Source organism: Leptosomus discolor, chromosome 11 (assembly GCF_034619465.1).
Source record: "Leptosomus discolor isolate bLepDis1 chromosome 11, bLepDis1.hap2, whole genome shotgun sequence".
Classification (NCBI taxonomy): Eukaryota; Metazoa; Chordata; class Aves; order Leptosomiformes; family Leptosomidae; genus Leptosomus; species Leptosomus discolor.
In genome coordinates, this window is record NC_141401.1 from 22,751,325 (window position 1) to 22,894,363 (window position 143,039).

General features: G+C 42.3%; 4 protein-coding genes across 9 annotated transcripts in view; 2 read left to right on the plus strand and 2 right to left on the minus strand.

Moving 5' to 3' along the window:
- Positions 1 to 5,507: 5,507 nt before the first annotated feature.
- Positions 5,508 to 33,246, minus strand: SLTM (SAFB like transcription modulator). 2 transcript variants are annotated; one of them, XM_086471432.1, is made up of 21 exons: positions 33,049 to 33,246; positions 32,197 to 32,284; positions 22,042 to 22,106; positions 21,474 to 21,659; positions 20,983 to 21,030; positions 19,933 to 19,960; positions 18,093 to 18,561; positions 17,479 to 17,528; positions 15,368 to 15,486; positions 13,627 to 13,776; positions 13,426 to 13,535; positions 13,177 to 13,337; positions 12,724 to 12,815; positions 12,338 to 12,501; positions 11,140 to 11,314; positions 10,438 to 10,562; positions 9,143 to 9,313; positions 7,958 to 8,272; positions 7,347 to 7,485; positions 6,531 to 6,688; positions 5,508 to 6,161 (listed from the first exon to the last, which is right to left on the minus strand). In XM_086471432.1, the coding sequence occupies exons 1-21, from the start codon at positions 33,244 to 33,246 to the stop codon at positions 6,053 to 6,055; spliced, it is 3,120 nt and encodes a 1,039-aa protein (XP_086327558.1). In that variant the 3' UTR covers positions 5,508 to 6,052. The 2 variants fall into 2 exon arrangements, with proteins under 2 accessions (XP_086327558.1, XP_086327557.1); XM_086471431.1 differs by having other exon boundaries at positions 7,347 to 7,497; positions 22,033 to 22,106.
- Positions 33,247 to 36,219: 2,973 nt separating this feature from the next.
- RNF111 (ring finger protein 111) lies at positions 36,220 to 93,845 on the plus strand. 5 transcript variants are annotated; one of them, XM_086471448.1, is made up of 14 exons: positions 36,220 to 36,285; positions 53,525 to 54,420; positions 65,781 to 65,907; positions 71,649 to 71,812; positions 74,556 to 74,753; positions 75,650 to 75,969; positions 76,831 to 77,086; positions 77,872 to 78,229; positions 81,353 to 81,478; positions 82,285 to 82,411; positions 90,317 to 90,409; positions 91,341 to 91,436; positions 92,318 to 92,445; positions 93,001 to 93,845. In XM_086471448.1, exons 1-14 carry the CDS (start codon positions 36,275 to 36,277, stop codon positions 93,116 to 93,118), a joined length of 3,018 nt encoding a protein of 1,005 aa, XP_086327574.1. In that variant the 5' UTR covers positions 36,220 to 36,274; the 3' UTR covers positions 93,119 to 93,845. The 5 variants fall into 5 exon arrangements, with proteins under 5 accessions (XP_086327574.1, XP_086327576.1, XP_086327575.1 ...); XM_086471450.1 differs by having other exon boundaries at positions 92,342 to 92,445; XM_086471449.1 differs by having other exon boundaries at positions 76,834 to 77,086.
- A 3,056-nt stretch (positions 93,846 to 96,901) lies between these two features.
- Positions 96,902 to 102,033, plus strand: CCNB2 (cyclin B2). The gene is made up of 9 exons (XM_086471581.1): positions 96,902 to 96,933; positions 98,052 to 98,180; positions 98,261 to 98,386; positions 98,785 to 98,955; positions 99,027 to 99,185; positions 99,511 to 99,747; positions 100,577 to 100,717; positions 101,311 to 101,421; positions 101,743 to 102,033. Exons 1-9 carry the CDS (start codon positions 96,904 to 96,906, stop codon positions 101,842 to 101,844), a joined length of 1,206 nt encoding a protein of 401 aa, XP_086327707.1. The 5' UTR covers positions 96,902 to 96,903; the 3' UTR covers positions 101,845 to 102,033.
- A 2,299-nt stretch (positions 102,034 to 104,332) lies between these two features.
- MYO1E (myosin IE) overlaps positions 104,333 to 143,039 on the minus strand; it is a 57,245-nt gene continuing 18,538 nt past the window's right edge. Inside the window, exons 9-28 of the mRNA XM_086471346.1 lie at positions 142,948 to 143,039; positions 139,955 to 140,151; positions 138,848 to 138,928; positions 138,381 to 138,467; positions 137,028 to 137,114; positions 135,703 to 135,870; positions 134,845 to 134,930; positions 134,166 to 134,247; positions 133,235 to 133,341; positions 129,284 to 129,382; positions 125,477 to 125,621; positions 121,390 to 121,504; positions 120,522 to 120,691; positions 119,925 to 120,070; positions 115,786 to 115,932; positions 115,048 to 115,205; positions 114,164 to 114,256; positions 111,109 to 111,313; positions 104,959 to 105,128; positions 104,333 to 104,418 (exon numbers count right to left, since the gene is read on the minus strand). The exon at positions 142,948 to 143,039 is cut by the window's right edge and continues 41 nt beyond it. Of these exons, the coding sequence (XP_086327472.1) occupies positions 104,342 to 104,418; positions 104,959 to 105,128; positions 111,109 to 111,313; positions 114,164 to 114,256; positions 115,048 to 115,205; positions 115,786 to 115,932; positions 119,925 to 120,070; positions 120,522 to 120,691; positions 121,390 to 121,504; positions 125,477 to 125,621; positions 129,284 to 129,382; positions 133,235 to 133,341; positions 134,166 to 134,247; positions 134,845 to 134,930; positions 135,703 to 135,870; positions 137,028 to 137,114; positions 138,381 to 138,467; positions 138,848 to 138,928; positions 139,955 to 140,151; positions 142,948 to 143,039 (2,512 nt within the window). The 3' untranslated portion in view covers positions 104,333 to 104,341. The remainder of the gene's footprint in view (positions 104,419 to 104,958; positions 105,129 to 111,108; positions 111,314 to 114,163; positions 114,257 to 115,047; positions 115,206 to 115,785; positions 115,933 to 119,924; positions 120,071 to 120,521; positions 120,692 to 121,389; positions 121,505 to 125,476; positions 125,622 to 129,283; positions 129,383 to 133,234; positions 133,342 to 134,165; positions 134,248 to 134,844; positions 134,931 to 135,702; positions 135,871 to 137,027; positions 137,115 to 138,380; positions 138,468 to 138,847; positions 138,929 to 139,954; positions 140,152 to 142,947) is intronic.

Consider the following 143,039-nt stretch of genomic DNA (forward strand, 5'->3'; position numbering starts at 1 on the left):
GCAAGTTCATGTTCTCTGTTCTCGTTAAAGCCATCAGTACAACTTCACAGACTTTGAGTTAAGACTTCAGCTGTCATTTTTTTCGAAGTTAAGATGATGCTGAGCAGTCTTGAAAATTTCCCCTGACGTAGTTTAACACTTAGAGATTTCTTCTAAATGTGTTTCAGAACAAGCTGGGGTAACTGGTATTTTGGTCTGAAATTTTCTGTTGAGTTTTGCTCTGGTTCCCTGGCATGTGCCAAGGAAAGGGTCAAAACTGCAATTAGAAGAAAGAGCCGTAAACTTAAACAAGCTGAGTAGTGGGTACATCCTTGGGTTTTGTCAGCGCTTGTTTTGGGGAACTCCAAAATAACAATATGAAAACAGACAATTTTTTTCCCCTTTATATGAACTGGCTGCATCTAGTCATTAATATTGGCATCAAGTGGTTTTTCTTAAGGCTTCCTGGTGTGGTCTGGTCTGTGAAGCTGAGGAGTTAATGTTTGTACTTGTAATCCAGTAGACACGGCCAGGCACTCGGATAGTAACGCTTGTGCCTTCGGAAACGGAAATAACGCTGACAAAAGTGGTACTTACACTTACCCACTACGATGCTTTTAAATACAAGAGCTGTAGAACAGTGAAAGGAAAACTCTAAACAAAGCTTTTTACCGCTACCAAAACGTAAGTTTGGGCAATGGTAAACCACACAGTTCAATGGGAATTATGAAATCGGGTATAAGAGAATATTAGTGCTGTTACACACTGCATCTAAATGAGCACAGAATAGGCAGGAGTTTCACAAGAGGAGCTGTTAGCCAGCTGCTGCGGAGAGGCCGTCTGGTTTGGTGTAAGGTCACGCCGCTCGTGAGGACACAAGGCAGTTTCCCCAGCCGTACCCCTGCCCTCCTCCGCCAGCTCCCAGTCGCCGCTGGAATGCTGAGGTCATGTCACACGGACTCCTCCAGGTAACTTGTTATGTTCTGTGTCACACTGGGATTTAGGACGTGTGACAGCTGTAACGAAGCTGGCGTGGTTATTTCTGTCCGTGCTCTAAATGTGACAAATACAGAAAATGGGGTGACTGCTTCCCTAACGGACTTGGCAACTACCCTGAGCTGTTCTCTGCTCTACCGGCTTTTGCAGTCTTGGGAAATTAAAGAATGCATAAAAGCTTCTGAAGCAACATAATGACTTGGCACAATGTTCTTCTTGTCTTGTGATACGTCTATACGCAACAGAGTATTACAAAAAACCCCGACACCTTGACATTTGATTCTTAAGCGAACGGTGTATTTGGCTGTATGTGCTCCAGTCACCTTTTAGAACCAACCAACCGCTTCATCAGTAGCAAACCTTTGCTGTAGAAATTTCACTGGAAGGATTTAATAAATATTAGGAAAAGAATTATTCCGAAGCAGAACAAGGCAACATTTGGGTTTTTTACTGTGCGCTCTCGTGAATTGCAGTAGCAACAGGTCAGGGCTGTCTCCCAGTCATGACTGATGTGATTCGCGGTGGCTGAACGCCGCTTGGGATCACTTAAACTTCTGGAGCAGTTTAACTGCGATGCTTAACGTCTGTCCCAAATCACTCTATTAAATGTCTGTGCAGTGCAGCTTCACACGCCCAGGTACAGCCATGAGACAGAACATGGCACTTCAGTGTAGCCTTACGCAAGCCAGTCTTAGAATTCATGAAAATTTTTTGTGGTTAATTACCAACATGCATCAGCTCTGCAAGCACAGAAACAGCTGCAATCAAAGCCTCTACTTCCACCTTTGCTGGAACTTTAAAAGGATAGAGAGGAAGCTGATGACCAATACTGTTCTGAAAAATCTCAGACCAAGTAAAGTCTAATCTACACTGTTTCTTTTTTTTTTTTTTTTTTTTTAAGAGGAAAGCCAGCGTTAGATTATCCTGTGTTTTTGGAGAAAAAACAAGCTCAGTTTTGAATTTAACTGTGTCTTCAGCTTTGCTGGCTTTTCAGCATGGTACCTGTTCAGCGTTTTACACCTGTTTCCAATGGAGCTTTATTTTCTCTTCAGTGTCTTGGTGTCAGGGCAGCAACTGGGCTCTTGATTTCAGGGCTTTTGTTATTGCAGATTAACCAGAGCCAGAAGGACCTGCTTTGTGTCAGTGACTGGTTTTGTGTACAGCTGAGTTTTGGTGAAGTCCTTCAGCCTGGAGGTTTGAAAACAGGCTCTACGTGAGGTGAGGAAATAACGGGGGGGGGGGGTCTGGCCAACCGCAGTCCTGGCAGATGTCACAATTGAGTTGTAGTTACTCTAGGGGAAATTATTGCTGTGGAAATAAAATCCTTACTTTGCTTGACAAAGTACAGCAGTTGATTGTCTGCAAGACCACTGCAGATAGAGACAACGAACGTGCTTGGGAAGTTTGAAACTACTTACACTTCATTTGCTTTTAAAGTAATTTCCAATAATTACCCTTGCATTTTGGCTAGTGTACAGCAGTATGCTTGCATTTCTGGATTTCTTACCTGCTTTCTCACTGAGGCTGGCAAGCAAAAGTGACTTTTGAGAACCCATTAAGAAAAGCGACCGCAGGTACAATGATTTCAAGACCCCAGTCTGTTGTAGCGATTGTTTCACCCTGAAATCCCTTGTGTGACTGTTAAAGAGTGCGACGGGTCCCACCGTTACAGTACAGCTGCTGCTAAATAAGCAGGACTCTGCTGCTGCTGCCGGCTGGCCGTGCACAAGGCAGGCCCGTGGTCCTTCTCCCCGGGCTGCCACCAGGCGGGGTTGGACAAATCGTGTCACTCGTGACTGGTTTCCCCGCGGTATTTTTGCCGTGTATAACCACTGTTTATCGGTCCAGCCTCAGATGTGATAGTGGTGCTTAAAACTACAGAAAGTATCAGGTGTCTTGTCCTGTTCCACAGCAATAAACCCTAAATCTGTTGCCACTTGCTCAGTACTAGTTCTTACGTACATGTCATCCCCTGTTAACGCCCCACAGCTGCCTTCTTTACACGGGAGTGAAAAACACAGTCATCAGTTCCCACACAATGACCTGATGGAGCTTTAACGTTAAATGACAAAGTTTTGGTTTATCTTTCATATTCCAGCTTTCAGTGACAAGTTCTTCTCAAAGTTTTCATAAATAATTTGTTTGATGATAGATACAGAGCTGTTACCTGTACAGCTTTGGCTAAGCACCCTTGACATGTACCTGATGGAAGAAACTACAGAGGAAACGTACCAGAACAAATCCTGCAGAAGTTGCCCCTAGTTCTCTGGTGTTAAGTATTTGTTACTACGTTAACTGTCTTGACTGGGTCTTTTTAGAATTAAATTATATGTATTTTTTAAAAAAGTATTTGAGGAAAGTTCCAGAAGATTTCCATATTAGTAATGTCTTCAAGCTGCCATGGTTAGACCCACCAGTGCAATTGCTGTGTTAAATCAGCAGTTCAGGTGTAAGCTTGTTGGTCACCCAGTGTTTACCTTGATCCCTAAATCTGGTTTTAAAAGGAAATGCAAAAATAAAAGCTACTGCAGATTTACCAAGAGGGGAAAAGTTAATTTTTTTAAAAGTCATACTTTAGCCGTGCATGACACAAATCTCGTCATGCAGTGTTGTTTGTACCCGTGTCTGTGACTGAACCCCTGTTTATCATGATGTTACCCCCTTACCCACCAGTTCAACTACTGAATGTTTGCGTTTTAAAAGCCTTCATTGTTTATATTGTATTAATGTGTTTTTTTAAAGATTAAGGAAACACCATTTTCCTTGTAAATTGTTAAATTAATTTTGAGTACTTCAGTTATTTTCAGAGAAGTCCAGTTCTGTATCTTAATACTCCTTTTTGTTTGTGTGCCCCAAACACCCTGTTCACTTCTATTCTCTTTTAAAAAGTGTCTCCCTTTATCAGCCTCTCTCTAGTTTAAGGTCTTTACCCTATGGAGATTTATTTTGGTTAACAGGCTTTTTGAAATTCATTGTATGTAAACAAATTTAAGTGAGCAAACTTCAATAAACATTCATTTAAGTTCTTTCCTAATAATAAAGATTGGATGAAATCCTAGGGGAAAAAAAATGTTGCTCTGGAAAAGGAAAGGACAGATTGCTGTGGATCTAAATATTTTATAAATGCAAAGTTTTTGACAGTTTGTTTTCAATCACTTTTTTTTTTCCCCATCATCCTAATTTGTTTCAGTATTTTAAGTGAAACATCTACATATACACAATCACGTTTTCATTTAATTAAGCAAAAAAAGTCAAGAAATGTAACAGTTGGCACGTACCCCCAGCCCCATTTACTGTAGGCGAGCGATCAGGTCACATCAAGCTTTGGTTCTGAACCTCGCTCTAGCTTTGTCTTTGAAGGTTATAAATGTTTGTATTTCCCATTTGATCCCTTGCTACGCCAGTATCGCTTGGGCAGCTGTTACCACCCCTCAGGAAGCACAGCCTGCAGGCAGAGAGATGTACTTTTAGAAATGCAACTTGTACCTTTTCTTGGAAGCTCCTGCAAAAACCCTCAGTGACTTGAACTACTTTTAGAAGAAAAATCAAAGACTTGAACAATAGAGATGTATTAAATGCCTCAAGACAAGTAACTGATTTAGGAAATGTGCCCTGATACAGTGCATTTCTTTTGTTTAAATATTTGTCAGTTGTGAATTCTCGCAAAGGAAGACTTACAGAAAATGCTGTTATCCCAGGTTTCTCTCTCCTCCCCTCTTTTGTGAAGGGCTACTTACTTAAAAAACAATTTAGTTTAACTCATTTTCTGCTGCTTAATTCCTCTGGAACACTGCAGGTGCTTAGCAACTCTTCCACACAGCACCCAGACTGCAGCTGAGGGTGGCAAAGATCCCTGGGCACCATCTCCATGTTCTTACTGGCTCCTGCCTTAAAGTTTGTAACTGAAATAATTCTTTAAAAGAAAATCTGGTCCAGAAAAACGTCCAGCTCTTCCTCAAGTACTACTTTACAAGCTCCTACCTGCTGTTAGCAAGGCCCTCTCCTACCTACCCCGTTGGGTACAGAGGGGTAGTGGATTAGATTTGCCTTTTTTTTTTTTTAAACTGGCTGAACCCCCCAGTACTGCTGCTGCCAGGGGGACACTTCTGCTGGGGCCTGGTCGGGGGGCATTTGACCCAGGCCACTCTCTGTGGAAAAGAAGCCTCCCTCTCGCTCGCAGCCCCCTCCCTGGGCAGCTGCAGGTGCCCCGAACACGACTGCAGCTGGAGGTGGTCTGGCTTAAAAACCTCTATCCACGTTCTGTCAGAGCTTTTTATAACAAAGAACAAACTGTAAAATTATTTCTATTTCTCTAGGCCTCCCAGGAGTGGTCCTGTGGTTTTTGGCGCTAGTCTGGCTTGTGCTCTCACGTGGGCTTCTGGATTGTCTATTCAGTAACAGTGAAGGAGGCAATTGAAGATGTTTTAGGTGGAAGCTAACGGCACCCACGTTTGATTTGCCACACCAACATCTCTGTTGTTTAATCCTGTCTTCCTTCCCCAAAGACTGTTTCAGAGACTTACTAGAAGCTATACAGAATATGAAGGTTTATTTCAAAAGAATACATTTGCAAGAATACACATAAATGCACTCAATGTAACAGTACCTTCTGCAAAAATAGGTTACATAATACCCAGTAATGAAAGAACAATCTTATTTCTCTACAAATTAGAAAGCAGAGAGAAGAGCCTGGACAACCTTCCAAATGGAGGTTGAGTTGTGTATGTTGTGATAAGGAGCTAACTGGAAAGCATGACACCACAGAGCTAATGTTGGTAAATCAAACTACGAGCACACAGCTGCAAACTATTCTTTTATACAGGATTAACAAATAGTTTGGTTCCAATTTGTTTTTACACAGCTCTAGTGCCTCGGGGAAAACGCTTATCAAAGATACACAAAAAACTATCCAAAATTACAACGTAACTATTAAAATGCCTCCAAAATTGAGAGGAAAGTAATCATGTTAAATTAAAAAAATTTAACCAGGACATCCAGACAAGATTTCCTGTTTTTAATCAGAGAAAGTTTACAAGAGATTTCAATAAGTTATCTTGAAACCAAGCAGCTGTAGATCTTAGAATCTTCGTGGAGGTCCACCTTTAAATGGCTTAAATCCTGAGCCACTTCCCCTCTGCATGGAATTGCCTGTGATCTGTACAACTCTATTAATTGGTGAGGAGTTACTGGAAACAAAGGGTTTAAGAAAGCATTAAGTTACGGTAAGGATCCAAACTCTCGGCGTACAGGTAAGAACATTGTTACATCACTCGCCTGCTAAACTCTAAGTCTCAAGAGAGACCTGAAGCCACGCAAGGGCAGAAGCTGTGCCCGCAGCCCCTGGCCTCCGTGCGGCTGCGCAGCGCTGCCCCCTGCGCTGGGACAGCGGGGGGCTGCGGGCTGGCGCGGCCAGGCGGGTTTGGGGGTCGGGCAGCAGCAGCCCCCCCCCCCCCCCCGCCCCCCCCCAAAAGCTGCTGGCACTGAGGCTTTCACCCTTGGCCTAACCCAAGCTTTGGGAGCTCAGCAGGGAACCGAGGGCGGAGCGGGTTCTGTACCTGGCATGCGGGGCCATCATGCCGCCTCCTCCGCGGCCATCTCCCATGCGCCTGGCGTCATGGTACCCGCTCCCCTGCGAGCTGGGGCCGTGCCAGTCTTTCCTTGGTCCGGCTTCGCGGCTGTGGCGTTCCACCACGTGTCTGTCCTCGTTATAGTGCTGCAGCGAGAAAGCCAGGGTCATGTTGAGAAGGAAAGGCCTATTTTGTGAGCCAAAGGCAAGGAGCTGCTCAAGCCGGTGAAGCGTGCACTGCTGTACAGTCAAGCATCTTTTGAGGTTCCCGCACACAGGCAGCTAACCCGAGCTTGCGAGAGTCTGGATAACAGTAACTCCAGATGCGGAAAAGAGACTCATTTGCAGTAACGACCGAGTGGATACGCAGGGAGCGAAGCTCACGCTTTACTCCCAGGGCTGCCCTGAGCTCACAGAATCATGACAAGCATGTTCTATGGAGCTACAGAAAGAGAAACGCTTTAAATGCTTCAGGATTTGGTAGCACGGAGCAATTTCCTCTGCAGCCTTTAAAGACGGGTCTCACAGAAGGTTTCTCTCTCAGTAACACCTCACAGATCACAGTGACAAACTGCACTGGGAGTAGCAGGCAGTGTCAGGTCAATCTTCTGGTCTGCCTGTAAGATGCTCGACATAAGAACTGGGTATGTTTTCTGCAATTTCTTGGCTTATTCAAAAACCCAACAAAAAAGAACCTTTAAGACAAACTAAACTTGAAAACAGCCAGAATGCTCGCGAGTGACTTGTATGAGGCTACGGGGTCATTTTTCCAGCCTCTCAGGCACCCAAACACAAGGGGACTCACTTGTCCTCCGCCTCGCTCTCCCATCACGCCGCGTTCTCCTTCCCTGCTGCCGTACCCAGAGGCGCTGCTGCGGCTGCCGGGCGGCGCTCCCCTCACGTGTCCCGACACTTCTCTTCCGGAGCGGTCTGGCCTCTCGCTTCTGTAAAAATGGCTTTTATCAAAATTTTGGTTTCAGTACAATAGAAATGGTACCAAATGGCAGCACTGTAGACTTCAAAGATTCCTTTTTTGGTTTTCAGGATCCTGGCAACTTGCGGTCAGCTCCTGGGAAGGCTCTGTCCGATCTCTGGGGCTCTCTAAGCCATTTCGGCTTACAGGCTGTTTGTTCACACGCCCCTTCTGGCCCCAAAGCACCCTCGCTCTCTGGTGCGGCACACGATTAAGAACAGACTGCAGGAGTCACCGTGCAGCTGAGAGGTGAGGTTTAGTCTAGCTGACAACCACACACCACTTATTTTTTTTCCTAATGCTTTTGGAAAGTGACTTATTGCCGCTCTTTACGAGGGGGTCTATTCTCCCTTTACCCACCGCTTCTTGAGGAACTGCCACCACGGGCGAGTTCGACAAGAAGTGGTGCCCTCACTGGTCTGCTGGCCGGCCAGCACATTTACCTGCCGTCCCGTTTGTCTGTGCTTATGCTCCCCTCGCTCTTCCAGTTGGTTGGCCTAGGTGGGTTGGAACCAGTCTCTCTTGGATGCCGACCGTGGGGCATTTCAGGCCTGTCATGGATGATCACCGTTCTTCTTTCGTCTCTGTCTCCCCGCACTTCTCGTCTGTCCGTATCCCGAAGTTCGCTTCTTGGTTGTGGGGGTTCGTTTCTTCTGGACTCGCTGAAGTTCTTGGGATACCTCTCAAACCCGGGCTCTTCTCTTCGTGCCGTCGGGCGAGTCTTTTTTGCTTCACCTTGATTTACAAAACGGTCTCGCCTAAGTTGTTAAAGCAGGAAAAAGTCACTGGCTTGTCTCCTGTTTTCCCACTTCTCTGCACACATAAGGACGTGCATGAGTACACACAAACATCACTCATCTTTACACTACACGTTTATTACCACACATCTGGTATACACCTCAGAGATCCTTCCCACCCCAAACGATATTTATTCTACAGTGGTCATTTTGAGCTTTGGTTCTTACAGCCAGTTTTACATTTCTTTCTGCATTTATCATGTTTTGGTCAGTACAATCTAAGCAATTGCAGGGCCTCCTTTTTGCCTAGTGTAATGCAGAAGGAGTGCCAGATTCCCCAAGTCAGCTAAATTCGAGATCCTTGCAGCATAAATGGAAGTCTAGAAGCTACAACTGTGTGGTCTTAAGTCTCTAACTGGTTCTTGGAGACATTTAATGGAAACGTGGAGTTGGATCTGGAACCAGCATTGACTGCACAGTTGTATGGATCCTGACGAACACAACGCATTGAAGTAACGCTCTTAACTCTCATTAAGTTGGTTGCTTTTAGCCTCGCTTCTTAAGGAGGTAAGTTACTAAGTAGGACAGATCTACTCCACTGGAACCCACTTACAACTAGATGTGAAAGAGCAATAATCGCAAAAATCCTGTCAAAATGTCACCCAGAAAAGAGCACCAGGCAGCTAATTGAAAGTCCTCAGAGAAAAATGGACTGGATTCCCCGAATCAAACAGCCAGTCCTGACGACACAAGGAATTTCAGGACACTACTGCAATTTTATCACATAAGAACCATATAAAGCCTTTAGCACCACTTTAAATTCTGAACAGGTAAGAGCGAAGTCCACAGAGAGGTTGACAGGCAAGTACCTGCCCTATCACCTAAACTTACCTATCGAAAGAAGATGATGGAACAGAAGAACCTTCTGGATATCGTCCCCGTTCTCTGTGATCAAAATCATTAAACCTGTTCTGCTGGCGACTGTAATCTGAACCATGACTAAAACGTGCATCTGTATCGAGAGCCATCTTCTTATTCTCATTCCAGTAAGGATCATCTCTCCTTTAAGCAAAACAAACGAACCCTCATCACTTACATGTATCCAAATCAAGGCCGAACGTGCAGAAAAGCGTTAAGAGTCAGTTGTCTGTCGTTTGACCTTTGGAAAGTCACTAACAAAGGTAGACTCTTTAAATAGAAATGAACAAAATCATTTAAGAAAAAAATACACCAAACCCACCCAAACACCCCTCTGCTTGAAGTGCAAATTAAAGAGACAAAATATCAACACAATAGCCAGTAAGATCTAAGCAATGGTATACTGTGTTGGGCAGTTTCAAAACAAAACCCAACCAAACCCCAACAAAGACATGGCTGTTGCAACGTTATGCCTTGAAAACAGCCTTCTAGGAAAAAAAAAATTGCCCTCTAGAAAACCAAACCCCACAAAACATCCAAAACATCCACAAATCAGAACAGCTCTCTCAGGACAGACTAGCGTAGGAACCACCACAGCCTTGCTTCCTAGAAACCCTCTGATACACAGTCTCTATGATCAGAATGCGAGGCACTAACGTGTACCATCAGTGGCCTTGAAAACCAAAGCTGTCTGTCTTCCTCTGGTGAAGGAATGTCAGCGTTCTGCTACCGTACCTACCACGACGACCTACATTTACCTTCCGTGGTACCACTGACAGGTCAACTTTATGGCTAAGGTCTCGGTCCTGTTCTAATAATCAAATCAAGGTCAAAGCCAGTTTAATTCACGTGGCTCAAACAGCAAGTGATAGATCTGATCAGCTCCAGTAAAAGTTAAAAGCCATCGCGTTGACTTCCTGAGCCATCCATTTACCAGAAAGATGAATTCTTAACAGACTAGAAGCTAGAAATGTCAACAATTAAGAGGCAGAAAACCAGTTTTCCTCAGCAGATGCACTGAATCGCATCAAGCTTTTTTCGTGCAGTAAGAATGAATTCATGGCACGCTTCTCCCATTTCAAACCCTCCCCCCTACAGATAAGGGATGTTTCGTGCTTGGCGTAAACTGCCGTCAAAACCAAACAAATACCAGAAATCCAGTTCTTAGGACTTGTTTCAGGCACCAACGCGTTTTCAAGCCGGAGCAAGGCCAGCAGCTATGTCTGTTTACCAAGGGCTGTAAAGCACCGCTTTGAGCACTGGATTACCTGTGATCTACGTCCCGTGGGCGTTTCAAAGAATTCCTCTTCTCCTGTTCGTAGCGAAGCTGCTGCTGCTGCCGCCGAAGTTCCTCCCGTTCACGAGCAATACGCTCTGCTTCTTTTCGACGTTCCTGCCACGAAAGGAAAGGGGGAATAAAGACAACAAACCACATCGCTCTTTATCAGAGCTACCTATAGAACAGTTAGCAAGTACGTGGAATTAATACTTAATCGCTTTCTATTAGAGGCTCTCTGATACAGTTAATCCTTGGACAGCCTCTATGATTAAAGAGCACAAGGAATACTTCTCTGAAAAAGTAGACAACAGATCTGGAGAAGCTATTGGCTGTTAGATAGAAATATCTCCAGGGAATTGCTTGTATTGGTACTGTCTTTGTTGCCCAGAAACACATCTCATTAAGTTTGTAGTGCCATTCTCTAGGACAAATCTGGTAAAATTATGGGAGACTAGTCTGGGCAATATTATCTGCTGTACTTCAGTCTGAGAGGCAGACACGTACAGCCACCACATAAATCAGTATAACAAGAATTTGGCACCCATTTACTCACAAGTCAAGCAAACGAGCATTATGTAATGTTTGGTTGGTTCTCTCATGGGCTGGGCGGAAGGGTGAAGAACAAAACTCACCGCAAGGGTTAAACTCCGAAATACTATGGCACTACAGTCCAAACCACACACACGCCTACCTGTTCGATACGAACACGCTCCCTTTCCAAACGCTCCCGTTCCATCCTTTCCCTCTCCAGTTTCTGCCTTTCAATCTCTAACCGCTCCCTCTCTCTCTGCAAGCACTCTTCTCGCTCATGCATTATCCGTATGCGTTCTCTCTCCCGACGCTCCCGCTCAGCAATTTCTCTTCGCCTAGAGGAGGGAAAAAAAAAAAGGGGGGGGGTTAAAAACTCATCTGAAACATTTTCTCATCCAAAACTAACATCACCGTAGGCACAGACATTAAAGAAAACTATGTGAAAGAAAGCTCTTGACAGAAGTCCTAGTGCCCTGGTATTGGAAGTCTACTCCTTTTAGCCTCTGGCAGCCAAATGTGTTTTAGCAGGCAACAGACACGAGGAAAAGTTGCATCAAGAATCATCATTCCTGACGTATTTCGTGCTGGTTTTGTATTTTTATGTTGTCATCTGGCAGACAACAGCTTAGCAAAGAATAGGATTTGGAACTTAAAAAAAAAAATGCTATTTTAGCTCTTGCCCTCTTCAAGCTAACAAAAAATTGACTTATTGTTTTCTGTCCCCAAGTAAGACAGAACAACATGAACACTCCAACTTGCACAGGTCAGGTACACTTGTCAACAGCTTCATTTTGCTTCCTTCTTCCCACCTCCTACAGCACAGCTTACAAGAGGCAGGAAAGGCATTTTCTCCCTAAAGCTTTATGCTTGCTGGGAATTCCTTTGTTTAGGGAAATCCAGCGAACAACAGGAGACATTTAACTATCCTTTCCAAACTCTTGGCCACATGAAAAAAGCAGAGTAGTGTAGCCATTTGGTCCTTTTATTTAAAGAGACAAGATTGCATTACGCTTGATTTGTCATTTAGATGTACAACAGTTCTCTGTTTAAAAACAGACAAACAAGAAAACCCCAACACATCTCCTAGTCAACTTCTCGAACAGAAAACTGGCATGCAGTAACAGGAGCTACACCCCCCCAGACCAAACACTAAGCTAGGTGTGTACATACATGGCTATTAAAAGATTAAAGAGTAATTTTGGAGCCTGTTAATTCATATAAAGATACTGTCAGGTAGAGCCCCAGACTTTAACATCTGAGTAAAGGGCTTGACAAAATGCATTCTGATTAGACTTCTAAATATAGTATCTGATCAATTAATGTATAAAATAGCCTTTAGCAAAAAGTTGAATTACTACCTTCGGAGTTCAACAGCTCGTCGTATTCTTTCCAATCGAACCATGTGTTCTCGCAATCTCTGTTCCTTCATCTTTTCAAAAGGCAAGATATCCTTTCTACCCCTGTATTCCCTGAATTTCACTTTATCTTGAATAATACGCTCTTTGTTCCTCAATATCTGTGGCTATAGATAAAGATTACAATGGTTATTTCAGAAGTCTCATTCCTTTAGGGAGATTTCTGGATGCTATGTTCAAGTATCATTAACTACTTAGCTTCCCAAAGCAGACAAAGCTTCTATCTAAGCTTAACAGTTTGTTACAGTTTATCGACTCTTCAGTGAAAATATCAACTGTAAGTCAGTATCACATCAGACAAGGATTGCATCAAATCTATAGATACTTACTTTATCAAACCTTCCCCTTCTAACTGTCCTAGTGTGGCCTTGGTCTCCTTTTGTTTGGTCTAAAACTACAACTTGACCTGGGCTTTTGCCACCTAGTGAAGGGGGGAGAGAAAGAAGAAGAAAGAAAAAAAAAAAAAAAAAAAAAAGAGAGAAAAAGAAAAAGGTTTAACACACACAACATCTGTCCCTATTTGCCTATTACAGATTTTCCTTAATTTCTAAATCTCTACATTGAACAGTTACTGGTAGGAGAAGCATACCAGCATATGTCTGTAATTAAATAGGAATATAAAATAGGGAAGCGCCTACATCAGCTCTAAAGTAACACACGTTACTGGTGTCTAAAGAAAGAACAAGTGTTTGATTGTCTGGTTTCTGGTAAGAGCAAGAACATGCCCCCAAACAAGTCAGACACACAGATTCAACAGGAGGAAACATGGCTATATTGCATACTTATTCTTTTCTTTTCTTCAGTTTTTTTAGTGGATTCTTGATTAGGGCCACTTGCTCCATTATCACTCTTCTCATCTTTACCTTCTGTTTTCTTTGCTTCTTTACTTTCTTTTTTTTCAGATTTCTCAGATTTCTTTTCTTCTTTTTTGGTTGATGGAGTTCTTGTTCGGAAAGAAATACACAAATGCAATGAGCAAAATTCAACGGAAAGGATTTTCACAACTTCAGAAGACACGTGAAATTTCTTACTTGCTGGCTTTATCACTCGATGCAGACTTCTTATCTCCCGTGCTTCTACTCGAACCAGATTTCTCATCGCTTTCCTTCTTCAACTCCTTTTTGGAGGGATCGCCTTTCACCTATATTTTTTCCCCAAAAGCAAACAGGTTAATACAGATTCTTGCACAAGCTGGTCTACTTTGGGAAAAGTTTTCATCTTATTAAACCTACTTTCTCCACAGAAATCTGTTGTCCGTGCAGCTCTGTTCGATGGAGGTGCGCGATACACCTAGCCACTTCTGTGCTAGAAGACATCGTCACTATGCCGTAACATTTTGCCCCCGGGCTTCGTGCATTTGTGACCACTTTTGCACCAAGTACCTACATGAACAGGTAAAGTTCAGGTTTTGAGAGAGACATTTCTAGTAAGAACGTGTTGGCATTCCAATAATATTTTTACCCTAACGTATAAAACCCCAAACAAACCAACCCACCCCAACAGCAACAAAAACGCCACCCCACTAGAAAGACTGACGCTCCAAGTTTCCATGTAATTCCACAGGAAGCTGGAGCTTTGAGAGCTTTATCCCAACTTCCACATCAAGGCATATTAACGCTTACGTCCTGTCTTGACCAGTCACAACCTCGTGCACATTGTCCAAGAGCTTCTTTTGACAGTTACCATCAAAATCCATTCACAGAAACACCACCGAGCTGAATTTGATGGTGCACCTCTGACAGATGAGCCCCCCAAAACCTCAGCAGCTGCCAGTTAACAGCAGGAGGGTATAAGCAGTATTATGCAGCAATTTAGTAAGGCAGCCCGTTCGCCAAAGGTATCTAGCAAATGTGTCAATTAAGCAATTCTAGCAATCAGCTCTTTGACACCTGCTTCTTGACAAAGCATTATGCTTTGTGTTCCTGCTCCTTGCTGGAGGTTCTGCAACTACTGGAGCCAGGCTTCCTGATGTAGTCAAGCTCTAATGCAACAATTTTCTCTTTCTAGCAGCCTGCAATGGTACCACCATTTAGAAATTAAATATTTCCCAATTAATTTAAAACTGGGAAGCTAAGGAAATACAGGTACCAAGCACCTTTACAGCAAAAGCAGCTAAAGAATTGGAAATTGTAACAAAATATACTCTCAGGTTCCAACACTTGTGAAGCCATTAAATACAATTACCTACTAAATTAATTAGAAAAGTCACATATCCAGTAAGCAATATACACGCTTGATATTCACACTGCTAAGAGGCTGACTAGTTCCCCAGATGCAATAATGTCGTAACTCCACAGGCTTATACAAATACTATAAAGTCGCACAGCTATCAGCAGCTCCTTTGAGAAAACAACTGCAACAAAAACTGTTTTCAGAAGATTGCTTAGTTTGTATGGATTTTGCATTGTTCTATGCAATTTGTACGTTAAATTAAACCAAAATCCAGGAAAACAGACCGAGTGTGTTTAAGCTGCCTGTAAAAAAAATTCATTCAGTCATTAAAAGAGTCCCTAAAACGACAGACATTAACTGTCGCGTTTTTTTACCTATTTATCCCATTCACGAGCCCTCAGAACACATTTTAAAAACAGTCTCCCAAAGCAGCAGGTTCTATAAAGGCTGTTTCTATTACAATTCTACTGGTTAGCACATTATCTTACACTCACAGTCAAACAAAGTTGCTGCAAAAGAACAGAGCCATCATTATTTAATTAAAAAACCAAAAAATAAATCTTTTGCATCTATCTTACCTCAACAGGAAGAAAAATGTCTTACAAAATTAACATATGATTCTTCCTGTAAGCATGCAATCTTACTTTAGATGCTGAAAGTATTGGGGTTTTTTAGGTTACACTCGTTAGACATTTCATCTCAGACTTTTATTTAAATCAAGCATTACTCAATTTCTGTAACTGAACAGGGGAGGGGGAAGAGACACACACAACACACATGGTATTACACCCCACAAAATACCTTTCCGTATTTGCCAAAGAGATTTTTCAAGTCAGCAGCTTTTGTGTTGGAAGACAGTCCGCTGACCCACAGGTTTCTAGTTGAACTTCCACTGCTACCACTAACACTGCTTGCACTTCCTGAAACAAGTTTCACAGAACAGCCAAAAAATTAAGGAGACAAAGGTACGTTGAATATTGAACTAAACTGTTGCTGAAAAGAGAAACTTAGCCTGTTACCTTTAAGTAACTGTTTATCCGGTTACCTTTCTTGAAAAGACTTCTATATAAAAAAAATATAGGCCATAAGATTTCATTTACCCAGGTATTGAGACCAACAGTTTAGCTAACTCATACCCAAATGACACAGCTAGAAAAATCACACAACTCTTTCTTAAAGGCATGCTTTACCCCTCATTTGGGTATGGACATTTAGCTTCAACTTCTGGTTCTTATCAACAACTTCCATCCAAGAAAGTTTTTTTTAGCACCCAACCTTTGTTCCTTCATCAGTACACCTTCACACTACTCCCATTTACCAAAGAGATAGCAGAATGGTAGATAGAGGAGGGAGACTTTGTTAATCCTATCCTGGAATACTGTGGCCAATTTCCACTACTTCTTGAAGTATCTGCCCTCCATCCAGAGCAGCTTTCTAAAAATACTGCTGGATGTAGAACTGGATGCAACCCACCAAAGTGATTTCCCACATACAAAGGAAAATACGAAAGAGCCAGAAAAACATTATGCACCTCAAACACCAACACACACCCCAAACCCGCCCCCCCTGCCCCAATAGTAGCCATTTTTGCAACAACAACAACGAACTAAGAACTCAGAAGACTCATGTAATCTTATTCCAAACATCTTTTCGTCTAACATTCTTTAATTAAGCTTGTTGCTTGCTGCTAAATGCATGAACTGCTTTTGAGTGTTTGAAGTACAGCCAGTCATACAGGCAAGACCAGAGCTGGATCTCCAGCTAAACAGCTGGGAAATCTGGTGGTATGCAGAGTTTTAAAAGGTAATTTAACCACCTTGAGGAAAAAAAGAAGTTTTCCTTCTTCGATGTATCAAGATGAAGTAAGAGCAAAAGGCAACAAATCTCAGTTATTGTCAAACTAGGATTATTTTGATAATCCTAGATATCTTGATAAACCATGATACACTTACAATATCAGTAAATATCATCGAAGAGCCACTATACTGGCTTTGGCTATGTATTTTGACAGCCTTACGACAGTTACGGTTGTCACATATGCTACACAAAAGCAGATTTGCTGTATCTTCATTACATTTCATTGTAAGCATATAACTACCATGGTAAGACATGCATCTACAGAATTATGCCTGTCACAAAAATTTCTCCTCAGAAATTCATTTATCAGGTAAAGTTGCATGCATCCATTACTGACGTGCAAGAGATTCTGTGACAAAGGTTTTTGGCAGAGAGTAGTAGGCAAAACAAGGAGACATAGGAGCATTTGTTCAGCTATGAAGCATCAGTGTAACTAGTGACATTAACGTGCTCTTGAGCTCCGTCCCGTGCACTTGTAATCATAATACACGGTTTTATGTTAACGGCCAGAAGCGCCAAGGTAGATAAATAGGCCCAACTTTGATGCACTGAACAGCCAGAAGGGCAGTTTTGGTAGCTGGCATCTCAGCTGTTATACTTGGTTGAGAGTTCACTTTATTTAAAAACGAGCTAGAATTAAAAACAAGACCAAAAATTTCAATGTTTAAGTACTTGCAATTGTTTTTTGCCTGTTCTGCGTATAACATCAACCCAAATCCTTGTATGTAAGTTACAGCAGGCTTATCTGAAAACCACACCTTCTCACCAAAACAAAGACTTGGGAAACATTAAGTGGAATTTGCTCCCAAAAGTATTTTGAAATAGGAGAACATATTTTCATTGAGTCTTTAGAATAAGCGGTTTTGATCTTATGAGGAATCTGGCATAAAATATATACGACACACACACATAGCTAATGACTACTGTACCTCTAGCACAACTGACTGCAGATGGATGAGTTAAATCACATAAGCCATTTTAATATGTTGCAAGCAATTCCTCAAACAGCAAAGCATTTAGTTCAAGACAATACTACCCTAATTCGTAGTAGTTACCTTTATCATCCTTTGACGTGGTCTTGCTTTCTTTAGATTCCTTAGTAGAGCTAGAGAAGCAAATTAAAAATCAGAAGAAAATTGAAAACACAGAATTTGGTAAGCCTTGCATTTTATACTACTAATACTAACAGACAAGTTAACATTTCAAAAAATAAAAATAAAAAGGGCTAGACTGTATATTTGAACAAATGATTCCCTCATGGATTCTTGCACTGATTTTCCCCAAGATGCCTGAAGATCTAGATTTTCTGACAACTCTATTCAGTGGACATATGGCAATCTTCTCCAGATTTCAGGACGGGGACTTGACTTCATTTTGTGTTCTTAGAACTGATAGCTGTTCATTACCATCATCACAAGGACATTTAAAAAAAAATCGTCAATTTGAAAAAAATAAATAAATGCTGACAATTCGACAATGCAATCAGTAGGACATAGTGTCTATACGAAGATCTTGAATTTTAAAAAGTAACTTATGGCGGTCAAAAAAATCTATAGGCAGGAGCATAGGATACTAATTACAAGATTCTTGCTGCTACCCCCTTAATGTAGAGTGATCTTATTGAATGCTGGTACTCAGTATCGTAAAGAACTGACATAGAAAAACAAACCTCTTTGCTTGACCAGAGGCCCCAGTAGACGAGGGACCTTTCTTCAAAGTATCCTTTTCTTTGTCTCCAGATTCTGCTTTCTTTGAACTTTCTCTGGCTTCCTTCTTGACGGGATCACCCTTCACGCAGTCTTCCTTCTTACCATCTTTATGGTTCTCAGTCATCTCATAGTCCTTGCTTTCCTTCTCCAGGCTCTGTGAAATGGCATCCTGCCCATCCTTTGGCTTACTTGCTTCAGAATCTGTAATTTTCACATTTTTACCTGTTTCTAGGAGGTCATCACCATCAAAATCCAGAGTGATGGCATCTTCAGCCTGGATTGTAACCGATATGTTATCATCCTCAGCTTCTTTCACAGAGGTGTTAGCTTCCATCTCTTCGTGAGCCGTGTGATCAGCCTCAGCTAGGCTTTCTTCTGAAGGAAGAGGTTTAGATACTTCTTGTGTACCATCACCAGAACCTGCTTTATCTAAGAGGATTTAACAGGAATAAATATGGCAAAACAAGAAGTTTAAACAATTTCATATGCATAAGCTAGAATAGGACCTAGAAAATACAAAGCCAGTTATTAGCACCGATGGAAGGTTAGAAAAAAACACAAGGTGTATTAACACAAATATAAATCCTTTACCCAGGATCACTTATTCTTCATGGCAAAACACATTTTCTAGAGACAAATACCAAAACATTAGGAGGCAGAATGTGGTTCCATCCTGGAGATACCCGTTCTTCATAAGAAGTATCCATTTTCCAGTTTAGGATTTAGTGTTCCAGAAGAAAATAGTTGCTTTGGATGCTCACAGTTTGATTTAATGTGTCTTTGAATCTTCCTGGTTCTAGGACTTCTAACCTTCCCAAATCCGAAAGAATTACAGTCTTGGAGAATTCCAGCCAGTCTTCCACGCTGGTGTTCTCTTTTGCTTTTCCTTTCCAACGAGTTGGTTGGCAGTCAAGTTAGCTGCACAAGGCTGCTGCAGAACATGGAGGAGTGAGCTTTAATCCAGAGTTCGTAGACAAACGGTTCTCAGTCTTCATCCACTGGACAGATTTTCCATCTCAGTCCCACACAGGCATCTCCAACCGTATTCTTGGATTTTCACAGATGAGACACTTCAGCCATAGGGTCCCTCGTAAACGTGGAGCCTGTAGTTTTATCCTCTAACTTCAGTAATGTGTTTATTCCATCTTGTGTAAAGCGATGGTATTCCGTGTCCTTTCCAGTCCACAATATATAGAATCCTTAAGACTTCTGTCCAGGAAGTCTGTTTGCCCAAGTGCATTACATTCCTTCTATAGTTTCACTAATGAGCACAGCTTAAAAAAAACAGGTAGCCACTCCACAGGTTTCCAAACAACTTGTTTTACCATCCTATATACAACTGGTATTTCTAAGTGACAGTAAGCCAAGCATATGATGGTCCACATATTTGTTGGTGGCTCAAGTTCAGTGTAAGGGTGTATCATTTCACTCAATTAAACATCAGTTACTGCAGTGCAAGTTGGAAGCTTTTGCATCAAGACTTACCGTATATTAAAATCAGAGTCCTTGAATACTATGGGGTTTTTCATTAAGAATCATAGTATTACAACTACATTATCCATCCACCACAGTAACTGATAAGTACTGTAACCAACTCTTAAGAGTAAGGTAACTCTTAGGAGTGAAATAAACCCACTGACTGCAACGATTGCAGGTGCTGAGCTTAATAATGTCGGGAGACAACTGATACTTAGTGCTGGAGACAAGCCTGGTATTAGTAAAGAGACTGACTATTACAAGACAAAGTCGCCTGCTCTACCAGACCAGAGACCTCTGAACTCTATTAAACGTTAAACATACCTTTCTCATTTTCTTCATCTTCACCATCCTGCAAGAAAAGGAAGTCAAGACTAAATGTCTCCTACTTTAAAACTTTAAGCAAAACAGTTCATATTTTCCACAGAATTTCTATCGTATGAAGGCAAATTAATTAACCAAAAACTGTTTCCAAAGAAAAGATGATCTAGAAACAAGCCTGTGCATCTCCCTTGTCAAATCACTGAAAACTGGTGTGAAACTTCACTGGTATCTACCTGCAACACTTGCAGCTTGCAACTGGTTGGAACACACAGCTATTTTCTTCCCCCCTTAACTCAACGGGACGTTTCTAAACTGTCCCATGTCTTGCTAAAGCCTTCGGAGTGGATGTCATGCTGCCAATTACTACTTTCAATGAAATGCAAGCAATCCATCCCTAGCTTTAAAAGCTTAGGACAGAAGTCAGCAGAGGAAGCCTACCTCGTTTCTAAGTACCTAACAACGAAACTGTGATTTCAATAGGTATTTACTTATTTATCATTAGCCTCACTGAGCAAGATGTGCTGTTCGAGATGTCCCGTTTCAGACATCAACTCCATGTAACTCACAATGAGTCGCTGAACTTCTGAAGATGTTACAGGTGTTGTCATTAACAACAACAACAACAAAACCAACCCCAACCAACCCACCCACCCACCCCCTTCCCTCCCCAAACATTCTCCAAAGGCAAATCTCTACATTAAAACAGGAGTTTTAAACTCAGGTACAGGCTGTATATACTATATTAGCATTTGGCACAGCTCTCTGAAGTATTTTTAAGAGAGTTTCAAACATATTCCTTGATAAGTCTATGCACTGAACGGTCCCAAATTGTAGGCAGGAAGCTGCATTTAAATAGGATATCTTATTCGGAAACCACAATTATCTGCACTATAAAAAAACAGGAATGGAAGTTTCCCGCACTGTTTACCTTTACTGTATTACATCATCTGACTCTTAAGATGCATGCTGGAACAAAACGCCAGTCTGAAGTGACCTTTTCCAACTAAACAGACATGAAAATCAACTTAATAGAACTGATCTGGAACTTACATGGACAGGTGGGAAAGTGTAATCTTCTATGTCTTGACCTTCATTTTCCTAGGAGAAAATACAAGTGACTTGCTCAGCAAACCATTTGTAAGACACTTAAACATTGGGAGAGGCAAGAGATTCAGTTAACTCAGAAAACGTTCCAGCTAAGGGGATATACACTCAGCAAGGTGAACCACGACGAGCAGTTCTCACACCCTTCAATTCAGTGTTCAGAAGACCTATGTCACCAATAGTACCAAAGGCCACTTCGGAGATCTGTATGGACATAATTTTATCAATCCATGCCACATTTGTTTCAGGACTATTCAAACACAAGTCAAGGAGAACAGAAACAAAAGCAGTACAAAGAAATTATCTTTTAGAGATAAGCAAGACAAACTGAAAAACTAGTTCTGGCTTCCTAGTACTACGAACACACTTAGAAAAATGAACATTCTGTGGATAAAAAAAAAAAAAAAAAAAAAGCATGTAAAATACAGCAAAAGTACCTGACTTTCAGAATCCTTTTCTGCATCTTCTGTTGTCTCTGCTGGCTCCAGGTCATGGTATCTTTTCTTTTCTGCAGATGGTAGCTCTTTAGAATTCAAGTTCTCATCTTCAACAGATTCTTTAAAGTCCTTTAATTCATCATTTCCATCCTGATCACTTGCATCTTGAGTCTCCAGTTCACTTTCCTTTTGGTGTGAACAACAAATATTTGGCATAACTAAGGGTATTAGCTATATTCTGAAAGATTCATGGCTAGAATCACTTTTTCTGCAAAATATTGTATCGCATCCATAATAAAAAATTCATAGTATGTTTAAAACCCCCCACACCTTCACACCCTTAGGCACCACAGCTGTGAAGGCATTGCACATTAAAGACAATGCTCCAAATTTCCACATCAATTAGTGCAAAGAAAATGGAAGCTTTTTTGGGTAAATAAAGCCAAACAGTAAACTTAAAATGCAAACTGGGAAAAAAAATGACATACTTCCTTTCCTAGAAAATAAAGCCAAACATTAAACGTAAATACAAACTCAGAAAAAAAAAAAATCTACATACTTTTATTACCTTGACAAAGGAATCTTCTTCAATTGAAGCATCACCAGTTAATTCATCAGCTTCCTGCTTTTTACCTGAAATGACAGGAAACGGTAATGACTAGAGCTGCTACGCAGAGCAGACTTTCTGTCAATACTGATTATGTTTTGGGCCTTAGTTTATTATTTTCTATATGCTCTAGTTTATCTGAACTATTCACAATAATATAACCCTCCCAAAATTTAGTATTTTTAAGGTGAGGAGAAAAAATGTCAGATGAGTGAGCATGAACAACCAATGCTGTTGCAAAAACAAGCTGTTACAAAAACAAGCTGTTACATCCCAGTTCGTGATTTTAATACCAGCCCTTCTACTTTGAGTGATAACGGAATTCAGGAGAACCTTAAACTGTACGTTTCTGGAATTACTGGAGTTAACTAGCCTTAACTTGAGACTTTGGAAAGGCCTTGCTTTATAGGATAATTAGCATCGCTGAGCAATTTAGGTTAGAAGGGACCTCTAAAGGTCATCTAGTCCACTCAACCTCCTGCTGAAAAGTGGAGCTAAGTTCCCAGTATGATCAGATTACTAAGGATTTTATCTGGCTGTGTTTTTGAGTATCTACAAGTATGGCAACTGCAAGCCTCTCAAAGCCACCTTTTTCAGTGCTTTTCATCACTAGAGGGAACAATCAGTAGAAGAATTGCGTCAGGTGAAGCACTTGGGTTTTCTACATGTTCTTTACTGTACTAAGGGCATGTTCTGTTGAAGAATTCTGTTCTTCCAGCACATGTGCACTTTTCTCTATTAAAGATGCCTCTGTGGACATGACAACTAGACACACTTCCCTTTGGAACCCATTGCATTTCCCTAATCTTCTGCAAAAACAAGACCAAAGAACACTAGGTATAAATATCTCCACACAAACCCAACAGTTGTAGAGCATTCTGTCTCTCCAATTCGTTTTATCAAAGATCAGCCTATGCAATGGTTTGCAGTAGCTCAAGGTACAAAAGCAGTTCTGTTAGGAAGTGCCTTTACTGTCTTCTACTGAAACTCAGTGTCCATTCAAGATGCAAATGAGATGGCAGTCATAAGCAGCACTTAATGCTTTATTTTTTGACATCACATTTTCCCTCATCCCTTCATCCTCTAATGAATGGCTAAATCAATTCTACAGATATTTAAAAGGAATAAAAAGAAGAACATAAGCCGAGGTATGATACAGTATGGACATTTCTGCTACCTGGAATAGTAAATTTCTGTCAGCAATTAATACCCATAGTCTTTCACACACAGTTCTTAAATCGCATTTCAAAGCTGGAAACTGCTGAGCTACAGGACAAGAAGAGACACTACTGTTTCGGTTTTGCTTCGATTCCAGTTGGTTTTACTGATTTCACTGAAGGGCAGCACTCTGACAGCACCCCTATATACAGCCTATCGTTGTGCTGAGTTCAGACACGCACTAGTTGCCAGGGAAAGACACATGGCAGAAGTTACTTCTAGGATTGCAAAACACGAGATCTACACATTCTGATCTAAATGCCACTGATTTTCACAGAATCATAGAACAGTTTCAGTTGGAAGAGACCTTCCAGATCATCGAGTCCAACCTTTGTCCTAGCTCTACCAACACTGCTAAACCACGTCCCTAAGTACAACACCTACCCGTCTCTCAAACACCTCCAGGGATGGTGACCCCACCTCCTCTCTGGGCAGGCTGTTCCAGTGCCGGACAACCCTTTCAGTAAAAAAATTCTTCCTAATGTCCAGCCTGAACCTCCCCTGGTGCAGCTTGAGGCCATTTCCTCTTGTCCTATCGCTTGTTACTGGGGAGAAGAGACCGACCCCCACCTTGCTACAACCTCCCGTCAGGCAGCTGTAGAGAGCGATAAGGTCTCCCCTCAGCCTCCTCTTCTCCAGGCTGAACAACCCCAGCTCCCTCAGCCGCTCCTCATGAGAGACACACTCCAAATCCTTTCCTCGCTTGGCAGCCCACCTCTGTACCCTCTACAGCACCTCAGTGCCCTTCTTGTAGAGAGGGGCCCAAAACTGGACACAGGACTCGAGGTGCGGCCTCACCAGTGCCGAGCACAGGAGCACGATCCCCTCCCTGCTCCCGCTGACACCACCATGGCTGACACAGGCCAGGATGCTGTTGGCCTTCTTGGCCACCTGGGCACACCGCTGGCTCACGTTCAGCCGGCTGTCAGTCAACACCCCCAGGTCCCTCTCTGCCCGGCAGCTCTCCAGCCACTCCTCCCCAAGCCTGTAGTGCTGCTGGGGGTGGTTGTGGCCGAAGTGCAGGACCCGGCACTTGGCCTTGTTGAAACTCATGGAATTGGCCTCGGCCCCGCAATCCAGCCTGTCCAGATCCCTCTGCAGAGCTTCCCTACCCTCAAGCAGATCGACCCTTCCACCCAGCTTGGTGTCATCTGCAAACTTACTAAGGGTGCACTCCATCCCCACGTCCAAATCGTTGATAAAGATGATAAACAGGAGTGGCCCCAGTACTGAGCCCTGGGGGACACCACTTGTGACCGGCTGCCAACTGGATTTAACTCCATTGACCACAATTCTCTGGACTCGGCCATCCAACCAGTTCTTCACCCAGCAAAGCATTATGCCCATCCAAGCCAAGAGCAGCCAATTTCTCCAGGAGAACGCTATGGGGAACAGTGTCAAATGCCTTACTAAAGTCAAGGGAGATGACATCCACAGCCTTTCCCTCATCCAACGAGCGGGTCACCCTGTCACAGAAGGAGATCAGGTTTGTTAAACAGGACCTGCCCTTCATAAATCCATGCTGACTGGGCCTGATCCCCTGGTTGTCCTGCATGTGCTGCATAATGGCACTCAGGATGATCTGCTGATCATCCTGAATTTTACTTCATTTAAAACAAAAAAAGCAGTTCTGGTTTACAGTTGTAATGCAATAGATTTGGGAGAGTCTCATGCAAAAAAGCCAGCAGCACAGACATACTTAGGGAAGTTAGCTTTCCTCAGAAACAGGAGTGCATTTACACTGGAAAGGAGAGGTTTTGATATGTATCACAGCTGATGCCTGACAGCAAGGCTAACCCAAATTTTGTATTATTATTTTTGCGTTCTGTGATAGAATCTACAGCTACAGATAGCTTCAATATCAATAAAAAGCAGTGAGAAACAGCCAGGATTTCTACATACATTCAACTGTTTTCTGTTCTGCCCCTCTCGCATTTCCATTCTTTCGTGTGTTAAACCTGAAAGACCAAGTTTTTCCTGCATCCCATGTCCAGCTAAGCACACACAGAGACAGGAAAACACACAGAGCAAATGCTAGACATATTCAGCAACTACCCAGCATATACTACCACGAAAGCTATTTAAATTCAATCATTTTGCCTACGGAAATCTGGCAGGTGAATTAGAACCCAGACTTTATAGGGCATAGAGAAAGAAAAAAATTACAAAGCTACCTCAAGTTAGTCCCATCATTCTGCAGCAGCAGCTACAGAACTATATTTCATTGGCATGTCCTCATCAAGAGGAAGTTACACCTTCCAGTAATGAAGCTGTCCATACCTTTTATTTGCTGCTAGGTCAAGCCAGACAGGAATACGTGTTTTCATTAGCCTTTCTTTAGTCTGTCTGTCTTTGCAGAAAGACCCATTGACTCTGAGTACCAGAGGTATTCCAAGGCACAAGGGGACCTGAAAAATGACCTTCACTTTTCAGCTTCAACCCAAAAAGTGGCAGGAAGTTTGCTTTGCCTCTCAGTTCTGTGTCTCGGGTTACTTTGATCTGGTTAGTCACACTGCATAAAAGTGGCACTCTAAGGTTCTGATACAGAGAGTTTTCAGGTGTTGGTACAGTAGCTTGCCAAAAAACTAGTGTCCTCAAAAATTTAACACTCTTCCACACTGATACTCATCCACAATGGGCTGCTGAAAGGCAGACGTGGCTCATAATGTCACATAACTAAAATCAGATTGCACCAAACACCTTCCAGAAACTCACGGTTTCTGTGAACTTCATTAAGACCACTATCACTTTGAGGAAAATAACTGGGATCAAAACATATGTTAACAATCACAGTCAGAACAGCTGGACCTTCTGCAGACAACAGGTATAGCAGGTCTCAGGTCACACAAGCTGTCAACATAGGATAAGATTTCTGTACAGGTTTATCCATGTACAGAATGTCACTGGTGTAAGCAACCCTCACCACAAATCTGGGTGCCTAACACCACAAATACTCATTTACCTTGGAATGGTGGCACTCCTTTATAAGCCATGCTCAATCCCTTTTCTGGCAATGGCAATTGCTACACACCATAAAATTGCAACAGACTATTTACAGAGAGAATGAATATTCTCCTTAGAAGTAGAAGATTTGGAGCATCTTTAAAATATTGGTTTAACTTTATGCAGGTTTAGCTTTCATCTTATCTACAAGCCTTACAGTAGCATAAGCTTGTTCCACCTATTCATGATCCTCTACGTAAGAAATTCAGGCTACCTGAGCATATATAGAATATAGAAAAGTGTATTTTGGACAAGTCTTAAACAAACTAGACATCTGCATCTCATGCAGAAGTAGTGACACAGTCATCATAAAATTTTGGAAGAGTCAGTGTTTGCATTTCTTCTGGTATTCCTGCTGAAACCCCCGACAGGGTTCTGTCATGCCTGATGCTAAAGATTCAACAGAAACATGGGACAGGAGGCAAAAAGGAGGAAGGGGAAAGAAAGTCTCTACAATGAAATAAACTCTTTATAGCATTATTTAGTTAAGAGCTCTACTGCAATTTGAATAGTCTCATTTACCACAACACTAACAAAAGTAAATTATCATTTTACATTTCAGTATTCTTAAATGGTACCATAGGGTAACAAGAATATTTACATCTTCTACAGTGTCTGCAGGATACTTCTCTTAGTCGTTTAGGGTTTTTAGAAAGGATGTACTTCACAAAGTCAGATCCTCTCCAGAGGATGACCATTTTGCTCATAAGATTTGTAATCATATGATTAAACATTCATAACACTTCCTAGCACAGCTCTTTAAAAGCTATCACTCACTCCCACCTTAATGAAATGACTTAGGAAATATTTGGCAATGACTAGTTCTTCCTATCTGTGGGCACATGGAAGCCTTACCTACAGTTTGTTGTACGCTGTTTTTATCTTGCTTCAATAAGACACGATATATCATAACTTAAACGATGAAAACAACTTTTCAATATTGGAACAATCTATGCAAACTGTTTCTAAGGTTCAGTCCACGTGTTATTTTTCAAGTGTTGATTTCAGCTTCCAATATCTTAAATTTCTATCATCAATACTGAGTTCACGTATTTTAGCTTACCAATTCCCTCCCTCCAGAGAAAGATTCTTTTCTCTATATCATCTACTCGTTAACATGCAAGAAGAAAGTCTAATTTAAAATGCATGTTCTCTTTACAAATAATTTACATACATCTTTCCTCAAAAGAGGAGAATGTATTCATTTCTTTGTAATATATGCTATCTTGAGGAAAACACTTGAGAAAGGGTAGGGTCTCAACAGTTGGTTTAATCTTGAAAGAAATACTTTGAAGTTTGCAGGGATATCTACAGTTATTGAACGCCACCAGTCAGATACCTAGAAATAATAATAAATTAACAAACCTACTTTGTGGGTCAATTAAGACAGACATGCCTTGTAATATCAAGAGACCTAATTAGTCCTGCAACAGCACTGTGTGCAAAGGCAGCCCCTGCACACCCCCCCCCCACCCCCCCGAACATCTGGGGAAGTCAAAGTTCAATCTTTACTATTTTCTTCAGCAACTGCAAAGCAGATCAACAGAACAAGCCACTGAGAAGTAGGGACAAAGCAGCAACCCGTTTGCCTTAAGAAAAATAAAATAATTTTAAAAAGCAAGTCAAAGCAGCTTTGGAAAAAGATCAATTTAGAAAATTTATTTAGGAAAAAAAATATTTAGAAAAAATTGAAAACTCAGGTTATCCAAGATTAAAATCAAGGCATTTGCACTAGCACCCTGCAGATCACGTCACGTATGTAACATGGCCATAAGACACCTATGTTCAGTGTAGCTGAGAATCCCGATCCTTCTCCAGTGACGACTCACTGGGAAAGAAGACTCTGACCTACCCCTGGACAAGCTCACGGCACAGCACAGTGTTTCAGAAATCAAGTCACAGAACTACAGTAACAGATGTTAACAACTCAGACAGAAGAAGAAATAATGAACTGACAGTTTGTTAAAACAGTTATTTTAACATTCCTGAAGGACATGTTATTTCCCCCGCTCCACTCTCCTTTTGAAGGCCAACAGTGTACAACTTGATTGTTGTTGGGTTTGGTTTTTTGGGGGGGGTTGGTTGGGTTTTTTTTTTTAACTAACTAAACAGTTTTAATAAAGAAGTCAAAATTATTTGCACAGTAATATAAGCCAGGCTTCCAGTTGTCAGCATTTAATCTAAGAAACTGTACTGCCAAATTGGAAATTCAGTCTGAAACTAGAGGGGTACTTCAGACATGAATAGGTGTCTATCTGGCCTTAGAAACTGGACAAGCAGCAAATAAGCATCTTTGCTCACACTAATACTCTGAGGTTAAAATTAATTAGCCTATAAATCTGTTCTTCACCCACACTAATTCCAAAACTTGGCAGAAAAGTAACTTTCAATCACCAAGCTGTCATGTATCAATGTGCTACAATATTTTTGACTGCAGATACTTCAAATAAATGTTCACATCAGAAACAGTTGAAAAATATTTCATAGTAGCCGTAAAGTAACTTGCTCTAGATACCAGAACAAGCAGCAGAATGTTCAGGCTTGGGAACAGCTTTTTCCAAAAAGCGGAATTTGTCCATAGCTACTGGACTCCAGGGTAGAGAGGCACAGCTGAGGCACTTAAAGATGGAGGACTCGGTATTTGTTCCATCTTTAAACTTTCCAACTTCAGTTGGCAAAAACAACTGATCCCACCTGTATAGCTCTTCTGCAGTTCTTCACCCCAAACGTTTAATTAAATTCGCTTCTGGAAAAAGTGACAGATTTTGACCAACTTCGCATACAGGATTGATGAAGGATTCTTGCTGGATTACAGAATCCTTCTGCAAGAAGTTGTGATGCAAAACCCTCCTATTATACACTTTCCCAGTGAAGATCCACATGGCTCCCTCTATGTTATCTCAATTTTGGGCAGGTCAGTAATTGCCCCACTTTAAATATGACTCCTTTTTGATACAGTATCTTATGCTGCAGAACTTGGTAGGGCACACTGGCAAGCTGCTGTCTGTTTCAAGAGAGAAAGAAGGTCCACATTCAAACCAGTTTAGTCAAGGCCTTATTCTTCTACTCATAGTCTTTCACAGACATTTCTTCCCTATCTCATTGCAAGTTGGCTTTGTATCATCACTGTCAAAGGCTTGTCACAGTCCAGTAAAAAACTGCAGCATATACTTAGTTGATAAATCAATTTATCAGGCCATTACAAAACCCTGTTCTACAAAAGCAAGTCCCACTCTTAGGCTCATTCCTGTTCCTCTCCATTTTTATCAACATAAAAACACAAAAAAAGCATCAAGAGGGAAAACAAACGTATCGCTCACACACACACACACACACACATTATCCCCTCTCTAATTCAGCCTGCATCAATATTCCAGATCAAGTTTTTCTAACAGACAGCGCTAGGGAATTAGACATCTCACCTTTTCCACAGAGTTGCAGTAAAACTGGCTACAAAAGACATTCAGATCTAAAACCGACAGCAGTCAGACACAGTTTGTGATTTTTCAGAAAGGAAACCTCCTTCTTCCCTCCCTTCCACCTCTCTCTGGCTGCAGTAAGGAGGTTTATCCATCACTCCCACTCCCTGGCCTTTTCTGAGGCCATATTTTCTTCGTAAATGAACATCCAATATTCCTCCCCTCTGTACGGCAGTGATAGCATGGGAAAAAAATACAGGACTAGTAGTGCTGCTAATTTTACCGCCGGATAGCAGTAAAATAATTAAAGACACATTAGTATTAGTCTGAAGCTGTGGGGCGGGGAAGCAAGCGTTAGCAAAAGGCCTAGAGCGATCTGTCAGAAAAACCAGACAAGGAGGCAACACTACTCATAGCGAAGAGCATGGACAAGCACAAGGAGGGTCAAGAGAGACAATTCCAAGTGAAAATTCAGCCCTACTGAATTCAGTTGACAGAAATGCATCTCCTACATGCCTTTGAAAGTCTTCTAGTGTTACATTAGGGAATACATTTTCGAAGTGTTAGATTTCCAAGATTTTAGGGATACTTTCTGTAACATATTTCAGCAGAAAGTGCCAGAGAGGGCGATAACATCAGAATCAGCAGCTAACACATACAAGGAATAGCTAAAGCATGTATTTTCTTACAGTTAGAAGTAAATCAGTAAGATTTTTCCCTAGACAAATTAGTGAGTTTTTCTTGTGCCACACTTGAAGATTAATACAGCATGAACCTCTCATAATTTTGGCACAAAATCTGCTCATAAGACTTTTGTAACCCAAAAAGCAATGAGGAAAAACTCTTGAGCTTGCAAAGTGAGCAGGTAAGAATTTCATGAAGGTCTTATTTTACTTTGAGGTTGACCAAGAATGCACCTGTCATACGTACGCTTTACAATTCAGTTCCACAGAAGTGGCTGGGAACAGCTACTGAAGCCCTGCCTCAGGCAGCAGCATCACTAGTAGGCAAACTACCTTTGCAGCAGCAAAACAGTATAACTAAACAAGCAGCTGGTTCAAGAGCATTACACACACTGTTATATTAGTCTGGAGAACAGGAGGAGGGTAAGCAGCAGGTAAGGGAATGTTCATTGCAGCTGAACAACTAGACATTTAGATCTCTACACGAAAAACTGTGGAAGCATTTCCTTATTTAGCTTCCGTGCAGTTTTCTCAAGCATCAGTTACCTTTCCAGAGTAGGGAATAAAGTAGTATCACGGAAGAAAATGAAACCATGTTGTCAAACAGCTTATTTCCTTTCACTTTTCTAGTGTGTCAAAAGTACAGGTAAGTTATTCAACTTTCTAAGCAAATAAATTTTATTATTAAATTTCCATTCACGGCAGCAGCCAAAAGCGTGAATAACCACTTCCACCACAAAACTCAGCCTAAGGCAAGTGACAGTGGTATAAGAAGATTGATCATTTCCAAAACAGGTATCTATAGCACATGTACGAACATACATGCTATGCATAAAATGGATGTTTCCTTTCCCAGTATTACTTGATTACAGATACTCCCAGAACAACAGAAAACAAAAATCCAAACAAAAATCCCCCAGAACCCCAACTCACAAAACAGTATTTAAATACTTATGCAAAAAACCAAACCAAAACAAAAACCAAACAAAAAAGAAAACAAAACCAAACAAACAAAAGAGCAGACACAATCACTGCCAAACAGATCAGTACAGAATCTAAATAATTACTTTTCACAACAGAAGAACTAAAATCTCTTAATTAGACATTTCACAGTGAGCCTTCAGAGCCCATTCAGGAAGTTCCTATTTATAAACCCTGTCTTCAGTAAAAAGTATGCTAATGAACTCACACAGCACAGTCCTCTCCAGGCAGTGACCCCCCACCCCATATTACCGCACACCCACTACTTGCCTAGGCCCAGCACTTTCTCATGGCTCAACAACCACTCGGTTCTCCCTCGGCTTTTGCACGGACCCTCTCGGACGCCCCAGAGCTGCTCACCCAGCACCAGAGCCACCCAGCGGCTCCTACCCCGGCTCTGCACCTGTAATGCTCCGTGTTCAGGATGTCTGTTAACACAGCACATGCCAAAAATCTCACAGATCGTCTACCCAGTCCCGGCACTTAGAACACAAGTCTGCAGGATCTGCAGGCAGGACAGCCGCTACCTCGTAACACATCTCTTAAGTCGCCCATTTTCCATATATACCTAGCATTCCTATACATACAGCGTATATATACAGTGAAATATATATTTTTTCATATATACCTAATCTATATACAGTGACTGAAAACAGACAGGTAAGGCAAAAGATGCCTTATGTGACAGAAGTCACAAACCACAAAGTCACAATTGTATCTGAACTACAGGCCGCAGTTCTATGCTCCTTCTATAGGGCAATATATGCAATAAAAACTGCTTAAGAATTTAATGTATATTACTGGATCTTAACCTTTGCCTTTAGTTGGTTTCTTGGTGGGTGTGTCAGCCGAAACAGTTATTTCAATATTATCTGGATCGCCTCCTTCCTCTTCAATAGCCTAAATGAGACAAAAAAATACAGTTTTTAACAGATTTCTATGGGAAGCTAGACAATTTAACTTCAGCAGAAGTCAGTGAGCCAAATACTCATTTTTTTCAGTCTCAAAAAATATTTTCTAAAACACTCTGGATTAAACCTTTCACTTAAAAGCCGGAGGAGAGGGAGGGCACACTAACAACAGCAAGAGTTTAAGCTGTTAAAAATTACATTTTCAAAGTGGAGCTTCCCACGGAGCAGCACATTTCTCTTTGGAAACACAACACCAGAAGGCCACTACCACATCCACGATGACACGCAGGGCAGCACCAAAACAGGAGGGAGGGAAGCACAGAAACCCTCCAGCAACCACCAGCCCCAGGGCTCGCCCCGGCGGCCGCCCGACAAGCTCCAGCGCCCGGGGCGGCGGGCGGGCCGCAAGGCCGCGGGGCGAGCTCCGCCGGCCAGCCGGGGCTCCGCCAGCCGGGACCCCGAGCCGAGCCCGGCCCGGCCCCGCCGCCGCCCGAGAGGGGCGTGCCGCCCTGCCGCGGCCACGCGCCGCCGGCGGGGCTACCCGGTCACGGCAGACCCTCGCCCCTCCACCGACACCGGCGGCGGCACGGGGAGAGGTCCCGCCCCCCACACCGAGGGCAGCCGGCGGGGCCGCGAGGGCCCCGCCCCCGGAGCCGTGCGGCCAGCAGCAGCGGGCCGAGCCCCTCAGCGGGTCGGGTCGGGCCGGGCCGGGCCAGGCCGGGCCGGCCCCTACGGCCTATGCCGGCCTCTCACCTGCTTGAGCCGGGAGATGAGCACGGTCTTCACCCCGGTGATGTCCAGGTTGCGCCGCTTCAGCTCCGACTTGAGGTCGATGACCCGCAGGTCCGTGATCTTCTTGCTCTCAGTGGGGGGCAGCGCCGCCACCGCCGCCGGAGCGGCGGGTGCCGCGGGAGCCCCCGCGGCGGCGGGAGAGGAGGCGGCGGCGGCCATTTTAGAGCGACTGAGCGCGGCAGCTGCACGCACAATGAAACCCCCCCGCCCGGCCGGGCCGCCGAGTACCCGGATGGAGGCCGCGGCCGACCTGGAGGCGCGCGCAGGCGTGCTGCGGCTCACCTGGCCCTGGGACCTCCCCGCGAGAGGTTGGCGGCGGCGGGCGGGCCGGGTGGGGGTGCTGGGCTGCTGGGCTGCGCTTCGGCCCCGCGGGGCCCGCCCAGGAAGGACGGGACGGGACGGGGCTCGGCTCAGCTCGGCTCGGCTCGGCTCGGCTCGGCTCGGGGCTGGGCTCTCGCTTCTGCAGGGAGCGGCGCCGAAAGCCATGAGGTGCCCCGGGGCGGGGCGGGCGGCGGTGGGGCTGCGCCGGGCCGGGCCTGGCGGGAGGCGTAGGGCCGCGGGCCCGCGCTGAGGCGGGGAGGTGTCGCCGGCTCCTGGGCTGGGACCGGCCCGAGGACGCCCCAACGCGAACCGCGATCTTGCGGGCTTGTGTTTTGCTGGTTTGTCCCGAGAGCCTGTGTTTGAAGGCTTTCCCTGTGTGCAGCTGCGGGCCTTTTCGGCAGAAAACAACAACAAAAAAGTTTAATAAGCGGCTGCGTGCGTGCGTTAGCGCCAGCGCGCAGCGAGTTCGCTCCGGTGCGGGCGGGATAAGGCTCTAGCGAGGCCTCCGCGGGGCTCGGGGCAGCGGCTCGGCGCCCCCGCCGCGCCGGGCAGTGGTGGTGGTGTCCCGGGATGGGAAGCTGCTGCAGGTTTTTTTCTCGTTTTGTGGGCTTTTGGAAGCTTTCCTGAGGCACATCTGCGGTTTCGGTTTGTTAGCTCTTGTAGCCAAGCGTTTATTGGATTCGTGACAGAATAATTCTTTGGTTATTTTAATATTCTGTTCCTAAATAAAAGCAAATGTTTATTTATATACTATTGGTGCTTCTCCGTTCGCATTAAGAAGTTGGATTGTACCTTCTTACTTGCTCTGGCCGCTGACTTGTTAGAGTATAGGAAATATGCTGATTTTACCAGTTTTCTTCAGGTGAAGTAGTTCCTTTAGTCAATCGCTCCAATGATTTTAAAGGCTAGAGGCAGAACGATCTAGCGAGAAGTAAATCTATTTGTGTAACAGTTTTTTTTATTGGAAGTATGCTAGAAGCACAATATTGATGTTTTAAATGGTTAACAAAGTACTTTTTGTTATGATTTATTAGGCTGTATTTGTACCAGCTAATGGAAGGTCTTACCTCTTTGTTACCGTTTCATTCACTTTTTGTAGGGAACACTTGAAGTTATTTTGCCAATATTAGATGTTACAGCTGCTATTAAATCTTCAAATGAGGCAGAATCTGTGAATTTAAGCATGTCTAAACCAGTTTAAGTCACAACAATCTTCTTGCTCTGTCCCTTCATTCAGAAATTGCATGTTGATAAAAATGGAAGGGTGAATGAGGGTTCATTTTATTTACTAAATCTTGGTTAAACAACCTTTTGTGCAAATTAACTGCTGAATCCTACAAAGATTTGTGACACCATTTTCTTTCTTTTCAAAACGCACTTCAAGTATTTAAATAGTACTTTGCATGATGAGTTATAAGTTAACAAAGACTAATATCCATGTATTTAGAAGTTAAGCATGCACAGAAGTCTGAAAGAAAACACAGTTTGGACTGATAACTGTGTGTATGCTTTAGATGTATAATGCTGCTGTGGCACTTGGTACCCAGATTTTATAAAATGAACAATCTGAAGAAATGAATATATATTCTTGCTTATGCTATTTTCAGTACCATTTTTATTAACATCAACTACATTAGGATTGCCTTTGAGGTTAGCAAATGAACTCTTTAGCTTGGCTTTAGACTACAGAAACATTTTTTTTTTTTGTGAGTGTTTGCATAACATTTAACATGGAAAAGTCCTCAATGTATTTCATTTGCATATTATTTTGAATTCAGCAGTGCTGTCGATTTTGCTGTGGAAAACTGTTGTGCAAATACAGGCACAACCCACCGGTTAGGCTCTAGGGTTGGTGAAGACAAGTTTGCTGTGTCCAGTTTCAGGAGAGATGAGAAGGCTAACAAATACAGCACTCGCCCTGTTTTACAGGGGTTGCTTGACTTACCTGAACCTCACTGCTTGTTAGTTGATGTTATGGAGATGTCAAAGCTGTACATCTCACCCTGCCCCACCCCCACCCCCCGTCCTTCGCAAAAAAAAAAAAAAAAAAAAGCCAAAAAAACCCCAGACCAAACAACAGAGCCCAAAGTGACCTTCTCCGTCATCCTTCTGCCGCAAAGCACAATAAGCTATTATGAAACAAGTTGATGGATGTTTGCCTAACCTGTTCTTAAAGCATTAAACACAGATTCCACTCATTCCTCGGGCAGTCTAATCTAGTCCTTAACTATCCTTTTTCAAATGTCTGGATTAAATCCCTTTTGCTGCAATTTAGCCTTCTTATTCAAAGTGAGTATAAAGGACAGTGTTCCCTTTCTTTTTGCAGCGTTCTTTTACGTAAGCTAAGACTGTTACCGTATGTTTGCTCTGCCTTTTATTTTTTGATTAAAAGCATGGATTATTTCCTTTTTTTGATCAGAGGTCTGAAACACATGACCTTTTGTTGTTGCACCCGTCTAGCTTCTGTCTAATCTTTCCACAACCTCTTGAAGTATCGTGGTGACAACAGTTCTGATCATTGCACTTGGGGTTGTAGAATCCCTGCCCCAGCAATGATTTCAAACTCTAGGCATCTGCTCATTGTAGTACCTCCCGAGCTGGTGTCAGCTGCAGGCTTATAAGGATAATCTCTAAACCTTTACTCAAAGATACTACAATATTGAAGTGTATGAGGAATTTCATTTGATGTAAACTTAGTTTTATAGTAAACTACTAGTAGTGATCCTCTGAGTACAACCAGTTTTGCACCAGATTTATGTCGTTTCTGTCCAGATCAAATTTCTTTATGAAAATGTCAGTGGAACAGAATGTCAAAAGCCTCGCTGAAGTGAAGATCTTCAGTTTATTCATGTCTGTGGAGCCATAAATGGAAATCAGGTTGGTTTGATAGATTGTCATATGCAAATCATGTTTGTCCAGGAATTTTAATGAAGTTGGCTGGTTTCTAATTTCCTGTTTGTTTGTTTGATTGTTTTTTTAAAGAAAAATACTCTGTTTGTCCTTTTGTAGTCTCTTGAAACATTACTAGTTTTTAAAAAGAAGATTGTTTTGTACCATTAGATTCTGAAATTTGTGGTAAGGTTTGACTTTCAAAGAGGAGAAATGTTTGGCCCAGATACTCACATTCAAATGACAACAAAGACAGAAGTCCAAAACTCTGCTCCTGTAAATTCTTTTTTGTCTGTCTTGTACATGAGACACATGAAAGTTGTGAATGTCCTTAGATTTTTATGTTTTTTTCCTGGGCTCTGTAACTTTGCTTTGTTTTGCTGCGCAGATTATCCCAGTTCCAACAGTGCCAGTCAGGCTGTTGCCAACCTCACACTGAGGACCAAGCGCTAGATATTTCACCTTCTTTCGTGGCTGAAGGCAGTCGGTGTGCTCTGAGCAGTGTTAACGTGACTGGGCTCTGTAAAAATGCAGCGATACTCAGGGTTTTTAAAACATAGAGAAGTAGTCCTTGCCTTTTTTTTTTTTTCTTTCTTCCCTGTAAGGAAGCCTCCTGGCTAGAGCATTCACCTGGAGTTGAACAGGCTGTCCCAGTTTTCTCCTCCTCACACAGCCACCCGCTTGTCCATCGCCCCTTCTAAAGAGCTGTTGGTGTGAGGAAAGGAGAGGGGTTGGGGTGCTAAAGGCCACCTCCCAATAGGGTCCTTGCAGTTAAACAGGGTCCCGTCTCCGTTGAGACGCGCTGTGGTTTGTGTCTCGATCAGCAAAGCTGTACGCGGGTCTGTGCTCGACGTGCGGGTTCAGCGCCAGGGCTGTGCAAGGTGCCTTTTCACGCTGATTTCGGGCTTTTCTTTCTTTGCTTTAGAACTCCAAGTTTGACAGTATGTTGGATTCTTATTTTGGGTGCTGACCACATCAAAGCTAGTGATTACAGCAATAAATGATGCAGTGACTCAGTTCCTTTTTGGATCTAAGCCTTTCTGAAAAAGAGAGAGACACTGGGCTGAGGCTCGATTAGCTGGGATCAACAGGAAGAGTCCCGTGTACTTTGAAAGGCACCGAGTTTGTCCGAGTTCTGATGTTACATTGCCTGGTTACTACAACTTCAAACTTTGCTTTTGGTACTTCCTGATATCAATCTGACTGTAGTCAAACCTCTGACCAAACTTATGTTTAAAAATGATTAGCTGGAATGTTTTCTGCACTGTTTCTCCCCTCGGCAGACAAAGCAAGAATAATTAATTACGTTTGAGACATTTGCAGGGAATGCCTGACAATAGATACATTTTGAAACTAAGAATCACTGATAACTTAATGTGCATCACTGATATAAAAAAATACTTTTTTCCACTCTGAATGTATGGTTTTCTTCTTGATGTATTATTGATATACTGTGTGATGAGCAGTCAGAAGGTTGTAGAAATAAGTTTCTGATCTCTATGTAGCTCTTGTTATAGTTCTTCTACAGAACAGGAAAAGAACATAATTTGCTTGGAAATCAAACACAGATATTTTCCTTTGTTTTACTACTTAAAGTATATGTACATGCTAGGAAATGGCTATTGAATTTCTTAGTGTAAAATCAGATCATTAAATTCAGGATGCTTTTGTTTGTTTTAGAGCTAATTGCCCTAAAAATAGCTGCTGATTCATCATTAAAATGCGAAAATATATTTGGCCCCATTATTGTACAGGCACTGAAAGAATACAAAGGAATATCTCATGTGATCTTGCTATTAACAGGTCAGTGGTGTATTTGTTTCTTTTGATGAGAAAAAGACATTAAAAATACCGTCCACAAAGTAGCTATTTCTAAGTAATTGCATATACCACACCTTCTTAATTGTATGACAACTTAAGTACTTAACTTATCTTAGAATATCTAACTGCTTGAGACCTTAGTAGAGATTTGCATAATTTCTGAAGTAATGTGTTGCAAAAATGCTGTTTCTAACCTTTCAAAGCCTTATCAGGCTGTACAATATGAAATCCAACGTCTGACTAGTGGGTCGTTTCTATATCTAGAATGTAATTTTGTTCTTCCATGTATCTTAAAAATACATGGTTGCCTGAGTGGTGTGGTTTATTTTCCAGAGCTTTTGGAAGCTCTGAGATCAATCACATAGGAAAATTTCCTGTGTTTATCGTCATAAAATATACAGCACGGACAGCTGTGGAGTTTTATTTTTGATTCTGCAGCTGCATCATTCTTCTCTCGTTTCCTACTAGCGGTTTTTCATAATACAAATCTTGCAGCACTTTTTATCTCTTCCCTATTTCTCTGTTTTTCACTGGTAAGATCATCATCTGGACCGATTGGAGCTGTGACAATTTGTATCATCTGGGTATCAGCCCCACAACTTTTGTGATATGTTTTTCTGTATTATCCTCACAACATACTACTAGGAGAGGCTTTACAGTTTGTTGGCATTACTAGTAATTGTAAATTGACTTAACGCTTACGGACATTTAAATATAAGCTTAAGTGTGGTCCATGTTAAGCCTGCACAACTACCTATGATGTGAATGTCAAGGATGGGCAGTTTCATCTGGATTAGTACCTGGCTGCAGGTGACTGCGAACTCCTCCAGAGGCAGCGTTTGTGACAGGAGAGACCCGTTCCTGTATGCGGGCAGGAGGTTGATCAGGGTGTCCTCCTCGCCCTGTCCTGGCCGCCCCCAGGCTCGCTGCTCACGGAGCTCCGTGCCCAGACGTCTCTCCCTGCCGGTGCCCAGCTTGCGCCTTGGCCGGGGGTGGCGGGGGCGCGCCCCCGCAGCGGGTGTTCGTTGTGCCTAGCGCTCGTCCGTGAGCGAGCCCGCGGCGACAGCACTGCTGCACGGAACCACGTCCAGCCGGGACGCTGAGCTGCTGAAGGTCCCTCAGGGTAGGGCTTGGCTTGGCTTTTTGTCTTTCTGCCAGAAATGTCAAGTGCAGTCTTCTGCTGGTTGGCATATTTTGAGCTGAGATGAGATAGTTTTAGTTCTGCCAGGCCCTGGGGTACGCATGCAAATGGCTTTGGTTAGCTCCAGTTAGAAGAAGTTGAAAAGTTCAGTATGAGGTGATGACACCACACCACAGCCTGAAAGCTGTGCTGAAATTTGCGTTAGTGATTGAGAGTGAAACGATTCCACCTTTGGGTTTTTTGTAGCTAAGGAGTGTGAAAAGGAGAATCTTTTGGTTTTCTCCAGGGAATCGATACAGTGTTTTCAAGACAACTGTCTTATCCCCGTGAGGTCTGAAAATAATGGCAGAAGTCACTTTAATAACTATATCAAAGGGCAGAGATAGAAGTTAGAAATAATTTTTAAAACCAATTTTAAAATAATTGTGAATAATTTAGGCATTGAGGTGCATTTTCTCCATTACCTTTCTTTAAAAATTATGTTAATAACCGGTCAATAATTGACAAAACCTGATGTCTATCAAGTGTTAATGTAAGGGTGGGCTGGCCCACAACTTCCTAGATTCTCGTCAGCTGGTAGCCCATAGTGAAATAGGAATTAGGAAATCATAGCTGATAAAGATCCTAGGAATTCTGCCTTTATTTTAATTTACCCAAGGAGGAAAGGTCTACCACATCATGGACAGTTAAAGCATTTACAGGTCATCTGGCCGCTCTGGCTTTGCACTGGGAGAAAATCAAGACTATCTATGCTTACCTTGCATTGCTTTTTAGTTTGTGAACTGAATTTTCTGGCCACGCTATAGCCCCTTGTTTTTTGTTTTTGAAATGGTCTTTGTCTGTCTTTAAGCAGCGAGCACAGAATGTCTCTGAACGTTCTCTCTGTCAAGAACTACCTTTCTGTCATCTTTGGCGTGAGTGTTCACAGCAGTGATTAAGTAAATAGGTAAATGCATGACCAGTGGGTGTATCTTTTTATTTGTATTAGCCTCTGATCAGCTTATAGAGAACACTCCTCAGTTTCATTTCTTGGGGTAATCCAGCCAAATTTCGTTAACTTCCTCTCATATTATATATGCCATGTTCCCTTGAGTGACCTATTCAGAGTTCATCTTCCCTGAATCCATATAAGAAAAAGCTGGGTGAAGTAGTTGTAAGACTACATCAGGAATAGTATTTACAATAGCATTGAAACTCTCTTCCTCTCTGAAAAATATTTAGACTAAAATACTGCACAGACATGTTTGCTTTTTTCGTGTCTACATCATATTGTTGGCTGTTGGTCATTTCCTTAATTACGCAGTTTATTGCAGTTCTCATCCTACTGCCTTCTACCTGACGAATACCCAATATATACCAACACTTTTAGTCATTAATAGTCCAGTGCTCATTCTTTATACTCTACTCTGCTTTTTTTCACCTTGCTCTTATTAGCCTGATCTTCAGGGTCATTCCTACGTACAGGGTTCTTCCTATGGATTGTCCTGATTTCCCCCCCCAGCAGGTTTTTATTGATGTATTTTGACTTCGGTTCCAGTCATTAATGAAAAATACTAAAATTGCTTGCAAAATCAAGCCATTAGTGACCCCCATCGAATATGAGACGACCTTCTTTCCACTGTCTGTGGCATCTCCTGTTGAGCGTTTCAGTCACGTTTCTAATTTTGATGCTGCTCCCTGCTCTCCACAGCTCTAGTGATTCTCTCATCTGTAGCCCAGTTCGTTGTTTACTGAAGTCCAGATGTGACATACTGTATTTCCTTGATTTTAAAAAACAAAAACCAGCCAAACACCCCAAAAATAAAACAATGCAGAAAAAGGTAGCAAGTTAATGCTGTATTTTTGTCTCGATTGAAAACAGAAATGAATTATTATTTGGGTTTTGGAACACGCAAAATCACCTGTGATGCTTTTTTTCCCTGCCTTCGCTGTATGCGGGTCTCACTTTTTCCTGTGCTCTCACATTATGCATAAAGCTGAAAAACTTGGTTTATTTTCATATCATTTATGTGGTCTGACACCTTTTGCACTTTGTTGCTATACTTTTTGACATATTTGGGTATTCCTTTGCTTAGTAATTTTTTTTTTCCTGCCCCCAGAAATGTATCTTCTTTTGAGGTAGGTGTTTACTGAAGTAGAGCCTTTCCTTAAAGCCTTTTTCCCTTGTTTGAGAAATAGTTTCTATGTTGTTTTATCCACTTTGGTGCTTTAAGGAAATTCCATTCAGAAACTCATTCAATTAATAGTCTCAAACCGCATTTTTTCCCAATGACCATTGATTTTGTAATGATGCACGATGGTTGTTTAGCACCTCCAAACATGTAAGCGCTATGGCGTACTGGTGACTGGTGGTAGTGTATTCTGAGTAAGATCTTCAACTGCTGCTCGGTCAGACTGCACCTTTCTGCCCCAAAATCTGGGGTTCGTGTATCTGTGGGTCACTGACAGTATACAACCCTCCTCTATCCCGTGTTTTAGGCTGGAAGTGTTTTGGATGTGCATGCTAACGCTGACGGAAGGTCTCTGGCAGAAAGACACCGCGGCCTCTGGCAGACTTGGGCGGTCACAAAGTGAACAAACGCTCCGGCTTTCTGCGGAACGGGAGACTTCACAAAGTTGCGATGCCTCCCGTGCTGCTGGGGAAGGGTGAGGCTCGGTGGCCGTGCAGAAGGCGCCCACCTCAGCCCGAGAAGTTCCTTCCAAGGTCCTCTGACAGCAGTAGTGTCGCGGTGACCCGGCGGAGGGGGCAGGCTCGCCTCTTCCCAGGCCGCGAAGTGCCCTGCTGCAGGCAGTGCCGTCAAAGCCCTCTGCCTAACGAGAGCCAACACGGTGTGTACGCGTTCCCGGGCAGCTGCGCTGCTGCCGGGCTCCGCCGCAGGCGGCACGGTGCCCTGCTGGAGCAGCTTCCGGAGCCCCGGGCCGGGCGGCGGCGGGGGACCGGCGCAGGGACCTAGCGCGGGCGGCCGCGGCAGCCCGGGCGGTGCCGCAGAGAGGCCGGGCCGCTCCCGCTTCAACTCGGACGGCGTAGCGGCAGCCGAGCAGCCATCAGACCCCGCGATGCGGAAGGCAGAAGCCCCTCTGGGTAGAAAATGAGTGCTTTTTGTACCAGGTCTAGGAGGAGAAAATGCCGCAGCGGCCGCAGCGCCGCTCCCCCGAGCGAGCGGGGCTGGCCGGGGCCCGGGCCTGCCGCCGGCCCTCCCTCCCGACGGGTGCGCGGGCCGGCCTTGCCCGCCTCAGGGCCGCGGGCGCTGGCGGCGGCGTCTCCGTGCCGAGGGGTCCCGGCGCGGGCACCGGAGGGCGGGGGGACCCCGCCGCGCGCCACCGCTTCCGCCAGCAGGGGGCGCGTCCCCGCCAGCGGCGCCTGACGGGAGGAGGGGCGCGAGCCGGCGCGACTGCGCTTTGCGGACTGCTGTAAAGCAGCGCCGAGTGTCGCGCTGCGTCTAGGGAGCGGCGGCGGCGGGGGCTGCGCAACAACAGACCGTCGCCCGCCTCGCGGCGTGTCACTAGGGCCCGGGCGGCTGCGGCCGGAGCGGGGGGCGGCGGCGCCGCGAGCAGCGGGCGGCGGGGCAGGGCGCCGCCGAGGAGCGGGCAACGGCCTCCTGGGCCGCGCCAGGCGGCGGCGCGGGGTCCCTGCGGTGCCCGCCGGGGCCGCCTCCTCCCCTCCGGCCCTGAGCGGGGCGCCGGCGGCACCCGCCTCTCCTGCCCCGGCCCTGCTGCCTCAGGTACGGCGGGGGGGGGGGGGGGGGGCGGTGGCGCTGCCCCGCACCCTGCGGGCGTTATCTGCCGGCGGGTGGGGCCCGCCGCGGCCGGGAGGGGGGCGGTGGGCTCCGCTGCTCTCCCCAGCCCCGCCCTGCCCTGCCCCGCACCGGGTGCGGCGGCGGCGGTCCCCGGGGCGCGGCGGGGCGGGCGGCCGGTCCCGGAGGGGCGCGGGGGGCAGTCGGGCGGGTGGGCACTTCGCGCTGATTTTTTATCTCTTTTTTTTTCAGCGCCTCGTTGCCGCACAAAGCAGCGTCTTCGCTGCGGGAAGCCGCGGCACTCTTAGGTTTTGTCTCCCTGAAAATTTGTCACAAATTTTCCCTTGCGGAAATGAGTTTTATTTGCGTGCGTAATAGCGTTCGTTATAACGTCATTTGTTTTGTTTGCAGAGTTGGTATCCTGTTTCTTAACCCATATTTAAAAAACAAAACAAACCAAAACATGGTCAGATTTTTTTTGCCTGATAAACAAGGAAGCAGTGTTCATTCAAAAATGTAGGCCAGGATCTTCAGAGGTACGCAGGTTTGTAACTCTTGCTGAAATGGGCAGGTGTGAAGGATCTATGTACTTTTTTAAGTGCCTGCGTTTTGGTGATTAGGACCGAGCATACGTTCGTGGAATTTTTGTGTTGAGTAAGCGCTTCCATGGCTTGAAATGGTTTTCTGAAATCATAAACAAGGCCTAGATGCTTTAACTGACTGAATTGTACCCTCTAATTCCTCGTACTCAAGTACTCCTCCAAAAGAAGATACAATGGAGGTGGTAAGATCTTGCTGTAATAGCCCAACTTTATTAGATTTTAACATGATTACTTCAGAAACAACTGTTTGACAAAACAGATAATTGGCTGCTCGACGTGGAGTCCTAGGTAGCATTTATCATGGTGGAGTATCTGTGTTATAAACTGATAAAGGATAACTGGGTTTTCAAGTGGTGAAATAAGGCCTTATGTTGTCTTTGTTGAAATAGTAGAAAATTCCAAAGATAGATTAATTCTGGATACTTGGTGGAAACATTTTTGAGGAAGATTAATATTTAAAGAATTGGAATATTTTGTCACTATTAAAAACAAAAATTAAAGCTTCTTATGGTTTACATATCCGTAGTCCTTGCTATCAAAGTGGTTTTCCATCAATTTATATGTTTTTACTCATCTCTTTGTTGGATAGAGAGACTACCTGAGGGAACAAAAACCCAAACAACTCGAAAAGCTGTTAGCCAGGATTATCACCAATTCTAGCTGATGTGCAAGGGTTGGTAGGGAAAGATGTGATCTTGGTTCATTTGATAAAGTGAACATCTGATCACCTGTCTCATGCTGTCATCCACATTATAAGATTCTTAAGGCAGGAATGGGTGCGTGCACATTTTGCATTTCACTTTAGTTAAATAAAAGTATATAAGACACCAAGCTTCCTGTTTTAAAACTCTTGAAGTCTCACCTATTTAAAAATCTGTTTATTTTTATTGATGGTTGAAGCCTTGGCAGCTACGGCTGTGGTTGTGTGTAGTGTTGGGAGCCTGGGGGTGAACAACAGCTCTGAGTATTCGTGTATTTCGCGTGTCCTTTCAAAATCTGGATGGGAACATTCTGACCTTTCAGGAATGTGTCTTTTATGAAGCAATGGCTTTTACAAAACGTGTATCATGAGTGTACCTTAGTATATCTGTGACTTGCACTTTAAATTAGTAACTTTGTTGTTACGTACCCAGGTCAGTTATAACAGTCCTGTCTTTCGGTGCAGGTGGACATATTGCAGCAACGTTTAGCTCACAGTCTTTTTTTCCGGGATGAAGGGCCTTTCATTATATTGCTTGTATTTTCTCTAATGGCGAGGACATTCTTTTGAGAAGATCCAGGTTGTAGTGGAAGGGATGGGACAGGGAATGGGATGATTTAAGTCACCTGTAAACAATAATAGAGAGACAGATTTGCCACAGGCAGATGTTGTATGAAGATTTCCCCACAGCTTTGCTAGTGTGCAGCCTCCTTTAGGTGAGGTTTCTCACCAGATCTATAGTGCTTTAGCTGTTTGCATGTCAGCGAGGTTGAGAGGAGATTTAGAAATATGTATATTGTGTGAGGTCGTATGGGACACACGTACAACGTTGGGGTAGGATGGTTACTCCCAGTCGTGCTCTCTTAAGTTCTGTCGGTGTCAGTGACAGTGACCAGCTGCTTCCAAAGTCTGCAGTGCTCTTAAAAGAAACACAAAACGTATCTGCAGCCAAAGTGTTACACTAGTGAACTTCCTTCAGGCTGAAGTTTCGATGGGTGTTTTTCTTGATGGGCTGATGTCAGGCCTGACAGAGAGACCCCTAATGGAGCAGAGGGGGAGGAAGAAAGGAAAACGTGGCTTTCACTAACCCAAAATTTTGTGGACAAGATTATTTTGCTGTTTTATATATTTTATCATATTTGGAAAAGTACCTACTGGTCATTAAAGTGATGTCTTCCTTATTAAGTGTTTACCAAGTGAAATCTGATAGGGCTGGTTCACAATTTTACTAACAAGAGACTTCCTTCTGTGTTTCTTTTGCCAACAAAGTGCAGTCGTAGTACTTGGCTGTTGTCGAGGGAAATGCTTGCTTGTTACCCGTTGCCACCTGGCCTTACTGGCCAAAGAGTGGAGAAGTCTGCTGCACTGTCCTTCCCTCTTAAACTATTAGGTGTCTTCAGCTCAGTATCTGAAAATCCCCTACTTCTCACAGGTTTCCTGAAGAACAGCATAAAACTATCCTAATGATTAATTTCGTAATTCTCACTTGCAAGGTTCCTGTTAGCAGTTGTAGCAAAGATCATGTCTTACTTTGCTCCTCAAAGCTTTATCAAGAAGTGTTTGCAAAATGACACTGCGTTAAGAATGGTTACACATACTTCAAAGGTCAAAACTGCCAGGGAGACTAAGAAATACATATTTAAATTATTTTTGATGGATGACTCAGAACTTCTCTAGCTGTCTCTGGAAGAAGATCCAATTAAAAAAAAGAAAGTATTTTGATATTCTTTTATAATGCTACAACTCCTTATTCTTGGAGTTGACTGAAGCCAAAACATTCCTAAATCATGACGCCTATGTCTTAAACCCATGATTTACATAGCGTTAATTTAGCTAACTGAGTTTAAGCCTAGGACAGAGCCAGGAACTGTCTAGACTGAAGAATGTGCTTGTGAACGCTGTGTTTGTCGAATCCACCTGCTTGCCCAGGTGGGTCTGTGCATGCTCATCCTTTGCTGGTGCTTGATGGGTGCTGGGATTCCTACGGGTGCCTTACGGTCCCGGGCTGATCTGTGGCATATTGCAGGAGAACGAACTTGTTTGTTGGGGCTCTCTGCAGAACTGCTCTTAGCCTGCCAGCTCGGGGAGCTGAGGTGCTTCCAGCTGCCCCTGCCCTGGGCGTTGTGTCTGTTCCAGCTGGAGCCAGGCCATAGATCTGCTTGTAGGGAAGAGCTCTTCTGTTTGTAGCTGTCCTGTGCTGGATCCTGGGAGAAGATGGGAGAGACAGGCACTTCCAGTCGTCTCTCCATAAGAATGCAGTGGTGGTGGGTCTCAGAAGAGGTGAATGATAACAGGGTGTGACAGAGGCCTTCTGGAGCTATTCTGTAGGTGGCCTGACATTTCTGTTGCAAAGGAATTGCTTTACTGATCTGAATTGACTTATGCATGAGGAAACAAACCTTAAAGGTCTCAGAGGATTATTTTTTTCAGAGATAAATTTAAGACACTTTGCCTGTCCAGAGGATGGATACTGTTGGTTACAGTACTTTACAGTACAGTTACTGTGGTCTTGACTCATCTTTGAGATGGCTTTGCAAGGGTTAGTAAGAGTAATACTGTTTCACTTTAAGGGTAGACTTTCCAAGCTAGTGATGGTTCCTAGAATTGGCTGCAAGGAGCATGTAAGCCCGCCTGAATTGCTGTGGCTCATGTCACTGTAGCACCACTCTGCAAAGCACAGGCAAACTGTTCTGCCTAGGCTGGGTGTAATGGAGTGTCTTTGGGAGACTGTAGGACCTGTCTCCAGAACATTATCGTGCAGTTAGTATGTGTGTGTGTGTGTATATATATATAAATATATATATGTATATATAAACTATGCATGTTATTCTGAAGTGCTGTATCCTTATGTAGGGTGAAAGGTAAGTATTCTGCTCAGAGAATTCTCAAGTAACTTTGTCATCCAAAAATCGGTGTCTGTCATCACTGTGGCTGCATTAAAGCAAACAAAATAAATTGAGAGTGGTTTGCGATGGTATTTCATATTGTCCTGGGAATAAAGACGTGTTTGATGGTACATAACATGAAAGCAAACATAACAGAGTTTCAGATTACCTTGTGATTGTTGCTGCTTTATAAAGGTGAATAGATCTTTAACTATCAATTGCTTTCTTTTCTGGCAAAGATTAGCGTACCAATATGTAGCATGCTAAAATTTAGTAGTTAAAAGAAGCTTTAAAAGAGCAGTGTTTGTCTCGTGAAGTGGTGAGAATAAAGAACAACTGAAAATGAAGAACAGTGCAATAAAGTGTCAAAATCTGATGGTACTTTTTTTGCTGATAGTGGAACTGAATATTGGATATTTGTATTTTTGCTACTTAGTCTGCGTTGTACAGGTTGTCCCTGCTCGATAGGAATGAAATGAGTAGGGCATGACTGCCCCTTTTTTGGCTAACGAGTTCCATGAACTGCTCGGTGAGTTCTTTATTTTTGTTGGAGCGGGGTATGGCACCCCTGAGATTCGATCTTCATGGGAGTGTGTTGGGGGTGCAGCTTCTCAGATGGCTTCCCGTTCCCTGTCAGGGTCGTGCGTGAATCGGGCTTGTTTGGCACTCTGCCCTTGGGAAAGCCAAGTAGTAGTGCTTCGGTCATCTCCCTTCGGCTGAAGGGCTTGTATGGATTTTGTAAGCTTTTTCATTACCCTGTGTCTTGTTTTGGTTTATCTGATGGAAGAGCCCTGCTGGAAGAATAAAAATACATCTTTTAAATGGTAAATGAGAAAGAAGTGGCTGTCGGTGTCCCAAACTACAGCTTGTGTGATACGTTCGTTCTCTGGTCCATTCTTTGAGCTCTCAATAGCCACGTTTGCCAGTTCAAAAAAAGTACTGTGGTGGGAACAGTATGCGCAACATACGATTTCTTTGTGCATATCAGACCTCAGCAGCGAGGTGTTTTCTCATAAAGATAACAGTACCAGTATTAGCATGTCAGAGTAAAAACAGCATTACAAGTAAAATCTGATAAAAGCCACATATTAGGGGAGGGAAGTTAATTGTGAGTTCAGTGAATTTATGCACAGAAAGTAAGAGTTAGGACTGAATAAAAAAAAGGAATTATAAATGCAACTGATAGAAACTTCCTTTCTGAGGCAGTCTTAAATATTCTCTTGCCTGATTTAATTCTATAGAATTACAGGCACTTGGGTTGGATACATAAGTGGTCCAAGATAGCACAGAATTTTTATGGAAGCAGAATTGCTTTGTTCTTTCTGAGATTGTGACAACAGTGTTTTCCATAAGCTCTTGGCAGTCTTGAGAGCTGTTGTGTTGGGAAGAATTTTTGTCTGCACAGGCCTCTAGGCTCAACCCCACTGGATACCCAAGTTGCCTGTAAGTGCGGTTAGGGTCTGAGCGGCGAAGAGTGCATCAGACAGGGGGAAATTACTGTGTGTATGATGAGAGAGGTGGGGAAAGTGAGGAAATAGCCTACTAAGTGCTTTGTAAATGAAGGTTTTTTGCTCACTGCTTTTCATCAAGTTGGCTAGAAGTCTAGGTATTTGCTGAACAAAGTGTTTGACTAGCTGAGTTTAGGTGTGTGTATCACACCAACAGGACAGAGGCCAGTAATTTGGGGCTATGCAAGAAGCGTGTGCTCAAGATGGGCGTTTTCTGCAGAGTGGTTGGCTGGTCAAGTGTCAAAGCACAGTGTACTGACTGTAGCCAAGCTTGAGAGGATTGATCGAGGTGATTTTGACACCTAAAAAGGAGATTGTTTCTTGATGGTGGTGAAGGGAGTTGACTATATTTTAAAATGTAACTGAAAATACATTTTCAAAGTAATGATATATTAGATTGCATGTATTCATCAACCAAATTGACACCAAAAATTAAATTAATGTTGTGTAATGAACTATTTCACTGTTTTATACGGCTTTAATGCTATCATATTTTTTATTGCTAGTAATGGAATTCATTCTTAATGGCAAAATACTTTGCTCCATCTTTAGAACTGAAATGTGTCTGCCTTTATATGTGATCATAAACTTGTCTGCTATAAAGATCTCAGACTTTGCGCTCATTTTCTGAGTTGGCAGTTTCGAGGGACTTCCCCAGTTTGCGTGAATTTTCTTGCACTGTTGTATGACTTGGTGTGATTAATATTGAAGGTCTTCAGTTTCTGACATGAATGGATAAAAGTTGTGTACGCTTCATGATTCTGAACAGAGTCATACACTTTGGAGGGGAACTGAGAATAACTATAGCTTTCAGGTAGCTGTCTTAGCTCTTCATTGAGTCTGCTTAAAATGGCTTAAAAGAAGATGCTACCTCATTTTTCTGCTTAAAGTCTCAATTCTGTAAGTTAATAGGCAAATACTTGGATTAGGAAGGAGGAACACTGATGTTGATTGAGGGGGCTTACTGCATCTTGCTGCTCTTTGGAAAAGCTTCTGAGGACTACCTTGAATTACAGAGAGATTTTGTAGGACCTTCTAAATGTTTAACAGCAGATGATTTCGTTCTAATGAGTTAATTATTTGCGTAAGGTTTTTGTAGTCCCTCTTAAACTTTGTCTTCTGTGTAAAAGCATTGGACATAATATGTAGTATGGGTATTATACCTAACCATTGAAAGTGGAGTCTAGTTAAATGGTAAGCTCTTCCAGCTTCTGTCTTTTTTGGTCGAATCTTTTGTTCAAAAGTTTGTAATAGCATTTCTGATAGTGAAAGAACGGATTATTTACCATTGTTGATTGCTGCCATTCGCTTCAGAAATACACTCACATTTAAGCTGTTGTGTGATTTTTAATGTAATTGGAAGCCAGCAGCTTTCCTGTGAGGAAGCAGTCCTTCAGGCTCTGTGTTCGTTAGCAAAAATCAAAGAGTTCTTGATTACTTAGTTGAGTCACTGCAGGCTTTTCCATGGTTTTAAGAGTGCAAATGTACAAAATGTTTGAATCCGAGTTAACTGTCCATCAGAACTAGGCTGCTTGTTGGAATGAAACTGAACTAGTAAATAGCATTTCAGGTGCACTAGTTTTCACTGTGTTGTGGTTGAGGTTTTTTTGTCATCTTACAGTGATTTGAGGTTTCTCAAAGAGTAAACTTTATTGCTTTCATTTTTTTCTGTAAGTTAAATAGCTCTATCTGTATTTCAGCACAGTGGCCTCTGTGCTAAAGTAATAGAGCTTATACAAAGATAATCACATTCAGAATGCGAAACTCATACTGATGGAGATTTCCACACTAGAGTTTAACAATAAAGCAGTGGGGCAGGGGGAAGCACTGCAATAAGCAGAACATAGTCCTTTGTAAACCAGCCCCTGATTATGCTTATGTCATGAGAAAATATTCAGATTTTTGTTTCTTAACAAAACTTCAGAATTAAGTAAAATTGTCCCCTTAATTTATCATGTTAAAAGGAAACTTGGGTATAGGCTGGACATGTAGTATGTGATGGTAAGTTATGACAGTATTTGAAGACAATAAATTAACTTTTTTTTTTTTTTCCAAATTGGAGTATTTTGTGGATTTTCTAAAGTAACTTGGATTTTCTAAAGTAACTTGTGATGAAATATGAGGTTATTATGGGAGGGGCTGGTTTGCTTTTGGACTGTAGAAAAGATTGACTAGACTAAATGTTACATTTCTAAGTGTTACATACATGTACTAAATGTTATGTGCAACAGTGGCACATAAGTAACAGTCCAAAAATACTGGCTTAGAGGTGACCTTGTGAGGAGGAGAAAAACACTATATACCGCTTGTTCTCTGTGTGCTTATAACAGGTTTGAATTCTAATTTCCTGTCCTTGTTAGAAGTTTTATAAAATGAAAGTCTCTTAATTTTTCCAAAGAAAGATGGTGCATGTATGTGAGGGTAAATACTGCATAGGGAGGAACACGTGAGAGCTGGTATTTTCCTCAGGAGCTGTCAGGAGCAGAGAAGGGTGGGTATCAGAATTCCACAGCTTTAATAGAGGCTTCTTTGTTTACTGTGTAGACTTCTTACACTCTTAATGTTTATTCCAAGTTTTTTTCCAATTTTGTAAGTTTTTTTTTTTTTGGTCCTAGAGAAGAGGGTAGCCTTATATAGTGCATTCCACTAAAACTTCTGCAGTTTAAAAAAAAAAAATACTGTCCAGGATGTAACAGTCTTCTGTTTAGCACTTGAAAATAAGAAATACTTCCTACTGTGAATTGCGCTTTGATGAAGTGAAAGTAAAAGCCTGTCCTGTTGTATATACTGACAAGAGGAGGTTTAGTCCAACTTGCGTGCACTTAGCTTTTGACTTGATGTAAAACATACCTATCTGCTGTAATTCCAGTAGAAAACAGCAATGCTTTCTTAGTTTTCACAGGGTATAGGCCTCACATTTAACAGTAATTGTTACAAATGTTTGTAGGATTTCCAGTGAGAACATTCAAATGGATCTTTTCAGCTGAAGTTCTAGGATCAACAAGATTCTTGACCTCCAGAAAGATCTGGTGAACTTAACAGCTTCTTTAGATCTTAGCACTGCAGCATACATGCTTTGTGCAAAAGTTTCGTTCCAGATTACATCTCTTGAAGAATTAGATTAGTTGCTTGTGGCTGTGAAGAGAACACAAGCTGCTTGGGATAATGCATCAGTTTATACCCATTGCAAACTGAGAAGTCATTCTTCAGGGTCTGTTAGGAACAACTAGCTCACAGCTGCTCCTGAAAGCATCAGTTTGTGAAACAATCTGAGAAAAGCTGATTTGACTCTGTTCGTTCTGTGGTCCCAATCTTGTATTGGTTTGTTCTGTGACAAAGTAAATAAGCATTAGCAGCAGATGTAAGAATGTGTTCTCGTTTTGAAGAATTTGGAGGTTCAGGCATGAGATCATGGACCTGAACAGGCAGTGCTACTTAACCTGTCATAGATCTCGCTGTTGCTGCCTTAGACGTTTTTTGTGGCTTCAGGCATATTCCAGCCATGCTGCTGAAGAAGCCTCATTTCCACATGAGGTATAGCTGCACGTATTGTTCTTAAGCAGCCTTCTGGTAGTTCGGCACGACCTGCTCTAAGCCAGGTATAGCTGTTTGTGTGCTGCTGTGATGAAGCTGATGGGTGTCTGGTCTGGTCGGGAAATTTATTTTTCAGACTGGTGGGCTCTGTGTTCTGCTGCAGCACACAAACATTTCTTCTAGAAGAGCATAGGTGTTCTTGCAAACAAGTGGTGAGGGAGGGAGCGCTTAACTGCTGAAGCAGTACAAGCGTCGAATGTCTGCTATGGCCTTGATACTCATCTGGGGCACAAGAAAGTGGTATTAGTTACAGCAGAGTGCTTCGGTGGTTGTCACAGTGGGAACCAAAATCTTTTGTCACTTCCTTTTGTACGCTTAAACAGAAGGCAGAGGTGCCAGGTGCAGCAGGTGGAAGGTGAATGTCTTACTGAGGTTGCTCTTGCCTGTGTCTCTCGGGAGTCTTGCAGTACAAAAGTTTCTCTTTGAAAAAGTCTTTGAGGGTAATGCTGCATTGTTGTGTGTTGACAGCCTGGTGTTGTGACAGGGAGGGGAGCCTGCCTGGTGCCAGCTGTTAAGGGAACATGTGATGTGATGCGCTTAGTTTCTGTTGCAGGATAGAGTCAAAAGTACACGGGCTGAAAACGGCTTTGTACACGGTACTGTTCATGTGTGGTGGGTCTTTTAAAGAAACTCTAGGTTATAAGTGGATTTCTATTACTTTACCCCAAAATAATAAGGTTAAAAATCTCTCCTGTTTTATTGCTTTTTGTGTCAGAAAAGAGCCATGAATTCTAAGCTACTGATTTTTATAGCTCAGTTGTCACCGTACTGTACTACATGCTGTGTTCAAGGTATTTACCATCCATATATACAGGTATAGGGGAAAATGTAGGCTGCTTTTAGGTATGCAGTTTAGTGGATGGCTGTGGGAGCTATTTAGCTGAAACTCGTGTAACCGCTGTCAGCAGTAGCCTGTAAAACTCTCGTGCTTAGACATCAGTAAACCAGACATCATCCAGACATTTTGCAGGTGACATGCATCAATATTTGCTCTGTGCAAGTGACAATGTGTTCACTGGCTATAAGGACTTCCCTTCAGTGCAAGCTGTGAGAGTTCTGTCTTAATTCAAAATTATATTGTCAAGCAGTAATAATATTATGAAAGTTGTATTTCAGTTACTGCTGTTTTGCCTTTCCCTCTGGGTGGTTAGTCTTAGCAGTAAATGGCTTTTCTCTTATATCAGTTTTGCTCTCAAAGTGTGATGCTTCTTTTTCTTGATGCATATCTATTTTTATTTCTAGGCCTTTCTTAAAACTTTCCATGTCTAAATGGACTCCTGAATGTAATATAGTTTATACTCTAGAAGCGGATATGAAGAGTGAAGTTCCTTCTGATGCACCAAAGAGACAGGAGAGTCTGAAGGGGATCCTCTTGAACCCTGAGCCTATTGGGGCAGCCAAAAGCTTCACTGCAGAAGTTGAAATGATTGCCAGCAAAGTAGGGAATGAGTTCTCTCACTTATGTGGTGATTCTCAAAAGCAAAAGGACATGAATGGCAACCGTACAGACCAAGACAAAAGTATTGTGGTGCGAAAAAAACGCAAGAGCCAGCAGGCTGGTCCTTCATATACTCAAAATTGTCCTGACAAAGAAAACCAAGGAATCTTAGGATTAAGACAGCATCTAGAAACGCAGAGTGAAGACAATGATTCTTCTTTTAGTGACTGTATCTCATCGCCTTCATCTAGCCTACATTTCGGAGACTCTGACACAGTAACATCTGATGAAGAAAAGGATGGTCCCGTAAGACACCCTCAGGCAGTGTTGAACACCACAAGTAGAACTCATAGCGTGAGGTCACAAAAGTGGCCCCGGACTGAGGCAGACTCTGTGCCTGGGTTGTTAATGAAAAGGCCCTGTTTTCACAGCAGTTCTTTAAGAAGACTTCCATATAGGAAGAGGTTTGTGAAAACGAGTTCGTCACAGCGGACACAGAACCAAAAAGAACGGATTTTAATGCAGAGGAAAAAACGGGAGGTGTTAGCTCGAAGAAAGTACGCTTTACTACCCAGCTCTAGTAGTTCCAGTGAGAATGATCTCAGTAGTGAATCTTCTTCTAGCTCATCTACTGAAGGGGAGGAAGACTTATTTGTGTCACCTGGTGAAAACCACCAGAACAATACAGCTGTTCCTTCAGGTAAAACTAAATCCCTGAGGTCCTTTTTATTAATGAGCTTTCATCATGTACAATATGCTTTTTTTAATAAGTGCTTTGGAGCAGCTGTTCTTGTGTTTTTATAGAAGTTATACGACAAATAGACTTGCTGCAAGTAATGTGAACATTACACCATAAATTCTTGATGGGAAGAGTACATTCAGAGCTTCCAGTAAAATTACAACAAATCTAGAATCTTTAACTTTAGTGTAAAAGGTAAAGTTAATGATTTCTAAACAATGTACTGGAAAGTTGCTGAATCTGATTAATCACATGCTGTGGAGTTGCTCCATTTTTTTTTTTAGCTGCTGAATTGTATTAAAAATTTTAGCTATTATAGCTTTGTTAACTGATAGTGGGAATAACAATTCTGTCTAGTTGAAGAATGTAGAAGTATCTGCGAATACCTAATGAACTGCACTTGACAACTTAAACTGGAAGGAAAAAAAAATAAAATTGATTATTGTGATAAGAGCCTGAAATAGGTTTCAGTTTAAGGTAGCTTTAGTATTGCAATAATAAGAGAACATTCTAAGGCCTGAAGTTGTGGGAAGGCAAGTATTGTGTATATACCAAATGTTTTGCCTCGATAAACTCAGTGCAATGATCTTGCAGTTGGTTTACATAGATGTTTGTCCCGTATGTCTTGACACAGTATTTGAGGGCGTGCTTGAATGGTTGGAGTGGGGGGGGGGGGTTGGGGTTGTTTGTGGAATTTTTTTTGCTGTCTACTGTTTTCTTGGACTCCCTTTCATCTTATATTTGCCAAGTGAAAGGCAATCCCTAGACTGGAACCAGTAACATTCACTGTGTTGTAGGTGTGCCTCCTGTTTATCATTTCAGCTTTTTAGAGAGCATGGGGAAGTAGATACATAAAACACAGCGTAGTGTTAATGTGACGAATGTGTTTTAGAAAGTGAAACCATATCTCAGACTGTGATGATCATTCCTGTAAGAAAAAATGACTGAAAATACAAAGACAGGTTTAAAAAAAAAAAAAAGTGTGTATGTTCGTGTTAGGGCAGGATTTATGCTTGAACAGAACCAGAGTACTAAAGACTAGATTATCACTTGTTATCTATTGTAGCAGGAAATAATTAGTGTGTTGTTCTTTAATGTACTGTTTAAATACAAGTAGTAAAATTTGTAATGCAAAAATCTTGTTTATGCAGTGCTAGGGCTGCATAAATAACTCTGAAACAGAAGAATTATTGCACAGCCTTGATTATTTTCAAGCGTATTTGTGGGGACAGAAATGTAACTTTTTTAAGTCTAAAAAAAAGTTACATTTGACACACATGTTCAAGCATATTGAGAGGTATGATTTGTAAATAATTAATGTATGCATACATTCATATTAAAAACCAATTTGGAAAACTACTGTGTTAACACTTCTGTTTCCAAGTTAATCGTTTCCTCTCATTTTCAGAGAGGATGGAGTTTCATGTAACTGTAAAATGATGTAGGACCATCAACAACTCTCTCTCCACACAGAGCACCACGCAGTGGTGAAACTGGTGTATGGCTGAGAAAGTGTGGCTGCTTAGGCAACCATCTGTTTCTAACCAGGATAAATGTATTTCAAGAGATAATTTTCAATATTTTTTTTTTTTTGTCTACTTGAACTGTTAAAACCTACTGCCGTTTTTTAATACAAGTTCAATTAATACCACTTCTGTTCATTTATTTCCCTTGAAGTGTAGAACAAGTATATTTCCATAGTGACGCTTTCCATAGGCATTTCAAGAGAATCTTTTTGGAGAGAGATCTCGTTAAAAACTGTTGTAATGATCAGTGAATATTCAAGCTGTTCAGGTAACTTCTGATAATTCAGTCATTCACTGTCATGTTATTTTGGTGGTAGGAAGGCTGGAACTTGTAATTTGTGTCATCTAGTTATTTCAGAAAGTACATTGTCCAATGGCTTAATTTTTATACTGCTTGAAAAGCAGACTTCATTTGTTACGACATTATGTTTATTCTCATATCATGAATGAAAAATCGTTTAGCTCCACACCAGTTAATTTTATATTAAAATAGTGCCATCAGTTGTAATTGAAATAAGGTGTGCTTTAAAGAATGTGTGCTATGGTGGCTGTACTTCAGGACTGACACATGCAGTGAGATGAGAAGGAATTCTGGCTTATAGTATGTGAATACTATGGTGGTTTTTTTTCCCAGTGAAAATATGTATTGATGGGAAGGTTTTGAGCATTTTATTTATGTGACAGATAAAATGAGAAGTTGAGCAGACTTCCTGTATGAAAGTGTCCTATTTTTAGTAAGTTAAAAGTGTAGTTAACATTTTCTGTAGCTTTCTGCTGTTCTGTCGTAGAATCATAAGGCACTTCTAGTTACTGAGTTAATTGGGACAGAAATGGGGCCAGCTGGAAAAATAGATATGCAACTTCTCTGTACGGTGGGCAAGCATGATAGAGTTTCTATATGAGGAAAGGGTTTGTGTTGCTAGTAACGCTGCTCCAGCCTGTTAATGTTGGGGAAGAATTTTTTTCTCTAGATTGGCATGTGAAGGTTACATAGGCATCTGCTGAAATTACAGAATATACTGAAGGACAAAGAACTTCTGCTGAGAATGTGAAGCCTGCAGTATATATGTAAAAGTACTAATGAGCAGGGTTACGGAAGGAGAATAGTAATAATAATAATCATCATCAGAAAAGAAAATACAATTTTAAAAGATATGGTACTGACTGAATTTTTAATAGGCAGGCGCCAAAGTGATTAGTCTTGTCGCCTGCTTAATAGCAATTTGTATTAAGGATATTTCACAAAATATTTCTTGGCTTTGAATGTTGATGTCGTGATGGTTTAAGCCCAGCAGGCAACTGAGCACCACACAGCTGGTCACTCGCTGCCCCCCGCCCCCTTCTGGCGGGATGGGGAGGGAAACAGGAGAGTGAAAGTGAGAGAACTCCTCGTTGGCTGGGACAGAAACAGCCGGGTAGGTGAAGGAAAAGCCGAGCCCGGGATTCATTCGCAGTTTCCCAGCAGCAGGCAGGTGTCCAGCCCTCTGCAGGAGCGCAGGGCTCCGTCGTGCCTCGCCGTTACTTGGGAAGACAAAACGCCGTCACTCCGAACGTCCCCCCCTTCCTCCTCCTCCTTCCCCGGCTTTCCGTGCTGAGCGTGATGCCGGCCGGGACAGAATATCCCTGCGGTCCGGTGGGGTCAGCGGGCCCAGCTGGGCCCCCTCCCAGCTGCTCCTGCACCCCCAGCCCACCCGCCGGTGGGGTGGGGTGAGACCCAGCCAAGGCCCTGGCTGGGCAAGCTCTGCTCAGCAGCAGCTAAACCACCCCTGTGTTACCGGCACCCAGCCGCGCCGCAGCCCCACACCAGCTGCTGGGAAGAAAATTGACTCTACCCCAGCCAAAACCAGTACAGATGTTTTTTTTTAAAGATACAGCGCATTTAAAGAACCAGTAAATTTAATTAGTATGTACTATTCTAGAAAATGTTTCTTTCTGATTATTGCAAGACGTTAAAGTGAGAGATCTTTTTAACAAAATAAGTGTTTAGTAGGCTAGTTCTTGTAGCTAATAAAACTAACATGGCTATTTTTGGAAAATTATATGAATGGAGCTGTGTATGGTTTGGGGGGGAGTTAATTTTTTTTGTTGTTGTTGGGTTTTTTGGTGGTGTTTTTTTTTTTAACAAAACCTTTTACAAATGTTTACCAAAAAATTCCCCCAAACAACACTATACAGGGGTTTTCCTCCTTTTCCTTTTCTGTGAAGGCTTCAGCTGTTCTTCTGGTGGAACTTTGTGCTTTGGGAGTGGGAGAGTATTGAACAGGTAGAAATCCTGACACCTGGGAATAGGTTATACTGTTTTACCAACTGTTTGCCATGAAAGGCAGTTGTACTCATTAACTCTGAGAGGACCAGAGGAAGCTCATTCAGGAGACGGAGGAGAGTTGGGGGCACAACACTGTAAAATCAACTATGTGTAGTGTAATGATACAGTTACAGTTGAAGGTGCAAGTGCTTTCAGGGGTGTATATCCTAATCTGAATGTTGATTAGTTGGTTTTAATTGAAATGCTGGACTTAAAGTTAAAATGACTGCAAGCAGCCACATTTTTGTTGTGAAATGCAGATTTTGATTCCGTGTTTTGTTTAGGTAGCTTGTAAGCTTCTCTCTAACCCTTGGAAGACCTGAATACACGCTGAGAGAGATAATCCTTTTTGACTTTCCTTGTCAAAGGTGGCAAAATTTAAACTTTTACTGTAACTTGAGCTCTGTAACGTTGTAATACAAATTTCCTGATATGCTTGTAATAGGTATTTGGTTTTCAGGATTTAAAGGGCTGGGGGTGCCGTTTGGAGGTGGCCAATCTGTGGAGGGAAACCTAGCAGAAGCTGAAAGTGAAACAAGGTTTTAGCCTTACATACTCTGATTTGGTAGTAAGGCTGAACCCTGGGAAATGGGAAAGTGTTGTTATAAAAAACAACTCCAAACCTGTAGAATTTTGCATTGTCATAAATTGTTCACCTAATAGCACTTAAAATGCCTTCAGGGTCTGACATATTACTTTATATTTTTGAGCAGCTAGTGCTAGACAGGCCTTGCCTCTTGACTTAGAATGTAATGCTGATGAGAAGCTGCTCCAGTTTTTCTTCAGAGCTGCTTAGAATGATAGGACTGACTTTATTCCTCTAACATATTTGTTGCCTGTTTCCCGATAGTGTTGAATATAGACATCCGATATTTTAAAAGCCAGAGGCTGGTGAAAATGTTAAACGTATTCCCCTTCATGTTCGGATTATTTTAACAGGTTCAAGATAAAGGTGTATTAAGTGGAAATGATCTGCCTGTTGTTAGAGTTTATTATTTTTCAGTTACTTAATCGCTCCTAAAACTACAGGATACACTCGTTTTTCTCACAGTAACTGATGCAGCTCCTAGTTCAGAGTTTTTATTTCAATGGCATTAGTGGACAAGGAAGTACATACATATCTTTTCTACTGTGCATTTTACTAGAGAGGGGTTGAGGAAGAACTTTGTGAGCAGTCAACATTAACCATTGTTGCTATGTCTGTCTGCTGTGAATTGGAGCTTTAAATAGCTACAGAAATAGAAGTTAGGGTGGAATTCACTTCAGCACTTCCCTGTAGCTGCTGCAGCTTTCTATGCTGAAAAGATGCTACTTCTAGAATTGGCTTGCTGTAGCGTTGCTGATAGAACTAAGATTTACATGCTTGGTTAAGAACTGTCAGTAGAGTTTTGGATTAGCCCATTTTAGCATTGCTTACAGTTGGACAGGATCCCCTGAATTCTGGTTGTTGACTGTCTTTTCCACCAGGGTGCAGACTCCTGAGCAATTTGTATGTTTTTGAAAATTTCTCACACCATGCACAGCTATTGGAAAGTATATTCCAAATAAGTCTGAGGTGCAGAAAAACTGTCTTCTAACCTAGTGTCACCCACACTAAGGGGACAGGCAGGTTCTTTTAAGGATCCTTGGCAGAATGATGGTGGTACTAAATCATAGTTAGAATTAAAGCTTTATATTCTTAGCAGGATATTATGATTAGTATAGGCACATAATTGATGATTAGAATGGCACAGTATTTCTACAAGCAGAATCAGTTTGGTACAATCTATAAGTAGTGTAATACAGAATTTATAATACAACTTAATGAATAATTCTAATCACCTGGACTCTGCAGATCAGGTAAAAATCTTAATATGTGGTTTGCTGTATCAGTATAACCATCATAATCCAGACATGAAAATCATATAAAAGAATACGAGTCACTCACTCCTTGGAGGCAGCAGACGGTGGCGGGGGTGTCCGTGGCCACTGGGGCATCACAATTCTTACTGTCCAGCAGCAGTTCAGGTCCAGGTTCCTGCTTGGGACTTGGAGCTGCTTGATTTTGTAGACAGTGCTCCGTGTGCTGCTATGCTTCCCTGTTCTGTGACGGGGTCATCAGCAGTACCTGGTTGGCCAGGGGCCGGGCGCCTTCAAGGCCAGCGAGGAAGGGAGTCGTCGTCCTGGCACCGAGCAATCTTGAGGCTGATAGGGAGGGGAAGAAGAAATCTGTTTGGTTTGTCTGCTTCGTTCACAGGACCTTCAGAGCCTGAGAATGAGGGAAAAGGAAACAAATACGTGACCCACTTGGTCACGGAGAATGGCTGTTTGCCTCGTAAAATGGCTTTAGTTGTGCTAACTGTATTACCAGGGGTCGGGAGCAGCAGGTGCCGGCCACACCTAGTTAAAGAAGTCTGAAAGTTGAAGGAGGGAGTACTCATTGACACTGGTAGGATATTAGTATTTTACCCATTTCAAGCTGAATTACTGTCCAGGGAATTATCTTGAACTTGCCAGCACGAGGTGCTGTAGCGGTACGTAGTACCAGCAAGTTCAAAAAGAGATTAGATGCAGTTACTGACAGGTGTCCAGGAGCAGTGAATAGACGAGAAAGTGCTCTCTGACCTCTGTAACATTGCTGTGCGTGTTTGGTGGTGCCAGAGGTTTCAGTTGAAGATTGTAGCCTGGATTTTCTACTCTGACTGCCTAGTTTTGCCTGCTGCAGCTGGCAGAGAGAGTGTGAGCCTCAGCAGGCCCTTGTCCTGATCCAGTGAAAGCTTGGAAATCAGAACAAGTCATCTCTGTCACTGGAACTTGACTGTTTATTTTAAATCCCTTCTGGTTTTACTTATGGCTTGATCAGGCTCATTTGAAATTTAATACTGTAAAACTCCTTCACTGTCTTACATGTAATGTGTAACCTAGTTAAACCCCATGTTAATTGCAAAACAGAAGTAAAATACCCTCCGGGAAGGACATCAATCAGCCAAGCATAAATTTGGATATTACACCAATGTTGTTCATGTCCTTGATGGGGTACTTGTGTTGATGAAGATTGATTAATCTCTGAGTTATGCCATGATCTTTCAGAGTTAAGTAACAGTATAATTATATATATTATACACAGAGTATAATTGTATATATTATACATGTTATACTGCAAAAAGCGTAATCTCTTGCTTATGACTTCTGGATTATTAAAGTATTTGATTATAAAACTTGCTTACAGAAGAGCCTGTGGTCTGTCGATGGCACCTAGCAGTTCTGAAATAATCTTACAACTTTCTGGGGAAAAGATATGCTCAGTTACCTAAATATTGGACTACACAGTACTCTATTATTTTAAAAGTTATATTCTGCTTAATAAAGTACTGTAATCTGACAGATTTACTGTCTTTGTGATGTAGGGCCTGGAGGAGGGAGTGTTTTGGTTTTTTTAAGGGATGATTTTCATTTTGAGCATGTTCAAGTTTGTGTTCAAGCCAGTGTAGTTTATCCCTTCCCCTAGGCTGGTTGAGCAGTAGGCTTCTATCATAAAACAGGCTTTTAAAAGAGTGGAAAAGCTTCTGTAGAGACATTACTGATTGTTAGTCATATAGAAAACCTAACTGCTAACTGCTGTCGGTGGGTCTGAATTGTTGGGGTATGCAAAACTTGCAAACTGAAATTTGGTGGTTTACATGCACTATAAAATACTACTTGTGGATGTGAGTAGGGGAAGAACTATAATTCAGTAGAAACTAATAAAATTCTTGCTGTAATTTTCAGTAGAGGTTTTGTTTTTAACCAGCCCATTTAAAATGTAGAATGAGTCTTTCAGTGGTAGCCCAAAGGCTAATGTAGTCACGAACAACTGGAGTATAACTTGCTTGTTGTGTTTTGTTGTTCAGGAGATGAGAGAGAGAAGTAGTGTGCACCTGCAGGAGGATAATTTTCTGTTTGTTTTATAGGCGTAGGTATTATGCTGAAAGGAGTACAGAACACCTCTCGTAGAGCTACATAACTATGTTTCTGCCAACAGTCCAGTGACGCTTCTTGAAGGGAAATCACCTTCAAGGAGTATAGGATTAGTATAGTGACATGCTCACTATACAGATTTAGCTGTTCTCTAAAAGGGTCAATCATTTAGAGGATGCATTGATGAGTAAGGTATTCCTCTTTATACTATCAAGTAAGGTCAAATTTCCTTGAAGTTCATTCCAGACAGAAGATGACTGGTCAGTGACTGGTACATGCAAAAAAGCCAATAAATGAAGTATACCTTATCATGGTGGACCATATAAAATATCCTGTGTAGTGGACGACGGGTTGAAAAGTAATACTGAGAAAGATGTGCAAGTGTTTTATCAGCTGGTGTATTTCTGGGTTTGGATTTTTGTTTGGTTTGTTGTGAGTGTTTTCCCTTGGCTGTTGGTATGTTTTGTACATTGTGCAGTACCTCAGAACTGGGATTTACTGAAATACCAAATTCTGTTGGTTTTATGCCCCTCCTAAGAAATTTACTTTACAGGTGTCTGTGTATACCGAGTATATTCCCATGTAGATCTAAAGATGTAGACACCTTAAAGATATGTTCAGCTGTTTACTGCTACTGTGTAACCTTGGATTCACCAGACGGCTCCTAAGAGTTACGTATGTGGTAAATATTTGAGACATGCGAGTGCCTCAAAATTTTCTTGAGCAAATGTTTTTGGAAACAATACAGCAAAACCTCTGAAAATCCATTTGGTTTATTTCTGCATGTCGCACATCTCACTAAAGAAAGCTTCCTTCTGCTTTACAGGGTTGTGCACTTAAAATTCACATCAGCCACCTTGAACTACCCTGACTGATATACCAGTAAAGTTCATTTTCAGACACTAACTTAACCTGCAAAGTTACGTCATGTGGAACTGCAAAACATCATAGCTTTGCTAGGATTTGGCTTCGAGTAGACTTGAATTTTAAGTGCATTTGGCAGTGAACTCTTTTTTTCCCCCCACCAGCTTTGGTACTACAGAACATTCAAAAAGACATCTTACATTTCACTAGTTCTCTAGTATCACCACAGTTTTAATTTCTAATTGCCTTGTAAATTACATGCTCTAATGCTAGGATAAATCCCTTATATGTGGGCTTGCTGAAGTTTCAGGGGGCTTTCCTTGGCAGCTGTGTTGCTGCTCATGTGCTGTAGGCACCCTGTATTCTGTCAAGGAGGCTGTCCTCTGAGACCTCCTTTTGACAGATTATTTCAGCAACTTTTGTTTTAACACTACCCTTTGCTCTGCCATGTATGAGCTTGTCTAAATCAGAATAAACTGGTGTGGTTTTGTTTGTGATGTTTCAAAAACTCTGTTTTCTTCCTTGTAGTAAGGTATGAGGAGAGGCAAAGAAGAAAAACAGTAAGTCCCGTTGACAATGAAAGATTGGGTTTTCATACCATTTAGTACTACTATGGCTCTGTGGCTGGTGTCTGGCTATGGAAGAGCTATTTGATGAGGATTCTGAAAATTACTTCAGTGTTGCTTATGTTACTGAACTTTTGCTGTTCAGCTGACTCTGTTGTTCAGACGAATGTAGTGAAACCAGTTTGTAATGGCTGGTTGTTTCAATTTGTATATACTGTTCTCCAAACTACTGCAGTGTTCTTAAAATAAGTGAAGTTCACGTACCTGTACTTTTCCCCTTAGTGTGCTTCGCTTGAAAGCTCTCTTCATTTAAAAGGGGCTACAAAGTTGTGTATAATCATAACTTACATTCTTAGTTTTTTCCTAGCAATATAATCTTACTAAATGCCTTACAAATATTTACATAGTTTAGAGGAGTTGTTTTTCTGCTTCATTTTGAAGAAAGAGTGGTTTTTTGGATCCTTGTATAGGAAAGCACTTTGTGGGACGAAAACCCGATCAGTTTGTGCTTTTGACTTGGGAGGGTGCTATTAGAAAGCATGAGCAGTAGGAAATAGCATATGGTTGAACTATGTCTAAGCTATATCCTACTCACAGCAATTTTCAGTATTCTCCTAAAGATTTTCTTTATTATTTTGGAAAACCATCGGGACTAAGGATTTGCTTAAAAAAAAAAGATTAAGTAAAATCAACTGTTGAACCATGACGAAGGTGAGTATCTGAATTGTGTAGATATTCAGTTGAGAATTCCCTTTGGTTTTCAGGAGATAAGCTAGTGTCAGTATTTCAGTAGAGACGCACACTGGAGTTACATGGCATGTGATTTTGTCCTCAAGGAGGTGCTGTTTATTTTCAGAAGTAACGAATCATACTTAAGGCTATATCTTCCTGCTTTTGTACCCATCAGATTTCGATAACTATAGAGCCTGAGGACATGTGGACCCCAGGAGTGATCTCAAACTTACTGTAATTCAGAGAAGTGCATGTTTAGAAGCACAAAGATATGGGATAAATAGTTGTGTGTTTTTTCCTAACTGACCTTGCACCAGCCGCTTGGCTAGCTGGTTTTGTCTGAGAAGCAGCTAAGGTAGTTCTGGGTAAGCAAGCTGTTGCTTATTTGCCTGTGATTTGCAGACATGAAAAGCATGACATTTACATTCTTCTGAATGTGGTGATGACCTTAGCTGCCTTTTTTTCATTTTGAGTAATTGGCCTGTCTGTATTTTCAATTTTAGCATGAAACTTTGTTTTTTAGACACTAACATTTTCAGCCCACCCCTTCTCGTTGGTTCCTCTACCACCTGGAGAAGGAAATTGTCGTCGGTGCATTCCAGGAACCTCCTGGGTTGCCGGTGCCCTGCTGTGCTGTCCTTCCAACAGATACCTGGGTGACTGAAGTCCCCCATGAGGACCAGGGCTTGTGAATGTGAAGCCAATTCTGTCCGTCTGTAGAGGGCCTCGTCCGCTCGGTCATCCTGGTCAGGTGGCCTCTAGCAGACCCCCACAATGATATCGCCTTCCCCTGCCTTTCTTCTGACCCTGACCCATAGCTCTTGGTCTGTTCCTTGTCCATCCCCAGGCCAAGCTCCATGGACTCCAGCTGGTCCTTGACATACAGGGCGACACCCCCTCCTCTTCTCCCCTGCCTGTCTTTCCTAAAGAGCCTCTACCCATCTCTTCCTACACTCCAGTCAGGAGCTATCCCACCACGTCTCAGCGATGTGTGTAACGTCATTGGAATATCTCAGACGGCTCAAACTTGTTGCTGTCACTTTACAGCTGTAGGGAAGTGTTCCCATATATTAGGCTGGAACTTTAATCATTCTTCATGAAGTGGGAAATGTTTCCTATCAGAACTTATCTCTAAATTGATTGTAGAATGTAAGCTTGTGTATCTACACCCCCCCAATCTTCTCCTTCCTTTTTGTACTTCAGTATTTACAGCAGAATTGCTGCTGTTAATAATTAGGTCCTGTGTTTGACAGCTCAACCTGCAGTTTTGACATACACCGTGAAATTCTCTATCTACATGTGTTTTAAGTCTAGGAAAAATTAGTCTCTTAAAATGACAGCTCCTGAGATAGATGAAGTATACAAACTTTCTTTTTCCTTTTCCCTCATCAGGAAGTATTGATGAAGATGTTGTGGTGATTGAAGCATCCTCCACTCCCCAGGTCACTGCTAATGAAGAAATAAATGTTACCTCAACCGATAGTGAAGTGGAGATTGTCACTGTCGGTGAAAGCTACAGGTGAGACTTGCATCTCCTTCTATTAATACAATTTTGCTTGACTCCAGGTTTGTCATAAGGCTCTATATTATTAAAAGCCCGTAAGGAATGTCACAGAAACTCTAACCAGGAAGCACAGTATGCGTTTTTCATTTTTTAAAAAAATAAATAAAAGAAAGAAACACACCCCCCCACTAAACCCAAAACAGAAACAAATAGAAAAAGCCAAACCACAGTTTTGCCAAAGCTTGACACTTCTACTAATCTGGATTTGGTGAGGTGGTTTAAGACAAATGCATGCATAATGTAGATTGCATGAGCACTTGGAACTAACTACATTTTTTGTTAAACTCTGACACACAAAGGGTGTCATACTCACAAACATATGCAGCCTGAATCTACGGCAAAGAGGAAGCAGGGAGAGATGAGAGAAATCAACATTTTAAAAATTCATTTCTTCAGCAATATGTTTCTTTGTATTTCCTTCTGTTTAAAAGAAAACAAAAGCTGCAGAATCAACAGATGCTCTGTCTTGAGGTGATTAGAACCATGTTTCTAGAAATACTTGATTTATCCACATGGATTTATTTGTTGGAAAGAGTCATTAAAACTTAGGAGACAACATGTATGCTTGGAAAGGTGAGCTAGCTCAATTAATGCTTTAGCCTCTTAGAACTTGCCTGTAAAGCTTTAAAGGGTAAAAAAATCAGGCTAGATTAAAGTGATTGTGCTTATAGAACACTAATTCAAACCTGATTAACGATAAGGTGCTTTCAAAAAATAGGCAGCTTTCTCTCTTCCTAACGTCAATAAGAAACGTTTTGTGTAGGAGCCACAAAAGACTTGAAAAAATTCCATCTTTCCTTCCTTACTTTCTGCAATGCTACAGCCAAAATGGTGGCAGCACCCCTCCCCCCACCTCAGTTTTGTTAATGTCAGTGGTGTCTTTACTGGTGACTTAAGTGAGAAGGAGAATTAACCAAGGGCCCTTCTGGTGAATTTAAATTTTTGGCCTGTTCAGTTTGTTAGCCCTTCAAACATGCAGATTTCTCAAAGGCAGAATGGTCAAATTAAGTTTTGCTCTCTATTTACTGTACTTGCTGTCAGCAGTTGAGAAAGGACATCACTGAAAATGTTCAGCTGAAAAGAAGATTAAAGAAATAATTGGGATTTATTTTTGTATTGGAAAAGTCATGATTCTATGTCCAAAAGTATAGAGTAAGGAAAAAATTCTAGGGGGTTTGCTGTGAGGAGGGAGGAGTCTTAAATTCAAATCTTGAGCCTGAAATGTTAGAAAATTCTAAACTAGTCTTTCATACTTTCAACGTGGAGCATTTCCAAGGTGAGTTTTCCTGGTTTTCAAGCATATTAGAGTTGCCAGCCACAATGTAAGGAACAAAGGCAGCCCTGGGACATCTAAATGATAGTTCAGTATAAAATTATAAATATAAATGCTGTAAGCAAACTGAACATTATGAAGGTTGTTTACCAAACTCAGAATACTGTTCAGAGTGAAATAAGTGGTTACTTTTACTCTTTATAACTTGTGTGTAGATGAGAGAGGTTACTGTTATTTTTTTTTTTTTTTAAAGGCAAAAGTGTGGTTTCGGATGGAAATAAAAAAGTCAAATCAGAAACACAGAAATGAAGAAACCTCTTTTAACATTTCATAGTACTGCTACCTTTTTTCTGTAAAATCTGCGGCAAAGCTTTTTGATGCTTGTTGCATACACTGAATACTCTTGTACTAACTAACGCTCGTATTTTTTTCAGAACTCAGTTATTAGTGGAGCAGTGTATCCCTGGAATGATATATGGACTTACAGAATGCAAATTAATAGTAGTGAAAAAGATTTTCAATTTTAAAAAGTTTACATAAGTTCTGGAGGTTATCACTTTAACGTTTGTCTTTATCCAAAACATTCTGCAGGGAAGCTGCAACTTTACACCTGACAATTTCAAAAAACTTAAAATTCTGAAGTGTTAATCTTGACCTTAGTAAACAAAAGATTAATAATAGGCTCCAAATTTAAACTGTGGTAAGAATCTATGCTTGGGATATTTAAGCGTGTAAAAGCTGCTTTCTCTGCCTTCCTAAATGGAAGATAAAAAGCAGTATTTAAAAAAAAACACTTTTAAACAAATGGTCGTGTATAAATAATAGGAATATTTTAATTTATTTACAATTTACAGGTGAAACTTACTTTGAAAGGAGTTGATGCACTTGAATACAGGGGTTTTTTTGTATGAATGAACTTGCTAATACCTGAAGGTCAGCTGATGGCTGAGTGCGCATACAAGCTTACTGGGCATTTTAGTACTAAAGATCAGAAACAAGGAAAGAAAATTCATGAAGTGTTTGATCTGTCTCTTCCTGAATCATCCTTTCAGTCATACGAGGTTTTTCTGTGGGAGACAAAAAGACTACTGGAAGAAAGAAGGAAGCCAGCATTCTCCAGACAGCACACCCGGATCCCTTAGAAACTCAAGATGTGTTTAGACTTGGAAAAGCTAAAGACAAAAAAAAACAAACCCCAAACAAATTGTTTCAAAGAAAAAGGTAGTAATGCTGAGTAGGGAGAAGATACAGAAAAAGCTGTAGAGAGGTAGGGCTGTGCGAGAGAAAGAGTTTCTTTCAGCAGTGCCTTCCACCAGACTATTTGGGTCCTGCCTTGCTTGTCGTGACAGCAAATAGTACAATTTTGTGCTCGCTTTTGAGCTTTGCTGTCTTGTTTTGAGTGTAATATTGTATGGGTTTTAAGAATTCAGTTTAGTTTTTTCTTTCCTCCCTTACAGCATTTATTTCTTGTCATCCTCCTCCACTCTGTTGGTGAAACCCTACTCTGATGATTGCTGTTTTCCTCAAAGTAAGGAGATCTGATAAAACTGGCAGTGGTCTCTGGAGAAGGCAGTAATGGGCCACCACTGCTTAGCAACAAATATGTAGTGCTTGATCTTAAACCACACAGAGTACACTTCATCGGTAGCATCAGTGTAAAATTGCCCAGTGGATACCCACTCATTTTGCTCCCCTAGAAGTAAGGAGGAGAGTGCTCATGAAAAACCCTTCCTTACTTTCATTCTCTCCTGGAGAAACTATTCTGAACCTTACGAGACCCAGTGAAGATAATTTTGTTTCTAGAAAAACACTTTTAGTGGGAATTGTTAAGCTGCAGTCTCTTTGAATTGATCCCACAACTAAGAATTGCAGACCCAAAAAATCTTACTCGTTGTTTAAACCAAGAAATTACCCCAAAACATTGTGACTACATCCTTTTGTTGGTGCTTTTGCTACCAGAGCTGGTTAAGTATTTGTCTGATTTTTATTTGCCTTGTGAAATCAAGATGCTAACCCTATTCTGCTTGTTTTCTGAGTGGTCTCTGGTGAGACGCAGTTGGTAGCACGTGCAATTCTCACTTGGTCATGTGTGTGTAGAAATTTGTCACTTTTTCTTACGTTGCACGCAGTCTCAGGTTTGAGAAAATTAAATGCGGAAATCCGTGTGTTAGTTTCTTCCTCCATGCCCTTCATTTTGCCCAGTGCACTATATTCCATCAAAACATCGTTACGTACTGATAATTATTCCTCCCTTATCCATCAACATAGGGTCACCTTCAAAGCATAGAGAAAGTAGATCTTTGATGTAAAATAAACTGCAGTCTCAAGCAGCAGTGTAGCAGCTGGAATCGTAGCTAGGAGTACGAGATAGACAATATCTACCAAAGTGCTATGACATCTTCACTGTCGGTCCTTTTCTGATGAAGAAAAAGCTATTAAGATCTGGCTGAGAGTTGGCTTGGCATTAAATGGACTAAACGATTTGGTCATACCTACTTCAGAGGTCGACCAGCCTAATCATTTTGGGATTACATGAACTCGGCCACAGGCTGAATATACACAGCGCCATATAGCTAACATATTAATTAGTCATTCAGAATAATGCCCTGTTTAATCATAACAAGGAAATAAAGACCCAGACCTCTAACTTAAAGACTGTTTCGATTCAGTAGTCCTTTGTTTCCACCTCTGTCTTTGCTTGAAATCATACCTGTTTCAAAAACTTCTGAAGATTATTAGCTCACTTCATAGTTACATGCTAGGCCTTATTTCTCTTTGTCTCTAGTTTATGCTTCGTGGTGTTGTCTGCTTGTTCTTCTGTGCAAGAAGACATCCAAGAAATCTCTTATTGTTGAATTTACAGCTTGCGTTGAAAAAACCAAAAAAATATGGGTGTGATAGGTACTGCACTGGTTTGATATGAAGCAGGTGTTCCTGTAAAGAAGTAGACACTGGCAGTCCTGCATACAATTCCACAGCTAGTTTTTCAGTCCTTTACTGCCAAACCTGAGGTGCTCTCGTGAACCTGAACTCAGTTAACTGAAGGGGAGGGGAAGGTGAAGTAGGAGGTGAGACCTTAACCTCTCCTTGTATTGCCAAAGCGCACCGTGGGTCACCGGAGAGTAACACTAAAGGTTTTAAAGGAGCTTGTGAGGTAAATTTCATTCTGGTGTGTTGGTAGGACACACACAAATCCATTTGGACGTTATGTAGGTCCAAACTTTAAAGAAAATGCACCTTTTTGAGCCAACCTGATCTTTAAATTACAGTGACTACTGAAGTGGAATTGAAGCGTAAGCCAGTTGAGAAGACTGCAGCAAGCACGCTTTCTGCACGGCAGGAGAATATACTGATCTTTGTTAGTGAGCTCCACAGCTAATGGTGAAGGGAGTACAGGCAGAACAGAAGTGTGGACTGAGCTCCGTGGTGCTTCGAGCAGTGGGTTTTTGGTTTTGGTGAAGTCATTCCCTTTTCTTCACATTTTCCTCTCCTGAATTTCTGAAGTCTGAGTGCATTGTTTTTCCAAATTGGAAAACAAGAGCCACTTGATTTATGTAAATGCTGGAGAATCAAAGGTTTTTGAAAGTGAACTGGTAGATACAATACTGTAAAAATATTCTTTCCTTAATTAAAGACCGTATCCTCTTAGCCTAAACTCCAAAGCGTCACTGATTTGAGCGCTTGGATTTGTATGGCTAAATTGAATAGAATAGGTGCTAAGTGTTATACTACAGAGATAAAACCCGCCCCTTTCCTTAGGTATGGTTACAGGCATATGATTTCCTCTCCTCAAGCCACATTTCATTTAAGTGTTACACAAAGCTGTGTTCATTCTTAGAGGAGAAGGAGGGAAAAAATATTCAAGAGAGAAAAGTCCAGAGATTTTGCACTTTGGGGACATTTTGGAAATTTAAGTTATAGAGATTATCGTCTGAAAATATTCTGTCACAAGTTAACGTGCAAAAGAACTTAATGTTTACAAATTTTCATTGTCTTTACAGTTTTGTCATTGATAGATCTGCTGTTTCAGACTGCACAGGAATAGTACAGGATTTGAAGACCCTTCATTTGCTATTCACAAAGTCAAAAACGTAACAGCAGATACAAGTGCTGCCTGACTGTGGTTGTAGGGTTTCACAGTGATTTTTTGTATAAGTTACCTGTATGATTTTATAGGAACATAGTTTAAAGACCTTTAAACTCTACCTATTGGATTATTTGCCATTACGTTATCTGGTAAGGGCTGCAGTAGTGTTTGTAAGTACACATCTAGTGAAGGCGGAGTAGTGGGACATTTCAACATAACAAAATGCTTTGCTAATAATAATAAAAACTACCTCACATATCTTCTCAAACAGTGAGGAGAAGAGTTTAATAATGGCAAAATTTAGGTCAATATTGAAGGCGTTAACCTTTTTCTAAGGTCTCGTTCAACACTTGGACACACAAGATCGCACTGGGGACAAAGCTCTACTTCTCACGCTGCACGACCTCAAGAACAGCGGAACCGCAGTAGGGTTTCCACAGTCATCCAGCCACTGAGACAGAATGCAGCAGAAGTGGTGGACCTCACGGTGGATGAAGATGGTAAGTTGCGTTGATCTGAGAAATAGCTTCCTTTTTCAGAAGCAGGATGATCAGTGTAAGGGGAGTGGAGTTAATTGCATCAGTTATACCATTCTAGGAAGAAGTCTCCATTCTAAACAAATGAATTTCGAAGCCTGTCAGAAAATCCTCTTGCAGCCTTCCTTTTAAAAGTTTAGCCGTTCCCAGTGGGTCTAGTAGATTCAATTTTCCTTCCAAAACAGACTTGGGTGTGTGTCTGAGGACTGACTCACCAGGCAGAAATTACAGAACAGGTTGGAACTACTTCTTTAAAAATATGTGCTTACTTCACTACAACACTATAAAAGGAAAATCTATCACTGCCTATGCTTTGGAGTAGTTACTGTTCATTCAGGCCTTGGAATAAAAATAATTAAAAAGAAAACTAAAAACCAAACTAGTAAAGTATGTCAGGTTTCTGAAGCTGCAACCTTTCATTGTTCCCTAACATTAAAACCTGCTGACACTTAAAAGTCTATTCCTGCTGAAAATCATAAGAGCAACTTTCAAGTGTTGTCAGAAGTGGAGAGAAGAAAAAACTAAAGCTCATGTGCATTTTTGCAGGGTTGTTTTTTGGTGGTGCTGGTGGTTTTGGGGATTTCTTAGGTGCGTATTACTTTTAATGTTTAACAGAACATTTTGTCCTGTTGTGGTTCCATCCCTGAGTGCATCACAAGCTATTATCTTCCAATATCTTATTCTTCAAGTTGTTTTGAATTTTGGGGTGGATTGGAGAGTTGGAAGGGTTTGGAATTGGTTTTGGGTGTTTGATGGTTCTTAAGAGGACGGCTTGATTTACAGATTCTTTATGGATTTACTGTGAAATATCCCAACAGCTGTATGATTGAAGGGGAATAGGCATCTATTCCTTAATTTACTCTTTAAACTCAGATTATAGACTTTAGTCTTAAACTCAGGAACCAAATTATTTTTAAAAATATTATTGTTGAATGAACTTTCACTTCTGTAAGATACATATTTAAGACTAGCTGTTTCTCCCCCTCAGAGGAAATACCCAAGATGAGTCTTCCAGGATTTCAGGGATGTTATTTTTGAGATTAGACATCACATTTCACACATGAACAAGTGTAAAATGACAAAAATCCCGAATTAACATTGTTACAAGGCGGCTATGCACTTTATCATCACTTTATTGATGTCTTCAGAGGTACTGATCTTAAAACTTTGCTAGCTACCTTCCTGAGCGCAAGGATCATACCTCCATCTGTCTTCCTGGATTAATGTCCGTCAAGTGTGTTGAAATTAAGTTTCTCTTAGCTAATAGTTTGAGATTGACCAAACCCACTGGCTTTTACTGGTTTTGTTGGGAAGAAACAGAATTGTCTGTATTGCTGATGGTGAGTCTCAACAGTAACAGGCTAGCATGGTGACTGAGGCTGATAGAATTGAGAATTCTACGAGATTGCTTTCAGAATATGTTAACATCCAGTCTTGAGCAGTGTGATCCCATAGCAATGTTAGGCTACACGTCCTGGATACTTGCTGTTTTTTTCTGAATTTAAACATTTATACGTTTCTCCCCAAATGCTTTCCTTTAAATAAAATTAGTATGTTGGAATGCCACATTAAAATCCAAAGGAATTTTAAATGCAAGTATCAGGTCATGTTGTTTTAATGTGATGAATTGGAAGACTTGCAAGAAGGGAGATACGTTTATTCCCTTGCTCGCTGAGTTGCTGATATACCTACTAGATACAGAGAGCAATCTTGAAAACTAGTCCTGTTTCAGTTTGAGACTGCGTGAGAGAAGTATTTGAAGTGTCTTGATATCTTTTTTTCCTGATACCCATGCAGACATTTTTACTAAAAAAACCTGAGGCGTTTCTGATAATACTCCCTTTTATGGTATCTCATATTCCTAGCCATGTCATTGCCTTGTCAGCAATTAGAGAGAAATTTCAGACTTGCAGTCAAAGGCACACTTTTTGAAAACTAAATTTGCACTAAGCTACCACGTATCTTTTTAAATTTTAACCTGTTTACAATTGTGTAGTAGGAAACAAGATTCAGCAAGTGTTTGGTGTATTCCTCTGGATCCAATTAAATATGTTGCCAGCTGTTACCTTTAAATATGCAAAATGAACATTGAAGTACTTTTAACAGAAATCTCAAATACTGATTTAATGAATCTGCTTTTAATATGTATTGATACTGAAACCCAAGTTTATCTTCCTAGAGCCATTAGTATTGGGCATCTAGAATGACTGAAGTTTGTAAAGTAGTGCTACTAGTTTAGATGTGTCATTCTTGGTTGGCTATCTACAAGTTTTTCTGCATTTTGCAGACATTTAAAAAATGGTAAGGGCAGTACGTAATCATGGAGTAGTTTGCCTGGGGATTTATGAAATGCTTCAGCAAGTGTTTTTGTCATAAAGTATGACAGTAATTTATTTTCCTTCCTAGTAATATTTTATTCAGTAAATAAAACTTAGTATGTCATATCTGATTGGGAATTGATTTTATATTAATTCTTAAAATTTGAGTTGATTTTTTTTTTTCAAAAATAATTTTTTTTTTTTCTACACGAGTGAAACAGAATTAACTTCTGCGTTTTGTACATGTCAGGCTTTTGTGTTCTGACTTAACATTTGGCAAGACCAGAATGGAAAATAACTTGTAAAACAATTAAAAAACAGCAACAACAATAAAAAAGCCCGGCAGCTTTTAACACTTAAAGAACATGAAAGCTTTTTTCTTTTGGTAGAGCCGACAGTTGTGCCAACCACATCGGCTAGAGTGGAGCCACAGATTGTGAGTTCTGCTTCCAGTAACAGTTCTAGTGCATCTACCTCAGAGCAGGCCTCTGATGCAGCTTCCAGCGTCTCCAACAGCCAGCCCTCTGCAGCACCAGAGACGACTTCCAGTCTTCCCAGTGGCGGCACTGCTGGTACTTCAGCTGGAGGTACAGAATAAGAGGAGCTTTCTATACTGTTCAGTTGCCTCCTAGTACAAAGAAGGTTGATGAGGTTAATCTGCATTCTCTAGATTAAAGGTCACGGGAACTTTTTTACTGAACATAACCGTTACAATTTGAGAGGACAAGAATCTGAAAAAAATCATTGATTTTTCCCGAAAGATGAAGGAAGTTGTGCTGGAGCCTTCTGCTTTTGCCTGTTGGAATGATGTGGTTATACCTAATGAACCACATTCTTACTTTTTGAGGAGGTAGAACGTAGTTCACAGGGAATTAAGTCTTCCATTGCAGGGTGTTACAGGGGTGGCTTTTTTTAAGGTCTATTGTAAGGAAGTGAAGGATGTGTACAAATTCCTTGAACCTCCCCCTGTAGATTACTTCACTGGAAGCACATTTTTACAGATCTGTGTAGATACTGGCCTATATTAGAGCTGTATGTGCAGGTAGCACTCATAGCATCTCTGAAACACAGGTGCTCTGCCCCTGTCTGCAAGTGAGGTGAGGTACAAAAAGCCTGAGCTGAACACAGTCGCACAAAAATTTGAGGTGTCTGCATGCTGACCACAGGGACAATCTTTCCCCCTTTCCCTACAGATAAAATGGCTTAAATCAGTGGAATAAGGCAAGTATCAGTTCACACGTCCTCTGGTGGTTCCCATGAGTACATCCACCTGAAGCGTTCAGTTTTGGTTCATTTGGCAGGCTTAGCTAAATCTTTTTTGTATCCAGTTTGTTTTGTTTTAGTCTAGAACGGTTTTTCAATTGGTTAAGCATATAGTTGTGAAGTACAAAGATTTTTTTTTTTTTTCTGTTTAAGACACTGCTTTACAGTGATCAGCTTTGCTAATTTCTTTTACTTCAATATTAATTTCTTTATCTTCAAGACGATATGAGAAGAACTGCATCTAATACGACACTGGAAACTGGCCCTCCGGCCATGCCGAGGTTACCATCGTGCTGCCCTCAGCATTCTCCTTGTGGAGGACCTTCACAGACTCATCATGCGTTGGGGCACCCGCACACAAGCTGCTTCCAGCAGCATGGCCACCACTTTCCACATCACCACCACCACCACCACAACCCTCACCCAGCTGTTCCGCTGTCTCCTTCATTCGGTGACTCCAGCTGCCCTGTTGAAAGGCCTCCTCCAGTGCCTGCACCTTGTGGAGCAAGCAGCAGTTCTGGCACCAGCTACCATGACCAGGCACGTCTCATTATTGTCCCTCTCCCTTTGCGATTTCAGGTTGTTAGGAGAGAACAGAATAGGATGCTGAAATATGGATTTTTCTCTTGTTCTGTAGCAGGTGTGGTAGAAGGGAACGAAAAGGAACATTTGAGCCATAATATATGGATGCAAAATAATTATTTTTTTTACAGAAAGTTATAATCCAACAAGTAATCGTTGACAGCTGACATCCTGTTGGTGATTGTAAGATGATAGTGGCTTGTTGAAGCAAACCAAACATTAATACCTTGAAATATACTCTGCTGTTCACAGCAGGTTTGCAGTGCAAATAATTGAACTGCTTTAAGGGAAGAACAAAAGCAAGTCTAATGTTCTGTTTATAGAAGAGCAACTCTTTTTTTTTTAACAGCATTGTTCTTTAAGACTTTTTAAGTAACTAAAATCAGAGCTCTAAACCAATATGGTTAAAAGTGAGAACCATACTGTGCAAACTTAATTTATAAAATGCGGAACTTTCAGTCTGGTTTCTGTTTTTGTAATACATTGGGCACAACTGAAAATGCTGAAGATTGTTTTTTGCCTCTAAGTATTTCACTGCATGTAGCTCCCATATACTCACTGATTTATGCATCGTAGGATTTGGGGTTTTTTTTACACAATCTGGTGCAATGAATTTAGTCTCTCACCAGATTGAAGAACTTAAGAATAAGAAATGTTAACCATATTTAAAGAACATATGAGAGTCAACCCTTAAAACTTAAAAATTTGGATCCCAGTTGCTTCTGATAGCATTTGTATTTTTTGTCACATTATGTGTGAGGGTGACTTTGTTTTCAATGTCTGAAGAATGGCTTGAAAAAAGATGGTTTGTTTATGCAGCAGGCATTGCCAGTAGACTTAAGCAGCAGTGGTATAAGAAGTCATGGAAGTGGTGCTTTTCATGGAACATCTGCTTTTGACCCCTGCTGTCCTGGTTCTTCATCTCGAACTGCAATTTATGGACACCAGGCTGGTGCTGGCCCAAGCCAATCGATAGCAATCGACGGATATGGATCCAGTATGGTTGCGCAGCCCCAGCCCCAGCCTCCTCCACAGGCTTCGCTCTCCTCTTGTCGGCACTACATGCATTCTCCTTGTAAGTACTGAGGAGTACTGGGGACCTCGGGGGCGGGGGGATGGGATGGAACACGGGACACGACCCAAACAAACAAGAAAACAGCTTCCCTGGCAGCATAGGACAACTCGGTCTGCTTGCTTTGGTGTTAGAACTGGCCTAGCTAAACACATACTAAGAAATGTATTTAAACAGTTCAGATTGTGTAGAGGATTTGAACAGGATGAAAGTGAAGTTAAAATATTTTCTTTCGAGTGACCTTAACTTTCAGACTTCAAAAACTGTATTTACTGTGAAAACACTTTTCATCGCCTTTGTATTTCAGCAATGCCTTCTTACTTATTTTTCGTTGGTCTGCCCCCCATCCCATCCCCACAATGAGTTCTGCTTGAGCAAGCTCAGAAAGTCAACTCATTTGTTGGATTCTTTTTTTGGATTTTGTTGTCTCTACAGAATAGTGGACTTGGGGTGCGGGTGTTGAATTTTTAAAAAATTGAACAATCAACTTGAAGTAAAACTTCTCACCGTATGTACCTTTTTTAGCATGCATCACACGGATTTTTTTTTTTCCTTTTTACCAACATTGGCAAGTGGAATACTTTTGGCTGCAGAAAGCGTGGGTTTCTTGTAGGGTGTATTGCCGGAATCACCTTAGTTAAAAATTGCATAAACACGTATTCCCATCTCGCCACTATTTACGCTGGGGCAGTAATGTCAAAGCACCTGTGTGAAGATACTTTTTAAAACAGATTTAAGTCAAAAGCTGCTACTGACCAAACTAAAAGCCCCTGATGTTTTCATTGCAGATGCTTCTTTGACCAGACCTCTTCACCATCAAGCTTCTGCATGTCCTCACTCTCACGGAAATCCTCCTCCACAGCCACAACCTCCACCTCAAGTAGATTACGTTATCCCTCATCCAGTGCATCCCTTCCATCCTTCAATCTCCTCTCATGCATCTTCTCATCCTGTTCCACCTCCACCTCCACCACCAACTCATCCTTTAGCGAATGCAGCTGCTCCAATACCACAGCATCTTCCTGCCACACACCAGCCTATATCCCATCACATCCCTGCAACAGCACCTCCAGCACAAAGGCTACATCCTCATGAAGTGATCCAGAGGATGGAGGTCCAGAGAAGAAGAATGATGCAACACCCAACGTATGTCACAAACGTACTCAGAACAATATCTAAACATATAATTCCTTTCCCTCAGGTTTGTAAAAGGTTGCATGTGGATCTCAAACTGTTAATTGCATGGTTAGGAACTGTTAGTACTAAACCGTGGAAAGAAGTGTGTTTACGGTCACAGTCACGTGAGCATTAAGACTGAACCTGTTCCATTACATCTCTCCATAGTGTCGCCAGGTAAGGCGTGAATGGGCATGGAGGAGAAGGGAAGCCGATGTTTCTCTTGCCCATTGTTCATCCTCGAGGTGACAGGCAGGAACTCCTTTTCAAGCTGGACAGCCTAGAAAGTACATCATAAGCTCCTTTCAAATCTGTTCCTTGGCAGTGTGTTTTGCCCTGGTGATAGTAATAAGATTCTTTTTATCTAACTAATGCTGTAGTGTAAAATGGACAATTTATCATAAGAGACGGTTTACCAAGTTTAATTCAGATTTAACCTTAGATACTTACCTAGCCTTACTATGCCATTATGTCTCTAGAAGAGAAGGAAGAGACTGAATAATATCTTTATGAGAATGTGGCCAATGCTGAGATGTAGCTTTGGTGATACTGTTTAAGAGATGCTACTGTTGTGGCTAAACTAGATTCATGACACTAGTACCGACAGAAATCAGGTCAGTTCTGGCTTGGTATGCAGTCAAGTTATTTTAATTCTAGAGATAGCGCTTTTAAATATCCAAGAGAATTTCAAGAATGAGCTCTCTAGTTGCTGGTCCTAACTTTGTTATACAAATTCTACTGGTGACTAACTTAAAACTGATTTAGAAGTTCATGCTTAAACAAAAGTTTGTGTTAACTGCAACTTTTGAGGCAGTTTCTGGGTAATTCATAAAAATATCTACAGGCAGTAACTGCTCACAAAGTGGCACATGACAGACTTCCCCCTCCCCTCCCCCGTCCCCCAGGAAAGTAAAATATAACCTTGCTTTCTCAGTCACTACAATTTTGATCTGTCTGAACCACACCTGTTCTTTTATCTTTGCAATGCAAATGGCATCACCTCGAGTCACCCTAACCTAAACACACAGGCGTACCACTTGTGTACGCCCGTGATTATGCAATGATACCCCACCATTAATTCTGAAACATTCAAGCCAGTGAATGTCAGGAAGAAAGGTATTCATTAGATTTAATTTATGAATTAGGGAATTATTAATAAATTTATTAAAACAATTTATTGCTACAAATTTTAATAATAATTAAAGAAATTGTTTTAAGGAAAAAATAATAGTGGTAGCTATCTTGCCAGTTCTGGAATCTTTGTAGTAGTTTGGGAACTGGAAATGTAAATATTGGCATTTCTTCGCCTAGTGAATTGTCTTTGTATGTGTAGAAACTATAGTCAAACGTTGATAATGCGTTCTTCTGTGACATTCTCTCGGAAGTCACCAGTCTCAGGTCAGACAGTGTCAGTTTGCTCAGTGGGATCTCTCCTTTGTAGTTTTCTTTCGTGATCCTATGAAATTGTTCCACCCTTGGTCTCTCTTTCCCCTGTAATCCTCGTACAAGTTACATGCAAAATCAGTGTTGTTGGTGTCTTGGCCCAACCTCGTACAAATTGGTTTAGACTCTGACAACCAGCAGCTTGTGTCTATTTGCTCTGCTATTTAATACACAGACTGATAATACTGCCAGCAGGCTTGCAGTTCCTTTGGTTCCACGTCCCAGCATCTCAAAGTGTTCTTCTTAAGATGTTATTCCATCTTTCGCTTCTAGATACAGGATATGGGATAGTCTAGCTTGTATATCTCCTGCCTAACAACACAGGGCTTCTCCAGGATTGGAAGTAGAGAAGGGTTAGAGTCCTCTTCTCATGTCTCAGGTGTAGGTGCAACAGCTGTGGCTTCCTTAGGGTCTGGGAATTGGCCACAAAACGTGCGAAAGGCAGGGTGTGAGTGTGCGCTGCGTTTGTGTAGTACACGGATTTTCTGTTTGGTTTAAATCTGTTCATCTTCTTTATACTAACATGGTGGGATAGACAGCCTAGGAGGTTTACATTCATAGAAATAATTTCAAATGTGATTCTTTTCATTTAAGGCTCATTTTAGGAAAAATGGGCCTACGTGACGTTCAGTTTTTATCAACTATAAAAGTTGTTTTGCTCTGGTTTTTTATTAAAGTATGTTCTTTCAGATTTTTCCTCACTGTTACTTGATAAACCGAAGGGAGATGAGACTAGGAGTAGGTTCTGCTGGTAGATCTTTTCCCGTGTTGGTCTGTACCATTGCAGAAAACGAGTACTTCTGTCAGGCTTGTATAAATGATGTTAGGTTTCTCTGGAGGAGTGTCAATTTACAGTGATTAGAATAGTGCGCTGTTAAGTAACTTTTTACTTCTCTAGACATGTAAATTTACAAAGTATCTCATCTACTTTGGCAGGTAGTTTGAGTTGGTACTGAATCTGAAGGCTGTGTACTGCTTTTGGCAAAATCCAAGTTTCTAGGTTGAATAAAAAAAGTACTTTCTGCCTTGAAAGCAGTGGAAAGAAAAGTAGCAATCCATTTCTTTCAGTAACTGGGAAGTGGTAAAGTAACAGAAGTCAGCCAGAAGGAATTTTTAAAGAATTTTTTTTTTTTTTTCCTGGATCTGTAGTTGTTTTATACCAGCTAGCATGGAAAAAACTGTGCACTTACTACTTGAGCTGTGACACAAGCATGCTTCAAAGACTATGTCCTCTGATTAGTGTATTAAGTGTCCCCTAATTACTTTTACTGGTATAGTTTTACTAGAAATAAACTGCAGTGTAGCTGTGAATGACTCTGAATCTCGACATGACCATCACGTGGCCTTTGCTTTCCTGCCTGCAGTTTGAGGTTCGGGTTAAACACTTTGTCGGTCCTTCTGTGTCAGAGCTGCCAAGTGAGGGTAGATCACAGTAGCTGAAGCTGGCTTTGTCTTTGAAGATGAACTCTATATTATAATTAGTTTCTAACTTGTATCTGAAGTTGAAATTAAAATACTGTATGGGGAGTTTTATTTTTTTTATTTTAAATGCATTCTAGTAATTCAGTCTGTAACATTTTGATTATGGATGTTGCTTTCTTGATACTAACAAGTATGTGAAATTAACTGTGGCTGGTTTACGTTGTTTAGGCGTGCTCATGAGCGGCCTCCTCCGCATCCGCACAGAATGCATCCGAACTATGGTCATGGGCATCACATTCACGTGCCTCAGACAATGTCTTCCCATCCTCGACAAGCTCCAGAGAGATCTGCCTGGTGAGCAATCAGATACTGTGTCTTTAGCACTCGGGACAAAGGACCATCATGTGCTGGTCACGGTGCTGGTAATGCTGGCTGTGATTTTAACAAGTGCTGCGTGCACCTGTAGTTTAAAAACCTGTGTATGTTGATAGGGCTTTGAAATACTGCTCTGAGTACTCAATATCTTGATTGTATCTCTCGGGGGGTTATCCATTGCTTTTAAAATGAAATTGAGTGTTACTGACTCTAGGTAGTTATTTCAAGAACTGATTTCAAAATAGGCAAGTAAAACATTGCTGAAGGCTATTCTTACGTTTTTGTTCTTTGTAAAATAGAGGTTTGGATTTGAGTTACAAACTAATTTATTCTCTCTCCTCTTTGTCTGAACTTACTTAAAATTGCATCAGGCTGACTCATAAGGGTTACATTTAAGTTCCACGATATATTATTAGTAAAAAAAAAAAATATATATATATCCTTTTGACCATTGGGGATGGAGTGCATGCATGATGGCTGCTGTTCCCACAGCACAAGCTACAGAGAAGACTCCACACTGGTAGAATTCCTGGGCACAATAAATGTGGAATTGTCTCTACTGGTTTATCACACTAAATCTCCACAGCTGATTTAAAACCAACGTTTAGTATGGTAGGATTGAGATGATTCTTTAGCAAAGTTTAAGTAACAGGTTTACATAAGATTTTTTTTTTTTTTAAACTCGATGGTAGCTGTCCTGAGTTGTGTGCTTTCCAAAGCAGTGGAATTGTATCTAGGAGTGAAGATGTACTTTTACTGTAATGCCACTTTCATTCATGTGACAGGGAACTGGGAATTGAAGCTGGTGTGACTGCAGCTACTTACCCTCCAGGGCCCTTGCATCCTCACTTGGCCCACTACCATGCACCTCCTCGACTTCATCACTTGCAAATAGGGGCTCTTCCTCTAATGGTAAGGAGATAGCTTATAAAAAATTATGATCATTGGTCATTGTAATAATTTGGAGATTATTTTAAGGTTTAATGCATTTAATTGGACATGTATACATTGCTGCAAAAGTTAGTGGTTCAGCTGAAGAAGAAAATACTCCAGTGTTCCTGTGTGTTGCTCCTGAACAGGGAGCTAGAACAGGCTCATGTCTAATAAGAGAAAACAGGACAGGACACTAACATTTCTAACTTCAGCTCTTGTAAAATGAAACCTATTTGAATTAAATTGTCACTTGCATTGCAACGCATTGACCCTCTGCATCTGATTTTTAGAGTTCAGATTCTTCTTTAATGCGTTTTGGATTATTAAAGGTACGAACTTTCCACCCAATGCACAAGGATTAGAACTGGTGCTTTATTTTTAAGGTGTATATACAGCACAGCTAGAGATTTGGTTGTTTTCAAATAATATGTGGTGTTCATCAACCAAATTCTGTGTGATTAAAGTATATGATTTTGTAGCATGAAATGTTAAAAGCAACAGGAGGTGTGAGGATAAACTGGTGCCTTGTTACACATAACTCTTTTTAATCTACGGTAGAAAACCAAGGAAAACAAGCATAACTCTCTTGACTTTGACAGAGTATTATTTTTGAAAGAATGTTTGTGGGTTTATTTAAAATATTCTTAATTTTGTTTAATGAAAATTCCCAGAGACACAAATTTAGTTTAACAGTGTATGTTTAGTGTTTCTCTGCGGTATTCTGTGTGGCTAACCCATATTGTTTAACCTCTTAAAGCTGGATAACCTAAGCAAAATTGTGAGCTCATGTGTAAACAAATGCTAGAATTGTAATTAAAAGTCAACCTGCAAGTCTTGTCCATCCAGAATTCCTCTGTTAGTAGCCAGAATTGACATCTAGGGATTGAACTGTAAATCTACGACTGATACTGTAATAGCTATCTCTTCATAGTCGGGTCTCACATTGCTTGTTCCTTGCTATTTAATTAAAAAACATGATAATAATCCTTAAGTACTTCCCTGTTATATTAAGGTAGGTAATTCATTGGTGCACAGCTTGCATACTTGCCACAGATGAAATTTCTAGAGCAGTCTGTAGAATCCAGTATTTTAGCGTAGTCAACAAGATTCTTACTGTGTAACCTTACCTCCTGTGCATCGTCTATTCACATTTAGATTTTCTGCGTTCTTCTTCAGTTAGGTGTCTGGTTTTTCAGGTGGATGAAAAATGGCTTGCCTCTCTCACGTTCACCTCGTGTGTAGTAACAGATAACAGCAGGTGCTTTAAATTCTCAAAGGGAAAGGGCCCTTCTAATAGTTCAGGGAACTGTAATTGCATTAGGAGCTAAACATATGCCTATCTTATCTCATTTTCGATCAGAGCTAATAAGTCAGTTATGGGATTTATTTCTACTGTTGCTGTGAAGTTTCTAGAAACTTCAGAGTTCAGCTGATCCTTATATTAGTGTGATGAAAACTTTTAACTGTATTTTAACACTCATAGGCATATTCCTACAACAAAAATGTTAAACAAGCAAGTAGTTGGGACACCGCTGTTTATGTTCTTTTTCAGCAGTAGAATAGAAGAAAGCTGTGATAGACAATCTTCAGAAGTATTTCCTGAATTGTGATAAAATGCTTTAGGGGTGTCTTGCCCTTCTGCTCAGTTACTGTTGTTGTTAATTGCTAAAAGTGTCGGATGAGATAGGGTTCTTTACAGAAACTTGTGCATGTCTTTGTGTCGGGATATCTGGTCCTTGTAACAGTAATTCATGAATCTCTGGATGAAACGGAATTGAGGGTGATGTATTTTGAGGTTTTGTCCACACTGCACTGACAGCACGTGTTACAGTGTACGGACTGCTGTAAGCAGGGCTTCTCCAGTGCTCGGGGTCTGTTTTGAACCTTGCTCTGATCAAACGGAGCGTTACGACTGAAGTTGTGTTCGGAGTCTCTGACTAATTTGAAATGTATTCAGATTACATGCACTAGAAGAACATAAAGGCGGGTTAGAGCAATGCTAGAAGTAATATATACAATGAGTTCAGAGCGTTACAAATGCCTTTTGATGATTCTACCCCTTCTATGGCAATAGTGAAAGCCAAAGTTTTCTTCATTTGCACGTATGTGTGAGTACAGCAGATCTGTCAGCAAAATTGACTTTGAATGTAGAGGAAATAGTGAAGTTTTTCTCTAACAAACTTAGCTGAACATTGAAGTGCCATTTTAGGTTTTATTAAACAGCAGCAAATTAATTTCAGCTGTCACCTGAGTGTTTTCGTTGTAACTTCAGCAATAGGGGGAGGGGAAGAGAGGCTTAGCTGTGACTGGCGTCCCTCTGTGGTCAATGTTCTGAGGAGTGCTTTCTTATTTCAGTAAGCACAGAGGGTGCTAAGTGGCAATTCACAAGGCTCACTAGTTGTATTGTTGATGCAGATGTCATCAAATGTTGATGTTCTCCATTCTTTGCGGGGGAGCAGGGGAGTCTTTTGAAATAACTTGTGCAGTAGCTCAACTAAAAGAATTCCTTTGCGTTGAATCCACTTTCTGAAGTAGTATGCTGCCCAGTAAGGCAGTGTGCGTTTTTTGTCCTTCTGTTCTAGATTACTAAATACCCTTCAAACTACTGCCAGTCCATAAAGGGCACAACGGATTATTTGGTCTTTAATGACACTAGTACTCTGACATACCGAGTCCAGATATTATTTGGATGCAGATAATCTAATCTCCATCTAGTCAGTGCTGGAATGTAAACTGCAGTTTTAATCCTCAGGGAAACAAAATGATAAAGATATATTGGGGGAGATAATTAGTGTTCAGCAGCTTTGACAGCTCAAATGAGGGGGAACAACAAAATCTCCATTTCTCTTAGCGTGGTTGAAGAAACTTTCACCTACTTAAATGTTGCTTCAGGAGGAATCCTAGATGAAAAGCAGTTAAAAAGAGCTTCCTTCTTATCTAGGTAGACAAGGATTAGGCTGCTTCCCTCCTTGATTTAACACAATTATTTTGTTAAGGGTGACCCTGGCTTAGGGTAGTTTGTGTTCCCATCATTGCTGCATTAATGCCGTGTATGCGCTGGGGAAAGATCTTCTGCCAAAGTTATGTTTACGACGGATGCCATTCTGGACAAATACCCATCCTGTGAATTTAAACAACATTTTGAAGAAGAATCAACTGAAGATGAATGTCTGGCGTAACTAATGAAACCTCAAACAAGAAGGACACAGGAGACAGGCTTTATCTGTCCCTCTGTTCTTCTCTGATGCCAGTGCTTGTTGTTAGATGCCACTTCAATTCCTGTTTACTCTGAATGACTTTGGCTGCTCTTTCGGCACTGTTGCTGAAAGGTTTTTTGACTCGGTGCCCAGCACCAGTTATCACATCTGGGTGGACAGAATGGGAATTTCTGTGATTTAATAAGCTGAGGTGGATGTTGAAAGGAACATGACTTTTTCATAATGAACTACCGGCCATAGTTCTTACTAGTCCAATTATCTGGACTTGACCAAGTGCTAGCTATGGTGTAATAAATCTCTGTGAGGTAGATACAAGCCTTGGGGAGACTCCTGAATTTATCTGTGAACCTAGACTGCAGCTTGCCAGTCAGAGGAAGATCTCTGGATCATAATCTAAAAACCTCTCTCAAGTGTTATGCATCCAGCTTTAATATGCTGTCCCCCCTTTTTCTTTTATTCCAGAGTCTTCCTGTTTTGTTCCTTTAACTGTTGAATGACTCAGAGTGGTTAAGGCCATCTTTACACTTGGTTTTAAAAATTGGGAGGGAATTGGCAGTATAGGCAAATATGTCCCAAGTACATTATGGCACGTGTGTGCTGGTCAGAATAGTATCCCTCAGAGTGTAATCATACAGGTATCACAGCGCTAAGGGGTGCAGCTGTTCTGTGCAAAAAAAAAGCTATCAAACTTTCTGTAACGTATCTGAACACTTGGCTTAAGGCTGTATCTTAACGTAGCAATAGTAGTTCAAGGTGAACTTTAGGTATTAAATAGCCTTCATTAGCTGTTTCAAATTTAACTGCATTTTTCAAACAAGAAAACGGACTTTGTAATGCAGCTGCTACTTTTTCTTGACATAAACATGAATGACTGTTCTTCAGGTTTTTTGTAGAGTATAGGCAATTGAAGAGTGCTCATTTTATGTTGCCCTCAGACACAGATACAGTTAGGTTTTAGCTATGCAGTGCACATTACTTGTTCCTTCATACAGTGTCTCTCTGAAAGCTGCAGCTTCTCTTGTTTGAATTTGTCTTATTAAGATATTAATTGATCAGCTTTACTTCTTTTTGAGTATTGATGTGGACCTAAGCAGTTAGCTGGATAAGCTTATTGTTGGGATTTGTTTTAGTATGTGTGAAGGTCATACTTAAGGGGAGCCATTGAATAAAAGGTTGGTGTGGACAAGATAAGTACTACCATAAAGGGAAGAATCTCTTCACTGACTGTGGCAACTGAAAGTCAAAAAGGTCCTGGAGAGATGGAAGGTGTTTGAAGGAAGGTAGCAAGGAAGAAAATCTTTCCTGCAGGTTAGCTGTTTCGGAATGTGTGTGTTGTAAATTGTTCAGACTTAGCCTTGAATTTTTTAGTTGCTGCAAATGTTTGTGGTAGTGAGAAGTGTGAACGGAAAGCACAAAACCAGAAACGGCTGATACTTGTTCTGCAGGAAACAAAAGTGCTTGGCAAACTTGTACTGGAATTTGCAAGTCCAGAGTATATGGGTTCAAAGAGTATGGTATAATGTGACTGTATCCAAAAGAACATATACAAGCACTTAGTGCAGACTGGCATTACCTTTAACTCTTTACTTTCTTTATTAGCTTTAGGCTTTTCCTTTTTTCTTACGTTAAATATGAAAGCTTACTGAAAACACACTTCCATCTTTGTGTGGAGCTGTTTCAAGAGAGCTGAAATCTTCTCTTTGCATTTGAAGCTTGATGGTAACTGTCAAAGGGATTTTAGTTAGACTGTTCTAAACAGAGCATGGGAAACTGAAAAGTCCCTACCTTAGGATAAGTGCTACTTAACAACAACTAAAACATCAGTGTGTTATCAACATTATTCCCACACTAAATCCAAAACACAGCACTGTACCAGCTACTAGGAAGAAAATTAACACTATCCCAGCCAAAACAGGACAGTTGGGCCTTATTGATAGTTCGTTCTTGCCTATCTTTCCTCCAGCTTGTAGTCGCAAATGTAATTAGCGAGTATCTTGCTATGTTAGCAGACTGCTTCTTCTGCAGGTGTAAAAGAGCTTTTTTTTTTTTTCTTACAGAGCTGTTTTTTCAAAATACAGTGTTTTATTTGGCCAGAAATGTGAGCTGCACTCTTGCAATGTTTTATAAGCGAGCCTGTACCTAGTTCAGATAGTTTTGCAGAGAAGTTATGCCTTTCCCCATCAGAATAATATGAAGACCCATTTATTAGCGTGGAAAGGTATTGTCCCACCCAGTATTTCTCTTGTCTAAGTCCAGTAGTTTGTTTGTGGTCTGATGTCTGAGGAATTCTTTGTGGGTTTTGTAGTGTTCAAAATTAAATTTAGTAGGTTTCTTAGATATCTCCAGTAGCAGAATTTGTTTCAAATGGGAGACCTGTCTGGGTGCATGTCGCGGCAGTTGGAAAACTGACCTGCGGGGCAATGGGAACTGTAATTATTGCGTTACAGCAGTGTCCCTGTGACTTTACAGCTCCTGTAATGATGCAGGATCCGCACGATGTTTTCCAACAGACTGGTTTCAAGTCCTGGTGAATCAAAAAAACAAGCGGGGAAAGTAACTTCTGACACTTGGGTTAGGTTTTGTCCGGAGTTTCCTTTCCTCTGAGTTGGGGCAGTCAGCTCACAATGTAAGAATAGGCAATGGGAACTTCTAAATGATGCCAAACGTGTCTATGCCTAGTAGAAACCTGGGACAACAAGTACGTTCAGGGTGTGGATGAGTGACCTAATTCTTTAAATGCGTTTTCTGTGACTGGAAGACAAAGTAGAATTACACACTCAAATGGAGAATGGTTATCTGAGATAGATTTCTTACAGTGTAGTTTTTATGAATTACCATATTTTTATATAAAAAAACTCTCCCAAATTCCTTTGTTCCAGTCACAGTTTATATTGTCAAACAGGAAGGCCTGTGACACCAACAGATGTTATTTACAGGAAATGTTCAGCTATGCAGATGGATATACATACCCTACGATACAAAATTCTGTATTTGCAGTCATGCTGAATTCATGTATTAGTATATAATCTCTGTAAACACACTCTGCATCTCGTGTAACCACTTGGATCTAAACTGACACACTGCTGGAGTTTGCAGCAGGCATCCTGTCTTGCTTGTTTCCCATCCCCAGCTCTGATTAGTACCAGACCAACAGAATATCTAGGCTTCTGACGAGAGAGGCACCCCCTGTATTAGGATTCTGGAAATACTCTGAAAGTTAAATCTTCAGTTTCTATTACTCTGGTTTGTAAAAATCTGGTACTAATATTGGGGAGGTATTTGTGGCTTATATTGGCACTACGTGTCCCATCACTTAACAAGCACTATGTAAACTGCTTTAAAATAATCAGATACTGTTTTTCTTTTCTGAAAAAAATTTAATTAGGGCAGAGAAATCTTTTCTATCCCTGTCAGCTTTTAGTTACCAGACTGGATTTGAAAAATACAGAAAGGTAGCTTACTGGTCTGTGAGGTTGCGTGGGTAACTTGGTCTAGGCGTGTGCTTTCTCACAATGCATTAATTCGGTTTTACACCGTGATAGATGTTAAGCTGAGAAGTGTCTGCTGGAAACAAGAAAAGCCACACATGAATACCTGACTCCATGAGTAATACCTGGGATGTCTGACTTGTGACGGCCTCATTAGATGAATTTTGAGCTGTCATATACATCAGCAGAGACGTTGCCAGCGATGGCACACGCAGGAAGATAGTACCGAAGTACTTGGTGTTATTTCCAGATGAACTGCTGCTTACAGTCCTTGTGTTAGTGCGCTCTGCCGGATAAAGTAACCTGAATCTGCTGACTGTGTTGGGGGCTTGGGTTTGATTCCCCCCCCCCCAGTTCATTAACAGTTGCTGCTCGTATGTTTCTGACAAAAAGTCAATACCATTATTTGCTCATCTTGGGAGGGTAAAAACGGAACACAGAAGCCCTGCTGTGCAGTTGGTCCTTGGTATATTAACTACCTGTCTGCTTCCCTGTATGACAAGGGCTGGTGTGCGAAGCACCCGTAGGGTATATCACTGGGCACTGGTATTTTTTTGTTCACTGCTTGTACCTCTTAGTATGCAAAGAAGTCAGTGGATGCTTGAATATGGAGTGTATGTAGAGTTGCCTGTGACTTTAGATGCAAGTTGTGAGTGTTGGGGTTTTTTTTTATCTGCCTCTGAATTTGAAGTGTCTGAAGATGTTCAGTTGTTTTGGGTAAGATAAGGGTATTGGCTGTTTTTTCCAGACTGAGTATTAGCCTTGTTTCTTCTGTGGTACCAAAAACTTATATTTGAGAATCTATAGCAAGTCCGTTTTGTAATAACTTCACGTGTAGCTTTTAGGTGTGTTGTTTACAAAAATAGGTAGATATTTATGGCGGTTTATACAAAGTAGGTTAAGATTTTAGACTTGGAAAGTGAGACCAAGCAATACGTAATGCAGATGTGGAGAGATTCTAATAGAGGATCTAGTCTCACTTCTGTTTTGCTTCTGGTTATGTTTAGAGAGCTGAAAGTGGTGTTGTGTTATGCCATCAGCTGGAATTGTATGCTCAAGATGAGGAGTATAAATAAGTGATTCAAGAAAAGCAAAAGGGTCTTAACTTTTACAAAGTGAACAGTAAAATACTGAAACTGTTCTGAAGCGGTTTAACTTAACATCTGCTGTTTGAATAGGTACCAGACATGGCGGGCTACCCTCACATCCGTTACATTTCATCAGGATTGGATGGAACATCATTCAGAGGCCCTTTCAGGGGCAATTTTGAGGTTTGTAATAGAATAAAACAAAATGTGTCATGAGGGAATATGGGGAGGGTGTATGGTAGAGCTAGTTTTATATACAGATGTGAAAGTATCATAAAGAAAACAGCTTCTATTTATAGAATGCCCTCCCTGTCATGAGCTGGGATGAAAGCATATTGACAAGGCACTCAGTAAAAGGTGCCCTGGACAATGTAGGCGTAGCTGGTTACTAACTGACAGTACAGCTGGCTCTGCCAACCACCCCAGTTAGTAGGATGTGGTATTCACATGATCTGCTGGTACAAGGTAGTGGTGTCTCTGAATAGCCGTGCCGGGATCCTCCTGGTGAGGGTGAAACTTGGCAACTTTAACAGTGGTGGCCTGTTTGTTATGTAGTGCAGGGATTGAAGCTGAGGGAGGGAAGGAAAAAAAAAAAAGAGAGAGAAAATGGAAGGTATCAGATGCAGAGAGTTAATGACAGAGTCCACTGAAAACATCTTCAGTGACATCTCATGGTTCTAATAAACTCATTGCTGGAGAAAAATAAATCAGTCATTGTATTTCAATTTAAGCAACTTTTCTTTTTCTTCTAAGCCTTAACGACTGTAGAAAGCAAATATTTCTGTAGTGCATTTAAATTGAATTTTCCTCGTTAGACACACAAGTACATATGAACATACTGGTAACCATTCCTAGCTGACAAACAATTTCTAACTCTTAGTGCTAAACCAGTGTTTCCCTATAATATAAAATATCAGGTGTTGTTGTGTGGGTTTCTCTACAGATACCCATTGCTTTTCCCCACACAACACACTCTTCTTTTGCTTTGCCTGTATCTGAATAAGTTGGGAATCGAGAGTTTGTCATTCTGCAAACGGGTTAGAATAAATTTGATATTTACTCAAGGTAGTTGAAGTAACAGTTCTTATACTGCTTATTCCTTGGTAATTTTTAGGAGCTGATTCACTTGGAGGAACGATTAGGCAACGTTAATCGTGGAGCAACACAGGGAACTATAGAAAGATGCACATATCCACATAAATACAAAAAGGTGAGGTTTTCTCGAATTGTGGCCTGTCTGTACTATTTCTTTGAAACTGTCATAGCATTTACGTTTACTTCAGATCTGCAGACATGTTCGCTTCACTGACTGCATGTTTTCTGTATCTTGCAGTTTGAAGGACTGTAAGCAAAGCCACTTCTTTCACAGAGAAAATAAACACTTTGGTCCCTAGATAAAGAGCTGCTGTAATAAACAGAAGTGGTGTGATATGATTTAGTAACTTGTCAGGCAGTTAGGAATAGCCTTATGAGCAATGCAGTAACTGTTGGGAATAGCTGAACTGTCAGCAGACTTCAGCAATAACTCATCAAATCAAGGAAGATTTTATTTTTGCAGTAAATTTTTCACGATGCTTACCTGCTTGGTATGTATCATTTTAACCTTTACTTCGATCACATGAGGAAGACTGGGACTCTAGGAAGTTTTGAATCTGGTACAGAATTTTGGCAACTTAAGTGTGTCTCAGTTGGAGTTTTTACACCATAATATAGAATCCCATCCACGTTTACATAGTGTTTTTTCAGACTTGATAAATAGTCACTTAAGATACTAGGTTTGAAAGGAATTTTTTTGTTTGTTTGCCTCTTCATGAATGAAATGATTATATTTATATATAGATAACAAGTAAAAGGGCTGGTTGCAACAATATGAAATTAATATGTTCACGGTCCAGTAGACTATTGTAGTTAACAGTAGTTAAATAAATCTGAAATGTCCTGTAATTTTGCTCCAAGTGCTAGTTCTTGATTCATTTTGGTTCAAATACATTTGAATAAATATTATGCAATGTTTTCAAAGAAGTATGTGTTGAATATGTTTTAAAAACAGATTTTACTCAGTTTGCCAATAATGTCATCTCTACTAATAAGGTAACAACTGATTGGTTCTCACAGAGGAAACTGCACTGCAAACAAGATGGGGATGAAGGAACAGAAGAAGACACAGAGGAAAAGTGTACCATCTGTTTGTCTATATTGGAGGAAGGCGAAGATGTCAGGTAAACAGCACCACTGAATATCAGAATATAACGTTAATATTCCGGCTTTGAGACCCCACTCGAATACAGTACACCGCTCTGCAGTACTCCCCGAGTTAACAGTTACCATTGAAGACTATCTGTCACTGAAACAGTAAATAAAACTAGCTGCTAATGAAAACACATTATTCAGTGTGTATTGTCTTTGGGTAGGATGTAGGTTATTTTCTTATGGTCTTCCATAAGTTGATTGCCTGTCTTATAACATGAGCCCAAGCTGATACCCTGAATTAATCAGGACTGTCAGTCAATTTTAGGTTTTTCTGGAGTAATGCTTCTTAAGCTATCACCGGTTGAAGTCAGTGTAGCACAGGAGAAGCTAGCTGATGCTTGACTTCATTGTCCCTATCCGTTGGAACCAGCCCAAACGCAGGCTGAACTGGGAAGGCCAGAAAAACACGCACAGGCAAAAAGAATAGACGCCTGGCCTGGCCAGCCAAACGCACCGGTTCTCCAGTGGGCATGTTGCCGTGGCAATGCTGAATTAACCCTTCTGTGTCTCTGTTCCGCTGACAGGCGCCTGCCGTGTATGCACCTTTTCCACCAGGTCTGCGTGGATCAGTGGCTGATCACTAACAAGAAGTGCCCCATTTGCCGAGTGGACATTGAGGCCCAGCTGCCTAGCGAAAGTTGACCCTGCTTTCCAGAACTCTTGTCCTCCCTCTCGTCCTTCCCGGTACTGCAGTCAACCAAAGATGGCATGACTTACCTGGGCAGATTTGGAAGCATTGATCCTAGAGTGCTGGCTCTGCTATATGGTACAACTAATGCTAGACCTACAGTTTGTGTAGAAGACAGTTGAGTTTCGGTGTATTTATAAAACTTTTTTTTTAGGTTTTGCATTTTTTTTTTCTTTTAATTCATTACTGTATTTTTGCATGGTTCCTTGTATTGCATTTGTTTGCACATATTATGGGCTTTGTGACCCCAAACTTGCAGGCAAGATTAGCTGCTTTAGTAAGTAGAATTGTGAGGTTTCTTTTTTTTTTTTTCGGTTTGTTTTACATAGTATCGAGCTTTGAAAGTATGATTTCACTCATTACTAACCTCGGATTCCTTAATTTAATCGATCATATATTTTAGTTTAAATGTATAAAGATCATCTAGAAAAGGATAATATTATGTATTGAGACATTCCTGAATTAGGAACAAATGGCTGCTGTATATTTACAATATCAGTTCTGAGTCAAATAACATCCTTAATACTGGGAACAGAATATGAACTATATTCAGTTTACTGATACATAGAGCATACTCATCACAGAGGTTTCGTCCAATCGGATTTTTGTGTTTGTTTTTAAAATTTCAGCACAATGCAGATATATTTGAATGTCAATATTAAACATTTAGACTGCTGTTCAGATTGTATTTATCATTTTCTTCCTATGTCTAGAAATTTGAATCCCTAACTTAAATATTTGCTGCTGTGAAACAGCCCTAGTGAACACTAAATGTTGATTTCGGTTAGCTGGATTGTAGATACTTGCAGATGGAAAGAATTACTAGGGAAATTGAAGAAGAGCTTAGAATCCATTTGGTCTTCTGCTAATTTAAGTTGAAGTATCTGCACACATCGAGGGGGGTTTTTTTTTGGTTTTGGGGGTTTTTTTGTTGCTGTTTGTTTTGGGTTTTTTTAAATAAAACTGTTCAATAAGGACTTAGAGCTGCAGGGTTTTTGGTGTGGTTTTTTTTTGTGTTTTTTTTTTTTTTTTGTGGCAGATATACATGCATTCATAGAACTTCTAAGGGTTCCAGGCTTGTCTTGGGATTTTTATCAGTTTTAAATAATAATTAGTTAGCTAAATCCACTTGTCTCTTGTTTTATTTTTCATTAGTAAATTGAAAGCCTGTAAATTTCTGTAGAAACTGAGACACAAATTCTGTGGTTACCTAGTTTTTGCCTTGATTATAGATTCCCTCTTTATAAATTACCAACAGTCCGTCACTGAAATATTTTCTATAGTTAAGATTTGCTGCATAATATAGTATATAGAGTTAAGTTATAATGTACTAACATTTCGCCTTTGGAGGAGGTTTTAATCCACATCAGGATTCGAGTTGCTCATCAACATTTTCACATATAGGTTATAGTTTATTTAAATGTGCTAAACATTGCAAAATGCAAGTGTGCAGAAACATTGAGACAGTGTTACTGTCGCTTTGGAAAAGATGCTCCTCGGGGATCATATATGAACGTGTCAATAAGCTTGCATTAAGCCACCTGCTTTGTAAGTGGATTGAATAATAAATACCTTCAGTTTCTCTTGTCTTTGTCTTTCGTAACCAGATTCAGTGTACAATGGTTTACAATAAACTAGAAGATGAACTGTTACGTTTACACTAAAAAAGGCGATCCATTTATAACTATCAGCTTATCTAATTGGGTGCCTGGTTTTGTCTGGTCAAAGCTGCTTCCCTTTTGTATTTTTTTTAGTCTGTCAGGAGTAGCATTTGCCAGCACAGTGTCTGTCGCTGGCAGCAAACGTAACACCTCTGGCACCGAGGCTTTCAAGGGAGAGGAATGTTACTCCAGCATGTACGGTAAATGGACCTTGTCAAGCTTAACTGCATTGCTGAAACTGAACTCAAAACCACTTTGTGCTTGTACAATGGGGGATAGGGGAGAGAGGCAACACAGGGTTTGACTGCTCCAAAACCTGACAGGGGTTTGTGCTGGAGCTTCTTGGATACTCTGGCTGTAGGACATGGAAAGTGAGTGTGCAGTTCTGAAGCTGTACTGATAAAAAGGAATAGAAGGAACTGGAGGGACTGAACAGACACTTTCTGTTCTTCAGTGACTGTTGAACAGGAGAGAAGTTAGTTGACCCCTGATGCTTTAAGTCTGACCCTCACTTTTAAAAGTTTCCAAGGAAGGTACTTGAGAGACATGGGACAAAAAACCTGGGGCCTCTGAACTGAATGGGACCCTGGGTATGTGACAGAATCCGTTTTGGCTTCCTTACAGGGCAAAGAAGCACAGGTCTGGGGTGGGGTTTTTGGGGTTTTTTATTTTTGTTTTTGTTTTTTTTTTTGTTAGGAAATCTTTTATGCGCCGTATTTGGGTGCCTGGTACTAGAGGTATTTTAGTGGTCCATGAATTGACTTGTTTTATAACTGCTGCTGACATTGTCTTGCTTTTAAATGTACGCATAACATTGTAATGTGATGTTGAACACAGGTGTTTGCCAGGAATCAGAGCGTTCTGAGCTCACGTGCTGTTGCAGGGGCTAATAAACCTGCAGCCTACTTCTGTTCCAGAGAGTTGACCATCATTTAAGGGAAGGAAAAAGAATGGGCTTTTGATTTTGAAAATTTCCACCACTTACTGTGCTTTATATGCTTAGATGCATTGCCTTAAGTTTTCTGCAGCATCTTTGACTTTGAAGATAAGATTCTCGACAGTATGCATCAAATTACTTTTCATATAAAATTCCATTGTCAAAAGAAATCTTTTTGTATGCAATAAATAAAATGTTAGACTGGCATCATTCAAAATCTTTCTTATGCAAGTTTGGTTTTTTCCCCTTTTGCCTTGTTTTGCCTTTGTAATGCTTTTGCATACATGTGTTCATACAGGTACTGCCTAAGAAAAAATTCTCAGTGACTGATCCCACACTCAGCCAGTTAAACATGTTGATAAACAGAACCATCTGGAACGTGGGAATGTGGGAATACTGCCCTTACGAAGGGTGTAAGAATAGTAACTTGCACGAATGTGGGTAAACATACAAATTTGGGGAGAGAGTAGTTGAATTAGGGACTTTTCTGTTAGTTGAGGCTGCAGAGGGGAAGTTTCTGAACACAGTCGTTACCCTGACTGTGACTGGCTGACCTGCCTGCCTCGAGTCCCCTGGGAAATTTAAAATAAAAGCAGTAACGCGCCTCTGTCCAGCCTCGTTCCCCGCAGGGCAGAGCATCGGGCTGCTCGGCCGAAAGAGGCCGCTCGGAGCCGGCGTTGCCGGGGTTCGCCCCGCGGGGAGAAGCTGCTGCTGCTGCCTCGGCCCGGACCCCGCCTGCACGGCACCAGCCTCGCGGCAGCCGGGAGCTCCGCGGCGGTGGCGGCCCGGCCCGGCCCGGCCCGGCCCGGCCTCCCGCCGCCGAGCGCTCCCCGGGACGGCAGCGCGGCTGCGCGAGAGGCCCCGCGGCTGCTCTGCGCGGCCGCCACCTTGCCCTCGAGCGCATGCGCCGCCCCCCCCCCCCCCCGGTGCCTGGCGTGCCGGAAGTTGTTCAACCGTTTCCTGTTTGGGAGGGGCCTGAGGAGGTGGACCAATGGCGCGCGTGCATCGTACGAAGCTGCCCAATGGGAGAGCGGGAGCGGGTTTAAGGGGAGCCGCAGCGGCGCGAGGCGGCAGGCGGTGCTTTCGCTCGAGCCGGGGAGGTGTTCCGTGAGGGGAGGCGAGCGGCCCCGACCCCACCGCGATGGCGCTGCCCGCGACGCGCCGCGCCGCTGTGAGCGTCCGCCTGCGGGGCCGGGAGGGGGAGAGGGAGCGGGAGAGGGAGAGGGAGAGGGGGAGCGAGCGAGCGAGGGGCCGGGGCCGGGGCCGGGGGCGGGAGAGGGAGAGGGGGAGCGGGAGCGAGAGCGAGCGCGAGCGGGGGAGCGAGCGAGGGGCCGGAGGCGGGAGGGGCCCGTGCTGCTCTCTCCCCTCAGGCCGCTGGGTGCTGGGGCCGCGGCGCGGGAGGGGGCTCTGCCCTGCAGAAGGCGCGGGGGTGGCGGCTCTCGGCGCCCTATCTGCCCGGGAGCCCCCCCGTGCTTTTGTGGGCAGGGGCCGGAGCGGAGCGCGGCCTGCGCTGGGCTGCGGGGTGGGGGTGGGTGAGGAGAGGAGTGGGAAGCCGCGCTGAGCTTTGAGGAGCGGTGGCGAGGGGGCCTCCTGCCCCCTTGGCCCCCCTCGCCCCCCCCGCGTTGGGGGGAACGGGCGCTTCCCGGGCACTGCCCACAGCTCGCACCTGGCCTTGGCCGCCTGCTCCTCCCCCTCGGGGGGGGGGAGGGGGGGGGGATGGGAGGAAGGGAGAAATTAAAGCTGCTTAACTGGAAGGTACAGGGAGCACAAGAGCCTCTTTCGTACGGTGACTGTCTAATGGTTTAAACTAAACTTCACGAGAAACTCTTGAAACCTGGTGGTTTCTTTGCTGTGCATAACAAAGGATGTTTGGTTTTTTATGCGTAATGTAACCTTTTAATTCACGTGGTACGTATGTAACAAAGAAATGGTTTTGTCCGTCTTCATGGGAATACTGCTGTAGTTACGAAGCGTATAACTGCAATAAATAGCAAAGTAGCATGTAGGCACTGTAACATTGAGAAGCTATTGGTGAGGCAGAACAAGATGGGGTGCATTGCTCTAGTCTCCCAACGCAATTTCAGAGGGTACAGTACTCTGAAACCTGTACAGAGGGGACTTCTTCCTCTGAGCGTGTGTGAACGGGGAGGAAACAAAAACTGGTTGAGTAGTGGGTAGCATGCACAGAGGCGCACTGGTATAGTGGTGCTAAGTGTATAATGGAGTTTGGCATCTGAAAATTCAATAAAGCTGGTCTCTGACTCTTAAGCTGCAATTTTACTGTTTTAGGTCACCAGAGGGGTGGAGAATGGTGTGATTGAACTCAGAAGTAAAACCAAAACTCACCTTCCTGGCAAAAGGGCTGCTTTGGAAGAAATAGGGAATAAAGTTACAACAAGAGGAACACGTATAGCTAAGGTAAGGGAACACTTAAAATCTGCCTATAAGGAAAAGAGGAATTACTAGCTCTGTACTAATGGTAACTGTCTTCACTACAGAAAACAGAATGCTCCAAAGCAGCCATAAAACCTACGAAAGGACCTGGTAAAATGACAAACGTAACTGTACCGCCTAAACCTCCCGCTGCCGCGAATCAGGCATTCAAAGAAACTGATGTTCCAAAGGTAGGAAGTAATGACGCTGTTCTGACTCTTCATTGGATTTGCAACTTAGAGCTCTGACTTCAGAATAGTTTACCTGTAGGTGTATCTCATTTCTCTGCTGAAAAAGCAAAGCCTCCCTACTGAGGTTGTGGTTTCATGCATGTTGTGCTTAAAGGCTAATGTTAAGGTGGCAGAACTGGCTGTTGAAGTACTGGTTGAAGTTTCTGCTTTAGCCGACGATTACTGGAAGGTCTGCTGATTCTGGTGTCTGGCTTCTGAGTGAAAGCTTGCCACACTTGAGAGCAAGCTCAGTTTTGCTTTTTATCTTAAGAAATTGTATTAGTACCTGAAAAAATGCGGAAATAAAGGAACACTGCAGCTTAAACAGTAGCTATGTAAGCGCTATGATCTGTTCTTAGGTTCTGTCTCCTGTCCCGATGGATGTATCCATGCAAGAGGAGGATTTGTGCCAAGCCTTCTCCGATGTGTTGCTCAACAGCGTAGAAGACATCGATGCTGAGGATTGGGGGAATCCCCAGCTGTGCAGTGACTACGTGAAAGATATCTACCTGTATCTGAGAGAGCTTGAGGTATGGCGTGCTGGGGCTGTGCTGCTGGGGGGGGGTTAGGGGTGTTGCTCACGCAGCTCTCTCCCCGACAGCTGCAGCAGGCCGTCCGCCCGCACTACCTCGACGGGAAGACGATCAACGGGCGCATGCGGGCGATTTTAGTCGACTGGCTTGTCCAGGTCCACTCCAGATTCCAGCTTTTGCAGGAAACACTGTATATGTGTGTGGCCATTATGGATCGCTTCTTGCAAGTAAGTAGGATCTCTTTCAACTCAGGTTTGGGTTGGAGACTTGTTTAATGACTGTGCTTTTAAAGGAGTTTAGGATTTATCCTTCCTTTGTAACTCTGAAATCTGCTCTTTGTGTAAGAGCTCTGTATAATGTAGCATCTGAACTCAGAGGCTGTGGTCCATTTTGAGCCTGTTGTTGAAGGGACACTTCCCGCTCAAAGTGGGAAATCTCTTTGACGTTACAAGAACGAGCACTGTCACACTGGTATTTTAAACTGATAAATTAGAATCTGTTTATCTGGAGTTTGACATTTTGGGGCCTGCTTTTGAAATTCCTATATTGCAGAGTCATCCAGTACCTCGTAAGAGGCTTCAGCTGGTGGGTGTGACAGCACTGCTTCTAGCTTCAAAATACGAAGAGATGTACTCTCCTGATGTGGCAGACTTTGTTTACATTACTGACAATGCCTACACCAGTTATGAAATTAGAGAAATGGAGATGATGATCCTTAAAGAGTTAAACTTTGACTTGGGGCGACCTCTTCCAATTCATTTCCTAAGAAGAGCATCAAAAGCTGGGGAGGTGGGTACTTGTCCTCCTTGTCCAGAACTTTCCTATCTGTGCAAAGTCTTACCGGGATTGCCTCCTGCGTTTTTATGGTGTGATCTTACTTGCTTTCTGCTTACACGCTGGATCCAGAAATGCTCAGCTATGAAACTCCACCTTGTGGAGGAACGCAACAACGTCACTGTGGCAGCCAGTAGTGGTTCACGCCAGTACGTACTGGGGCCTGCGTTCAGTCTCAGTGGCAGTAATTTTACTGTTAAACGGAATGCCTAGAGCAGAGCCCTTGCTTTTGGCGTGATCTTTTGTCTGGTGATCAGGGTGTTCCCTAGTAAAAGGCGAGCAGGGTTGCAGTTCTTGGTAATATTTCGATGCAAATACTGTATTATTTAGGAGTCAAAGTGTCTCTGACCTGACCCCTTTTTTTCCATCTCCGTGAATTCACCTACCTCAGCAGACCACTGGGTAACTGGAAGTTAGCTGACCGCTTTAGTAAGGATCTCCTGAATAACCTTATACTCCTTTTTTTTTTTTCCATTTCCCCTTAGTGTATTACAGAGGGAGCACTTGTATCTGTAGTTGGGCACAGCAGTGCCTGATACTGCAGTTTTGTGTTAAAATCCCTCACTTTGTGTCCAAATTCCAAATGGCTGCTAGACCAGACTGGTTTGGACTCTGGTCTCAATTTTGAGATGAGTGTCTGTTAGAGAGTATGGTCCATAGACCTTAATAAAGATTTTGGTTGACTCTTTTTGTTTTGTCAGTTAACGAATACAATAAACAATCCTGAATTACTGTTGTAAGGTGAAGTGGAACTTTGTGGATTAACGAGCTCTCATTCTGGCAGGCTGATGCGAAGCAACACACGCTAGCCAAGTACCTGATGGAGCTGACACTGATAGACTATGACATGGTTCACCATCGTCCTTCAGAGATTGCAGCTGCTGCGTTATGCTTGTCCCAAAAGATTCTGGGACATAACGAATGGGTGAGTATTTTAATCAGACTCATTGCTAGGAGGTTTTTTCCTTCAGTTGATTGACTTGGACCATTAAAACAACTATTTCAGGAAATTCTGTTTAGGTCAGTAATAATGCTGGTGATGAAATGGCAGTTGGACAGCCTGATGCATAGTTACAGGTAGAAAAAGGAGTATACTGCTGGAAAGCTGCTGTGTTTTTCCATGTGAACACTGGTATGAAAGGCTTTTTCTCTTGAAAGTACCGAGTTAGGGAAGGCCAGGCTGTAAATAACAGTAGATCTTCCTAATTCCCATGGTCCATGTAGAATAATGAAATCATGGACCGTGAATAGTGACTCGTACTTCAGCTAGTGGTAACTCCTGCAAGGGTTGCTGCTCTTATCCTCTGCGGCCTAGCAGCGTGGTGCCTGGCACTAATGTGCCCAGGCTTCTGCGGCACACCAGAAGTTATTCTGGATCTGCTGCCTCACCTGACTGTGCTGGAGTTCCCACTACTGAAGGCTAGGGCGGGAAGCTCAGGGCACTGCTGCCTGAGGTGATTGTGCCTGGAGCAGCAATCCCCCCTTCTTCACTCTCCGATTCTTGCCATTACGCTGCAGGGCACAAAGCAGCAGTACTACACGGGCTACACAGAAGACAGCCTTGCAATGACTATGAAACATATGGCCAAGAATGTGGTTAAAGTAAATGAGAAGTTAGCAAAATACACTGTAAGTATAACTACTGAAATCTTCTTCTTAATGTTTTAGAAATACCTTTGGTGTGCGTGTTGTGGCTCCTTAGGTGAACGTTCTGTCCGTTACCTTAGAGCCTGTGCTGTTCTGCCAAGCCTGTGAGAGGACGTTGCGTTAGTACTCACTTCAGAACGCTTTAGTCAAACTGCTCTTGCTGCTTTGCAAGCGGCTTCACTTCTAACCTTGTCCCTTTGTTTGCTTGTTTTCCAAGCAGTCGGGCTAGCTGACACTGGATTACCTGCCCAAACGTAAATACTGTATGTGTAAATCTGCTGTACTGCTCCCTTGCCTCTGCAGGCTATAAAGAACAAGTATGCGAGCAGCAAACTCCTGATGATCAGCACAGCCCCTCAGCTGAGCAGCGAGACAATCAAGGACCTGGCTTCCCCACTCTTGTGACACCCCCGGCAGCCAAGTCCTGATGGTATGTGCACTTTGTCCTTACCTGCCTGTTGAGGCAAAACCACTGCTCTTCGGACGTGGCGTGGCAGCCTTGCCGCGGGCGTTTCGGACTCGCTCGGAAGGGGACATTTTAACCTTGCTTTGTAATACAACTCTACCTAGAAATAAAGCTCCTCTCTTTTTAAAAAAAAACAAGGCGACTGAATCTTTCAAGGCGCTACCCAGACATACCTGCAGTCTCATGTCCAAGCAGGACATTTGACTAAATAGATGATTGAGGTCACTTGATGATTATGGATGTGGATGATGATTCTTGTGAGAATCGCCAGGCTTTATAGTGGGTTATGTTTAGTAACTTGTGGTAGCCACTCGTCAGAAAAGCAGGCAGACAGTTCATCTTTTCCTTAAAGGGATGTACTTATTTCAGTGCCTTGTCCCAAAGAAGCATATAGGAATTCCTTTTTTTGTCATTTGTTGCCTTCATGTTTGGGGAAAGGAGTCGGCTGGCTGTAACAGACACTAGCCTTGTACATCTTCGAGTGAACATAAGACAGCGTACCTAAACAAAGGGAGCTAAGGTAGGGAAATTCTGCGTCTGCTGTGGCTGCTCACCATGGTGTGCAGGGGCTGTAGGTGTGGAACTGAAGACCTTTTGAATCAGCTCAGCTCTTAAAACCTCCTCTGCTGCTTGGACAAAAACCCCAAGCTTTTCATTGCCTGTTTGCACACCCACCCCCCACCTTCCCCACCCAATGAACCTCTGTATGTGGGAGAAAGTCAAAGCCACCATAAATCGATTCTTCTTTATCACTTAACGTTGTTTTTTCCTTTGTTGTTTCTAACAAACAGCAGTGTCTGTATGCTCAAGGAATACAAGCATGGAAGTAGCACACCTTTTCTGCCTCAATTTCAGGCGGTTTATTAACTTAGCCCTATATAAGCAAGGTTAAGTTACAGACCCTTAGGTATCCTCTTAACTTCTACTGAGCTCATGACCTCCCTTTCCCAATGTCTCCTCCATGAGCATGCTGGCCTCGCTGCAGGAGGCAAGACCCACCACTACAGAAGTGGCCTAGACCTCAGTGTTCCCCCTGGGGGAAGGACCGGTGGCTTCACCCTCTCCCTCCTCAGGCAGGAGCCTTGTCTCTCCCCTGGGTCAGGAAGCCTGGCGCTTCATACAAAGCATCCCTTGAAGAGTGTGCTGGAGCACTTGTGCTGTCCCGTTCCCCCGGGACCAAGGCCCTTGTTTCTGGCCTCCAGAGACGGCTTCTACAGCCACTTCTGGATGGAGTCTGTGCCTCAGTTAGACTGGGGCAGTGGCGCAGACGGCGGGGGATCCAAGCCTTCTAGCTGTACCTTAACGCTCCTGCAACTGCTTAATCTATCAAGACAGGCAGGTTGGGTTTTATAACTCCTAACAAGTAGTGAGATGGTTTCACGTGGAGCAGAGGAAGGGGCTTTTTTCTTCAGAAATCAGTGCAGTAAAACCCAACGGACGTCGTTGCGAAGGGCTCCGTTTGTACACGTGACCGAAAAGGCAGGGCACAGGGCACAGCGCGGCTCGGCCAACTGCTGCTTGGGGTTTATTTGATGGAGGTTCAGCAGACAAAGCCCGAGGGCTGGGAACGGGCAAGCACCGGCCGCTCGGGCGGGGGGAGGCAGTCAGACTTAGGCCACTGCAAGGGAGTAGTGCATATCTGTGAGTACCTGGCATACTCTAGGAGAGCTGTGTCGTGAATAAGGACAGTGGAATTCTACATCATACATTCATATATGTTTCTGTCGTATTCAGTTTTTATATACAGTATATGATCTGTTTCTATAAATGTACAGCTCTGCATAAAGACACTTTTTATAACAGGTAGAGCATTAAACAAATCTAACATGGGCCAGCCATATTACAATATAAATCTTGAAGGCAACATTGTTCAGCATACGTTACTAGAGCCTGTTGGAGTCCCTAAACACGTCAGCAAACGCAAACAGTCCTGTGACACCTCTGTACACATCACAGCAGGTGTTCAGATGGTGGTGTCCCAAACGAGCCTCAATCCCTTCGACAGGTAGCAGCACACTCAACACGTTCCCCGGAAGGGTCTGCATTTAACGTTATCTTCAGTAGATCATTCAGAAGGTTACCGACACTCAGCTGAAGGCACTTACTAAATACACCCCGCTCTGAGTCCCTGGTCCCAGACTGCAGAGCACCTTTTCTGTTTCAGGAAGACAGCAGGGTTTAGCATTCTTCACTTACTAGGTGTTAAAACCAGGTTTTAAATACAATAAATAATTGGTCGGTGTGTCTATTGCTGTATGCTCTTGAGACAAAAGCTTGAAGTCTGTGCTGTGGGTAACTTTCTTCCTGCTTGTGTACAACTTTACTGGTGGGAATACTGCTGAGAACAGTAGTCCTCAGTGTCCTGAAGGCAAGAACGGTGTCCTGAAGGCAAGGGAAAACATCTTCAACCACTGGTCACTTCAGTCTGACAGTCTTTTATATCTTGGTGACGTAATTGTTGGGAAACAGCCCTTGTTTCCCTCGTAGTCTTCCTGTCCACCAGCCGGAAGGATCTATGACAAAGAAAGCGAAGTGAGTACTGAGGTTCTGTAAAACTTTTTGAGGCAGCTTTGCAAAGCTGTTCCCCATAGTGAGAACCTTCTTCTGAAGGACTGGAGAAGAAATGATTTGGGGAAGCTGAGCTTGCTGATCTGCTGGGCACATCACTGTGCCTTCTGTGTCTTAGGAGGTTGCTTTGGTGACCTGAAGAGCTGGACCTGCTTTATTACTCCTTGGTGCTTGTGCTGTAGCTGTGGGGTTTAGGGTAATTTTCAGCCGGGGCCTGCACAGAAGTGCTCTCGGACTAAAGTGGCAGCGCTGCAGTACCAGGTAACACGTACGTCCCTGATCTGTCCCTGACGTGCCTTTAAGTGAACAGGTTTGATTGGGGGGTGGGGGGGTGGAGACTTCTCTGCTCCTTGAGCTATCAGAACTTTGCAGGCCTAAGGAGGGAGGATAACTGGGGTGGCTCAAAGTCACGCCTTTTACCTACCCCTGGCAGCGTGCCTGTGGGCTTTGAGTACTTGGTAACAAACCCTTTTAGCTCTACCTACCTTCCTTAATTATATCAATGACGTCGTTGGCATTAAAGCTGAGTTCGTCCGTGTCCTGAGCGTCATACGCGTACAGCGCCCTGCACTGCGGGACCTGAGGCTTCGGTTTGGGCTGCGGTTTGGGCCTCCCTCCGGCTGGGGGGGGGCGGTTTGTTGTCTGCCTGCGAACACTTAACGGGAGAAAAAAATGTTAACGTGCTTCCAAGCTTATGCCTTGAACCTAAGCTTCATCAGCCCCGCTGCCCTAATGACTCGATTCTAAAGGGTACCACAGAACAAAGGGAAAAGAGGGGGGTCTCTTAAATGTCACAGCAATTAAAACAGCAATGTAAGACTTCCCCGCGCCAGGGACAGAGTCGCCATTGCTTTCCTGCTGAAATGGATGAACAGGCACTGCCAAACCAGTTCACGCACAGAGGACATTTTAGTGCTCAGGCTGGAATGTAGACAAATGTGCACATGCAGTTCATGCATATCTTGGCATCTACACAGCTTGCCCTATCTCTCCCTGTGCCCCAACTTCACCAGAGATTTAGTTGCCAGTATGAAAAACAAAGTTCTAGCTCACAGGCTTGCTACTTTACCATTCTTGTGACTAAGCTGTAAGAGAGGCTGCATCTCTTTTAAGTTGCCTCAGACTCCAGGGCCGTCTATGGACTTGTTCTGTTCTAGTCAACTCTGAAGCAGCAGGGGAGGTGCTGCACAGACTGTCACAGCTGTGACCACTCCAAAGATTAGGAAGGGGAAAGAGGGAAGAAATGCATTTTGCCAGCTCATCAGCTAATAAAGGCTGGAAGAGAGAACAGAGGTATTAGATGCAATATGTCAGTTTAAAATAAATAATAAATAAATGCGCTGAATGACTAAAAACGTTGCGGTGGTGTGGAGGAGACTGAACTGAGCATGTCATGTAATGCCATGAGAACATTACCCAGCTCGTGCAGGGAAGAGTTATACTTACTCATATGAAGGCCTAGACTTAATTCTTGTCACTATTATCTCTGTCTGGTTCTCAGTTTGTGTAGTGAACTGCACCAGAAAACGAGCTTTGAAGTACGGGTTAACAGCACTTCAGTTCTCAAGTTACCTACTAGGGGAGAGGAGTTTCTCCCGTTGTTCAGCATGTAGTGAGGTTGCTTGGCCTATGCCTGTGTTGTGACACCTAGACCCAGGCATGGAAACCAAAGGATTTGGAGCAAGTCTTGGAAAAGTTGCTCAGGTTGTCTGCAACCACAGCAGAACAAGAACACCTTCAAGGAGCTCGTTTGCTAAGGTGTAGTGGGATGTTAGTGACAGCTGTAAAGCAAAGCTGTGATCGTAGCAGTGCATCCTTCTCAGCAGCTTTGCTAAAAAATTAACCTAATTCTAACCCTTAAAAAACTTTATCTATAACGGCTGTGAAACACTAACTTAACTATTTAATTAAACTCACAGCTCTTCCAGTTCACTCCTTGGGTACAGGGACCACGAGAGCTTGCCGTTTTGAAAAGGAACAGTCGGGGCGAACTGAAGGCACCTGCTGCGCACAGCGACACGCGGCTTTCAGCGCACCACCCAGCAGCCCCTCACGCCCGGGCCGGCAGCGCCCAACCGTCACTGCCGTGCGCGGTCCCTGTGCTCGGCCGCTGCCGTACGGCTCCCCCGGGGGGTGGTCGTGCGGGTGAACGCACCGGAGCAACCCGAGGCCAGCCACGCCCGAACGGCACCGACCAGGCCGAGCCCCTCCGCGCCTTGGCGAGCCCGGCTCTGTCCCGCCCGGCCTGGGGAACCGAGCTGCCGCCGCCACGGCCCGCCCTCGGCAGGGCCCTGCTGGGGCCGGGCGGGTCCCGAGGGCGGCCGCCGCCCGCAGGCGGCGGAACGGCGCCCGGCCGGGCCCGCCGGCGGCACCGGCTGAGGCGCGTCACAGCCCCTTCCCGCGGCGCTGCCGCCTCGCGCGCACCTGCGTCACGAGCGCGCACGCTCCCGTGCACAAACCCCTGCGCGTAGTTCCCTGCCTAGTTCCCGCGCAAGGGCCCTGTCCGGGGTCGGAGAACGAACGGGCGCGCGCGCGCGCGCGCTGCCGCCACCGCGCTCCGCTCCGCATCCCGCGCACGCAGCCGCCGCCCGCCAGGCACCGGGCGGGGCCCCGCCCCGCCTCAGCGAGACCCCTCTGGGCGGCGCCTGAGGCTGCCGGCAGGGGGCGCGCGCGCCTCACGCGCCCGCCCGGCGGCGGCGCGGGCCGCAGGAACGCGCCCCGGGACGGGCGCGACGCACGCCGCGAGCGGCAAGCGAGTGCGTCAGCGCCACGGCGACCGCCCACGGGCCTCCCGCCCGCGCGCGCGGAACGCGGCGGCAGCGTTCACGGAGCGCGGACTAGGCCGCGTCAAACCCCTCCCGCTCCCGGGCCAGCCCGCCGCTGCCCGAGGTGACGCCGAGGTAAAACCACGTCACTGCCCGCTCGCCTCGCGCCCGTCTGGCATCACCCTCACGGGGCTGCACCCGGCACCCCTCAGAGCGGGCGCTTCCCGCCACTTCTGACCCAGACACTGTTTTACGCTTGACCTGCAGCTCAGTGGCCTTGCGGGGGTGCCCGGCAGGCAGCAGCTCATCGAGCGGGATGTTATGGCCCGAGAAATTGCTTTGCCAAGGCCTTTGAGTGGTGCCTTTACCTTTGCCAGGCCCTTTTTTAGAGGTTCCTTTGCCTTTGCCAGGCCCTTTTTCAGCGGTTCCTTTACCTTACACAGCAGCATCCCTCTTGCTACCACGCTTCGCCTACAGCTGTGGCTTGCTTTGACAGAAACAACCCACAACGAAACCAAAAGAACAGAACAAACCCAAACCCCTCGCTCCCCAGCATCCCCTTCCCTCCCCAACTTCCTCAGAACATAAGCCATGTCACTACGTGCGCTTTTGCCTTACTTGTAGCTTCCTACAGCGACGCCCGACTGCCACAAAAGCCATCCTGTTCCCTGCCCGTGCTGGCTGCAATTACTGCTGGGGCTGTTGAGGGGTTTTTTGTTCCTACCACTTTTGAGCATACCCAGTCATCAGTGAAACTGGGCAGGCAGTGAAGGTGGCGTTCTTACACAGCTGTTTTGTTGGGTTTGTGGGGTTTTGTTTGGTTTGGGGTTTTTTTCCTTCCCTTGGACTACAGGGATCATGATCACCATTTAAAACAGTAACTAATAGAAGCTTTAACATCTGCTCGTCATCGTTGTAAACTCACACAGGCCTGAAACAGATGGGGTTGCTGGGGTGTACCCCCAGCGTCAGGAACTGCGGTATGATGCCGCTGAGCTTTTTAACCCAACAAACATGGTAGTTCCTATCGCATTGTGTACTCGGTGGCTGCTGTGTTGTACTGTAATACGTGTGTCAGTCACAGTTGCCTGGTAGACATCACAGTGGCTTTATCCTATGGCTTACAGGTTTTGTTGGTACAGAAACCACAGCCCCAAGTCAAAGTCTAATGGCAGCAAAATGGCTTTAATAGTATAAGATGTTATGAGAAAATTTCACCACTTAAAGGCATGGAAGTTACTAGCTTACAAGGATGGAAATGTGCCTGAAACTGTTAGCACGTGCTGACAGTTTGGAAATTGTTAAGAAGCAATGGCCACTTGTTTCTGGTTTCTTTCTTATGTGAAGAGCAATAGTAAACAGAAAAATGCTCTAAATATGCACACGATAGCTTATGGCTAACGCTTGGTGCACAGTGAGGAAACCCGACTGCCACCAGTACAACTGGAAAGACACGCTGCACAGGCCCAGTTTTACTGGAGGGCTGACCACCCCTGCTCTTGGTGTACAGGACCTGGAAAGCCCCTACTTAAGAACCCCGTGAGCTTCTTTTGATGCTGAAAAATCTATCCATTCTGTGTACACTTACTGTTTTCTGTAAAGTGTCCAATGCTCACTAGAAGCAACACCGTAAAAGTAACATGCTAGATCAGTGCTGCAACCAGCTGGATCACACACAAAAAAAGAATGCTCAGGCCAACAGGAGACTTTAGTGCAGAACATCTGCTAAGGAGCTTGTCTGCTGACTGACAGGTGAGAAGGGTCTGCTGGTACAAAAAGTTGCTGTTGATATGGTTAAAAAGACATAATTTTTTGCTGCCTCTATGAACCCCCATTCACGTGGATCACTGGAGATGGGGACTGAGGGGCTCCATCTAATCCCTCAGAATATTCCAGGTCTGAGGACATAGGTTAAGGAGCTGCAGAAGGTCAGGTGGAAACCTGGTGAAAGTTTGACTTAATCTTGATTTCTCCCAGATTACCCCAAGCGTAAGCTCTTCCATATTTGGCGAAACGATTTGCTGTGAGGCCTGGGAGCTTGGGTCACAACTGACATATCTCAGAGTAAAAAACCACCATGACTGCTGAAGTGCTAGTGAGCAACAACACAAATCCTTGAATATGGCTTGTCAGTGCTGCAGTGCCACAGTGGACAATGAATCAGGGTGAAAGGATGCTGTATTAGAATGGGATTGTGGGAGATTTGTAAATACCTGAGCACTTCCTTAGGCAAAACGTTTACTCCAGCAGTGTCCTCGGTTTTACTTCACACTTTTACATCACCTCCAGGGGACACGTGGTGCTCTAGCTGTCACGGTAAGCGACGGCTCAGCCCCTGCAATGAGTCAGTCAGGGCACCGGTGCGACTGGGGGAAACTGGGCTATAGAGGCTATCTGTCTCACTACAGAGGGAGGTAACCATCTGTCGGAAGGGAGGGAATGAGAGGGGCCATTTGCAGGACGAGAAGCTGAGGAGGACGTTGAACTGTAATGTACTAAGAACCTGCAAATAAGAGTTCTCAGCAGGAAAAGACCGATTTTCCTCTTGTTTTTCCCCTCAGTATTATTTGGACAGATGTAAGAATGATGGCTTGTTCGACATACACAGGGCTTTCCTATTAACAAGGAGGTATTTATCGTGTATGTTCACTGGCAGAGCTGTGGAGTACAGAATTGTGGCTGCACTAACCATTACTATGCAAAGTTACTACACCTTACCACAGCGGGTTTTTATTCTATCTGCTAATGTCACTGTCCTTGTTGATTTAATATGCTCTGGGACAACAAGATGTTACTCATAGTAATTTCTCTGAGACTTGGTTACATCAGAATTAAATCACACAAATAGGAAGTCATCAGCAAGAAGAAACACAAATAGCTTATTCAAAACCAGATTATTTCCTTTTTTTTTTTTTTTGCTAGAATTGCTGAATAGCAGCAGTCTTTGACAATTAAGTGGCACTCAAATTCCCGCTAAAGTAAAGCTCCACTAATGCTCTAACAAGAGAGTGGAATATAAGGGCTGAGTTCAAGTAGAAACTGTTCTGTCACTGAAAAACTTAAAATTTTGCAAGGCCTTTAATATTCTGGAGCACTAAGGTCCCATAAATATTTGACCAAAGACTTCTGTCTTCATGATTGCCACAAATCAGAGGTTTTGCCTGCTTCTGGATTTTCAGTCAAGACCTGCAGCAGCTGGTTTCAGAACTGAGAACAACCTGTTCTGCATCCCTCATGCTAAGCCCCTGATTTCTTGGTTCTGTCTTTCTGCTACTTCTGGTGATTGTTTTTATGCTTTTGACTCTTGGCTATTGGGAAATACCCAGTTACAACAGTAAGACCCGCCCACCCCCGAAATCTTGTAGGATCATCATAATTCTGGAAGGCTGCAGCTTACAAGTCCAAATGATGCTGAAATAATCTGGAATGTCACATGCCAAGCCTTCCTCCCAAAAAAATAGTACAACCCTAGTATATGAGTCAGGTGTCAAAGGCGACACGAAAGGGCTATTAGCCAGCATTTCTGGGCGTACCAGTTGCCATAAAATTCCTCACCTACTGTTTATGATCCGTAAAGGGAAAGGCGGCCTAGTTAAGCTCTGCTAAGTGTCTCAACATCCTTAAGCAGAAGGCACCATGCAAATTGAAGGTATTAAACTAGAACTGGTTCACCTTCATTCCTAAAGGCCTACGATGGAATATATGTTTCGAAATCCTGTGTAAGATGATGATACCTTTGAGCACAGCTCAACAGCACAATCTGGTCATCTGCGTACACACTATAAGTTTGTCAGTCATGAACAGTTTGAGTGTGGGAAGCTATTTACAAAAATTGACACTTTTTTTCCAAGATTTAATGTAAGATCTTACCCGGCTGCTCCTTGGTCAGGTACTTTCAGGAAATCCAAGCTTTCTGGTTGCTGTGAAATCTTGCCTGATCCTCCTGACAGTTGCCGTGGTAAAGTTGGTCGTGTCATATTTGTATACAGGTTTTTCTGATTGGCCCGTTGATTTCCTGGGACATGGGGCAGTGGTACAAACTGTGGGGCATTTATTACTCCGTTTTGCTGCTGACCTAGAAGTAAACAGAGTGTGAACACATCCAGTCCAAAGTGCAGCTCCATAAAGGTAACCTTTTCCTTGTGGCAGATCCAGCTGTCAGCGAGACTCAGCTATCACAGAACTTGAAAATAAAATAATGTTGACATCTTGAAGTTGGAGTCATACACAGTTTCGGGTCTGCTGGCACTTTGTTTTGGGTCCACGTCTTCACGGACTGGTGCTCAAGTTTGAGACACGTGCCTTGAATGTTGCAAGCAAGAGCATTAGCTCTCAGCTGAATTCAGCCTTATTAATGTCAGCGAGGGTGTAACCACCACGCCTCTGTTTAAAATACTGCAGAAAATCCTATCCAGGTAAGATCTAAAGCTAGCTAGGATGCTGGGGGTCTCTTTTTCTTTTGGAGTTCAAATCTCGTCCAATTCCCTGAATCCTGGGTAGACTGTTTTTTAAGTTGTTACAAACATTGGTCTATTTTAACAACCAAGGGGTTTTTTTGTTTTCTTTTGTTCTGGTTTGTTTTGGTTCACGGTTTGTTTGGGGTTTTTTTTTGTTTTTAAAAAAGCCTTGCTGCTACTTTGATAGCTCAAAAGGAGTTTGAATTTTCTAGGTGATGACAAGGGTACATGGCTTTAAATAATTATGCCTGTAACTGGAATTTAAAACAAACCCACCCATATCTGAGCTATTTGCAGGATCAGGGCCCAAGGAGCTCAATTCGGCGTGCTTCACATTCCTGAAACCCCCACTGAATAAAATGGGAGCTATGCTTGTATTAAAAATCAGATTGCTCAGTGCTGTGGGTGATCCTCTCCTCTTCCCATTGTGATTATGCCTGTTGAAAATTAGGAGAATGAATCGCTGTGCAGGGAGTAGAACTCATCATTGTGACGCCTGGAGAAACCTTACTGCATTCAACAGCGGGTCTTTGCTTCTAATAGTCTCTTGATACTGTGGCAGAGCTTAAGTAGCCATAAACTCATACATAAAACTGGCTTTGGGACCCAAGATAGCATGGGACATGTATTATGGTTATATAAATAAAGGCTTGATTTATTCTGGACATATACGTAACAGCCTGTTCAGCTACTGGACCGTTAATTTAAAACCAGGTATGAAAACAGCAGAATACATTTCAAGTGACACCGATCATGGCCCACAGTGTTACTTCCCCACATTATGAGAGCAGGATGGAGAGAACTGCTTGTGACTTTCATGGAGGAACGTGCCGGGATCACGCAATTGCCTCAGACTCCTTGAATGTCTGGACAGTCTAACTAGAACTCTTCTGTAACACCTGTCTTCAATCTTATTTTTCCAGCTCTAACTAGCTACTTCAGAAAAGAGTTTGAATTCAAAGAACCAAAGAAACAGAAACCCACATTATGGTAATTGATTTGAGGTCTGTATGAAAGACTTCTCCTCACTTTTTAAACGTGATACCCTAACCTGCGTCAGGTTCAACACAGCATTTAACTTCAGCAGTTACACTGATCCTGCTGGGACGCTACAGCGTGGTTTCACTGGTCCACCAACAGCCGAACCCCACAGCTGAACACTGGGGATATGGTGGGTCAACAGAATATTGTTCTCTCCCCAGAGCTCACAGGCTACCTTTTTTTTTCCCCAAGGGCAGAGGTGAAACACCCGGATGACATCAGTCCCAGGCAGAAAGTCAGCCCAGAGTCCTGCTGCACACAGAGACGGGCTCTTCTAAGGAGGGCTCTCTGTGGCCACGTCTGGTCAGGAGCTGCCACGAGCACTGGGGGGATGTGATTACAAGAGGCCGTACTGCAGGTACGGGCATCCCCCGGTGCCTTGGGCTTGCGTGCAAATCGACATCCAAACTGCCTTCCCTACAGGAGGCAAGGCTGGGCTTGGTCTGCAGACACAAGGCTTCTTCAAACAATGTTTTTTGTCTTTTTTCACATAGCTATAAAACTGCTGAAAGAGTTTTTTGAAAATACTGAAACAGGCTTCCCTTGCTTTAACTCCTCCGGTACGCGTACCTGCTATCTGTGTTGGCAGACAGGTTAACTCCTTTAACTACAGTGACTTCCCACTTGACTACAAGCAGTTCTTGCAGATCATGCAGCCCTTAGTTTGACTCCTGTGGCTCTAAGGATTGCGAATTGTCCAGTTAATTCAGTGACCGAGACTGGCTGCACCCCCAGCTTACACCATTAGCATTGTGCCTCTCAAAAAACAGCAGCCAACTGAAAGGGAACGCTTTGTTTAAAAAAGTACTCTGGGAGTGTAAGTAAAAAAAAACTACTTGGGAAATGCTGGATCAATGGAATATTGTTCTTGCTGATGAGTTCACAGGCTAAATTAATCATATCTCTCAGGGGCAGAAGTGGAACACCCTGATGACATCAACCCCATGCAGAAAAAGCCGTGCTGCTCGCCGGCACAGCTGGTCCCTCCCAGCATTCAGCGGACACAAAAGGCGTTAGGTAGGAGGGCAGGACCACGAGACATACATTGTGTGCTGTTGTCTGCTGGCACTGCAAGCAGTCTCACTGCCAAGCACTGTCGATGGCTTGGTAAGTGTATAGCTCCTGCCCTTGAACGGGGAGTGCAGACAGCGACGGGGTTAGTTTCAGATTCAGCGTCTCGTACTGAGTGGCTGAACGCGCCAGCATCCATGCCAGCCAGGATCTCTCTGGCAGAACAGCAGTCTGGCTGTCTGCAACCATACACTTCGTAAAATGCCTGCACTGTATGTTTTCCAGACAGGATATTTTAAAGAGGATTTTAAACCTTTACTATGATTTTTTTAATGGGTAAAAATTACCAGATGACAAGGGTAAACTGAAAGCCCAAATCCGGAGTTTTGTTTTTGCCTGGGGCTAAGAGGACTTACCAGGAGGAGGTGGTGCGGCTCTCATAGGGTAAGTCTGACTCTGAGACCCGTTGGAATACCCTCTACTTTGGGTAAGGTTCCGTCTAGTAGGACCTAAAAGAAACCAGCAACATTTCATCACCCTTTCACAGTTACGTTAATTAGGTAAGTCCTTCTGGCTGCCAGACCCCTGCTCTGACCAGAAAGAGCTGACCTTTAGGAATAATGAATGAATCTGACTCCTACAGTGCTGGCCAGGTGGTTATAAAGCTTGAGGTGCAAAAAGGATGCGTTAGGCATGCTCTCCCTTTTGTGATCCAGGTCAGCCGCAGTAAAGCTGTCTCAAGACTACAGTGAGTGACGCCCAAATGCCCATCAGCTTCATGACCCTGTTTCTAAACCACGGATAGCTGGCACGGCAGTGCCTCTGACTATACTTCAGCAATTAGTATGAGAATAAGGTAGACACAAAACCTGAGAGGCTGGTATATTTGCAGGTCAACCTTTGGTGACATACAGAGTCTACCTTTCCTCACATCACAACCTGCCCTGTCCTGACACAGACCTTTCTGCATCAGCAAGACTGTAGGAGCTACAGGAGCTCAAAGCAGAGCGAAACACTTCCCCAAAATGTCTGGTTAATTGTGCCATTTGTACTACGTCACATGATAGAAGCCCTCAGTTCCTTCTGCCGCGGGGCAAAGGATTTCACAAACTGTATACAGCGAAAGTAACAACATTCCAGAGCAGCAAGGAATTCGCTGTATCGTTAGGATCTATAGATCTTCTGTACAGAGAAATAATAAAGAACATGCTGAGGCTGCAGGCCAGCAAGGAGAGAAAGAGTCAGTCGTTCTCTAAATTTCTAAACCAGTCACTGATTTCTACATGAAATTCATACTCACGGGAATTCTTTGGTAGCCCTGGTCCGATGCTGATCTGCAGCACTTTATTACTTGGCTTGAGAACGGCTATATCTCCTTGGCCTTGCATAAATTGCACTTGTCGAGAACCACCACTGCTCCAGGGCCCCCAACTCTCCTTTTTCAGTTTCACTTCAAGTCTAATATGAGCACATGAATAAAAAAACCAGGAAGCATTTCTATGCCAAATCAGGACAGTATTACTTGGCAGCAGATAACTTAGAAATATAGAAATGAAAAGCTCAGACCGAGAATCTGTATTCCCAAGCAATTTAGCTGACATAAAGCACCTAACTAAATCTCTTCACGCTTTTTAAAATGTTGTTCTTAATTGCTGTTCTAACTCTCCTGGTAGAGCTACTCAAAGGAAGTTTAAGAAGCCCTGGAGAGGGTGGAGAGTACAGTGAGCTTTGAAGAAAAAGGTGCAAAGGTGCAGACCCTTGAGCCTGATGCCGTGTGCAGCAGAATGAAGGTAACTCTTCTGTGCACACAGTGCAAAGTGGCAGATGGCCCAGGTACAATCCTAACCTATTACTCTGTGGAGCTAATCAGAAAGTCTGGTCTCCTTGCACATACACTGATTTTTACATTGTGCTGCCTCTTCATGTATTAAAACAAAGCACACTGTCAGGAGCTCAACTAGCACTCACTCGTTTGCCTCGGCAGCAAGAACAAAGACTATTTATTCTTAAAAACCCATTGAAAAAAACCATAACTCACGTATTGCTAAACTTCAGAGGTAGTTTTCTTTGTGTTTTCTCTTCGTATCGTTTTGATAAGAGGCTTAAAAATTCAGTTTTGAAGACTGATTCCAGCAAACTATCATATTCCTGTTCATGTAGAATGAAAATGTCATCCTGCATTGTGCTGAAAAGAAATCAGATCATATACCATTCAGATTAAAATCTTATCAGCAACTCTCATCAACAGCCTGCATTATAATGACATTTGCATGGTTAATTTTTAAAACCCTAAGAAAGTCCAAGCAGCATTAATATAGAGTCTTACTTTCTGAGAATAGTTTTGGTTTTTTTTTTTCAGGAGTTGATAATGGAATATCTGAAACGATCCTTTTTTGAGAGACAAGAATACCACTTAGTCATTTTACACTAATTACTGTTAGCAAAAGAATATGCGCTATTGAAGTTACAATTAAAGTCCATCTCTTCAACAATAGCAAAACCTGTGATTAGAGGTGAACTGGAAACCTGAAGGTTACTGAAGCGAGACACAAATCCAGAGCAAGCAAATTCAGAATGAAAGCTTTCCACTTTCTGTTGGCTTTAGCTTGAACTGGTTTAACCCAGTGCCAAACGCGCAGACGTTGGGGTCCCACTGCCGCCTTTGGATCAGCTCCTACTCACACCTGCTGAAGAGGCTGCAAACCACTTCACCGAAAATGATGTCCACGTCAGTGATCTGCAAGGCTGATTTCTGCCCTTCCAGAGTCGCCCCAGTAAAACCAGTTCTGTCGCATCCTAGCCGGGATTGCTCGTTCCTGCATGCTTGCGGCCTGTCCCTACACGTATCATTCTCCTTTTACCAGCACGCTGGCCGACTGCCTAGCTAGAACTGCAGTGGTGAGTGGCTGCTGCTGCATCGTCCCTACGAAGGGGTGTAACCACAGCTTTCCAAATGAACCGGTGAGACCTGCACACGGAGGCCGTGGGTCACCCCTCACGCCCCGACACGAACAGCATATCAGCAGCCATGGGCTGCCCGGGTTCAATTTGCTGGTCCCACAGTAAATAACGGTATTTTGCAGCTTGTGAGCACCCCGCTGGGTGAGCTTTCAGAGCCAGGTCCCTGCGTGGGGGTGCAGTGCTAGATCAGCCCCAAGGAAACAGTGGGAGCATCATGACAGAGGGAGGGGGCTGCCCTTGGGCAGCCGCCCACGTTCGCATTGGATTAGAAGTGACAAGAAACCTCTAATTTCGTGTGTGATTTCATAAGCAGTTTCAATCGAGTGAACAGTGCTGTGCTGTCAGAAAGGGCCGCCTTCCCTCTGCCCCTCACAGTTTGATCCATGCGCACTTCTGTTCCTTCCCTCGTGCCAGAATCCATCCCCTGCCCTGCCCTGCCCTGGTAGCTTCATTGTCTCCATCCCTGACTTGGCAATGTCTCATCCATAGCCCGTGCAGCCACCTGAGTGCTGGCTAGTGTAGGAAAGAAGATGTGTGCCAAGGAGAAGAGACAGCACAGGACTTCTGACAACTATGCAGAGCTGAGAATTGCTTAACCTTATCACAAAATAATTACCACTGGTATGATATTTCAATAAATGGAGTACAACCATTGAAGAAAGGAGCATTAGTTAGATATTAGTAAGTATTCCTGGCAGAAAATGCGTGGCTCCCTTTCATGGTGGTTCAGTCTGCTGCCGGGAGCCTGAGGCCAAAGCTTCTCTGCTCTTTTGTCAATGTCGTTGGTCAATCTTCTGCTGCTGTTACTAATATGAGGAAACACTAATTTATAATCACCAATTTATTTCAATACATTAGATATCACCCACTAAGTGAAAAAGGCACTCTCCATTTGCATTCCTCTCTGGAGAAATGGGCCTTTCATATCCTGTTGGGTTTAGAATTAATATTTATTATGAGCTTTCACTGTTTTTTCTAAAACCCAGTATACGTAAGTCAGAAGTGTGAACGTCTGCATTGCAGTGGTTAGGGCTGTGGAAAACCAGGCGGGTGGCTTTGGCAGCCAGGTGAAGGGCAAGCCAGAGTTAATACCTGTCACTAAGAAACTGCTTCTTTCCCTGGTTTGCATAGCCATACAGCACACAAAGAAGGTGCTGATAACTCACCTAAATCTAAATATGTGTTGCTTCGATACAGTTCAGAGTATCTCCAAAAGTAAATTAATTATAGCATATAAGGAACTCAAAGAGCATTCAGCTCAGGAAAAAAAAAAGCCTCTACCTTCTATCAAAGAAAATTAGGTCTGTTTGCCCTCATCTCTGTTTTCTGACCCTAATTACGGAGCAATCAACAGCTTTCCACTCAGAGCATGCCCCTCCCTTTCCCTCTCCCAGCTGGTTTGCCTGATTGCTGACTCTATAAATCTGAAAGGGGGGAGCAGGCCTGGCTTTCTGATCCTCACTTCTCATCTGGTCACTGAAGAGGACTAGACTTCCTCTACAGACTGTGAGTACCTCTTTAATGCAGAATTAAAAATAGCTTCCTAGTGCTGCTAGAGATGCTCTTGACTGCCAGGTATGAAAATACAGTTCTAACCCACTTGAGGCAGCAGGTAAAGGATGAGTTGTATCCCTACCTGCTTTTCTAAAAACCTGCCTCCCACCTGTGCACTCCATAATCTCCTTTCCATCTGCAATCTTCCGTGTAGTTTGACAAAACTACAAACTTACCTAATTAGTATTTAAAATAGCAATAAGAAACGTATAAAAATAGAGTAAGAGCATGACCTCCTTTCCTATCATCAAGCAAATCTAGGGCCTTAGCCAGTTCTGAATGAGACCTGTAAGAAAAGCCCAAGGCCTACAGTAAATACTATCCAGTCAGTGGTCCTATTTTTGCTGACTCGGCCAAGAGCATGACTTCACAATACTGTTGGGATGTCCTGTGTCACTCCTCACCAGATGAACGATAAAGCTCAGTTACTTACTGTTGCTAAAAACGCAAGAACATTTCCATGAGAGTAGGGGCTGTTCAGTACCCTGAACAAATTCCAAGTTGGCATCTGCACTTTAAATTGCAACTCCTTTAGCAATTTAAATTGTTATGTAGTGTTAATTGCTGATACTACTTGTCAATAGCGCTGATTATTCTGCTGCCTTTATTGCGTATGAGTGTATTGATACTACCTTATATCAGTATGTTCCACATGGGTTTCTTGAGAGGTATTATTTAGATAGCAATGCAAGAATCCAGTTCTCTCCCCCTTCCATTTAAAACATATTTCATTTTGTATTGATTTAGTTAAAATCTAATATAGCATGAAAAATAGTACAGATAAGAACTGAAACTGATAAATACGTATTTCCTTGGAACTAAGCACGTTTAGTTTTGCTTCAGAAGATTCTGTGAAACTGGTATTTACGTGTGAGAGGAGTGTAACAGCTTTCCCTGACTTGGCAGGCAGCCTTCCTTTCAGCTGACTCAATGTGGCTGTGCCTTTGGAACGCCACAGGCCCAATTCAAACGTCTGGCTGCAATCTGTTCAAGGTCTGCACAATACACAGTGCAAACCTGGAGCACCAAAAAGACAGGTTCCACTCTCTTCCTCAGCCCAGACCTACTGCAGTTATTTTGTTGTAACTCTTGTTATAAAGATGTATAACAATACACCACAGGTTTTGAAAATGGTACGGTGAGCAGACACGTCTTGCAGAGCCTTCCCTAATCTTGAAATGGCTGTGAGGAACTCTGCAAAAATGTGAAATAATCTGCTGGTTTTAAGTACTAGGTAATGTCTGCGAGACAATTTCTGTCTATGCTAATGGGAACGTTTTATAAGCATATACTAAAAACCTCTGCAGTAGCTACCAATGCACAGTACCCAAGTGTAGACTTGGATTCTGTTAAAATAGTAATTTATTTCGATATTTGAAGGGCATTTGTTGCCCGGAATCGGTATTGGTTTGTGTTAGGTTATACTCAGCTACCAGCTGAAACAACAACTAGTCAGAAAACATTTATGTGCTGGCTATAAACAAACATCTATTGCTATAACGCACTTACTAGGGCTGGGAGCAAAAATAAGGCTTGAGCTTTCCTTGTTTACAAGATTCAATTCATACAGCTTAAGAAATTCACCCCTCATCAATTAACTTATCTTCACCCTGTCCTACACAAATTTTTCTGTCAATGGAAGGATGTTTTCAAGATACCGACCTGAGAGAAACAGCAAGAATTCTCTCCACTTCCATCCTTCGCTTTAACACTTCCTTCACTTGGCCTTTCTCTGGACCCTGCTTTATCTTTTCCCGCCCGATCAGGTATATGCACTTGGGAGTGAGGACAAGATCTCTCTTCACGCTCTGAAACAGAAAACTGGTTGAAAATGCATAGCTCTGCAGAGATCAGGGCACTAATGCTGTGATGCCGTTCCAAAGATAGAGAATGTACCATGACTTGGGGCAAGACTGTTAGTCTTTGGTTCAAGTGGAGAAACACACTGATGTGATTAATCACACCACCTCAGAGTCAGCTTGCACAGGCCAGGAAGGGAGCTTTGTTCCCCATCTCCTAACCGATGGAGCTTTCTGCCCAGCGAGTCCCATAAAGCCTCCATCCCGGGACAACAGGTTTGACAATAGCCACAAGGGTGGAACTGCTTCCCTACGCGTCTTTTAAGTCAAAGACCCTTTTTTTCACACTGACATCCTAGATGGTATGGCACTAACATGGTGGAGTTTCTGTTAAAGGGTGGTAAAGAGACCTGTAACTCTAGCAGCACTAATCATCAGTGGAGGTTGCTCTTAAACCTACCTTAAACCGTCTATCATATTTAGTTACGGTGTCTGCAAAATCAATCTTCTCCCGTTTGCCCACAAACTGGCGTAGCTCTGGATGGTCCTCCATGCCTATGTAATCTCCCACAAAATTCCTGTTAATGCTGTTCTGTCTTCTCTCCTTCTTGTTCAGCAACAGATCTGATGCTTAAACACCAAAAATAAACACAGATTAATAATATTTACTAAATTTTCTAAACTCACAATCTGAAAGACCTCTTTCAAGCAGAACTTCTTGGGAAGAAACGATAACCAGATTGTTTATAATATGAAAAAAATATTAAAGCACTGATACAAATTCTTAAAAAGAAGGATCTATGTGATTATTAAATCCATTCCCAGTGAAATACACTAATGGCAAGCTCAGCAGTTCTGCTGAATCAGGAGCACTTCTGGAACTAGGGAATTTCTCACCTGTTGCTGGAAATTAAAGGTTAACTCTTCCAAACCCAGAATGTTGTTCACTCGGATAACCCAGGTCACACATGCAACTAAGCACTACAGTCCTTGGATTGAGTTGTATCATCTACAGACCACCTAGGTCCTGTGTAACTGTGGGAAGCTTTCCCTTTCTTGCTTGCCCTGGAACATCTCTGATATTTGTCCTACTCAAGTGGGGCTTTGTTTTGAGAGCAAAACTCGGGGTAGTCCAAGAATCCCATGCATGCAGAGCAGCCAACCTCATCGGTGGTACCCTAGGTCCAACAATTTGCAGTCATTCCCAGACAGTCATTTGCAATGCAACCGTTTGCCCTACAGAGAGGGAGATAACTTCATCTCCTGTGGCACTCTTTCTGTTCTTGGAACCATGTGTGAAACACCTCTCATCAGAAGTTATGACCTACCTTCTTCTCTCATCTGTACGTATTTTTTCCTGGCCGCGTACTTCCTCCACGCCTTCTGGATGGCCCGAGCATACCCGTCGTACTTCCTCTCTCTCATCTCTTCTAACAAAAACAGCTGTACAAAGAGACGGGGGGGGGGGTGTCAAACATTTCACATAAGAAAATGCTGCATTTAACTTTCCACCACTTTCCAGTGCATTTCACTCTAGATCCAAGCTGGTGCCTCTACCAGAACTATGGGATCTGAGATCAGAAGGAATCTCTGATGCCTGGGTGGTTCTGGCTCTTACCAGTCTACCCACTAATATTAATAGCCAACGATGAAGGATGAGGAATATGGATTCTCCCTGAATTATTCCACTGGTGCAGCTCAAGGTTCTCCACTGGGCATCCATCCAGCCTCCATCTTCATATTCTCCAAAATTGGTATTTCTCTTATCAGAATGTTACCATGTCTACGGGGATCTGTGCAATGTCTGACACAATGCACTGTATTCACATGCAACTTTCTGCCCTGTCTGAATTCTGTACTCTTGTGTCCATTGGCTCAGTTCTTTCCCAGCGGTGAAGTTTGTCGGCTGGCTGCAGGGATTTACAACTATGATCTTGTATTTCAGTACGACATAACAAGATTTTCGGGTCTAAAATCTTGTCAGAATTCAAGAGAAAATGCTGACTTATCAAACAAAAATGGAAGGGCATCCCCTTTTTTGAGAATTTCCTGGGTCCCACTAAAATATGTGTAAATTTAATGCATTAGAACAACTTCATAATTATTGTAGGATACAGCATATTTCACTACAGCTTTTTACATACTTGAAGTTTAGTTAAATGTTTTCTTGTCTCATCAGAAGCAAAAGCATTTGGCTAACCATTAGAGTAGTAAATCAGTCCACTGCCATGTCTGTTGCTTATTATTTCCCTCTACTGTGTGTTAAATATTTGTAAGGACTTTTCTTCTCGCTTTCAAAAGAGATAAAATTAATAAAAACCATCAAGTATACCAAGAAGCAAACCTGGGCTTTTTTTAATTTGCTGCCCTAAACCATACAAATCTAGAAAAATACTGGTTTTCATATTGATCTTAAAAAGGAAACTTGATCTAGTGCAAACCATTTCCGCAGAACCTCACTTGTTCTTGTACAGTTATTTATTCAGGTGTTTGATGGAAATGTAAATAATGAAGCCTCCTTTCTGCCACCCATAAAACCTTATTTCACAGTTGGCAACTCTCCATCTACAGCAAACTCATTTAACAAAAAAATCTCTTCACAAACACACGAGCACTAGCCAGGGTTTCAGCACACAAGTGTGAGTGCTCCTGATGCAAAAACTTCCTCAGCTTCAGCAGGGGCGCGATCAAGCCCTTGCGCAAGTCAGGTTATGGTAACAGCAGTGGTGTCCTCTCTCATGAATGGTCACCATTTATTTCTCTAACAATGAATGCTAATTGCAAAATCTCAACGCAAAATAGTCTATCACTGCAGTTGAAGGTCACAATTAAGGAAGTTCAATTAAAAAGTTGAGTTAAAATATGGTTCATAAGTTATGAAATAAAAATACTGCATAAATTCTTTCCCAAAATATGTATTATAAAGCCTGCCCTCACACCCCCAAGCAAATCAAACATTTCCCATCTGATTAACTACAACAGGTGCTCTCTTTAGTGGTAGAAAGAAAAACTTTCATTTACCATCTAAAAGATTATTTTTCTCAAAAGTAATATAACCCTGGCCAATACTTCAGTAAGATGAGAGATGATTCTTTGATACTAAAAGATATAAATCAAGCTTTAGAATATTCAGCTCATAGAAAATTTTATAACTTGAAATTAAAAAGGCCCAGGCTATTTTTAGTACCTGCTTAAAATGGATTTCATGGCTTTTCAATAAATAATTTTTTAAAGAAAATGTATACAGTAATTGAAAGCATTGATTTTAAATTAAAATCAAAATGCAACCCAAAAACATTTTACTGTTTCCACTCAACCTCATATTGTCTTAACCTGCAGAACTACCCTTCAGTAAAACTCCCAGGTATGTCATTAAATGGCATAGATGTGCAACCAGGACTTGGTACCACAAAAATGCATTAGAATGGGAAGATGCACCCACTAGCAAACAATTTCCTCCTCTTGGAAACAACCTAGTAGCACATAATGTTGCAGGACAGAATATTAAAGTTCTTTAGAGTGAAGGGGAACTAGACCCATCAATCCTATGTGAGCACTTGGTTGTTACACAGCAGACAGACAGACATTAGCAAATTATTTAATTTATTTCTTTGGAAAAGAAAAAAAACAACCCACCCAGGAACAAGACCCACCCCATTTGTGAAGATATGACTGCTGAAAATCTGTGCTTTTATAAGGGACAAAAATACCAAGCTTAGGGGGTACTTCAGCAGCCAGGAATGGAAGACAGCTCCTTACGTGATTTACTACATAAAACTGAAAACAAATACTTTAAAATTTTGGATTGACTTACCCATAAAGTAGCATAACATTGAGAAAACAGCCATCACACAAAAACTGTCCTGGTTTCTTCCCTTAACTGTTTATCACCCAAGCAGAGATTGTAGCTGGTTTGTAACTAACTGCAATGAATGGCGTGGATGCAAAACAATTTCACAGTGAAAACGAGGAAATCTGGTTTGCTACAGTGTAAGATAATGAACACAGGACTGGAAGATGTTGCTTAAATTACTAATTCTGGTTCCTTGTAATTATAAGCAACTAAGTTGTATTAATTCAGACAGACACTTGACCAGAATGTGTATTTGCCACCACCCTATAATAAACCTGAGGTAAAGGACTAAAAGTCACAACTATAATGTGACAAGAAGAGATACCAAAGACATCTGCTAATGTCCATGGCAATTGCAGCGACTTTGTAAAAGATTTCTCAATAATCTAAAAAAATAAATCATGGCACAGGCTACAGAGGAAGGCAGATAAAGCTCGCACTTCCTCCTAACTGGCTAGCTACGGGGTTGCTTGCAATGGCTAAGAAGGAGTAACCCTATACGAGAATTTCCTGCTCTGCCACGTGCACCTAAGTGCTCTCATAACCTACACCTTGAACGCTATATATGCTTTATTGGCTCTCAGATGGCAGGAAGATAAAGTTCCATTATTCCTGAACAAAGATAACACCATCTTACCCTATTTATGGTAGAAACAACACAATTTCTATTATGACTTGGAGAAGTATTATCTTTTTCCTTTAACAGGTACCTTCCCATGTCTTTTGGCACAGCAGTGTCATTGCCTGATGTACTGCTGCTCTACAGAGCAAAAAATACGTTTCTGTAAAAGAAAATGATAGCACTAGGAGTGCTGGGCTTTTATTTTTATAGGTAAGTTCAGGTAAAGCACCAAGAAACCACCTAATGCTCAACTGCAAAGCATGCTGTACAAACCAAGCCCAATGGCTTCTGATAAATAAGGAACACATGGTGGTGAGCAGAGCACAGGGTTTTTTCCTTGACAACTTTCCTGAGTAGTGATCTAAGAACTTTTTTCCAACAGATTTTCGTGCAGTTTAGCAAGCACAGAATAAAAACAGCCTTACGATGCCTGCCTAATGTTCTCTTTGAACGGGACTTCAGGTTGCAGTCGTTCTGGAACACTGATTTGCTCGATGCATACCGTATCCTTACTCTAACCGGGGGCTGCTCTGTTTTCATCGGTTCTTGTACTGAGAAGAGGACTCGTTTTCTTGGGCTAATGGTCACAGATGTGTTTCCATGCCATGATATTCCTTCATATGACCAATTCTCTGAGGGAATGTCACCACATACAACCTGACACCAAAGTATCTTCATAACCTGTCTCCTCTTCTTGAGGCACTTAACGCGCCTTGTGTTAGTGTCCCAATCGCCCAGGATCCTCACATACTGTGCCCGTTACACAGGTGCCTAGAATCCCTCACAGCCTCAAGGCACCCGTGACAGGCCTGCCCAGCTGGACTGACATTCACGTGCCTCTCCCAGCCGAGCAGGTATCTCGCTCAACTCCTGAGTGGGCAGGCCTTTTATTTCAGCAAAACAGTTTCATATTTAAAGACTCAGGTTCTGTCAGACTTACAGACTCCGGAGCTTTGATGAAGACCTTGGATTTTCCAAGCTGGTATTGGTCAGGATCCATGTTGACCGACTGAAGCAGGTGAAGAACTCCTTGTTTCTCTTCTCCTTTCCAGGAAGGCCAGGTTGCTTTGGTCAGAATGGCATACCTTAACCACCAAAGAGTGGAGATTAAAACCCAACATCAAACAGCCGCAGCAGAATACCACGGACTCTTAGTCAGTATTACCCTGCGAGGAGGGCTGACAATTTCAGCAGGACTTACAGAAGCCTGGGGTGTAGGAAGATGCACAGTATTAAGATGTTACTTGTTTAGCAAGATCAAACAACTGCAATGAGAAGGACAACAGTGTCCAGGAGTCTCCCATTTCCAGATGCTAAGTTACTATTTGGTATTACTGCAGGAGTTAATGACAGAAATTTCTGCTGTGATCTCCTGAAGTCCAGGGCAAGGTTATTTACTATTAATAACGCAGGGTTCAGATTTAATACTACATCCTTGGTATTCTAGATTCATTCCCAAGCACATGACTAATGCCCCACTCAAGCCTTCTCTGTCTCATTCTCACAAAGGCCTCTTCTGTTTCGAAGCAAGTGGCCAGCTCATGCTCCCAACCCACCTGTTCAACAGCAAGGAGCCATTCTTGCCCTTATCCCAGAAAGCCTTTGGCTTGGCCTCTGGTACAAAAGGGAGGAGACAGTGATGTTGGTGCTACCTATGGGAACATGGGGAACTGACCACACAAAGGCCTAGGGAAGGAGGGATGAGGTGCTGGAATAACCTGTCTTTGATAGGAAGAGGCAAGTAGCCTTCTGTCTCATGGTACTGTCTGTAAGCCTTGAGAATGGGTGGGTGCCAGGTCCTTTTACACTGTCCACTGTTTCAGGCTTAACCTGGGCTTTTGGATCTGACGGGCTGCAGTTACAGAGCTGCCTTGTCCCACTGCCCACCAAGGAGCACTGATGGGCTTTCACTGGCTCAAGTGTGTCTACGGACAAGCAATTTCTCTAGCAGCAGCTGTTTCAACTCCTTTGGCAATGAGAATGGACAACAGCTAAATATTTTGTGACAAATTTTGCCCCTAAATCTTTTATGTTCTTTACTCTTGGCAATATTTTTAATGCCTTAAGTGTACTTCAGTTATATACGCTAAATCATGCTTATTAGTAACTGTTAAAGTAATGGAAAAAGTGATTAAAGTACGGAGTTCAGTTTGTTGCAACTCCCAAGTTCTTGTTTCTTAAGAAGATTAGGCAGCTCCTAATAAAATGTTCTCAAAAATAACAAAAGGAATTGTTAGAAAATTCATTAAGGGAACATTCATTACTCAGTCTTGTCATATCTAAAATTTTCTCTAGCCAGGAAGCAGAAAGTGTCATGCGACTTAAACAACAATACCACGCAAAGAAAAATAGCAAGCAGTTAAAAAGGAATGTGTCACAAAACCCAAACACCTCTGAATAGCAAGTACATGAAAAGAGAAAGCTAACTTATGAATAATTCAGTAGGATTCAAAAGGGCCTACTATGATGCTATCATGTAAGTTAAAATAACTCCCAGCTTATTTATTTAACAGCCCTTTTTGCAGGTTCATCATGTACTGCCAACAGGATAGTGGTATAGGTGGGTCTAACCTAGTCTGAATTTAAAGAAGCTGATGTTAATAAAGGTATTTGAAATGCTGCCTTCCACACAACAGAATCTGACACTGCATTTCAGCACATTACAAATTCTTTCCTACATCTTATGAGCTGTAAGAAGAGCACAGGGAAACACATGACTGAAGACCTTTTAATAGAATTAAAGCTCTTGGGTACAAAATAAGAATAGATTTCAAATTCTCCTTTATCATAAACTCAAATTAACTTCATACACGTTACTGGTGTGACACATCTACAGGGCAGAAAGACATTATTCTACAACATGCACCAATTAAGCATGTCTCTTACAATGTGACAATTCTGTTGTTGTTCACTGCTGTTCAGAAATAGCACTCTCCTCTAATGTCCTTGTGCATGCTTCCCATTGTATCATCCATGCATCCAGGTTTTTCAAGCTTTTGTAATTTGATCTTGCAGAGGATTTCAGCACAAGTGCTGAAATGTGTTCTTAAAAGGCTTCTGAAACAATTTCAGATCATGACTGCCCCAAAATGTATCTGTTATACATTCACAGTAAGCAGTTGGGTCCTATGTCTAAATAGGGGAGCATGGAGTTCAGCTTTCAGATTGGTTATGCTTTGAAACACATAGGCCTTTTCAGGGACCGTGGCTTTTTGCATGCAAATGTAAACTTTGTACATAAAAGTCTATTCAGCCCAGAAATCTCCACTTCTGTGGAGCTGCCAAGGAACGAACACCCCATGAAAACCAGTGTACGAGCATGCATTTCCTGTCCATCCCATGCCTCAGCCCACTTCTACTCACATGGACGCAGGGTGCCAGAACAGAGCTTGTTCTGGATGCTAGGGAACTGTGAATGGAAAGGTTGCAGGAAGAGTTTTACTCATAACCAAATGTTCAACTGAACAAGACTCATTTGGAACAAATGGATGAATTCCATAAAGAATGGTTTCAGTTGCCTTTGGATCTCTATATGTGAAGAGAAGTACAGAAATCTAGTCACCTTCCAGAAGTACCAAGTAGCTTTCCTTTCTGCAGACCTCTCGAGCAGTTTTCTAGACCTGCACAGCCCTCATCACCAGTGTTCAACAACTCTGGAGGTTGGATTTAATACACATTATTCAGCTGTTACTCTGGCGCAGCAACACTCTGTGTTAAGCAATGCAACCTGAAGCATATTCATGTACATATATGTCTGTGCTTAAAGAGCGTGAAGAAAAAGGGACTTAAAATTGTTCCATGATGAAAACTGGGTCCATATGTTAAGATATTTTAGGTCTGTCTATTACTAGATGATTAGAACATTCTCTGTATTATCACGAAGTATTATCAGCGGCTTCGTTCTGTGCTGATTAACTATATTCCATTCCTTGCAACAACTGATTGGGGTGTTTGGTTTGTATTCTCAAATGTAACACAGAGACTTCCAACAAAAGCTGATTTGTCAGGTAATGCTGCAGTTTGGGCATTTATGAGCTGTATGTCTCCATTTTCTAAAAGACAGAAGCTGAATGTTGTATAAATCTTGAAATTGCTTTTATTTAAGAGGATTTTATTAGCTAGTGGAGGTAGTTAATCACCTCAACAGCTAGTCCTAAGACACTGAAAAAAGGATTGGCCTTACAGAGCCCTGACTTCTTTCATTCAGTGAGCAGCTTCAGTTGTATCTCGGGTGACACGGTGGTTTGAGTTGTACCCGTCCCCACCTGTCTGAGCACCAGTGAAGGCTACAAGGAGCGGTTTAAGCGAAGGTTACTCTCTACACTGGAATGGTTGAACGGCAGGCAGGTATGTCTCTGCTTACCTTTGGTCATCGGGAAAGAAGAGTTGTGAGAGTTAGAGCAGTGACCTGTTAAACAAAGGCTATCGGCTAGACATTCAAGATTCCAGGCTCTGCAGCTCCTAAATCTAAGTTCCCTTAACCCTTTTTTAGCTTCGAGGAACCCTCTCAAGGCCTACAAAAAGAACTGAGGTCTCAGGCAAGTTTACAGAAAAACGAAAAGACACAAAGCCAGTCTTTGAGACGCTTTCAAATCTCTGCGTAACCTAGATTGTGAGCAAGGTAAACGGAGGAAAAAGGAAAGGGTAAGTGGGAAATGAGAAGCTTTCAAAACTTCCAACTTCTTGTTTGCCTCCTCATCGTATAAACAACTGTGATGTAATACTTCAAAAATGAGTATAACCCTACCTCTGCAAAAACTTCTGGAAGACCCGCCTGTAGGCATAGCCAGCTCTTCTTACTCGAATATTTTCTTTCAGACCTAAGTATTCCACCTGATGTTTTACCCTGTGGACAGAAACAATGCAAGATTTACAATCCATTTTATTTCAGCATATTTGTGGATTGAGGTATTCTTAAAAGCCTGTATCACGTTTAAAGACTATTGACTTCTAAAATTCATGCACAAGGACATTAATCTGTTCTTGCATGTCACCATGCACACTGCAAGGTAGGAAAAATATTGAAGGCGGACTACATGACTGAAATACGTGTAGCAGGTTTACCATAGCATTTTTTCCTAGTTTAACCTCCCATCTCCTAATTTATGTATAAATTTATGTATATATTGCCCGTAAAAGGCCAAGTAACTATTACCTATACAATTACATAGCTGGTATCCAAGGGAGCGGGAAGTTGTTTTGTGTGTTTGTTAGGGTAGGTTTTACCTATGTTTTACATAGCTCAAACATCAGCAGCACACAGTAGCTCTTTCTCAGTTGTTCTGGAGAAAGGACCAAATCTGATGGCTGGGGAAAGCCCCAGATGCCAAACGTTCCTTACCCAAAGAATCAGCAAGCAGCCAGGCTGCTACATCCATGAAAAGCTAACGTTCCTCCTAATCTTACCACGCTGCAAGGGAAGGATCTGTGGATAGGCACGAGGCTGGCCAAAGCGCGCCTGGTAAGCTTGGTCATGGCATCCTTTAATTACAAACCAAGGCTGAACTGGCGCCAGTCCCACAGGGAGTGTTCGTGTCTGTGGAGGGACTCTGCTGCGCGCGTGAACATCATTATCCCAACACCAGGACAGTTCCCTTCCGCAAAACACGTGCATTTAGGTTCTAAACAGGGAACAAGTATGTGCCCACGAACCTCAAAGCATAAATACAGCAAGAGGAAAAAAAGCTTCCTTTTGGCACCTCTGCCTCTTTCTGGAGCTGGGGTCCATTGTATTTGATGGTCCTTCTCACAGGCCCTGCTAGCCTACTACCGAACGCTCGCTCCGAGAGCTGACCTGGGGGACTGCAGTCAGCTTCCTTAACAACAAACGACTCTTGCTGGTCTCCTGCACTTCCTTAATTTCCTCATCTAAGTCACACGGCTGGAAGACGCAATGTCATTTTTTAACTCCAAAATGGGGTGTTCAGGGGCTTCTGTTGCTGTTCTTTTATAGGGCAAATTACAGAAGCTTTAGCTTTCAGTCAGAAATACGAGCTTTGTTAAGATTTTAGTCCTGCAAGTTTAACAAACAGTATATAAAAGAGCATTTCTTTACATACAATCAAAAACAAGTGAGCCTGTAAGGAGCCATTTAATTTTGTTTGGCTTACTATTTCTCTAATTTTACAAAAGATTTTTCAAATCCTAGAAAACTCTCAGTTAATTCAGTGTTATTTAGCTATTTTTAAATGTTAAATTTCAATATAAAGTGTATTGCCCATTGATTTTTTCCCCCTTTTTTTGGTTGAGACATTTTCACATGACTCCCTGATATAAAGGGAAAAAACTTGAAATTCCTTCAGTTATTTCTTCTTTTTAAAGAACACTTAGAGAGATTTTACTAAACGATAAGTGATACTGCTCTTTTAGCTTATAATAAATAATACTGCATATTTTAATCTTGCTGTGTTCAAGGAATAAAGTATATTTTGTATGCACTCCAAGAATTCTGGTACAGTAGAAAGTTGGTGGACAAAAATACATTTTTCCTGTTTATAGCTTTCCCTCCTCTTCACATCTGGAATAATGCACTGGAGCAACGGTATTACTCCCATTTTCTTTCTCTCCTGCCAGTATTAGTGTCCAGCCACAGAGAATTTGAGACATTTTCTGGTTTTCCTTCTCTTTCTGAGAAAAGGCACACTGAAAATCCTCCTCCAGGCATCAACCTCAAGCAGGTCAGGGTCTGGGAATTCAGCTAATGCAGCAATTTTGAATACAAGTCCAAGTGGCTGTGCCAGGACCTGAACAAAAACACATTTCAAGAACACCCCAATTTTTGGAATAACTAAGGTATTATGCAAGGTTTAGAAATTACACAAGCTCTGTGTTTCAGTGCTAAATATTCCAGAATTATTCAACAGCAGTACAAAGCTGGAGTGACATGGCTTCTGTGAGCATGAAGCACGACGGGCTTTGTAAAGGTTTCTCCTTTTTCAGCAACATTTTCACCATCTAGTAATATGCTACTACTAACCAGATTAGATCTACTACGGCAGCAGGTGTATGATACAGCACTGTATGATCACAGAAGAAAACAAACAAAAAAACCCCCTAAACCAACATTCAGCAAAACATCACATAAGTTCAGTTATGTTTTTTACTTCCCTCAACACAGAACTTTCTCACAGTCAAATGATGAAACAACACAATTAAGTTTGAGTTGTCATAGGCATATAAATTTCTTTTCCCCAGACATGTCACTAACTTACAGCACGTGTACCCTGGATGAGGTCGTAGTATAATATATGGGAAATGATCGTTTGAAAGGGGAGAGAATGTTTGGTAATCCTTCACCCCTGTTCAAAAACCCTTTGTAAGAACTACTTCCATTTGTGTCCAACTGACAGCATACAAGTCTTTGTATTTCATTTGTTATCAGTAGCTGCTGCATTTGCCAAATATCATCCTCACTATGGGAAAACGAGAAAAAATCTTGCTCGTTTTTGCTCCAAAAGGGGTTTCCTGCAAGCTGGCCTTTTCTCAGGACTAGGTTTTTGTTTGTTTGTCTCAGTGGTTTCCTAGCAACACCTTCCACAATAACAGGGCTGTTTTCCAGTATGTAAATGATTGATGTTAAAAGGCCCTCGGCTTATCTTCAAAAGTTTTAGGCATCCTTTTCCCACAATCGCTTACTTTCCTCCTTTGGTCCACAGCGTCGGTGTAAAATGAAGTGCTGCACAGTAGGATTTTCAGGGGTGGAAAAGCTCGAGAAAGAGGGTCTACGCTTCCTGCCAAGACCTAAGTGACACTTTCAAGTGCAGGCCCAACTGTGGCTGCTGTAAGTGCTCTACAGCTGCATGCAATCGTGCCAGTCTGCCTGCCAAACGGCAGCAAGGGAGGGCTGCTGGGGTGGTGGGATGGGCAAGAAGGCTTTTTGTCAGACTTTGCAAGTTGTTTCACTGGGATAAAAATAACCACTGGCTTCATCAGCACTTTCACCAATACCAGCAGTACTTGGTACAGCAATACATGTTATCTATGTTAGGATGTCGCATAGTATAGGTACCGTACAGATCAGCTACCTCGGTGCAACAAAAGCAGAGTATCTTTTCTCAGATACTAGAAAGATGCTACAAAGCATCCCATAAAGATGCCTTAAAACAGACGCAATAAACCAAACTGGTGATTTAGACACCTATTTAATGTCTATATAACCACCCAATATGACAGTCTAGTGACTTCTCTTTAAAGAGCTGGCTACTGAAACTTAAAAGTCAAGTAGTAAAAAAGGAGCCGTCTGCATTCGTGGCTATAGAGACCTTTTGGTAAGTTCGATATACAAATGCAGATACAGGCATCCTGCTGGCTTTTTAGCTACCAAACAGAAGCTGTTCTCAAAGCACAAAGCCAAGTTAGAATTGACGTATAATGCATTTTGTGTGCAAATTCTACACGCAAACCCCAGTCTTTAATAACACCCATTGTGCTACTGTTATGCAAAGTCTGCAGATTACTTGTACAGATTATTTGTAACAGATATGAGAAGAGCTAAGAACTGCGTATACCAACTGCTGATCTAGACCACGGGACCACAGCTTATCTTCAAAGTTGAGGAGAGGTCAAGCCAGTTTTCATTTCTGAAGGTTTTAGAGTATCTAGTTCTGTTTCTGTAGGCTGAGTGATTACAAATTATGAATTTTTGTGGCTTTTTTGACTATTAGCACTGTTTCTCATCACATGCTCTGCTTATCCATACCTGCTCTCCTCCCAGTCTCGAGACTTCTTTGTTTCATTTGGTTTGATGCAGCGGATGTAATGGGGTGTACACTTCATCAGGGTGCCAACGAGGTCATTTGCTTGTTTCTGTAAAATTGAGGGAAAACAATAGGACCTGAGCTGAACAGGGCAAATTCTGCACAAGAATTCCAAAAATTATCAAGCATCTGATGATGATTCTGTTGACTGGATCCAGTTGACTTTGGTCTTTCTCCAGAACAACCAAAGTGTCCTGGGATATGTGCCTCGTGAAAAGCAGAAGGCACCGTTATCTCCAGCTATGTAACGCATTTAAACCGTTATATAAAAATACGGCGTGACAAGGAATGCGTCAGGTGAACTTGACTGTCAGGGTGAAATATGAGGAAAGAGGTTAACGAAATATTGATTTCCAAAGTCTGCAAGTGCGCAATCTAAGCGTACGTTTTACAAGCAGCCTCCAAAAAGCAGCTCGCCTTCTAACACTGGCTGCCTTATTCAAGGCACATTATTGTCAGCAGAAAGACTTCTGTTGCCTTCAGCGGGTGTTGGATCAGGCCCCGCTGCATTTCTGCACTATAAAGAGACCAGTTATCTGTAGTTCATTGTAGGACATGAAGTGGCTGAGTGAAGGGGCTCATTCATTATGCACATGCAAGCACTATTATCACCACCATCAATTGCTCGTTAGGAAAAGTCACTGCCGTAGAGAGCAGCTGAACAAAACGTGTAATGACCAGTGATGCTGGGCAAAACATGACTCTAACCAGCTGAAACAATGCATCACTTTGCAATCAAGATACTCCTGCTGTCTACCCTGAAAAATGTCTGGACAGTAAAAACCAGCAAAGGCTACTTTTCTCTTTATTTAGGTGTCACACACAAACACACACCCATACGTGCACCCGCTAACGGAGCGAAACTGGACATACTTTGATTTTACTGCCTGCAGTGGTAGGACGGCCCTTCTTGTCCCCTTGAAGATTTTCAGGAAACAGAGCCTTTATAAAAGGCCTAGGAAAGAATGAATAAAACGGTGTTGGCACAGAGAGACAATTCAATGCAGGAACATCAAGGAATATGCTGTAAAAGTTGATAGTTGAGCAGAATATAAATAGCTATTTCTATTAATCTGGAGTTATATCAAATCTATTTTAAGATTAGTATTTTCCATGAGCTTAATTCCTCACAGAGTTCCCTTGCTATTTCAGTGAGTCTTGGAAGACATGATACCAGACTTCTAGACTCGAAGAAAAGCACACTTCTTAAAAATTAAAATTAATTAAAATACATAAGAGAAAGATGTTACTTTATATGTTAAAACAGTGCCTATTCTGGGGGAATGCCAAATCACTGATGGCCTTGTCTGAGGCCAGACCAAATGGCTGTCATTATACATTTGATTCTGACACTGCAGTACCTTACTTATTCAGATTTGCAGAAAATTAAGGTCAATACAATAATGCAAGTGATACTGTTCTACTGCAGTGATGTTCCATTTCCGCTTTTACACAAACGAGTTCGCAAGTTGCAAAGTAGAGAAGTCAGGCCCTCGGCATCCATCTGAACTAACACGTCATTCCTAGCTTTAAGCAAGTTTTGCTTACGTACAAATCACTGCTCTGCATGAGTTCAATCAAGTCCATGAAAAGAACATCCCGATTTCTCTCGCAGAATCCATCCATATCATAAGATACCTGGGCCAAGGTGGAAATTGATTGTTTGTGGTAAGTTGAGAACCCAATAATTAAAGAAAATTTAAAATCTGTCCTCATCAGTAGCTGTTCTGAACTTTTTGGTTAGTCTGGTATACCTTAGAAGATACTACAATGATCCCTAAATCCTCGCATAAATTATTAGTTAACTCTTCCGCAACAAACAGAAAGGGATTTCATCCATACATTTAAATTCAGTGAAAAAGACTGTTACGGAGCTAGTGACCAGAGTATGACACAAGTGAATTTAATACTCAATTTTATTGAAGAAAATTTTTTGCATAATAAAGGTTTACTGTTATTATCTATAACTGCAGGAAATCATTAATGGTTTGAGACATATACCCAAAGAAGACAGAACTGCACATTATATTCTGAGTTTTGTTGCTATGGCATCACCTAAGGATCATTTTTATATGTGAATTCTTTACATTTACTGCTACTATAACCAACAATTAAGATAATTAATAAAAGACATGGGGCATTTATTTATTATATTATATTGAGTACTAAGTTCTGGTTTGTATGTTTGACAGCAGCAAGGCCCAGACTCATCTCTCCTAAGTGAGGGATACATGCTAGGGCGGGTTTGTTCTAAGCTCCCACCATTGCGAAAGGAGGATGCTGTCTCCTGAGATAACCTGGCTATTTAAAACCCAAACAGCCCTCCACAGGGCTTCCCCTTTCCTCTCCTTGCTGTTCTTTTACTGTATAAACGCATGATGCAGAATGCAGTGATGATTTCCCACATTACCTTTCCAGCATAATGATGAATGATAAATCCCTGGTTCCAGCTGTTGAAATGTTCATGAGCCCCAATCTGCATCTGGAGTTTCTGAAGCAGCGTTTGGTCAGCTCCTTCTCCCACCGCATGCATTGTGGCACACACATCATCTAAAATGCTCATAATCCCTGGGGGATTCTAATGCATTGGAGAAGAATTACAAAAATAGCAAAAGAGAGGGGGGGAGGGGGAATTATTATGCCAGGTTTTGCCCCCAAAACAGAAAATTATCTTTGCTACAAAAGCACTAGGGCAAAGTCACAGCAGGAAAAATTCTCCCCCACTCAGTAGAGTTCACAGCAGAGAATCATTTGTACACAAGCATGGAAGTAGTTTAAGGGGAGATGTCACTTTGTGTAATGATAGTGACAGGGGAAATGATGGGGAAAACAAGGATTGCTGTTAAAAAAAATAGAAAAAGAACAAAATCCCAAAACACCCAACACTTGTTCTAATTCTTAATTCCTTCACAAAGCAATCTTCTTTCTCATTCCACCAAAAAATAAACCCATCTCTGAAGTAAGCATTTAAACTCACACGCTGTAGTTTGACAAAGTTTGAGCTAAATATCTCAGGCTGTGACAGAAATCCTATCCTCTTCATCATTTTTCTGATACAGACAGGAGATGGACGAAATCCGGTGTACATTTAAGCACCAGTCACTATAGTACTTGAACTACTGCTAAAATTATCTGGCTTACACGAGGACAAAGAACGAGCTGAACAACAACCTACTGCTGTCCTAAAGGACAACTTAACGTTTGTGGTCGCCCCAGATCAGAACATGAGGACTTTACACTGCAGAACGTTCTGGGGGGCAATGACATCAAATTTCTTTTCTCTACAACACCCCCTCGTACTTCTCCTCTTTGCTTGTCTCTGCCTCACTTGCAAAGTATCTCAAAGGAAGGTAGTATTGTAGCTTCCCCAAAATGAAAAACATCTCCCAGGGACACAGAGCGCCTTATCTGTTGCACAGTAGAATATGTCACGAAGTTAATGACAAATTCAGGTGGATAAAGTTTTCGTTTCCATCATTGTATTTTTTAGTCACGCATCAATCACGCTGTTACGGTTCTCTTTTTGGCTGATCTCTTAGATAACATATATCTCAGATGACATATATCTTACAGCTCCTATAAGACATCTTATGTAAGATTTATATATAGGCTGAGTATGACTCAGTAACTGAACAACAGTATTTGCATTTTTCCTACGAACGTTCTTGACAGCAGTTGCCCAAATACTTTAGAGAAAAATCTTGGGGTTTCCATCTGTTTGTTCTAAATACTTACCACTTTGTTCTCTATAAGGTCACACACTATTTTGTTGTTAAAGTAATCTATTGGTGTCCATCGAATTCCTTCTTGCACGTATTCTTCCTGTTAAGCAAAAAGAAAGATGCGGATACTCCTGTGCGCCGTGGATGTTAGCACGGGATTTCCAACGCGCTACATCGACACAACCTCGGCACTACTTACGTTCAGAAAGACTTGTCAAATGCATGACTGGGGGGAGGTGGGAGAAATGACCCTAATGACTAACGACAGCTAAATCCAGCTCTCTGCTGCCTAAGAGATGAATCGGAATCCTTCCCTCTTCTCGCTCCACCTTCCTTTGTCATTCGCAGCCCTTGAGCAGTTACTGAGAAGGGCAGGCACGTTTCATCAGTGCAGTTATTGTCAAAGCACTTCACAAATAGTAGCAACGTGACTTTTACAGTATCTAGACAGTGTACTTTTAAGCATCCATATCCTAGTCTATTTTAAATATTGAGCTTGGGACAGGCATCTCAAGGATCAGACCCGCAAACAGCACATGAAATGGAGGCACAGCTCTACTTTTTATTTCTGTACACTGTTACTGTAACCACAAACACATCTAGAGACTGACTGGGGAAAAAACTCACATTAAAATTTGATTGAACTGGCCCACTCAGCTGCACACCTATGTGTTCAGCTGGACACTCAGCAGGTCGCTGGTGTGCTCAACCGTAATGCCCAGTCACTTTTCTACAGAGGCAATCGTGCATGTGCATTCTGAGAACACTGCCCTGAAGCTGGTGCCAGGCCTGAGCTCGTACTGGGCACAGCGCTGCTGTCTGGGCTGCATTCTGCCTGCCCTCCCGCGCAGGAGCTCACATCCATGTGAAGTGAGATTTTGCAGTAAGACTGCGAGCAGAGAACTGCAAATACTTTCAGAAGTATTTTTTCAATTTTCAGTAATCCACTCCATTTATATATATATATATATATATATATATAAAAGGGTGTGGAGGAAATGAAGGAAAGAATTCCCATTTCAGTGTGTGTCATGTCCAATGAAAGCAGAGGGATGGAACCAAGCTGCAGTTTTCCATTCCTGTCAATGAGTCAGAAAATGCAGCAAGCCTGGGCAGAATCACATGACTGCGTTAGTGCACCATATGATGGATTCGCTTCTGTACCACTGCATTAGAAAATAAGTGTCTGTAGCTGATGTGGTTTACACCTTTAGGGTTAGCCAACAACAAAGGGCTGGGGTCTTTTTCTTTGTTTTGCTTAACAAGGCAAATTTTATTGTTAGCAGATGATAAAACCTCAATTTTTCCACCAATTGAAAAAGCAACAGCTCATTTATGAATTCAAGAATAATAAATGTCTGGTTACCTGTTCTGCCTTCAGGGTCAGTTCAATAAAAATCTGCTGTAGTTTTTCATTAACAAAGTTGATGCAGAACTGTTCAAAACCATTTTTCTACAGAAAAGGAAACAATTTAAAAATTAGTCTCGAGCTTTATATACAATAATTCTTAGTTCTTATGCTGGCAATAAGCTTCAAAGAAATATTGTCAATGATGGATGGGTTGCTGACTTTATAGACATTCCCTGTAATCTCAAATTTTTCTTTTAAGATCTATGACCTAGTTTCCTTTGAAGTTTCTTCAATAGTTCATGTTTATTAAGTGAGACATTACCAGTGAGAACTCAATGTCCAGGAAGCTGGGTTGGGTTTTTTTTGCATTTTTTCTGGCCACAGGATTTGGGTTTTTTCTGTTTTGGACTTTTTCCCCTCTAAATAACAAAAAACTCTTCTAGGTCAGATCAGCTCAAACCCTGAATATTGCATTGCCTTACCTGGAATATTTCAAAGCCATAAATATCAAGGACACCAATGTTATATTCTTCATGATCCTTCTCCATAGCCTTATTAATAGACTAATAAAACAGAAACAAAATGTAAAACAAAGTGTAGTTTACGTATTTAAAAGATATATTCACATCCTTAAATCTTTACACAAAATACTGGGTTTCTTCAAAAAGAACATATTAGAACGGAATACAAACATATGATGTAATAGGGTATTTTACCTTCACTTTTTAATAAAGTGTTATTAACAGCTAGGAAATGAACAGCATACTCTGCTCTTTTCCAGGTTAGCGAGCCTTTGGATCTACTGTTTGTAAAAAATTTTCCCCTCTGGTGTAACTGGCTCAGCTAAAGCAAAAGAGCTGACAAAAAAAGAACAGCTTTAAGACTTGATGCATTTTGCAGACGGTACCATGACTCTTTTCATCTTTTTCTGTGTTGCCCTACTGTGCAGTGTCAGTGCTGGACACACACAGTGGGAGGTACAGAGCTGTCGTGATGAGGGAGCCTTCCGAGACACTAGCAGCGCCACCACGGAGGAGACTTCTGCTTCCCCTAGCCAGCATCTGTGGCCAAAGTTAAGGTTTCTAACCTGCCAGTCCAGCCCAGGAGCTCACACGGAACAAGAGTGCGTCAGCACGGAGAACAGAATTTGACCATTTGCTCAACTGCCGCAACATCGGGAAGCTGAAGGGGTTCTTTGCAGCACGGTGGGGTAAGACAGCAGGGGACCATAACCCACTAATTCTGGGGGTCACTATGTAGGGGAACGAAAGACTCCGAGAAGCACGGATGCTGACAGGAAGGAGATGTCCCAGTGTCACGTGGGACAGTTGTGGCGGGAGACTGAGGAAATACAGTGCTGAAAGCACAGCTCATTTTCTTCAAAGTGTAGCGTCTGTCACATCATTAGTGCCTTCTATTTGATACCTCTGCTCGTGCTCCCACTGCCCTGCTCAGCGCTGCTGCTAAGGTTTAGGCAAAGAAACACACTGGGTGAAAGAAATGACAGACAAGAAGAGCACTGCAAGGAACGCTCCTAGTGTACTTGTACATGTTTTGGTATTCAGCAGAACCAACCAAATCCAACTTACATCCACCAAGTAATCAAAAACCCGGGAATGGAGGGCCTTGGCCAGCGCATCCCTGGTGTAGCAGGCCTGTTCCACGTTGAGCGTGACATTAATGGACTCGGATTTGCCTCCCCACTTGCTGTCCATCTGTCTGCTGGTCAGTTTGTCCTTTAGGCGGTCCTGGTTAATGCCCAGGAGAAAAGCGGGGAAAGCCAAAACTGCAAGAAAGATCAAGGTTACCGGATTATGACTTACTTACAGACTAAACCAATACAGAACAAAGGGGAAAAAAATTAGCTGTAATAAACCTCATGGGGGCATGCAGCTTAAAAAGAGGAGGGAGTTAGGTCTTTAAAATCTCCCTAAGATCCCCAAGGACATTTTCAGCTCTTTACATACATGGATTTCAACTAAGATAAACCACCTTTAAGTAAAATAGTCAGCTATTTCTGTACCTTCAGTCCTTCAAACACGTAAACTGGCTTTGGTCATAGTTTTGAACTATGTGGTTCAAACAAATCACTCTTGGAGGAGATGGAAATAAAACATAGAGCTCACACATTAAATAAAATCAACAGCATTGAAAATTCTTTGTAAAGACATAAAATGCTTAAAGTGTCATAAAGAATATGCTATCTGCTTCCTAATATTCTTTCCCTTTCTTCTTTTAAGTTAGGATATTGCAAAAAGTTTTCAATTGCCTTGCCACTTATTTAGGTTTGGTTTTTTCATCCCTTATTCTGCAAGTACTTGGCAAATTCTGGTTTCTCTTGTTCAAAAGTAAAGCAGAAAAATACATCTGTGCAACAGGCAGCCACAAGCCTAGTATTCCTTGCGTTCTTAGCGCGTGGTGCCGAACTTAGCTGCAGGTGCCACGCACCTTAAGGAACGGAAAAAGAGAAACGGCTTGAAAGCATACGGGAATAGCTCCCGTGGGCAGCTCTTGGGAGTCGGCACCGCGCCTCCGCTAAATCGCATAATCCTCTGATAGCGTTTCCTCCATGTTCCATTGCTTTCACATCTACTTTACTGGCGTGATGAGGATGTAAAATAATCACTAAGGCAGCAGTCACTTGTGCTTCACGCATCTGTAGTGTCACAGCATGATTTCGCTAAACCCTTCCGTGCATTAATGCAAAATTATTTTTAAAATGGCAAATAACTGCCAGCTTTCTGAAATCTTATTTATTACGATCAGCAAGCTCAGTAAATTTACCCTAGGGTACTAGGAACCACGCGGCTACCCAAAGCTGAGTCACTGGCAACATCTTTGGGAACTCACTGAGAACTCAGGCTGAAGAGCACACGGAAAGGTCAAACATCATATGCTTAAAAAGGAGAAGAGGGTAGGTAATTATAGACCAAACATGCTCACATCTCCTGTGAAGATGCCAGAGTAAGTATTTAGCCAATACTACTGTAAGAATTGACGAGGACAGTATAATGGTAAGAACCAGCACGTACACCTTGGGAACTCTTCCTTCACAGTGCTAATGAGCTACGGTGAGGGAAGAGTAGCTGGGCATGACTCGATATATCTTCACATTCTTCAGCTGCCTGATTACTTTCCCTAGTTTGGGATCACAGAGTTACCCTCTAGAGTTCACAATAAAGCAGGACGTGCACGTAATTGATAAAATGATCCTCCAACAGTGATCAATAGCATTCTGTGGAAGAGTTTTAAATACAATCTGTGAAGAGAAGCTGACAGAGACTAGGTTCACACGTCATCAGTTTCCAGAAAGCGAAAACCAAATCTTTCAATACAACGCAAGTGTAAAGAGGGATGGTTTAACTTGTGTTCTTCATCCAGGAGAGAACAAGTAGTATTTGGCATGATTTGTAACGTTGAAGATTTAGAATAAATAATGAGAATATTTTTTTCAACTATTAATATAACCAAGCACTGTAACAGAGAGTAATCACTGGCAGTTTTAAAGAAGTATTTGTCTCATGTCTGTCAAGAATGGTCTGTATAGATTTGATTCTGACTCAGAGTAAGAGACTAGAGTTTTTGGTGTCTTGAAGAATGGCTTTTGCGTGTTTTTCTGCAATTGGCTATGTAATAACAAGAACACTATTGACCAAAGTCTTAAACTTTTTATTATTTCAGATTTACGCAAAGCATGACTTATCAGTGGTCTTTCATTGTGTTTTATCTTTCATGGCTATCCAGGCTATAAATGCTTTGCTACTCAGTTGGCTACGACAAACAGTAAACTGGGGGGAGGATTAATGGGAAGAGAAATGAATCCAACTTTCAACTTCATAATGCAGAAATTGTACTAGACACTGCTATTTCTTCTCTGGCTTCTTTAAAATGCAGTATGTTCTGAGTAAGTTCTATATTCATTCTATCTGCTACTTTTTTCCAACGTATTATTCACACAACTTCTGTATTTATATCCCAGTGAGCAAGAGAAATACGGTGTACAGGGCTCACCACAGAAATACATTCACATTTACCAACTTATTTTCAACTCACATCTTTTCAGTTTGTTACTTTTTGATGCAAAACACTATCTGTCTTGTCTGGCTATTAAGTGTCCTGATTTCACTGAAAGATTGAATGCTGCAATTTAAATGGAAGCACAGTAGCTCATTTGGAATCATAAGGCGTACAAAAATCCTATACTTTTCTTGGGATATATAAAATGCCACAAAATGTTCTTTTTGGGTTCACTTACTATTCTCTCAAATTGAGAAATTAAGGTTAAAAATTAGTAATTTTTATTTCTCAATTTCTTAAAACAAATAGCAGGAGAGTACTAATACAGTCGAGGGGGAAGTTGACTGCACAAAATACTTTATCCATATTTAACTTACCTAAAACTAAACAAACGCAGCTTTCCTAAACATAAGGACCATGTCAAAATAACAGAGAATCTAAGTTAGCAGCCTTGCCCTAGGAGAAATGATGCACTGAATCTAGACAAGCAGCTGAAGCTTGCACCTCACCTTATGCCATCTCGGTTTCAGCCCCTTGCTGCTTAACAGCCTCCAGAGGTACTTACACTCCTCGCTCTCCACTGCTGCATAGTTGCCAACTTCTTTGAAGCTGATGTTTCCCAAATGCAGTATTCCTGCCACTATCTGCAGCACCAGT

Bases quoted from the DNA above. Each gene is read 5' to 3' on its own strand.
- RNF111 (XM_086471448.1), top strand. The intron at 78,230-81,352 runs GTATGTCACAAA...TACGTTGTTTAG, and splicing joins AGAATGATGCAACACCCAAC to GCGTGCTCATGAGCGGCCTC. The intron at 82,412-90,316 runs GTAAGGAGATAG...CTGTTTGAATAG, and splicing joins TAGGGGCTCTTCCTCTAATG to GTACCAGACATGGCGGGCTA.
- CCNB2 (XM_086471581.1), top strand. From the start codon at position 96,904: ATGGCGCTGCCCGCGACGCGCCGCGCCGCT. The intron at 96,934-98,051 runs GTGAGCGTCCGC...TTACTGTTTTAG, and splicing joins CCGCGACGCGCCGCGCCGCT to GTCACCAGAGGGGTGGAGAA. The intron at 98,387-98,784 runs GTAGGAAGTAAT...ATCTGTTCTTAG, and splicing joins AAGAAACTGATGTTCCAAAG to GTTCTGTCTCCTGTCCCGAT.
- SLTM (XM_086471431.1), bottom strand. From the start codon at position 33,246: ATGGCCGCCGCCGCCTCCTCTCCCGCCGCCGCGGGGGCTCCCGCGGCA. The intron at 21,660-22,032 runs GTATGTAGATTT...TCACACCAAAAG, and splicing joins CCTTTGTCAAGGTAATAAAA to GAAAGTGAACTGGAGACTCA. The intron at 15,487-17,478 runs GTAACTACTACG...AACTTGTTTCAG, and splicing joins CACGTCAAAGGATGATAAAG to GAAGTGCAAGCAGTGTTAGT.